Source organism: Schistocerca americana, chromosome 1, assembly GCF_021461395.2.
Source record: "Schistocerca americana isolate TAMUIC-IGC-003095 chromosome 1, iqSchAmer2.1, whole genome shotgun sequence".
Taxonomy (NCBI): domain Eukaryota; kingdom Metazoa; phylum Arthropoda; class Insecta; order Orthoptera; family Acrididae; genus Schistocerca; species Schistocerca americana.
The window spans coordinates 1,004,302,944-1,004,447,122 of NC_060119.1; positions in this window are offsets into that span (position 1 = coordinate 1,004,302,944).

Sequence of the window (144,179 nt, forward strand, 5' to 3'; positions counted from 1 at the left end):
CCGGGAAAAGAATAGGCCTCTGGTATGTTCTGCCAGTCGTAAAAGGCGACGAAAAGACCAAACCACTAATAGGGTTAACCCCCCTTTTAGTGTGATTAGTTGGTTCAGGACAGAACTAATGAAGCCTCGGACAAGCGCTATCATGGTCGGGGACGACGCTTGAACCCTATGCCCGTCTACAATGGTAACGACACTGCTAGCCACACGGAAAATGATATAAATCCAAATAGAGGTGTTTTGCAGGATATGCTTCCTGCAACCACTCTAGAAGGAAAACAAAGACAGAGGATGAGATGGTCAGATGAAGTTAACTGACACCTCATGTTCTGTTATTACCAAGCAACAAACTTAGGAACCAACACAACTGGATACAGATCACAAGTATACACAAAATTTATTACCAGATACCCAGAATTAAAAATTTTAACAGAAAAACGACTAGCTGATCAGATCCGAGTAATAATCAAAAATAACAGGATACCCCAGTCAGGATTAGAAAACATCAAACAACAAGTACAACAAATACTGGAACAAAATAATGTGCAATCAGAAGAAGAAGAAGAAGAAAATACAGTAATGGACTCAAACATCCCACAGCAAACAAACAAAGAACACCACGCATCAATTAAATAATCAGAGGAAAACGAAATCTTAAGACGGCCACCAGAACAAACACAAATAGAGCATGAAGTGACACACATGTTAGATACAGAAGAAAAATTTCAGCTAACATATATAGAATACAAAGACACAAATACAGACATTAGACCATTCTTGCATAGACCACCAAATAACCCACAAGTCGAAACAACAATAACAATAACAACTATCAACACAATCATACACAACAAAATAAAAGAAAATACAACTATGGAAGAGTTACAACTACTGGTTTATATAGGAGCACTCACTACACTAAATATACACACTAGGCAGAGATCAGAACAAACCAACACAGAAGAAACCCACAAAACCAGCATGGCAACACAGGCTACAGATCAGAATAGAAAAACTGAGAAAAGACATTGGACAGCTAACACAATTTATAAGAAATGAAATATCAGACAAAAAACGAAAAAGGTTAGTAAAATCTCACAACAAGAAGCGATAGAGCAATTAGATGAAAAGAAGCAGAAATTACAAGCATTGGCCAAACGACTTAGAAGATACAAAAAAAGTGAAAATAGAAGGAAACAAAACCAAACATTTGACACAAACCAAAAGAAATTTTATCAGACAATAGATAACACACACATTAAAATAGACAACCCACCAAACATAACAGACATGGACACTTCTGGAGCAACATATGGTTAAACCTGGTACAACATAATAGGCATGCACGGTGGATACAAGCAGAAACAGACACATACAAGATGGTACCACAAATGCTCGAAATGATAATTTTGCAACATGAAGTCACACGAGCAATTAATTCTACGCACAATTGGAAAGCCCCTGGAAGAGATAAAATAGCAAATTTCTGGCTAAAGAAGTTTACTTCAACACATTCACATCTAACTAAATTATTTAACAGTTACATTGCAGACCCATACACATTGCCTGATACACTTACACAAGGAATAACTTATCTGAAACCTAAAAATCAAGCAGACACAGCAAACCCAGCAAAATATCGCCCCATAACATGGCTACCAACAATGTACAAAATATTAACTTCAGTCATTACGCAGAAATTAATGACACATACAACATAGAACAAAATCATAAATGAAGAACAAAAAGGCTGTTGCAAAGGAGCACGAGGATGTAAAGAGCAACTGATAATAGATGCAGAGGTGACATATCAAGCTAAAACTAAACAAAGATGCTACACTATGCATACATTACCAAAAAGCTTTTGATAGTGTACCCCACTAATGGTTGCTACAGATATTGGAAATATACAAAGTAGGTCCTAAATTCATACAGTTCCTAAACATAGTAATGAAAAATTGGAAAACCACACTTAATATCCAAACAATTTCAAATAATATCACATCACAGCCAATATAGATTAAGTGTGGAATATACCAAGGAGACTCATTGAGTCCTTTATGGCTCTGCCTTGCTCTGAACCCACTATCCAACATGCTAAATAATACAAATTATGGGTATAATATTACTGGAACTACTATACATGGATGATCTAAAACTACTCTGGCCGGAGTGGCAGAGCGGTTCTAGGCGCTACCGTCAGGAACTGCGCGACCGCTATGGTCGCAGGTTCGAATCCTGCCTTGGGCATGGATGTGTGTGATGTCCTTAGGTTAGTTAGGTTTAAGTAGTTCTAAGTTCTAGGGGACTGATGACCACAGCAGTTAAGTCCCATAGTGCTCAAAGCCATTTGAATCATTTTTCTAAAACTACTGGCAGTAACAAATCAACAACTCAACCAATTACTAAAGATAACAGAAGTATTCAGCAATGATATAAATATGGCTTTTGGAACAGACAAATGTAAGAAAAATAGCATAGTCAAGGGAAGATACACTAAACAAGAAGATTACATATTGGATAACCACAGCAACTGCATAGAAACAATGGAAAAAACAGATGCATATAAAAATCTAGGATACAGACCAAAATAGTAGTAGATAATACAAATATTAAAGTAGAACTAAAACAAAAATATAGACAAAGACTAACAAAAATACTGAAAACAGAACTGACAGCAAGAAACAAGACAATAGCTATGAATACTTATGCTATACCAATATTGACCTACTCATTTGGAGTAGTGAAATGGAGTAACACAGACCTAGAAACACTCAATACACTTACACGACCACAATGCCACAAATATAGAATACATCACATACATTCAGCAACAGAAAGATTCACATTAAGCAGAAAGGAAGGAGGAACGGGATTTATCGACATAAAAAACCTACATTATGGACAGGTAGACAATTTAAGAAAATTCTATATAGAACGAGCAGAAACTAGCAAAATACACAAAGCTATCACTCATATAAATACATCGGCTACACCGTTGCAATTTCATAACCACTTCTACAACGCTTTAGATCACATAACATCAACAGATACGAAGAAAGTAAATTGGAAAAAGAAAACACTACATGGCAAGCACCCGTATCATCTAACACAGCCACACATCGATCAAGACGCATCCAACACATGGCTAAAAAAAGGCAATATATATAGTGAGACGGAAGGATTCATGATTGCAATACAGGATCAAACAATAAACACCAGATATTACAGCAAGCATATTATTAAAGATCCCAATACCACAAAAGATAAATGCAGACTTTGCAAACAACAAATAGAAACAGTAGATCACATCACAAGCGGATGTACAATACTAGCAAATACAGAATACCCCAGAAGACATGACAATGTAGCAAAAATAATACATCAACAACTTGCCATACATCATAAATTAATAAAACAACACGTTCCCACATACAAGTATGCACCACACAATGTACTGGAGAATGATGAATACAAATTATACTGGAACAGAACCATTATAACAGATATAACAACACCACATAACAAACCTGACATCATGTTCATCAATAAAAAGAAGAAATTAACACAAGTAATGGAAATATCCATACCCAATACAACAAAATATACAGAAGAAAACAGGGGAAAAAATTTGAAAAATACATCCAACTGGCTGAGGAAGTCAAAGACATGTGGCATCAGGATAAAGTTGACATCATACCAATTATACTATCAACTACAGGAGCCATACCGCACAATATCCACCAGTACATCAATGCAATACAGCTGCATCCAAACGTATATATACAACTACAAAAATCCGTAATTATTGATACATATTCAATTACCCGAAAGTTCCTAAATGCTATGTAACATATACCGTACAGTTAAAAGAAAGTCACGTTTGATCAAGGTCCGCGTCACTTTACATTTTTAACCAGACATAACGTCTGAGAAAGGAAAGAAATAATAATGTTAATAGTAATAGTAACTACATCATTAACAATGAAGTAGAAACGTCAAAAAATATAGCAATATATATTTGGAAATTAAGAAAGGTACGTCTTCCTGTCATTAAGCAATTTCTTCAGTGCATTCTTGTCGTACTGGTGTAGTGACATCTAAGAGAAACGTATGAGAACAAAAAAAATGGTTGAAATGGCTCTGAGCACTATGGGACTTAACATCTATGGTCATCAGTCCCCTAGAACTTAGAACTACTTAAACCTAACTAACCTAAGGACATCACACAACACCCAGTCATCACGAGGCAGAGAAAATCCCTGACCCCGCCGGGAATCGAACCCGGGAACCCGGGCGCGGGAAGCGAGAACGCTACCGCACGACCACGAGCTGCGGACGGTATGAGAACAATACGGATGGAATCAATGAGGGAAAGACGTTGGCTACTTAGATGAAGAGTCAGAAATGATAGGGAAAGATCAACAGATGAGAATAAAATAAGAAAAAAAAGGAATAAAATTGGATGAGAAAGTGTAGATAGTTTGCTGTATGCCAGCGACAGAGAAGCTAGGCCGAAGATAAGAGATAAGCTTCAATATCTTCTTCGGTGCAAAGTAATCTAGAGTAAGAAGCAGGTTACAGGGTAATTTGCCTAAAATCGGAAGGCTGAAAAGGAGGAGGAGGTCGGAAAAGTTTATAGCGCTATGCAACGGTACAATCAAGATCCTTAACGTATCCGATCTGGTATCTCAGTGACGGAGCTGTGACTAGTACTTGACATTCGAGGAGAGCTACTGAGACACCAGACAGTAAGTAACCAATCTGACAGGGGGACCATACGGACTTGCCCTCACTGATTTGATTCATATTGACAGAGTGTGTAGATCGTGTCTATGAATTAAACATATGTAAAAAGGAAAGTGCAACTATAAACCGTTTTTTAGAAAATTAAATTTGAAAGTCTTAGACACGCATATATACTAACGTGTTGTCGCTAGCAGCCAAGCAGTCTGTAGCTGTAAGTGCTTGTTTTCATCCACTACTGGCCATTAAATCTGCTACACCACGACGATGACGTGCTACAGACACGAAATTTAACCGACAGGAAGAAAAAACTGTGATATGCAAATGATTAGCTTTTCAGAGCATTCACACAAGGTTGGCGCCGGTGGCGACACCTACAACCTGCTGACAAACAGCAGTTGACCGGCGTTGCCTGGCGAAACGTTGTGATGCCTCTTGTAATGAGGAGAAATGCGTACCAGCACGTTTCCGACTTTGCTAAAGGTCGGATTGTAACCTATCGCTATTGCGGTTTATCGTATCGCGACATTGCTGCTCGCGATGGTCGAGATCCAATGACTCTTAGCAGAATATAGAATCGGTGGGTTCAGGAGGGTAATACGGAACACCGTGCTGAATCCCAACGGCCTCGTAACACTAGCAGTCGAGATGACAGGCATCTTATGCGCATGCCTGTAGCGGATCGTGCAGCCACGTCTCGATCCCTGAGTCAACAATGGGGACGTTTGCAAGACAACAACCATCTGCACGAACAGTTCGACGATATTTGCAGCAGCATGGACTATCAGCTCGGAGACCATGGCTGCGGTTACCCTTGACGCTGCATCACAGACAGGAGCGCCTGTGATGGTGTACTCAACGACGAACGTGGGTGCATGAATGGCCAAACGTCAGTTTTTCGGATGAATCCATGTTCTGTTTACAGCATCATGTTGGTCGCATCCGTGTTTGGCGACATCGCGGTAAACGCACATTGGACGCGTGTATTCGTCATCGCCATACTGGCGTATCACCCGGCGTGATGGTATGGGGTGCCATTGGTTACACGTCTCGGTCACCTCTTGTTCGCACTGACGGCACTTTGAACAGTGGACGTTACATTTCAGATGTGTTACGACCCGTGGCTCTACCCTTCAATCGATCTCTGCGAAAACCTACATTTCAGCAGGATAATGCACGACCGCATGTTGCAGGTCCTGTACGGGCCTTTCTGGATACAGAAAATGTTCGACTGCTGCCATGGCAAGCACATTCTTCAGATCTCTCACCAATTGAAAACGTCTGATCAATGGTTGCCGAACAACTGGATCGTCACAATACGCCAGTCATCACTCTTGATGAACTGTGGTATCGTGTTGAAGCTGCATAGGCAGCTGTACCTGTACACGCCATCCAAGCTATGTCTGTCTCAATGCCCAGGCGTATCAAGGCCGTTATCACGGCCAGAGGTGGTTGTTTTGGGTACTGATTTCTCAGGTTCTACTCACCCAAACTGCGTGATAATGCAATCACATGTCAGTTCTGGTATAATATATTTATCCAATGAATATCCGTTTATCATCTGCATTTTTTCTTGGTGTAGCAAGTTAAATGGCCAGTAGTGTATAACACTTTATTACGATGTTACTTTTATGTCATTCTGGTTTATTTTTGTAGTGTGCAGCAATCTCATTCTGCACACTGCAACGAAAGGCCAATTTTATTATGTTCTTTTGCTCCTGTTTAAATGTTGATGTAATTTTCTGAAGTAGGAAAATGAAATTTCCTGCAAATGACTAAAACTCTTTAAAAGTAAAAAAGAAGAAAACGAAGAATAAGAAAACAAAAAAGTGGTCAGAGCATAGTAATAACAATGATAAAAACAATAATAATAATAATAATAATAATAAAGACTCTAGATCGAACCTCGCTCCCACTACTGCTTCTTTTTCTGCCCTACCACGTGAGTCTAATAACTCGTCTATGATGGTTTGGTAAATTATCAGACTGAGTCATGTTTTTGAGAAGACTGCTTAAAAATTGAATCAATCTTACACCGTCAGTTGTCTGGACCAATATTCGGTGATACGATCAGAAATGCGTGGTACGCCAGGAAACTGTGTAATGACCGAGAACCGTTTATGAACGTAAATCAAGTTTTTGCAGCAAAAACATTAAAAAAACGATGTTCATACAAATACTCGGTATTCATTTCGCTTGCTGTATGCCACAATGATTATTTTCACCTACTATACTATCATTGTGATTCGTGCAGTGCTCCATACGTGTCACAAATATAGGTATAATAATGTCAATAAAAAGACTATACTGATTTGATTAATAATGGTCGTTTTTTATTTTTAATGTCCTTACAAAAATATTTTGGTTTCCTATGTTTCAGTATAAATATTATGCAAATGATAAATCAGTCATTAAATACTGATAGTCTGGGCTGTCATAACACATCTATTGTTAGAGTTATGTGGGAATAAAGAAAAAGCAAGCACCACAGTAAGCTTCGATCCAGAGACCTTGTGCCTATAAAAGTAAGCATTTAATCGTTTTTAACAATTTTTCTCGTAGTTTGATCTGAGAGGACCTCATACGACAAGCCTTCTAGTTCATTTTTGAATACTGCAGTCAGTTTTGTTTTAGTACAGAGGGCAGCCAGCCCTCTGACGGAACACACTGAGCTACCATGCCGGCATACTTCGCTGCGGACACCGTGCCTGTTAGCGACCACACAGTAGTACACACTGATCAGTCAGAATATTATGATCACCTACCTAATAGCTTAATAGCCGACGTATTGTGGCATGGAAGCAAAAAGGCCTTGGTAGATCACTGGAGGAAGTTGGCACCACACCTGCACACACAAGTCACCTAATCCCTGTAAATTCCTGGGAGGGGGACGATGAGCTCTAACATCATGTTCAATCACATCTCGGATGTGTTCGATCGGGTTCAGATCTGGCGGGCCAGCACATGAATGGGAACTCGCCACTGTGTTTCTTGAACGACCCAAACGCACTCAGGCCTTGTGACACAGCGCTTTATGTTGTTGGAAAATGCCACTGCTGTCGAGCAACATCATCATCATGAACTGGTACACGTGGTCTGCAACCAGTGTACGATACTCCTTGGTCGTCATGGAATCTTGCACGAGCTCTACTGGACCCATGGATGTCCATGTGAATGTTCCACAGAGCAAGAAGGAGCCGCCTGTCTCCGTCCCTGCTATACAGGTGTCAAGCAGCTGTTCTCCTGGAAGGCAACGGATTCGGGTCTTCTCATAGGCTTGATGAAACAGTCATCGGGATTCATCACACTACGCAACGCTCTGCTACTGCGCCAACGCCCAGTGCAGATGGTCACGTGTCCATTTCTGTCGTAGTTGCCGATGTCATGGTGTTAAGATCGGCACATACATGGGTCGTAGGCTATGGAGCCCATCTTAGGAGAGTTCGGTGCACAGTGTGTTCAGTTAAACTTATACTTATGAAGCTGATATCTGTACAGATATCATTGGTGATCGTGCAGCTCTCCAAGAATGAAGTTATAATGAAATCTAGACCTTTGACTGCTTACAGGAGTTCATAAATATCATCGGGCACAGTTGAAAAATGTGTGCACCCGGGACCTCCTGCTTACATGGCAGTCACTCTATCCGATTGAGCCACCGAAACACACACGATACATGATTGCAGGGACTTACCTCTGGCACGCTCGCGGTGAGACCCACACTTTCCCACTTACTGTCCAAACACTACATTCGTAGTGCCCCTGCCCATCATACTCAATACTTGCGGCAGTCAGTCTACTGATTCCCGCAAGATTTCGGGCAATTTGAGTGCATCCACACTCAAGACGATCATTGGCCGGCAAGCCTTATCTGTGTGGAGCTGCTGTCTGTACAGATATCATTGGTGATCTTGCAGCTCTCGAATAATGAAATTATAATGAAATCTAGACTTTTCGCTGCCTGTAGGCGCCTTCGATGGCTCAGTCGGATCTAGCGTGTGCCATGTAAGCAGGAGGTCCCGGGTTCGAGTCCCGGTTGGGACACACATTTTTCAACTGCCTCCGTTGATATTTATCAACGCCTGTAAGCAGCGAAAGGTCTAGATTTCATTATAAATTCAAACTTATGCTTTGTCAGCAGGAGATGCTCAAAGAGAACTCGGAATTGATCCGCCCTGTTGTCGAACCATGCGCCTGCAGAGAAGCCTTGTTCCTCGTCGCTCCCGACGCCGTTCGCTGGTTTTGACGATTCTACGAAAAGACGTGAGAATTACCTGCGCCGATTCTTGCTGCATTGGCAGGTAAGACGTATCATCGACCGAGCTGATTAGGACGCCATTGTCCAGCAGAGCGGGAGCATACGAGGGCGTGGTGAATTTAATGCCCTCTGCCGCGCCTGATGACGAGTAGCTTCGTCAGTTGCTCAGTTAGTAATATGGCTGTCAAACGCATGTGGTGGCAGCACGGTCACATTTTAAGCGGTATCGCTAAGGCCCCAGTCGAAAGCATGTTGCGTGGATCGCTGATTTGCAACGTCTCTCGCGCAAGCTTTGCTTTTAGTGGGCCAAATATGCTACTGCACGCGCGGTCTCGCCCATTAGGGACTTTATTTTCCGGGCCACATCGGATCCCAAGATCCAAATTAGGGCCCGGGCTTTTTTTACCTTTCTTTAGCCGAATGTGGTGAACGACACGAACTTACGGCAGCAGCAAAGGGTGTACTATCCGACAATTGGAATGTGGCGAAGTTAGGTAAGTAGTAAAACGCCCCCAAAGTGGTGCGACAACCATCTAACAGATTATCAATTTTCTTTTCCATTCTTGTGTGTTTTATTCTTGGCAGCAACTTGGAGGCATGATCCTGTTTCTATAAGACAAATCTTCCCCCTCATAGAGGCCCTTAGTGTACTGTTTCCACCAATCGGCTCTCTCATTTACATATAATGATGGAATTTCTGTTGCACTCTTAATATTACCACCATTGCTTTTATTTTCACCAAAGGTTATGTTGACTTTCCTGTATGCCGAGCCAGTCCTTCCAACAATCATTTCTTTTTCGATTTCTTCACATTTTTCTTGCTGCCATTTCGCTTATTTATTTCATTCTGTATTCCTGAATTTCCCTGGAAGTCTTTGTGCTTCCTTTTTTATCGATCAACCGAAGTATTTTTTCTTTTACCTGTCGTTTCTTCGCAGCTATCTTCTTTGTACCCATGTTTTACTTTCTAACCTCTGTGATTGCCCTTTTAGACATGTTCATTCCTCTTCAACTGTACTGCCTACTGAGCTTTTCCTTATTTCTGTGTGTATAGCCTGCACGTCAGGTGGAATTACAACAGATAAAAGTGAAGGTCATCACGCTCTCACGTCGCCATTTGAAGTCCATGTACCTTATAATCCGCTAAATCGGAAATGCTAGACTGCTATGGTACATGCCCTCCACATTCCTGGTGGTCTACGCTTGACAGCCCATAAGAATATTGCGGATGCCTTTGTGAAACGCTACCGGCGGTTTTATGAAGCGGAGGCTCCTGAGGCCCCAGCGACGTACGAACCTTTCCATTCGCTGACTGGGGTTGTCGATGGGGAGGCTGCGGCGAATCTAACAGACTCGATCACGACGGCTGACATCGATGACGCTCTTCTCAATGGTGTTGCCAACAAATCACCAGACCCAAATGGTTTTCCACTTGACTTGTATCGCGCATTCAAAGACATTACGGTTCATGGCTGGGTAAAGAGGCGCCAGGAACTGATGACGCCGGCGTACTACCATTTGAATGCGTCGAAGGTCATCTTTCCCCGGTTCCCAGGCAGTCAGGCTGCAGCGGTGTTGAAAATTGTTTTCTCACTATGGTTAACAGTGATTTCAAAATTTTCGCCCGGATTCTGTTTGCTCGCATTCGGCGTGTTCTGCCCCAAATTGTCCCTTTGGACCAAGCGTGTCTTGGTAACGGCAATGATATGGCGCTCGCAATTATAGGGACGTTATCACCATGGCAGAGGCTTGTTGCGTGAGTGGAGCTTACGACCACTCCTTCGATACGGTGAATCACGACCATTTTGAGGCGTAGTTTCGGTGGTAGATCTTTCCCCAAGCCTTTTTATACGTTGTCATGCGTCTACTCTGAGGTGCTATGTCGCGAGTGATGATCAACGGACAATCTCCCAATCGGTACGACATGGATGCCCGTTATCGGTGATTGTGTACGCTATCGCCTGTTAGCACAGAATGCATTGCCGCCTGACGAAAGTATGTTGAGAGGCAACACCTTCATTTGCCGTGCGTATGCGGACGATCTGGTGTTTTTGGCGCGATCAGGAATCGAAGTGCGAAGGATGCCGGAATGAAATGCACATACGGAGATGCTGCGGGCAGCCGTATGAATTTAACGAAGTAATAGGCTGGTGTTTCTCGGAAGGTAGCCTGGACCTGGTGATGATTAATTATATCCGCTTTCTTCAAAGGATGCATCCGTCCGTCTCCGGGAACCTTCTCCGGACATTAAACATGATTTAAAGGTTTATTTATGTCAACGTTGACCAGGCGCCCAGAATACCACGCCTGACCATCCTTTGAGTGATGGCGAAGACTTTGGCGCCTTTGGCCAATTCGTGAGCACGGTGATGAACCTAAAAGTACTATACGATACACTAGCCCTATCCACCAGTGACGGCGGCCTAGGTCTCATCAACGTTAAGCCCGAGCGGCAGCCTTCTATGTCAAGATGATGATAAAGTCGTGGATCCGATGGTGGCACAGCTTAATGGGCACGCTGATCGAAGCGCTAGCTCGCCCTCCCAACTACCGCCTATTGCAGTGGTGTATATTTTCTCATCGCTTTCCCAAGTAAATACTTTTTCATTGGCTACTGTTAAATCCACGCCGATCTCCCATGTTCACCAACGGAGGATGAGAAGAAATAACCGGAACGTTGTGGAATGCCAATATCTTACGGTAGCCTGGCCTGTGGTCTGGCGTTCAGCACATCAGGCCTTTCTCGATAGACGCTGATATCTGGTGGTCATCCAAAACCACATGACGCAGCAACATCTCTATGCCGTTAATATGGCCGATCTCCACTCTGCCGAAAGTGTCGTCTATTAATAAGCATGTACCTTCCCTTGAGTGCGGATCTTCTGCGTAGGTGTGGCTGTTGATAAGAAAAATGCCCTTCTTCTTTGCACGGCAACACACACAGTGGTCCCACTCACTTTCTTCAAGGATGATACCTTTCCGTTAAACTAAGTCTAACACCATGACACGGAGCAAATGAATGTCGATATGTTATCTGCTCTACGACGGTGACGATATCATAGATTTTGGGGCTGTTTTAGACCAGTGTTTCTTGGACCCTGCCCACAGGTGAATGGCCTGCATGAGAAACTGACTTCATAGTGTGTGTCTGATTTTCAGCACATCACAAGTGACAGGGACATACGGGATTATTCTTCGAGCCGACGAATCCGGACCTCGCCTACAGGGCAAGGGGAGGATCAACTTATAACTAATCGCGTACAACTACGGGTGTATGGCGTATTTGTTTGATCTGCCGGAAGGCGATCTCTTCCCAGTCTTCATTATTGTACATTGTGTGGTTGCTGGGAAGAAGCACAGAAACAAATGCAATGTATTATATTCCCTTAAATAAAGTCATGTTTCATGAATTAATTTTAAAAATATGTGGTTAAGGCGACCGATCATGACAAGCCGGATATCCGGTTTCGAGTCAAGTTCGGGCACAAATTTTCGTTTGTCACAAGTAACCGACACTAAAGCATATCCACAAAGTGTGAATCTGATTCATGATGTCCACAGCTGCAAATCGTCAAAGACAGTGTCTGTTTCTTCTGATATGCATTCATGTCTAAAGGACATTATCTAGTAATAACTGCAATTGCTGCATAAACACAGACACCGTCAGTATTAATGACGAAATTGTATTGTATTTATTATTTATGGTAAGTTATTCAGTGAGATACATAGGTCTTTGACAAGATAACAGTGCTAAAGTTGTATATGTTTTCATGCTGTTTTTATAGGCAGTTCTAAAAATGTGCTCATTTTACGTAGATGTTACTCTGAATGCAGTAACTCAAATCCTTTCCACTGCTGTTCCACAGTAGCTGTCAGGGGACCGTAATGTCTTTTCAGTTCTTTTCATTAGGCAGAGTGAGATCTGGTGCTTCTCCAAGCACCACCACCACCACCACCACCACCACCACCACCATGTCCGTCACTACCACAACCACCATCACCATCATTATAATCGTCGTCACAATCATTTTACACTTCTCGTAATCCCGATATCCTCTTCGAAAAATGTTGAATTTCTTTGGAAGTTGTCATTGTTGCACTATTCCTCTTAGTTTCATCTTCCTTTACCTGGCACTGGTGACAGGAAGGGCATTCATCTACAACTTAAAATAAATAAATCTGAAAAAACCCTAAAACGTTGTGCCGGCGGGGTGGCCGAGCGGTTCTACGCGCTACAGTCTGGAACAGCGCGACCGTACGGTCGCAGGTTCGAATCCTGCCTCGAGCAGATGTAGATGTAGATGATGTGTGTGATGTCCTTAGGTTAGCTTGGTATAAGTAGTTCTAAGTTCTAGGGGACTGATGACCTCAGAAGTTAAGTCCCATAGTGCTCAGAGCCATTTTGAACCTAAAACATTGTACAACACTACCGCCTGCTATTGTTATACCATAACCTCAAAGCTGGAGGCAGTTCGTATAAATGAAATTATTTTTATTAAAGCAATTGCGGTATAAAGATGCAGAGCAGTGTTACCCTCTGAAAGGAATTTAGTTGTGTTGACCGTGATGTACCCAACGGAGGTGGTTTATCGGAAGTGAAAGTCAGAATTACGTAAATATTTAAACAGTAACTAACAATAATTTACCTATCCACAGTGTCCAAATGATAATAAACACGGTCGCCAGCCTAAGTAGGCATAAGAATAACATTCTTGTTCAAGAAACTGACAATAAGTAACTTGGTTCAAATGGCTCTGAGCACTATGGGACTTCACTTCTGAGTTCATCAGTCCCGTAGAACTTAGAACTACTTAACCCTAACTAAGCTAAGGACATCACACACGTCCATGCCCGAGGCAGGATTCGAACCTGCGCCGTAGCGGTCGTGCGGTTCCAGACTTAAGCGCTTGGAACCGCTCGGCCACCTCGGCCGGCAATAAGTAACTTCAATGGGCAAACACAGCCTACACTTTGTCACACGAGAGTGTAATGAACTCTGGCCTCTGCATATGTTCACGTTAAAAAAAAATGCTAACAGTTATAGAAGAACAAGGCTATTTGCGTAAGTACAACAGATCATGACACACTATTGCCTTCAGGGCTTAGGCAAACTGAATGGTTTCAATAATATTTCTATTAATATTTACTATAAAATTATAAATTGGACATAGATTTATTATCACTTTTCAAACACTTTCCTATCTGACATTAAATGTGAATAAAGTTCACAGCAATTTTATAAATTGGGCACAGGTTTAGTCTCTCTTTTACCAAACACTTTTCTGTCTGACATGGGAATAATTTAAAAAAATTCTCTATCAAACTACTTCTCACTGTCCTATGAATAAAAGAAGTTAGTGTTTTCATAGATTGTGGTTTTTCTGTTGTTATCTGTCATGAGCACAATGGACAAACAGTGGATCCTGTTACATTATTCGTGTGCACTTTCAATACAGAAGAGAAACAAGCACTTAGCAAGCATGAGTATATAACTTTCCACAATTGCAGTTCTCCACTTTTACTGCAGTAAGACAACAAAATTAACATATTTTTAAGATACTGACTCACATTTTGCAATTTACAACAGGCAGCACTAAGATTATTAAGTAATCAAAACTTTATAAACCTCACTTTTAAGAACTTTTACTTTTTGAAAGTATCAGCAAATTGTTCGCTAAGAAGAACATTTCAAGCCAAACTTTAGTAATGTTTATTTTTTGAACTAACCTCAAGATGGTTTATTGCCTGTCTTTATTACCACAGTCTTCTACTTTCAAGTCAATGATTAAATAGGTAACTTTGAAAGTCAACAAAACTTTAAATTTGACTGTTTCAATCACTGAGAGGCTTTCACAAAGCTACATTTATTACCTGCCACAATTTTACCAAATCCACAGTAAATCTGAATACTCCCTTATTACCAATATCGAACAACATTACTTAATTAACTGTTTGGCTTTGAGACTTTCATTTTTCCTCAACAAGGACACTCGGTAATCGTAGTTCAAACGGAGAGGAACCTGAGAGGTGTGGTGATAAGGGTAAAATCAAGGTAGGTACTTAAATTCAGTTATAAGTTACCTTATATTTGGGCACACTAAAACATCCAATGAGCTGATCCTTCACTTTACATTTATACGATTCCTCTAATTCGTTATAGTGATTGCGCAATGTGGTGGCGAGTACGTTCTGGTAGGTGGATCAGCAGTTGATAGTGATAAAGCTCTGTCATTTCTTGATGGCGATGATAGATACCATTTCCAAAACAGAGCTAGATTACAAAAACACCCATCCGAGACATTGGCACATTGGGAAACGGCACAAAAAGCCTGTCGCGGCACCAGCACAATCCACTGTTGTTACATGAGCTGTTGGCGGTTCAGTAGCTCATCCCCGACTGACTCTTTGTTCCACCTTTCTATCCATGCTAACCACATTTTGCGCGCGCTACACTTTTCCGTTCCCGAGGGGAACCACATCACCTATTACATACAAAATAACTAAGAACCCTAAGCGAGGATCAGCAATTACATAACAGCAACCAAACATATTAAATAAAATAGATCAGTTACACATATTGGTGTTTCTACAAAAAAATATTTAAACAAAATTATTCAACCTAAAAGATATCCGAAGAGATTATGTGAGAAAGACAAAACATATCATTTGCTCATATTGTGCATATTGCAGATATTACACTTCATTACAGTATCGAATTAATCACACACTAATTACAGAAGTTCAACGATTGGATGTTGAACAAAACAGAAAGCTAAATGAATCAACAAACGGTATGTAGTGTGTAAGCTATGGTGTTACAATTGGACCCATTTAAACGGCATGATGACTAGAGAATCGCATTGGTGGTCAGGTGGTTGAGGGTTAGCTACCCCCTGTAATAAAAAACTGAGTGAACGGACCAACAAAGAGCCTGAAAGTCGTCATCGGACTTCCGCCAAGAACAAATTCAACGAACGATATAGAACAAAATGAGAACTAAAAGAAAAAAGTTGTTGCGTCTTTGCTTAGCAACAGAAACGCCATCGGACCCTGGTTCGAGCCCCGCCACCGATAAACTTTTGAATGAAAATCATCATCATCAATAGCGGCCAAAGACCTCCAGAAAAAGAAGTCACCCTCATTCTACCAACGGAATTGTCAAAGAGGGTGGAGGAGCAGACAGAGATTCAGGACACTCTCTTGCCTTTACGGTGGGAAACTGCCCTTAAAAGTGGAAGATCAGCAATGATCAACGGCATGAGAATGGACAAGGCAACGGAAACCACTGCATTACACTGATGTTTACCCATAGGATATGTGGCCTGTTATTGAAAATGTGTCATGATATCTTCGTTGCAAAATATTCGGGAATAGTAACCCATTCGGAGCGGAGAGCCAAATAGGAGATGACTGTGAGATAAAGAAAGAATAACCAACAAAAGGACAATGTTATACGAGTTGGGGCATGGAATGTCATAAGTTTGAGTGTATTAGGATAGTTAGAAAGCCTGAAAAGGGAAATGATAAAGCTCAGTCAAGATATATTGGGGATCATTTAAGTTCAAAATGGTTCAAATGGCTCTGAGCACTATGGGAGGTCATCAGGCCCCTAGAATTTAGAACTACTTAAGGACATCACACACACCCATGCCCGAGGCAGGATTCGACCCTGCGACCGTAGAAGTCGCACGGTGCTGGACTGAAGCGTTTAGAACCACTCGGCCACCGCGGCAGGCACCATTTAAGTGTAATGGAAAGAAGACCAGCATTTCTTGTCAGATGAATATATGATAATATCAACAGCAGTAAAAAATGGCATAACCGGATTGGGATTTATTATGAATACGAAGGTAGAGCAGAGAGTGTATTACTGTGAACAGTTCAGTAATAGAGTTCTTCTCATCAGATTCGACCGCAAACTAGCATCGACAACGATAGTTCAAGGGATACATGTCGACATCGCAAGCTGAAGATGAAGGGATGGAGAAAGTATTCGAGGATATTGAGCCGGTGATACAGTACGTAAATGGAGATGAAAATCTAACAGCCGTGGTTGAGGCGGGGACTGGAATGTAGTCGTAGGGGAACGAACAGATGAAAGGATTACGGGAGTATACGGGCTAGGCAGAACGAATGACAGAGGATAAACACTAATTAAGTTCTGCCATATATTTCAGCTAGTAATAGCGAATATTCTGTTCAAGGATCATAAGAGATGGAGTATACTTGCAAAGAAGATTTCAGTTAGATTACGTAATGATCGGGGCAGTGTTTTCGAAATCAGATAGTCTAGAGCAGATATAGACGCAGACCACAAATTAGTAGTGATGATGAGCAGGCTGAAGGTTATGAGAATAATCACGAAGAATCAAAGGGCAAATAAGTGGGATATGGAAGTACTAACAAATGAAGAGGTACGCTTGCAATTCTCTGAGGCTACAGATACTGCGATAAGGAATAGCTCAGTAGGCAGTTCAGTCGAAGAGCAATGGATATCACTAAAAAGGGTAATCACGGAAGTTGGTGGGAAACAGAGGAAATACTTCGGGTGATCGGGGAAAGAAGGGAGTACAAAAATGTTGCGAGAAATTCAGGAATACTGAAATACAAGTCACTCCGAAAGAAATAAAGAGGAAGTGCAAGGAAGGTAAGGCGAAATAGCTACTTGAAAAATGTGAAGATTTCGACAGAGAAATGATTGAAGGACTGACTCACATGTAGAAAAGTTGGTGAAATTAAAGGGCGGTAACGTTAAGAGTGCAATTGTATTTCCACTGTTCCATGAAGAGGAGAGAGTGGATAGTTGGGAAGTGTACTTTGTGCGCCTGTATGATGGCGAAAACTTGTCTGATGAGGTGATAGAAGAAGGAAAAAAAAACAGTCGTTATAGAAGAGAGAGGGAATAGAGTATTAGAATGAGAAATTAAAATTCCTTTGTAAGGCATAACATCGAATAAGGCAGTAGAGATAGACAACATTCTATCAGAATTTCTAAGATCAATAGGGGAATGGGCAACAAAACAACTATTCACGATGGTGTGTAGAATGTATGAGACTGGTAATAAACCGTCTGACTTTCGGAAAAATATCATCCGCACCAATCCCCAAGATTGCAAGAGCTGACAGGTGGGAGAATCATCACACAATTAGCTTAACTGCTCATCTATTAAAGTTTCTGAGAAGTATAATGTACAGAAGAGTAGAACAGAAAATTAAGGTTGTGTTGGATGACGATGATAATGGAAGCAAGACTGAAGAAAAGACGTTCGAATTGTAAAATGGAGCAGCATATTCGAAATTCTTAGAAAAATTGGGTAAGGTATAGGCAACGACGGGTAATATACAACATGCACAACAACCAAGAAGGAACAATAAGATCGGAAAACCAAGAGAGAAGTGCTGGGATTAAAAAAGGGTGTAGGACGGAATATAGGAGCAATGGCGATAGTAAAATAAAGGTTCGAAGAGATTTTAAAATTCTAGGTGAAAGTATATCAATGATAAGATTCGCTGACGACGTTACTATCCTCAGTGAAGGTGACGAAGAATTACAGGATCTGCTGAAGGTAATGAACAATCTAATTAACACAAAATACGAATTAAGAGTACATCGAAGAAAAACTAAAGTAATGAGAAGTAGCAAAAATGATGACATCGAGAAACTTAACATCAGGATTGGTCATCACGAAGTAGATGAATGTAAGGAACTCTGCTACCTAGGGAGCAAAATAACTTATTATGGACAGAGCAGGGAGGACATAAAAGGCTGGCAAGAAGGGTATTGCTGGCGAAGAAAAGTCTGGAAGTATAAAATATAGGCGTTAGTCTGAGGAAGATATTTATGAGAGTGTACGTTTGGGGCACAGCACTATATGGTAGCGAAATATGGACTGTGGGAGAAGCGGAACAGAAGAGAATCAGTGCATTCGATAGACTGATAATGTAGAATTGTTGAGAAAATGAAAATACGGAAAACACTGACAAGAAGAAGGGACAGGTTGGTACGACATTTGTTACGACATTACACCAACTTGATGGTATTAGAGGGAGCTGTAGAGGGTAAAAACTTTAGGGGAAAGCAGAGATTGGAAGATTTCTAGCAAATAAACGAACGAGGACGTAGGTTTCAAATGTTACTGTGAGATGAAGAGTTTGGGACAGGAGAGGAATTGATGGCACGCCGCCTCAAACCAGTCAGAAAACTGATTACACAAAAAGAAAACAAGGACTAGAAAAAAGAGAGTCTTTGTGAGGCCTACGTTTCCATTTTTCCAAGGAATTAGATTTCTCAAATACTCTCTAGCCTCTCGTACTATGAAATTTGATTCGCAAATAGCGAATCAAAATTGACTTCGGCTGTACTGTTTATCAGTGACACATGAAAAGTGTGCTGGTCCGAGACACGAACCCGGATTTCCCACTTAACGCGAGCGGTCACCTTAACCACTTCCGATATCTGAACATGTCTCCAGAACCGAATCACACTTGTTCACAACTCCAAATGCTCGCCAGCGATGATGGACACCTGATGTGATCGTCGTTTTAATCCGCCGAGGAGTGTAATATTTATTGTATTATTGTACTGTGTCTATGTTGAAAATTCACGTTATGGAATGTTGTATCACGAATTTGTCGACACCGACATTGTACATTACCATAATAAGAATCTCCATCACATTCTGTAGAAGCAACATGCTCTATTTGTTCCTTGTTGTAGACCGTGGAAAATTTTTTAAAATTAAGATCTCATATAATGAACCTTAATACCTTCGTGTATTTCGTTTTATAAAGATTCATAACTGGATGGGTTTCATACTGAGGTTCAGCTTGTTCGCTTTTTTTCCTTTAACAGATAAATCAATATCTGAATCTGTGGGCCCCCTCGTTGTTATGTTCGGAAATGCAGTAAAATATGTTACGGAGCGAATTCACTGTATTTTGATTTCATAAACATACCTGCCTTCGTAATAAAAACTGTGACATGCTTGTGGTCAGAAAACGTTTGTCCTTATTTCTACATTAAGTGTTTCTTTTTCTGCAGACTCTGACTTTCTTAGGTACGAAAGAAAAATCTAACAAGGAAAGACCATGGTTGCTATAACCAACTTATCATTACTAGAACTTAATGATGTTTACGAATTGTTTTTTCGAGTGGTTTAGTACGTAGCGTCGTTTCCTGAAAAAGTGTGTTACGTAATTGTATACACTCTTTTACTCTTTACAGACGTACATTTACCGGCGAAAATGAACAAAGGGATGTACACGCTAATACGGCCGTCCTTTGCCGTCTGCACCGTGCTATTTAACTTTGCGTTTGCTGGGATTCGATTAACAGCAAATTAAGAGCCTTTCCACGTGGCCAGAAAACGCAGTTTTTAAGTTTCTGCCACTACTGCTGCTTTGCGCTAAAAACATTCCTGAGTCCTGCGAAGCATGAAAGAAGCTGTGTGCGCGAGCGCTTTATGCCGACGGAAGCTGCCGCTCCGTGGAAAAGTTCGTTGGACGATTTAATATCAAAAACCTTTACGTCAGAGTTTCGTGTTATGGCAACGACGAAGCTGAAGGCATGCCGCTAGGGAGGAGAATAATTCTTTACATGACGCTTCCCGAAGTTGAACGACTAGAATGAAAATCGAGTTACTGAAGCGTGTGCTTCAAACGCGAACTTCACGGGCTATACATGTGCCCTACGTAAATTCAAGAGGTCGCTCCTGTATTTGGAAAGCTGAATTTACAGAAGCTATAGTTTTAAGTGAATAGCAAAGAAAAAGTGATAATACCGAAGAATTACTTCTACGGTTTTCTGCTTGAAAATGGCATTGTGAGATTGCAACTGCATCATCATACTAACACTGTTACCTTATATGGGTAGTAATTTTCACAATGCGTAATGTTACTTACCAGCTCTCACATCAAATAGCTACTGTAGTTAACTACTAACTGTAAAATACTTTTACTCATTTGTCATGCACAGGGGAAGTTAACAAGAAGCACGACATCAATTTACATTTCTCTTTAGTTACGGACGGTGGAGTAAAGTGACCAGGCTGGTAAAAGTGGCCATTGCATTATTTTCCCTGAATAGTGCTGTTGTCTACCAAGAAGTGGTCAGACTAGTTCTAATACGATGCATCACTGTTGTCAGTGAGTTTGACACAGGAAGTCTGTTCCGTTACACTTTAGTGAACACTTTTCTGATTATCGGTCTTCTGATGTAATTTAAGTAAGTTACACTAATCATGTTACCCAAGTGATATTTAGAGTAACGTTTAAGCACAGTATTTTGGACTACAAATGCAGATCCCTGTTGTTTGTTCCTGTTTGATATTTTCATCTGTGAACCATGGTGTCCGATCGGTGAAAGTGGCCACGTTACTTGTCGGGAAAAGTGGCCAAGTTACCCTGTTAAGGGTTAGATTTACTTCTAGTTCCTGTCACCTATAATTCTGCTCCTGAATTTCTATTATTTTAAACCATCTCCGTTCTATTATATGCGGCCGAATACTGAAAATGATCTGGCCAAGGTGCTTGGTTTTGTTCCAGATCCTATGACATCAGGTGCCTAGAAAGTATGTCCGAAAATCAGAACAACAATCACGAGATCCTATTGATATGTAACTGACCGCACTACCCCACCCCCCTCTTACTGTCCCCTCCCCCTCCGCTAGGTAGGGAAAAGTGATCACTTCGTAAGCCTTCAGAAAAATGCATGGAGGTCTTATATTATTTTCGCTTTTACTTACAAATATTTGGTGTGATACCTAGTAATATAAATGACCAAAAAGTATAGGTGGTAAGCTTCTATCGACGACCATAATTTGGTGAAAGTTCACTTTCCCTTAGAGTGGCCACTTTACCCCGCCTTCTCCTATTTTGTTGTTTCACTACCTGAACGGTAACTGAAGTTAAATAAAACTGATCAATTTATCAGTTGTCCTGCAGTTTCGCGCGGTATGGATATTATTAGCTACGTCTGACGTTATAGCAGATTTAGTACGCGATATTTTTGTCACAATATGAACCTTGATAGTATTAAATTAAGTTAAAAGAATTCTACTTGAATATATTTTGACAGATATTTTCATGCAAGGCACTACGTTTTTTAAGCCGTAATACATCTTGATTAAGGGCACACTAAGATTATACGATTTGACAGAGTGCAAATAGCCTAGGGACTGGTTATGATGATACACACAATTACATGTTAGAAATTCACCCATAACACAAACATACCAACAATGTTAGTTAACAGACTTAGGGATAATGAGAAAATCGTACAATTACGTAAGGAATCCGTTCCGCTTCTTTATTCATCAAACAAACTCCTATCATTTGCTTATAAATTTAGTAAACTTGACTTCTCTCTCTCTCTCTCTCTCCCAGAGCTGTAGCAGCGTGCTTCAGTATCCACTTCAGTCGCACTAAAATCTTTAAGTGACCGGAAGTCACTTTGTGGCAGTGTAGTCTCTGGAACGATTTTATGGAGTATGTGTGTCTCAATTGAGCCGGTGGAATATTTACCTGGATTTTGAGCATCTATCATTTGAATGAGACGTAATGATGTTCTGAGTTGACACGTTTCCAGTAAAACATTAATGTGCACTGATGTGCTTGCCACGAATTCCTGTGCTGTTCCTACCTTTTCATCTCAGAGTAGCACTTGCAACGTACGTCCTCAATTATTTGGTGGGTGTAGTCCAATCTCTGTCTGCTTCTACAGCTTTTACTCTCTATAGCTCCCTCTAGTACCATGGAAGTTGCAACATGATGTCTTAACAGATGTCTTATCATCCTGTCCGCAGTTCGCGGTAAAGTGGCTAGCGTTGCTGCCTCTGGATCACGGGGTTTTGAAAATTCAACCCTTAAAGTAGTAAAATGAGGGATTAATGTTTTATGGATATATTTGGATATATTCCGTTACAAAACCATTTTTGAAACTAAATATCCGAAAATTAGCATTATGGTTATGGTTCAAATGGCTCTGAGCACTAAGGGACTTAACTTCTAAGGTCATCAGTCCCCTAGAACTTAGAACTACTTAAACCTAACTAACCTAAGGACATCACATACATCCATGCCCGAGGCAGGATTCGAACCTGCGACCGTAGCGGTCGCGCGGTTCCAGACTGTAGCGCCTAGAACCGCTGGGCCACCCCGGACGGTCATTACGGTTAGAAGTAAAAGATAATTGTTTCAGTATTATTTTTTTCGAAATTCAGCCCATAACGTTGTGAAATAAGGTGTGAAAATTTTTTTGAAAATATTTCGTCATATTAAAACATTATTTAAACTAAATGTAAGAAAATTTGTTTTGGCTTCTACGAAAATATATCTTAGGGGATGAAAGTTTCTGTGGAAATATCACCACAAGAACTTAAAAAGCGGGATTAAAGATCTCCGATTCCAGCTACCAGAAACGCTTTTTGGTCAGAAGTCCACTCGGAAAAGACTATGGTTCTATAGACTTAATTAGCGTGCAAGGCTTATGTTGCAGTTTGTGAACAACATAAAAATTCGATTATGATAAAACAAAAAATTATCTCCAGAGACCACACAGTTTAGGAAAGTGAAGCAGTAGGATCTAACTTGTCTGTACGTAAGGGGAAAGACAATCATGTAGAAAAATAAATAAACCTAAATCTAAGCAGAAACGTAAATAAAAATGTACTCCTTGGAGTCACGTCATGATATACATCACATATTAGGGGGAAAAAACTAGCATTCATAGCCAGTCCCATAAAATAAATCATCTGCAAGGTAGGTGTGTGTCCTAAAAGTAATAAGACCTGATGGAGAATGACCTGAAGGTTAGAAAGCAGTCCAAATAACTTGTACATGGCATGAAAATTTGACGACGGAAAAAGAAAATTATACCATGTAGTGCAGGAACGACAATAAGGAAACCATACCCAAAAACCGGATGGTATGCCGCAATTATGGAAAGGATTATAAAGACTGATTACTACGTAAAACCTACCAAAAACAGAGGTAGGCATCAACGTCGGAAATGCACAAAAGAATGTCCAAACACTTCTGAAAAACACGAGAAACTGGCCAGCAAGCAGCATGTGTAAGGGTGATCAAATATGCGCTAGGACATGGAAGCGGCAACGATGTGAATCGTGTGTGTCTAACTACTGGGGGATAGATGAGAAGACTGGATACACCCCTTCGATTTAATATACAATATAAAACGTTAATATACGGCTAAGTGAATCTAAAATGATTTACGTGAACAAATAAAACCACCGAAACATGGAAAAGCACATACGTTGTACAGTTTATAGGTAAAATTACAAATGATAAATTAAAAGCTGAAATAGCTGGCTAAATCTGATATTTATTGATCTAATAATTATGTGCAGGAAGCCAGTTCAGCCACAAATAGCAATTGCAGCGATTGTATTTTAAAGAACCGCATGCAGGCCGATCTGAAGTGATGTGGGGAAGGAAAAGTGTGTGTGTGTGTGTGTGTGTGTGTGTGTGTGTGTGTGTGTGTGAGTGTTTGGGTGTGTCGGAGAGGGGGGTGGAGGGAGGGGGGTAGGGGCTAGGAAGGAATCTACACTTTTAACTCCAAAGGTACCAGCTGGAGAAAATATCAGTAACCGGATAACACCAATAAATTTTTGGGTAACGACGAACTAGAGCAGTAATCGTGAACATCGTAGAGTCCTTTAATCAGTTACTGCTGAGACGATTAATTTGACCATTAATTGATTGCAGGCATACAGAGCATGTGCAGAGGCAGTGTTAACAGCCATGAAGGGGTAATAGCGATTGCGTAGATTTCCGACAATTTATATAGGATGGTGGTAAGAGTGACCTGAGTGGTACGAAGTACCTGTTAAACTTAAGAGGACACCCCAGAGCCGTCGATAGGAGCTCTCATTAAAGATAAATGCCGTAAAAACGAATCCAGATGCGGGATGTGCCCTAGTGGGCGTGGTAGGTGGTAGGCAATACAAAGTATTATTAGACATGGGGCACATGCGTTATTGGTCTCAAGAGAATTAGCAGGTAGGAGGTGTTGCAACCCACCACGTTGCAAGTTGTGTGGACTACAGGTAAGTGATATACGACCATTAGGGCATGTTAATGTTCAGTTTTTCATTTTGGGACAACCAAGTTTAGGTAATATGTGTGGTGGTGTCTCATTTAAGCGAGAGCTACATCGTGATGCTTCAGCATCATGCCTCGATTGACTTTCGATGAGATATAGTGAAGCTATGTGGGAAGACAATCCACCTAGGTGAAACTCTTGTCAATGTTGATCTGTCACAAGGAGCGTCTAGTATATAGGACAATCCATTTAAACCGTGAGTAATTAATGATATTCAGGCACCAGGAAACAGCTATGGGTTAATATTGAGCCTCAGTTACCAAGTGATATGATGTGTATAGTAGAACCGCTGCAGGATAATGAGGCATTTGATTCAGCATTTTATTTGGTCGAATGTATTATTATACACAAACATTACAAGACAGGAACGGAGGCCAGGCGGTGCCCAACAATGTGGATAAAAGGAGCTGAGGAGGTTACATCATTGAAGGGAACATTGTTGGCCACACTTGTAACTCCGGATAAGGCGTATTACCACACAGAAGGATGCTGATAGGACTGGATTTCATGAGAAGCAGAATGGTGTGTCAATGAATGAACGGTCGACATTCTCTTACAACGTGACATTAATTAAAATTGTAACGATGATTTTTCTAATTCAAGAAGATCAATAGGTGATAAAACTAGCCTTAATTCCGCCAGTACCTCGTCTCCTACCTTCCAAACTTCACAGACGTTCTTCTGCGAACCTAGCAGAACTAGCACTCCTGGAAGAAAGGATATTGCGGAGACATGGCTTAGCCACAACCCGGGGGTTTTTGGTAGAATGAAATTTTCACTCTACAGCGGAGCGTGCGCTGATATGAAACTTCGTGGCAGATTAAAACTGTGTAACTGACCGAGACTCGAAATCGGGACCTTTTCCTTTGGCGGGCAAGTGCTCTACCAACTGAGCTACCCAAGCACGACTCACGCCCCGTCCTCACAGCTTTAAATCCGCCAGTACCTCGTCTGCAAGGTTCGCAGGAGAGCTTCTGTGAAGTTTGGAAGGTAGGAGACGAGGTACTGGCGGAATTAAAGCTGTGAGGACGGGGCGTGGTCGTGCTTGGGTAGCTCAGTTGGTAGACCATTTGCCCGCGAAAGGCAAAGGTCTCGAGTTCGAATCTCGGTCCAGCATACAGTTTTAAACTGCCGGCAAGTTTTATTTAATTCCTGTTAGGTATATAAACTTGTTCAAACTATCCCCTGGCGATCTACGATGTCAATTTACCGGATTGGAGATGTGAACCCATGGATATTATGTGCTTTGTATAAATCTTTTTCAACTTTTCGTCCAAACTTGCCACCTTTTTCTTTCAAATTTATGATCACCGGCAGCATTAAATATCTGCTTCCAGCTCGTGTAACTGTTCCTTAAGGCATCCAGGGATATTTCTGAATTTTAGGTTTTCTTATTCCTCTGATGGATAACTTTCGTCCTGCATGCAGTCCCAAATTGAAATCTGTCTGGTCAGAGTTACACACATTGGTTTCTCAACTCAATACAATTTTCGGTTTCACAGTATCCAAAACTTCGTAAGCTACTCCTCTCAGTTCTTCGTTATTTGCTATTTGTGCTTGAATGATGAATTTATTGATTTTCTTTGGAACAAGCCGGTGTCTTTCTTTGAATTTATGGATTTATTTTGAGTAAGCCTTGAAAAAAATGTCATCCGTTATTTTCATCCCCCGCTTGTAATGCCCACCTCTTTATACCCGGATCGTGTATTGGTACCGATTTGTCCATGGCAGCCGGCCGGTGTGGCTGAGCGGTTCTAGGCGCTTCAGTCTGGAACCGCGAGGCCGCTATGGTCGCGGGTTCGAATCCTGCCTCGGGCATGGATGTGTGTGACGTCCTTAGGTTAGTTAGGTTTAAGTAGTTCTAAGTTCTAGGGGACTGATGACCTCAGATGTTAAGTCCCATAGTGCTCAGAGCCATTTGAACTATTTGTCCATGGCACTTGAAATGTGTCTAATACACGCTTGGAAGTCCTTACTAACTTTTATAACTTTTCATTTCTCCTCCCATCTGCAGCGGAGAGTGAGTCCCCCTTACACCGATCTTCTCTCTTGGTGACCCTTCAGTATCATTGATTAACAATTTCAAATTTGTTTTTACCACAGCTCCAAAACGTAACAGCTTTCTGTTTATATTCAAGTCTGTAACGTTTAGCTTTTTTATCATCTTTCACCGTTTCCTCACAACCTTCTTCATAATTTTCTTTAATCAGAACATAAGCTGAACATAATCTGATTCGTCTTAGTACCTGAGAGAAGTGTGACTCTCGATAGATATGTCATTATCAATTGCATCTTTAATCACATTTTGTAACTGTGACGCAAAAGTAGTTTCTTCGTTAATGATCATAGTTTCCATATCATACTGAACAGAGTGAGTACTTGTAGAGTGGATCATAACAAGCATATTTCACGTAGCAACCCATGTCCGTACCCCTTAGTGTACAGCGCTGTGCGTCGTTGAGAGTCGTAACGCGCCGCCGAGAGGGTAGGCGCACATGCCATTTGAGCCGTCGTTGTGGCAGGTCTGCAGGGCAACGTTTTCAACGCATTTGTGTCATCAAGGTAAATGACAAGTCGGATTGAATTTTTATAAGCTTCAAGCTTTATTTGAAAACAGTTACAAAAAGTGCTCCAAATTACGCTCTCTTGCTTGAATCCACGCCGTGCAACGACGTTGGAGACACTGTCGCTCTCTTCCAAATGCTCCTGTAAAATGGAAATTGGATCTGAGTCTCTTATATTGCGCGCTATTAGCTCTTCGTCAGTCTCAACTGGTGTTTCATAGACAACAGACTTTAGACGCCCTCAGAAAAAAAAAAAAAAATCACTGCGCATTGCGTCGGGGGAACGTGCAAGTAATACCACCAGTCCACCGCGCCCTATCCAGTTCCTACCAAAGGCTTCATTCAAGTGCATTCGCACTGCATGAGCGAAGTGCGCAGGTGCACCGTCGTCTTGGAACGACATTCGTTGCACACGTTGAGTGGAACATGTTCCAACAAGATCAAGTACGTTTGTGTTCAGTCACCAGAGGAACATATATCGCCTACCAAGCGGGCCCATATGTGAGAGCGAAGCCATTTTGGTGACCACGAACAAAGGTGGCGTGCGGTTATTCCCTTGTCCACAGGTCATGATTGTGTCCCTTGTGTAAAAGATGCCTAATCAGTAAAAAGTACACGGTTCGGAATGTCCGGTTGAATGGCACGCCTTCCCAAAAACCAATGGCGGAATTCAGTTCGATGTAGAAAATCGCCTGGGTTAAGAGCGTGAACCTCACGAAGCGGTAGGGGTACAAATCATCTTCATGCCACAAACGCCAAATTTTGGAATGGCTTACACACATTTCTCGTGCAACATTTCGCGAACTCTTGAGGGTGTGCTTTCCAGCAGTGTTAACGACCTCTGCAGTCCCGGATGTAAGCACTCTGCGTTGATGACTGCGCTGTCCGGCCTACCACCTCTAGTACAGAATGACTAAATCAGTTTTCGAAGTACAATGCACATGTGCGATTAGGAAAACGTGCCAGTGGAAAATGTACCTCATGTGAACCTGTCTCTAGTAGGGACCTGCCGATGGCAATGAGTGTGAGTAGATTTGGCACTCGATGATTCAGAAACCGCTGAACGTACAAACATTGGTTAGTGTGAGCACATCCATCCGCTGCCTCGTAAACACAGTGCATGTCTGCCCTTACTTTCCAAGTATAGAGCTCCACACAGTAACAAACAAATATTAAACTAAATTTTTTTCAAGGGGATGTTGCATCCCCTTAGCGGTCGTCTTCGGACTGGTTTGATGCGGCCCGACACGAATTTCTCTCCAGTGCAACCTCTTCATCTCAGAGAAGCACTTACAACCTATGTACTCAATTATTTGTTGGATGTATACCAATCTCTGTCTTTCTCTAAATTTTTTGCCCTCTACAGCTCCCTCTAGTACCATCGAAGACAGGCCTGATTTCTTAACGGACGTCCTATAATCCTGACCCTTCCTTTCCTCTTCGCTTCTGCGCAGGACCTCTTCATTCCTTACTTATCATTCAATCTAATTTCAACATTCGTCGGTAGCACCGCAGCTCAAATGCTTCGATTCTCTTCGGTTGCGATTTTCCCACAGTCCATGTTCCACTGCCATGCAATGCTATCGTTCAATTGTACATTCTCAGAAATTTCTTCATCAAATTAAGGCCTATGTTTGCTATCAGTAGACTTCTCACCTCTCTTGGCCAGGAATGCCCCTTTTGCCAGCACTACTCTGCTTTTCATGCCCTCGTTGCTCCAATCGTCATGTTTATTTTGCTGCCTAGGTAGAGGAATTGCTTATCTTCATCTATTTCGTGACCATCAACCCTGATGTTAAGTTTCTCACTGTTCTCACTTTTGCTATTTCTCATTACTTTCGTCTTTCTTCGATTTCCTCTAATCTATATTGTGTACTCATTATACTGCTCATTCCATTCAGTAAATCATGTATTCTTCTTCACTTTCACTGAGAATAGCAATGTCATCAGCGAATCGTATCATTGATACGTTTTCGCCTTGAATTTTATTCCACTCCTGAATATTTCTTTTAGTTCCATCATTGCTTCTTCGATGTAGAGATTGAACACTAGGGGCGAAAGGCTACATGCCTGTCTTACAACCTTTTTAAGCCGAGTACTTCGTTCTTTGTCGTCCACTCTCATTATTCCCTATTGGCTCTTGTACATACGGTATATCATCCGTCTCTTCTTACAGCTTTCCCCTATTTTTCTCAGAATTTCGAACATCTTACATCATTTCATCCGTGAACGCATCTTGATTTTTCATTACTCTTGCTTCCATTATTAACCGCAACGTCATAATTGCCTTTCTCGTGCCTTCACCTTTCTTAAAGCCTAACTAATCGTCATCTAACACATCCTCAAGTTTCTTTTCCATTCTTTCATATATTATTATTGTCAACAACTTCTATGCATGAGACGTTAAGCTCGCATTCGTCAACTCTTGCAGTCATCGGAATTGTGTGTATGATATTTTCCCGAAATTCAGATGATATGTCGCCAGACTCGTACATTCTGCAAACCAACATCAATAGTTGGTTTGTTGTCACTTCCCCCAATGATGTTAGAAATTATGATGGAATGTTATTTATCCCTTCTGCCTTATTTGATATTAGTTCCTCCAACCTTCTCTTAAATTCTGATTCTAATATTCGATCCCCCATCTCTTCTAAATTAACTCCTATTTCTTCTTCTATAACATCAGATAATCTTCTCTCGCATAGAAGCCTTCAATGTACTCCTTCCACCTATCCACTCTCTCCTCTGCACTTTACAGCGAAATTCCCATTGCACTCTTTATGTTACCACCCTTGCTTTTAATGTCACCGAAGGAGTCAGTCCTTCCGACAATCATTTCTTTGATTTATTCACATTTTACATGCAGCCATTTCGTCTTAGCTTCTCTGCACTTCCTATACATTTGATTCCTCTGCGACTTGTATTCTGTGTTCCTGAATTTCCCTGAACATTTTTGTACTACCTTCTTTTATAGCTCAGCTGATGTATTTCTTTTGTTACCCGTGGTTTCTTCGCAGTTACATTCTTCGTACCTATGTTTTTCTTTCGAACTTCTGTGATTGCCCTTTTTAGAGATGTCCATTCCTCTTCAACTGTACTGCCTACTGGTATCGCGTCATTCCTTAATACATCCGTAACCCACTTCTTCGCGTATGCCGGCCGTGGTGGCCGAGCGGTTCTGGCGCTTCAGTATGGAACTGCGCGACCGCTACGGTCGCAGTTTCGAATCCTCCTCGGGTATGGATGTGTGTGATGTCTTTAGGTTAGGTAGGTTTAAGTATTTCTAAGTTCTAGGGGACTGATGACCTGAGAAGTTAAGTCCCACAGTGCTCAGAGCCATTTGAACCATTCTTCGCGTATTGATTCTTCCTTACTAAACTCTTGAACTTCAGCCTACTCTTCATAAGTACTACATTGTGATCTGAGCCTTTATCTGCTACTCGGTAAGCCTTATAATGCAGTACCTGATTTCGGAATCTCTGTCTGACCATGATGTGTAATCTATCTGAATTTTTCCCGTACCACCCGGACTTTTTCAAGTATACGTTTTATAATTCTTGAACAGATTATTCGCGATTACTAATTGAAATTTATTATAGAACTCAATTAGTCTTAGTCCTCTCTCATTCACTGTCTCCTGTAACCTTTTCTTCTACTCCGTCCCCTACAACTGCATTCCAGTCCCCCAGTACTGTTACATTTTCATTTCACTTTAAGTATTGTATTACCCTTTCAGTATCGTTACATACTTTAACTTCTTATCATCAGCTTGCGACGTCGGCGTTTATATCTGAACAACCGTTGTCGGTATTAGCTAGCTGTCGATTATGATAAGAACTGCTCACAATGACACACTCTCTACCCTACCCTCCTATCGATAGCGAATTCTGTTCCCGTTACACCATTTTCCGCCGCTGTTGATATCACTCTATACTCGTATGACCAGAAATCCTTGTTGTCTTTCCATTTCACTTAACTGACTCCTACTACACACATCCTATAAAATTTTGCATCACCTCAGTTCCGAGAGTTCAGGAACTTGTACAGAAAATTGGTATAGAGATCAACATAAACATCGTTTCCGCCCTTTTTATTGCTCACAAAAATATCACACATTGCATTTTGTACCACCATACAGCGAGACCCTCAGTGGTGGTGGTCCAGATTGTTGTACACACCGGTAGCTCTAATACACAGTAGCACGTCATATTGCATTGATGCATACCTATATTCGTCATAGCATACTAACCACAAGTTCACCAAGGCACTGTTAGTCCAGATTTTCCCACTCCTCAACGGCTAAAAATGGTTCAATTGGCTTTAAGCACTATGGTACTTAACATCTGAGGTCACCAATCCCCTAGACTTAGAACTACTTAAACCTAAATAACCTAAGGACATGATACACATCCATGCCCGAGGCAGGATTCGAATTTGCGACCGTAGCAGCAGCGCAGTTCCAGACTGAAGCGCCTAGAACCGCTCGGCCACAGCGGCCGGCTCCTCAACGGCGATTCGACGTATATCCCTGAGAATGGTGTGGGTTACGTCGTCCATAAACAGACCTTTTCAATCTACCCCAGGCGGGTTCGGTAGGGTTCATGTCTGGAGAACGTGCGATGTCGTTATTCCGAAGAAAGTCATTCACAAGATGTGCGCAATGGGGGTGCGAACTGTCGTCTATGATAACGAATGCCTCGCCAATCTGCTGCCTATATGGTTGCACTGTCGGTCGGAGGATGGCATTCACGTATCGTACAGCCGTTACAGGGCCTTCCATGACCACCAGCGGCGTACGTCGGCCCCACATAACGCCACCCCAAAACAACAGGGAACCTCCACCTTGTTGCACTCGCTGGACAGTTTGTTGAAGGCGTTCAGCCTGACCGGGTTGCCTCCAAACACGTCTCTGACGATTGTCTGGTTGGAGGCATATGTGACACTCATCGGTGAAGAGAACGTGTGGCCAATCCTGAGCTGTCCATTAGGCATGTTGTTGGGCCCATCTGTACCACGCTGGATGGTGTCGTGGTTGCAAAGATGGACGTCGCCCTGGACGTCGGGATTTAATCAAGGTGGCGTTGCTATCAGGGTTCCTCTGAGCCATAATCCGTAAGTAGCGGTCATCCACTGCAATAGTAGCCCTTGGGCGGCCTGAGCGAGGCATGTCATCGACAGTTCGTCTCCCTGTATCTCCTTCATGACCGAACAATATCGCTTTGGTTCACTGCGAGACACCTGGACATTTTTCTTGTCGAGAGCCATTCTTGGCACAAAGTAACAATGCGGATGCGATCAAACCGCGGTATTGACCGTCTAGGCATGGTTGAACTACAGACACTACGAGCAGAGTACCTCCTTCCTGGTGGAATGGACTGGACCCCTTCCGTTTAATAGGCGATGCTCATGCGTGGTTGTTTACATCTTTGGCCGGATTTAGTGACATCTCTGAACAGTGAAAGGTACTGTGATACAATATAAATAGTTAACTTCTATCTTCAGAAGCTCTGGGAATCGGGGTGATGAAAAACTTTTTGTGATGTGTGTATATCTAGCTTGAACTTTTGCATTTCCCCTTTTCAGATATTCTAGCTTCAGTGCCAAGTTGAAGCTTTTGACATTCCACCCCCCGACTCGTAGAACGTTATTCTTTCGCTGCTTAGTAAATCTTTTTCTCACCTTCATCTCCCCTCCACCCCCCCGCCCTCCCCCATGGCAGTCACCGCCCGGAGGACTATTCCGGAATCTTTTGCCAATGGAGAGATCATCATGATACTTCTTCAGTTACATGCCACTTGTCCTGTGCATACATGTTATGTTTCTTTAATGCAGTGGTTTCCATTGATTTTTGCACCATTATGCCGTTGACAGTTGCTGATTCTTTCACATTTCGGGGCAGTTTCCCACCAAAAGGACAAGAGAATGCCCTGAGTCTCTGTCCACTCCTCCAGCCTGTTTGATAAGTCCTTTGGCAGAATGAGGGTGACTTCTTATGCCGGAAGTCTTCGCCCGCTAATATTAGTTATTAATGAAAATTTAAGCGGTGACGTGTTTCGCACCTGGGATCAATGACGTTTTGTTTAAAATCAAAGAAGCTACCCCTAGACCACACATCTACTACCCTTTTTCCGCTACAAAAATACATTCTTGTTTTGCTCCATACTACAACATGCTCAAAAGCCAGTCAGAATCGAAGTGTATCTCTTACGTAGATTTTCTTGTCAATGCCACAGATCCAGCCGCCATCTGACATTTTTCAGAGAGCAGCGGGTCGAATCCTCGGCTTGGAAGTAATACAGCTGAATAATGAACTTGAGCAAGAAGTTCAAACGTCATACTAATAACCTTTAGTCTTAAAGTATAAGAAATGTAGCATTATAGGTCCGATTTGTGCAAAGAAAAGACTGTCGTCTATTACCTATTCACCTAATATCCTCTAAACGTAGAGCTTCTATGGTGAATGCGATGATCTGAAAACGCGTCGACTCAGCCACAGAATACCTCGTAGAACTGCATCAGCGTCGATATACCTGAGGTCAAGGTAAAAGTTGTAAGATATTGAACCGACGAAGTTAAAATATGTGAGAAACACAATGCCATACCCAAGCAGATTTGATGTGCAGCTTAACTATTATGGCGACGAATAAATATCGAGTCAGAATATGTAATATCATTGCGAATGTAACATCACAGAATTACAAAAAATAACATTACAAACAGTTTGGAGACGTAGTCGTACGATTGAAAAGCTTTTTGTAAGTCACTTGAATTTAAAGATGTCTTGTACAAAGGCGGATTCCGTTTATAACTTGTTCTGAAACAGCTTAAAATGAGAACAGACACCCAGCATTCTGCACATGAAGTCACAAGCAAACGTTAAGGTAAGATAGGAACAATTTTATCTAGGTCGAGTGATACTATGCTTCTCGATCATATGAGAGCAACAGAAATCATCACCGCTTGCTGCATTGTCACCGTTACACTGAAGGTCGTTGTTCGAATACACCCATATGAAACATAACACACATTTTTGAATATTGCCTGTTACCACATGTTGGCCATGACGCAGAAAGAAACGAGAGGATCTTCGTATCTCAAAACCAAGATGGAATTAAATGAACGTTGCGCGTGTAGCACTGCCATTGGTTCAAATGGCACTGAGCACTATCGGACTTAACTTCTGTGGTCATCAGTCCCCTAGAACGTAGAACTACTTAAACCTAACTAACCTAAGGACACCACACACATCCATGCCAGAGGCAAGATTCGAACCTGCGAGCGTAGCGGTCACGCGGTTCCAGACTGAAGCGCGTAGAACCATACGGCCACACCGGCCGGCCACTGCCATTGACCGTCTCCTGTCAGAGCCTTGGTCTTGCAGGAAGAAGTAAATGTATTTCCTCGTTTCGGCAAAGTTGTGTCGCTCTTTGGGACAGAGGTGACTCGTGAATTATTGTGAAACAACACAGCGCGGTTCCGCGAATTATGAAAGACAGCCGCTACGAAACGACCGGCTTCAGCCTTCGGTAATTTAAGGCGAGCGCGGGAAAGTTAAATACGGCCGGAAAGACAAGAATTTCACCCCAGATCTTCCTGTAAGGATCTCCAATGGTTTATCCAACAGCGGTAGCCTCACTCAATGCCGCACTGCTGTCACCACGACACACACATATATATACTACTGGCCATCAAAATTGCTACACCAAGAAAAAATGCAGATGATAAACGGGTATTCATTAGACAAATATATTCTACTAGAACTGACATGTGATTACAGTTTCACGCAATTTGGGTGTACAGACCCTGAGAAATCAGTACCCAGAACAACCACCACTGGCCGTAATAAAGGCCTTGATGCGCCTGGGCATTGAGTCAGAGTTTGGATAGACGGTACAGGGACAGCTGCCCATGCAGCTTCAACACGATACCACAGTTCATCAAGAGTAGTGACTGCCGTATTGTGACGAGCCAATTGCTCTGCCACCATTCACCAGACGTTTTCAGTTGGTGAGAGATCTGGAGAATGTGCTGGCCAGGGCAGCGTACAACATGCGGTCGTACGTTATCATGCTGAAATGTAGGGTTTCGCAGGGATCGAATGAAGGCTAGAGCCACGGGTCGTAACACATCTGAAATGTAAAGTCCACTGTTCAAAATACCGTGAATGCGAACAAGAGGTGACCGAGACGTGAAACCAATGGCACCCCATACCATCACGCTGGGTGATACGCCAGTATGGTGATGATGAATACACGCTTCCAATGTGCGTTCACCTCGATGTCGCCAAACACGAATGCGACCATCATGCTGCTGTAAACAGAATCTGGATTCATCCGAAAAAATGTATTCCCATTCGTGCACCCAGGTTCGTCGTTGAGTATAACATCGCAGGCGCTCCTGTCTGTGATGTAGCATCAAGGGTAACCGCAGCCATGGTCTCCGGACTGATAGCCCATGCTGCTGCAAACGTCGTCGAACTGTTCGTTCAGATGGTTTTTGTCTCGCAAACGTCCCCATGGGTTGACCCAGGGATCGAGACGTGGCTGGACGATCCGCTACAGCCATGCGGATAAGATGCCTGTCATTTCGACTGCTAGTGATACGAGGCCTTTGGGATCCAGCACGGCGTTCCATATTACCCTCCTGAACCCACCGATTCCATATTCTGCTAACAGTCATTGGATCTCGACCAACGCGGGCAGCAATGTCGCGATATTATAAACGGCAATCGCAATAGGCTACAATCCGACCTTTATCAAAGTTGGAAACCTGATGGTACGCAGCTCTCCTCCTTACACGAGGCATCACAACAACGTTTCACCAGGCAACGCCGGTCAACTGCTGTTGTGCATGAGAAATCGTTTGGAAACTTTCCTCATGTCAGCACGCTGTAGGTGTCGCCACCGGCGCCAACCTTGTGTGAATGCTCTGATAAGCTAATCATTTGCATATCACAGCATCTCTTTCCTGTCGGTTAAATTTCGCGTCTGTAACAAGTCATCTTCGTGGTGTAGCAATTTTAATGGCCAGTAGTAATGCTGCACATGCTGCGGACATAACAGATGTAATAAATACAAAACAACAGATCGTCATGCCTACAATACATGGGTCATCAAAACAATTGAAGATTTGTGATCTAAGTGAACTTCTGGCAAATATTGGAACATCGGGATGCAACAGACCATAGAGAAATGACGCAGTTCTTGGCAAGCTGAATGGTGAGAATAATTTCCCTTCTTTTCATTTGGCGTTGCTCCAGCGTTTGCTGGTTCCGCACGTGACGAGAATTACTCGTTCTGAATACGACATTTTTATTTCTGTGGCTGCACTTCTTCCCTGTCGCGATGCCGTGGTTTTCGCTGAGGCGATACGATATGCGATTAGACTCGTTATACGACGCAGAAGAAACCCACATGTGTGCGGCTCGCAGAAATGTAGTAAACGCAACGTAACTAGTTCACACTGAAGTGACAACGATACAGCTCCGGTATGATTCTTGTCTCGGTGCAACTCGGAGTGCAGGTTGCTTCACGCAACACACAGGGAACGAAATTTCACGTCTTCTCGGCCTTTCCTTAAGAAAAAAGAAAAAAAAACTTGTTTTATGTGTTTGAAGCAGTGCTACATCCGTCTGTGCAGTTTTTCTCTCAGAAAAACTTACTTTTCATATAAAGAAATTGAAAACTACTGTTTTGGGATTCGAATGTTCTCCACTACGCAGCCTTTCTTATTCGATTTTTGACGAAAACACTCGATAAAAAAAGTAAACTTTTTGTGTCTGTAGCCGCGCGGGAATAGCCGAGCGGTCAAGGGCGCTGCAGTCATGGACTGCGCGGCTGGTCCCGGCGGAGGTTCCAGTCCTCCCTCGGGCATGGGTGTGTGTGTTTGTCCTTAGGATAATTTAGGTCAAGTAGTGTGTAAGCTTAGGGACTGATGACCTTAACAGTTAAGTCCCATAAGATTTCACACACATTTGAACATTTTTTTTTGTGTCTGTAGTCTGATATCACGGCTGGTTTTCTTTTCGCTATTGCCCGTAGTTATTGTGATACTTCGAAATTAAGTGAAACACCGCTCAAATTTTTAAAAGTTTGCAGAAGAAATGTAGCCACTGGCCAGTTTACATTTGGTGCATTTTAGGCGTATACTTCTTCTTCTTCCTGATTCTATAGCCCTTTATGGACCTTGACCTGCTCTAGGACATCATTCCATTCGTCCATCAGCGTATGACACCAGTAATTTTGGAATCTTCTTGTACGAGTATGTTAGCTAAGTATCCAACTCCTGGCCTTCCCTTGTTTCTTCGTCCCATTGGGTTTTGTAGCAGCGCTATTTTAGTTGGGTTCTCATGTTCCACGATGAAAACAGGGCCGACCCACTTCAGGTATTTTATTTTAATTAACATAATAATTTCAAAATCTTTATATACTCTGTTAAGTTCAAAATTATGTCGCCTGCGGCGTACTCCATCTTCATTAGTCGCCCCATAAATTTTACATAACACCTTTCGTTCAAAACATTCATTTATCTCTTCAGACTGTTGTGTCAGTGTCCGGGTTTCTTAGCCAAATGTTAATACTGGACGTATTAAAGTCTATTCTTCTGAACAGAAATCTGGTCTTAATTTGTGAGGCCAGCCCATAGCATTTATTAGCTAGGTGGATGCGCCGTTTTCTTTCCATAATAATATTGTTAGCAGTGTTCCCAAATAGAAACAGATTCTATTTGCGCCTGGTCAATTTGTAACATGGTATTTAGTTCTGGTCGTATTCCTCGAATTTATTAGGTTTTATTGACTTTCACTTCCCGTCCGATTCCTATTGCTCCTGCCACCAGTGTCCTATACGTTTTTTTACCAGCTAGTTCTGTTCTTGCCATAATATCCATATCATCTGAATAAACCAGAACTGGCACCATACTATTGTACATTGTGCAGGTGTATTGATTTGAAGTGTACTTATTACCTCCTCTAGTGTTATGTTAAAAAGCATGCATGAAAGTGCATCGCCTTCCCTCAGTCCACAATTTCCATACTTGGGGCGTAATTTACTTGTATCTATACGTTACGTACTACTTTCCCCATAGTCAAATTTATGAGGAATATTAACTGTTGTGGTATGCTGAGTTCATTCATGAATGTAATAAGTTTCAGTGTAGCCGCTATCAAGTTTACGTTTGGGCATACGTACCGCGTACCAAGTGTAGCTTAGACATCGAAATTGTTTCTAACGCTGGAAGGAGACCCACACCTCTTTCCAGTATTGAGTAAATAGGTGACATATCTGGAAGTTGGCCACGACGAGGCTGGCAGCGGCGTGCCACATGTGAGGTTATTTCCGCCTACCTCATCTTGTTGCTGGTCCTATCCTTCCTATGGGAACCGAAGTGTCGCACGGATAACCGTACTGTTGACCTTTAACGCATCATGTGATATCACATATCGTATCACCTCAGGGAGAAACGCGCCGTAGTATACCACTTTACTGATGTACGCGTGCCCATTCGTGCACTTGATGAGAAACTTAAATCACTGAATGAGCTTTTGCCAGTAATTATCGACCTAAAAGATTTACAGCTATGTTTCATACATGGATTTTCACGGACAATACTCAACCACTGACGTCTATGGTCACACATCATGGAAGTTTCGGCCTGTCCCCTGGGTTACGTCATTATTCTTTTCGTATATTTATTAATATCATTGACTATCTGATGCGTAGAAGTAGCGTACCTGTGCAGTGCTGCTCTAGTGGTGGTAAGAAACCTTCCAAACCCACACGTAAATAATCTTCTGTCCAAGCCATCGTTCGTCTCGTTTCCTGCTTTGCGAGAAATAACTTAGATATTATGCTATATGAAACATTTCGCGTCGTGATATGACAGAATAACAAAAAGCATCTCTTTTCCGCAAACTGGTCTCCTTATGTCAGTAAAGCGATCCCATTTGCAGTTGATTTTAACGGCTTAGTAATCTGTAGCATGAGTGCGCAAAATCTCACAATACACAACAAAGTACGTCTCACCACTAAATTTTATTCAGAGTTAATGTGGAAACAATACTACAAAAGTCTATTATTTAGGCCATGAGTTATTTTAACTGTTTTACAACTCCCACTTTTGTGCGCAGAACAAATTGTGACGCCTCTGGTCCTGTCGAACAAAAGGCTTAAATCGGAGACAGAATTTTTATCTGTGTTGCGATTTTCTGGGAATGAGCCTTAAAGGTTAAAAATTATACCCACCACCCTCTTAATGACTCTGGGGTGCACTGAAAATCTGCTAACTAATCTTCTTAGACTAGGTGATCACAATGGATGGACTTAATATAGTAGTTTCGATTCCATGCGTCATCATCAGAATTATCTTCTAACAAGAGAAATATGTATAACAGTCATGTAGCGCCCATTTTATTCACATAGTTACGAAACAACATTAAATGTACATTTCTGTAGTGTGTTATCAGTATCAGATAAAACTTCTAGCTGATTATTTCAGTGCGTATGTGGGAAGAAAGGTGCTATAAAATGATCGTAGAAGGCGTAAAGGCGTATTGTGGCTGGCAACTGAACACTTTATCTCACGTTCATATAATTATGTATTCAAAAGTCACATTTGTAAGACTGGTTTTCCTGACTGGTGTATTATATTGACAAACGTATTCAGCTAACGAAATTAGAAAGCCACTAGTCCTCTGACTTGACAACATTTTTCCCTGGCCGTTTCTGTTTAGGGATACCATATCTTACAAGAGAAATGAACAGTAGAGTGACCAGAGGAGAGCGCTCGCAGAGGGTTAGCAGTTTCTCGAATGCACTTAATTTGGAACGACGATTACGAGAGATAGATTGAAATGGGAGTGGGAGGCAATACTGAGGTCATGTAATGGCCTGCTCTTCAAGACGTTCACATTTTGTTCTCACGTTGGTGCAATTAATGGAGGATGGCGATAAGTAGTATTTTCGCAATAATTCGTCTCACTTTTATTGTAGCTGTGGATGCAAGATATTTACAGGCAAAATTATGGCGCAGCAAATATTGCAGCTTTTTGCTTCATGATTGATTCCGAAAGGTTGTCAATATGGCATATTTCGTCAATCTTAACGTGAATATGCTGTGGAAGGAATTTTGCATCATATTCTCAACCACACTGCTTCTGACATGGCAAATTACTGACAATTCGTTTCATAATTATTAACGTAACAGGAAAAGCAATGAATTTGTGGTCATTGGATTAATACAGTAGCAGTTGATTCTCAAAAGTGCTATCTTCGTATATACTGTACATTTACATTACATAAATCTTGTCTCAAAATTGGTATTTGTTAAGTGTAGCTACATTTAAATAATTGCATATATGATTCATTTGTGTAAGGAAGTGGAGACATGCAAGACTAAGTCGTCGCTTTTTGACAGTACTTGATTAAATAATATTGCTTCGTTTCTCGTCAAACACCATGCAATATGAGATGCACTGAGGTGTATAAAGTCGTTAAAACCTCATGCCAAGTGACCAAGCAGTTCGATTTGTTACAGTTGTAACAAGATATTGTTCCTGATAATGACTCATGTGAGCCGAAACAGTTAAAATGTTGCAAGTCCATGATAATAGGGAGGTACTATATTCTGCTCTGATATCACTTTCATATTCCCCAGAATATTTCTAATTTTTTCTGAGTTAAATGGATTGTTTTAACCTTCTGATGTTATTTATCAAGTCCTTGCAGTATTATTCGCAATGAAATTATGTTTCTGGTCTATGACCGTTATCCATATTGTGATAGAGCTTCCATTCGCCCCTACATGACATTGCAATGTCATTAGTCATTCAGTTCAGTTGCTTCTTAGCACATCATTTTTCCCACATGTTTCTATTGGGAAATATCTATCAAACAAACTAACAAATAAATGAAGAAATATATTATACTTGTGGTTTAGGTGACAGAGTTGCCTTCGAGATCAGCTTTAAATAACTGCGCGCCAAATGTTTTCATATCTTTAATTCTTTTATTCACTATTTTCTGATGTGAATCTGTCTTGATTCATTTCGATGTTACTACCCATGTATCACCATCGGAGAGCCCATCACTAATTTTTCTCACTCTGTGCCTCTCTACTAGAGTAGAATTTATAGAAGTGATGTTTCTGTCAACTCTATATCTGTACAAGGTTGTAAGATTCAAGTAAATCCATCAATAAAAGGGAAAGACTTTCATGTTTCTGACTCTTGTACCTGCCTAGGTAAAACAGTAAATTCGCAGTACGAGATTCCCCGATAGTAACTGATTTATTGAGCCAACAGCACTAACATTTGCTAGCCAACATTTTTATAACGATGTTTTTGCAAGTTTAGCTCTCTCTCTCTCTCTCTCTCTCTCTCTCTCTCTCTCTCTCTCTCTCACACACACACACACACACACACACACACACACACACACACACACACACACAAACACAAACACACACAAACTGCACATGCGGTAAAGAAAGAGGATTTCTTCCAAATTTCAGGCCCTGAAGGGAATTTATACATTTCAATTTGAAGATATTATATATATACTCGTTTAGATAAGACACTGCCGATAAAAATAGAAGGAATAAAAACACTATAAGGTATAAGCTTGGTGTTGCTAACAACAATCTCTACATCTACACAGATTTATCTGGTTTTGTAACTGTCATTATTTCGTGGGATGCGTGGGACGATGTAAATGCTTTAAGTGTCTTTCCTTGGGAAGAGTGCCTTGGATTTCAACAGTAAAATTTACCACACAGCAAAACATTTCTTTATCGTGATGTTTGGCTCAGGAGTTGCATTAGCATCCCTGTGACTAGAATAATCTCACGAAATGTGTGCTGTAGATTAGTTTTGAATCTCGTGCCTCCTCGATTCATACTATATGATAGTGGTCCTAGACTGACGAGCTTGTGCGGTACAGTAAGAAGTAATTGGCCACATAGGCTAAACAAGTCGTTGATATTTAAATAAGTCATTGGCACCCATTTACTGGAAGCAGTCACAACTGTAGTGGTTGGAAAAGCACGTTCATTGGAAGTGTTATCAGAGGAGGTAATTCATGGTCGAAGGAGTCAACATACGAATGTTAGTTCAAAGTATTCCTAAGTATTGCTCGTATTATGTATTTAATTATCGTTCATTTAACAGGGTCAGATTAGTTCCTTTTGTCCCTCTCTAGCACTGGGCCATGAACAACACATACCTTAAAACGTTACAAAGTAATCTCAATTTAATGTGCTTCAGGTGCAAATATGTACATGTGAGAAATTATTCTGAGGACATTTATAATTATCAACACAAATAACAAAAAAGAATAATATTAATAACAATAATAAGCATCAATAAAGAGAAGATAATATAAATAATGGCAACAAAAGACATTAAGATTACTAATTAGCCCATTTAAGGATGTATTTAGTATAAAAGATAATGACATAAATGATTGAAATGACAGTGGCAGAGTCTGTTAAAAAAGAATAGAGTTCAGTAGAGGACTCTATAGACAAAATGGGGAGAGGGGGTTGACAAGAGTGAGGTGCCGAAAATGTACGGAAGAAATATTTATTGTGATAGGCGATGCAGTAGCTGAGTTCCGAAATTTGAAAGGAATATAATTTCTGCGATATTTTGAAGCAGATCTATCTAAACTCTGCTTCTCGATACACAAGATCTTTAGAAAATTGCTGTTTTATGTTGTTGTCCAGAGACGATCTCACTTTGTTGAGAAAGAGTATTTCTGCGGTGCTGTTCTGGTAGTAATGTAAGAGTTGGAAACAACAAATAGGGAATGAAATGACTGAAAGGTCAGTAGAACAGACATATGATATGATAGTTTCTATTGGTATCGGAAAATAGCCATGATCATTATTAGTTGGCGGTAGTGATAGGTCTGAATAGCGAATGTTACAAATGTATCGCACACAAGCATTCATCACCAGTTCCAGCCATCATGTGGTCCCATACAAAGAATAGGATCACCATAATCAGATATGGAGAGTATTAGTGGTTCTATATTGTTCCTTTTAAGCTGGAGATGAAATAGTCTTTTACACTTTCGTGGTGAATGAAGTGGCGCTGATACCTCTTTACAGACTCCAGGTCATGTGTTCAGCACAGTTTAAGTGATGATCTAGAGCTGCCCCAAATTTTTTGGAAAAAAAGAAAAAGTTATGTGTGTCCCTTTTAGGATGGAGAATGGTAGAGATTTTATGCACTGGAGGTAATGAGTCTTTTGTGAGCGACTGCGGTTTTCTACGTTTTTATGGGTTACGTTTGAAATCTCTTATGTGCCCTCATAGATAAGGCAAGAAAGTCGGTGTTTACACGCTGAAAGGGTGTGGTCAAGGTTCAAAATGGTTCAAATGGCTCTGAGCACTATCGGACTCAACTGCTGTGGTCATAAGTCCCCTAGAACTTAGAACTACTCAAACCTAACCAACCTAAGGACAGCACACAACACTGAGCCATCACGAGGCAGAGAAAATCCCTGACCCCGCCGGGAATCGAACCCGGGAACCCGGGCATGGGAAGCGAGAACGCTACCGCACGACCACGAGATGCGGGCAAAGTTGTGGTCAAGGTTGTTGGTCTAGATGTAACTGAAGATCGTCAGTTTATAATGATAACGGCAACACGAAAGAATATTGAACACTTTGCTAACAAATTATGAGAAAAGCAATGGACCGACTTTGATCCTTGTGAGAACCCTGATCCTGCTCTCCTGCACTGTGACCTTTTTGTCCGATCATACACACTATTGGCGGAACACAGAGTTTGAGTGGATCAATTATTCCGCACCTGAAGAAAAACTTTGACTTATACTTTTAGGAAGTAGATTGTTAAAGCTTTTCTGAATTCTAAGCACATTATAGTAACGTCTTGTTTTATGATTGCTGGCTTCAGTTAGTCACTTTTATAAGGGCAGTAGCTGTACTATGATGTTTGTGGAAACCAGACTGGTATTCATCTAAAAGGTAATTTGAGGTTAAGTAATTGGTGATCTCATCGGTTCCTATGTACTCTAATGCCTTAGATAATGCTCTTAGAATGTAGATGAAGCTGGCATTTGAGAGTTCTTAGGTAAATGACTTCCTGGGTAATGGTTTTATGAATCCTCGCCCCCAGGCTCTTGGCAAAGTTTTGAACTCAGAGAATGATTAAAATGTTCCTTGCTTTCGGCAGTAGCGGGTTCACGAGGGAACTGATCATTAACGCTGAAATATCGTCGTGTCCGGCAGCCGCTGAACGATTTTGTGCGATTGGTTTCCTGACTTTGTTAAAATTAATAATAATAATAATAACAATAGGTAGTTTATATCAGCCACTGATTCTTTCTGTAATCAATGGTTCGTGCTCATGAGCGTGGTTCAGGTAAACATGTTGGTGTCTCAAATACTTATTTAGATCCTAAATATGAGCTAGAAGGTCAGGTGTAGTTTAAGGTTTGCCTACCTAAGACCTCTCAAGGAAAATTTCGTTCTGTCAAAAGAAATTAGGAGAATGTTGCGCAGATACTTTCAGTCCTAATTTCCTTTACACCTTGAACAACATCGTTCAGATAATACTTCTGAGGTTCCGGCCGAAGCTGCATTATGTAGGTGATGGTTATATGGGTTCACCTGTAGTGCCCAAACGAACGAGACTTTTATTATTTTAATTTTTGTCACATAGTTTACACAGACCCATGAGCCATTAAGTTACGGGATACGGTTTTGTGTATATGCAGAGCTGAGTGCTTTGCAGAGGAGGGACTGTTAGGTGAGGAAGAGCAGGTAGCGACGGCAGGACATCGGCAGGCTGTCGGGGCATGTGCGCCTAACAAGCAGCTGCCCGCGGTACACGCCAGCCTGCGCTACAAGGAACCTCGTTAAGCTCCGGCCCCGTGTTCACGGTTTGTGCACCCTCTGTTTCTGCCCGCCAGACCACGATGTACTGCGGCTGGCAAGATAGAAGCGAAAACACTGTAGTGAATGATGACCCAAGAAAATTGGATTGGGTCTTGTTCATATATGGAAGCATTTCATAAATCTAATGGGGGAATAAAGGGAGGTCTGTAAAACGCATCTAGTCACATTAGGAAATGTACATGCATTAAAAACGAACACAAGACCTCCGAAGATCTGTAAGAGTCAACTACTAATTTGAAAGTAATAAAGTCATATTAAATTGTTACGCGAACCATTATCACAGCGAGCAAGTGTGCTTGCTGCACTAGGAAAATGCCTACTGGCAATCAAATAAACCGGCGATTTATATCTGGCATCAGGATACGCTTTTAGTTTCGAAACGTAAGTTAAAATCCACTCCACGTTTCTGACTGCCTATATATAGAAGAGACAGTATTATGAAACCATATCAAGATCTTAGAAACAGAAAAATGGCTCTGAGCACTATGGAACTTAACTTCTGTGGTCATCAGTATCCTAGAACTTAGAACTACTTAAACCTAACTAACCTAAGGACATCACACACATCCATGCCCGAGGCAAGATTCGAGCCTGCGACCGTAGTGCCTAGAACCGCTCGGCCGCTCTGTTAGAAACAGAAGTGATAGTGTTATGAAAACGGGCGAATCTCTTTGAAACAAGCCGTATATCACATTTGTATTACTAGAATGTATTGTAAGTTGAATTTCTTAGATATAAAATTTTATTTATGTCTTAGCTGTCAGTTCGTTCCCAGTCACCGACAAAAAGAAACAACACTGCTCTTACTACTAAGGAAATGTCTTTCGTGAAATATTAATGCTGTGAGTATGCAGCTCCTCGCCTCTACACTTCCATATTTTGATAAAAAGCTCATTACTTTTCGTAATCATAAATAAAAACTGCGTAAAATCTTACAGTTTTCAAGAGAAGAAGACCTATATTTGATAAATATGGAATGGCCACAGAAAATTCTCAGACTAAGGCATAGCAAAGATAATATTGGCCGTCGCAATTAGGGAAATCCAGAAAGATTCGCAGGACGGTCTGATCGATTAGAGATTCCGGAGTGACTCAAAGAAGGAGGATTACCTGCGAAATGTCCATAACGCAAAAAGATCACAGTTTGTAGACGAGGAAGAAGTGTTAAATATTCAAATGTTGGTGGAGACAGTTTGAAATCAGGTCTTGAGATGTACGATGCAACGACGGAATGTGGAATATGGTTGTGAGCTGCTTTATCTTCCTCCTCTTATCATAAATCCATTGTAGTACGGGATCTGCTGTGTTCAAAATGTGGCAAAGTTATTTAATTTGATACAGTGACTGGATGGCCTTCCTGTCGCTGCAGCCGTCAGTTACTTAGGAGAGCTAGGTCGTGTGCGCCCGCCTTTTGTGACTTGTGTAAACTGTGTCCTGTGTGTAAGTCGCATTTTACCTCTGGCAGAAACTGGGGATCAACTCAGGATTCCCCTGAACGAGCGTGGAAAACAGTCTAAAAATCACGCTCAGGAAATTGTCATTAAACCGCAAGTGGAACCAGAATGTGGCAAATGCAGAAGATGAGGAGGAGTTTGGTGTTTTGGCAGGGTAGTGTTTACAAGAGGAGAGGTATAGGGATGCATAGAGAAGGAAAAGGAGAAAGGAGCCCTGTTATGGAGTGAGATAGGTGGGAAGCGTTTGTAGAAGGAGAAAATGTGAGGGCGGCTATCACTGTCGCAGAGAGGGAGCAGCCTGAAATTTTGTTCGGCTATGATGGAGTATAGGTGTAGGTGTAAGGACAGTGGAATGTGTAAAGGTGCACAGCATTCCAGGGTTGGTGATCAGAGTGGACACAATGGGGTTATCAGAATCTAGTTTGTTAATAGTACAGGAGTTGCAGAGGTTTTAACGTCACTGCCTTTTAATGGCGATCTAATTATTTTACTTACAATTATCATGGAAGGCAATTTCGAGTTGTGAACTTTTTTTGTATTTAAATGAGAAGCAAAGGTGGCAACTCTAATGGTACTGTGGCCTTTATCATTAAATTACAGATTTAATTCTGAATTTTACGAACATTAATGCAGTTTTTCTGAAAGTAGTAACGGCCCACAGTTTTTGCTTGGAGGGCAAATATTTGCTAAAATTTGATACTGACTGTGAGTATAAGTATGTTTCCTTGAGGAAATTATTATTAACCTGATTATCGGACTTCGTAATATTAAAATGACTGCAGGTTCTGTCGCATTTCAAAAACAAACGGCACACGCAAACTATGACCAAAAGAAATGCTTCCATATTTAAGAAAACACACAAAATTATCAGTTAGTAAGGGAATGACAGGTTTTTAAATGAAATATGATTAAACTTTGGCAGTATATTTTAGAGAAATAAAAGTCAACTTACACTAGCCCACACAGCACACATTTTATGCCTGATACACTACTGGCCATTAAAATTGCTACACCACGAAGATGATGTGCTACAGATGCGAAATTTAACCGACAGGAAGACGATGCTGTGATATGCAAATGATTAGCTTTTCGGAGCATTCACACAAGGTTGGCGCCGGCGACGACACCTACGACGTGCTGACATGAGGAAAGTTTCCAACCGATTTCTCATACACAAACAGCAGTTGACTGGCGTTGCCCGGTGAAACGTTGTTGTGATGCCTCGTGTAAGGAGGAGAAATGCGTGCCATCAGCTTTCCGACTTTGATAAAGGTCGGATTGTAGCCTATCGCGATTGTGGTTTATCGTATTGCGACATTGCTGCTCGCGTTGGTCGAGATCCAATGACTGTTAGCAGAATATGGAATCGGTGGGTTCAGGAGGGTAATACGGATCACCGTGCTGGATCCCAACGGCCTCGTATCACTAGCAGTCGAGATGACAGGCATCTTATCCGCGTGGCTGTAACGGATCGTGCAGCCACGGCCCGATCCCTGAGTCAACAGACGGGGACGTTTGCAAGACAACAACCATCTGCACGAACAGTTGGACGACGTTTGCAGCAGCATGGACTATCAGCTCGGAAACCATGGCTGCGGTTACTCTTGACGCTGCATCACAGACAGGAGCGCTAGCGATGGTGTACTCAACGACGAACCTGGGTGCATTCATGGCAAAACGTCACTTTTTCGGATGAGTCCAGGTTCTGTTTAGAGCATCATGATGGTCGCATCCATGTTTGGCGACATCGCGGTGACCGCACATTGGAAGCATGTATTCGTCATCTCCATACTGGCGTATCGCCCGGCGTAATGGTATGGGGTGCCATTGGTTACACGTCTCGGTCACCTCTTGTTCGCACTGACGGCAATTTGAACACTGGACGTTACATTTCAGATGTGTTACGACCCGTGGCTCTACCCTTCATTCGATCCCTGCGAAACCCTACATTTCAGCAGGATAATGCCCGACCGCATGTTGCAGGTCCTGTACGGGCCTTTCTGGATACAGAAAATGTTCGACTGCTACCCTGGCCAGCACATTCTCCAGACCTCTCACCAACTGAAAACGTCTGGTCAATGGTGACCGAGCAGCTGGCTCGTCACAATACGCCAGTCACTACTCTTGATGAACTGTGGATTCGTGTTGAAGCTGCATGGGCAGATGTAACTGTACACGCCATCCAAGCTCTGTTTGACTCAATGCCCAGGCGTATCAAGACCGTTATTACGGCCAGAGGTGGTTTTTCTGGGTACTGATTTCTCAGGATCTATGCACCCAAATTGCGTGAATATGTAATCACATGTCAGTTCTAGTATATTATATTTGTCCAATGAATACCCGTTTATCATCTGCATTTCTTCTTGGTGTAGCATTTTTAATCGCCAGTAGTGTATTTAAAACAAACGATCATGTACACGAATCGCGCAGCATTAAAATGCAAGCATTTGATATTCTGATTTCTAATAACAGTTCCAGTTGCAAATATTTAGGTAACAGTCCAAGAAAAGTTTCCTATGACCATTTCATCGAACCCGCAGAATTAATTGCGTATGATGAAACAAGCTAATCGTGAGAGACAAGCATAATTTCGGAAGGAAAAGAGTAGAGCAAGAAAGAGAGCGGTGCTCTTGTTTAACTACTGTTTATACTAATCACACATAATGGTCTCTGTATGATTGTCGACATATTATCCAGAGGTGCCTGGCATAGTCGTATTACTTTGGGCAAATTTCGTATAAATGTTTGGGAGGTTATAAAATGCTCCTTAAATGTTGAGATCACATTTTTGACAGCTGAAGATCAACATTTATCTAAAGTCACTTCATTTGATGTTTACATAGTTCATGGGTATAACTTCATAGTTTTACATGTTACATGGATACCTCTTCTTTCATTTCAGAAATAGGGCGATTATCTGAGTATATTTACCTTTACACTTTACAGTTGCCCTTGTAATTTGACTGAGGCTTGTGTTCTAACTTGAACCCCGACTGTAGTTACTCATCCACATAAAATATGAACGTTAATCTGACAGGCAAAGTTGTCAAAGTAAGAGAGTGTCGCACCACCGCTCACTACCTCCACGTCACCTCAGCCAATGTTTCTAGAGGGGGAGTGCCACACTTCAATGAAGAGCCTTAGCGTGACACGGAGCAGAAGAACCCCGACAGTAGTTACTCTTCCACATATTTAGGCGCAGTCCCAAGGAAACTTAGGTAAAAAATCAAGGAATGGACATACAGGCCTCAGTCTATTTCTTCACTGAAAATTATGTGAATGTTTTGATAGCATAATACGGTTACATTTTACATGTTACAAGACAGTACAAATATTGCAGAAATTAATAGTAATTCTCTCATATCATTTTGAAATTACATTACATTCTGAAGTCCATAAAATGTTCATGATAGCACTTGTCAAACGGCATTACCACATAAAATATCAGTTTTTAAACGATTCTTTCGTGTAAGAGTCTGTTACGTTTCATTTAAAGGCCCCATTATGTGAGTTTGCTATAAATGTTCTTTCTCACAAATCAAAATCGTAAATCTTTACAGAATTCAGTTCGATTAAGAATTTTTCACAGTTTCACAACGTCGAATACAATGATTTGTAGATGCCATGATAGATGTTGCGACGGATTGCCGGAACGACCGTTCTTGCTGGTAGATGGTAGTTGATGCCAGGACTCTTAGACACCGACGGGAACATGGGAAGACGTGCCAGGATTTGCAGTTGCATACAAGTGGCTACGTCTTCCTATTCCGTAGTTCAGGCATCTCTGGTAGGTCGTACATGGAATACAATCGATTATGCATTAACTTACAAGCATACAATTACGCGGTTTGGGCGAAGCAGGGTGCATATTGTCCTATGGATGCTTGTAATAATTGTATTTTCTGTTCGTGGTGATAGTTTACAGTTAGTTCTGTCCATTTATTTCTTTTCTTTGCGTTTCGTTTGCCTCAGTGAAGTTTTGCTATCTGTGCTGTTACCCACGTTGTCTTTTCATGATTGTTATCTGTTTACAATGAGCATTGCAGTTTATTTATTGGTATGTAACGCTACCATTGGTTGCACTAAAAGAGTGTTCATAGCTTAGTGGTGACAAGTCCCCATGTTTTGAAATGCTGCGCTTACTTGGCTATCACGTGGCTCACACTCCACCGCGACAATCCAGAGGTTCGTGGAGAACGTAACCCAGAAGCGTTGCACACTGTGTAAACTCAGTTCGTAGCAGTGCGAGTTCCCTAGAACGGCTACTTGTGCTTTACCTAAGAGTTTCTACACAGGATGCTGTACCCCCAAACGTGATTGAACACTGCACTGAAGGTAAGCGTCAACATTATTATGCTCTTTGCTACACTGGTATGGTCACTGTGCTCACAGACTAGTTCCGTTGCACAGTTTGGTTTATCTGCACGCAAAGTTCACGTACTGGGGCTTTCTCTGAAAGTCTTTAATAGCAATGACTTTGGCATTCGTTTTGTTACTCATTTGCAATTACATTTAGTATTTTGAGTCAAATTACGCTGATACTGAAGATATGCGTTTCATCTAACGTCCAAATTAGCTTATTTATTCGCTGTGTGGGGATCATTGGGTACGACATAACTTTACGATACTTGTTTGATATTTATATTGGAATGTGGCTGTAGATGAACATGAATTATATCAGTTTTGGCAATATCTTTCAAAATTCGCGATGCGAACTGTGTTTGGCCATTATTTTATCTGCTGTGCGGCCGTGCTTTACATGTATGTGTTTCGTTCGTACATGGCACTCAGTTCATTTCTTTATCCCAAGGAAAACCCAGTTCAAGAGCAGTTCCCAATCTTGTGCCATACCGATAAGATAGCACAAAAAAAAAAAACAAAAAAAAAAAAGCAGAACTCAGAACTAATGTCCGAGGACATCAGTAAGTGCCAAAATAAGCATATAGTTTAATTGCAAAGTAGAGCTCCTTGTCTACCGGTTAATGAATTGACACAGTTCATCTTAAAGAAAATATATTCTTTAGTATTTATGTACATGTGTACACGTAATATTATTCAGAACTTTCATCTTGAGGTTGTGAGACATGTGCTTCTAACATGAATAGTGCACAGTTATTTAAAACTAATCACATATTTTGGAGCGAAAATTATAAATGAATAATCTTAAAACTGATACACTATCTACAAATTCTGTTTAGAGAACTATACTAATATTTACAATTTATTACGTGAGACATCATTATAAGAAAGATTTTAGCTTTGTAAGTAAAATGGAGTTTTGGCAAAGTCATTTTTAGTGTCCTTTAAATGCGTTTCAGCTTCTCTTTACAATATCCACATAATTGCCTTGAGACTTTTCTTCCCACAACTAACTATACTATGTGCATGAAAATGCAAATGAAATATTTACACAGATGTACACATTAAAAATGTTTTATTTATGAAATAAATTTCTTGGGATGTTTATGTGGGTATAAACCCCTAATTTTATTTGATAGATCGTTTGCTAGTAAATAGCTTCGTTCATGAGGAATGTCCACAGTTTTCACCTGCCAGTATACTTCAGCTGCCACTTCTATTTCAACAAGCAGGGTTGAATGATAGCTTTTCGGAACACTCCGCCCCAATTCGGTACCTCTGTACCTTACCCAAGGTTTTCACATATTTATGTTTTCTAAGTTGTGCTTGGTGAGCTAACGAAGCTTCAGCACGTTTTAATTTTTCATCCTACTCAATTTCTACTGTGGGTTTTCTGTCCTTGTTCTGACAGGTATTACATATCCTTAACCTTGGCCTTCATTTTGAGGGTAGGGTAGATGGTTGATGTAGATGGACTGGTTCAAATGGCTCTAAGCACTATGTGACTTAACATCTGAGGTCATCAGTCCCCTAGACTTAGAACTACTTAAACGTAACTAACCTAAGGACATCAAAAATATCCATGCCCGAGGCGGGATTCGAATCTGCGACATTAGCAGCTGCGTGGTTCCGGACGGAAGGGCCTAGAACGGCTCGGCCAGAACGGCCGGCGTGGATCGACTGTGTGTGCCTGCCAAATCAGCAATACTCATACCACGTTTGCGTTTTTCAATGATACCACGTTTCATTTCTATGGTAATTTTCGTTCTCTTATGGTCGTCTTCTTGCGCCTTTATCTTCGGGGACCTTTCTACGAAGGTTATTAAAATTTGCACATAAAAAAGCACTGTGGGAAAACAAGTTTAAAAAATTTGTGATCACAAGCCGCACTAACATGGTAGCAGAGAGAGCGGTAAGCTCAGACTGCAGTACGTACTAAAAAAAATTTTCATATGCCACTGCCGACAGTGAAAGGTGTACATATCGTTGTACGTTTTCCCCTCACTCACGAACGACTGGTGACGTCACACTAAATCGCCGTCACTCGTTATGAGCAAAATGGCTCGTTACGAGAGTAACTTTTTTTACAGTTTGTTTTGCTGGTAATGCGAATTTCGGGTTATGAGAGGTGCTCGTTAACCGTGGTTCCACTGCACCACAGTAGTGTAGACAAAGTCGAAACGAATAATTTGATATTGGACACATGGTCTGTAAAGTCAGGAAACCACCTCATATTGGCTTACCAAACCTAACTAATACACCTTAGTGCATGCATGTTGCGCAAAATTTTCAATGTTCTCTCACTCTCTTCACGGAACCCATAAGTCCTTGAGAAAAGATGAGTAGGATCTTTCTATAGTAAATATAATGTAGTTTAATTTAGTACTGCGACATGTTTTCGCTAGAGGCTGCGGATTCCGTATTATTCAAGAAAAAACGTATAAAAGAAACCATTTGAAATAGGACATATGTCTACATTTAGTTTTTTGCTTCAAATGTCCGTTTCTATCATATCCCCGAATATTGACAATTTCTCCTGAGACAACCTGTATACATAGACTATAATTCACGCTAAAAACGTTAAAATAATTATGTATTATACATACTGATATTTTTATAAAGAACTGTACGCGGATGGAGAGGTGCTCACTAAAGAAAGCGAGCTACAAGCTGTAACATTGTGCCTAGAGCGCAGAGAACACGGTGATGTCTCAAGTCGCCATGTGATCTGTTCCATACAATTTCGTCCACGAGAGTGGTGATGAACAGTGAGCTACCTTGCAATCCAATCCATTAGTGATGGCGAGCAGGGAGCTAATGAGTTACCTTGCAGTCCGATCGCTGAGAGTGGTGGGGAGCAGTGTAGCGGGACGGCTTATGGTCTGATCGGCGATAGCGGTGGGAAGCACTGAGCTGTTGGGAGGGGAGTGATACCTGGATGCAATACACTCTGATCGCGCGGTGGCTGAAGACCGCAGGTTGTGTGGTGATGATAAGACATTCCAGCGGTATGCTAAGTTAAACAGTAAGAAGTAACAACTTACTCAAAAGTATGTAAACGTTAACTGAGCATCTGAAATTTGAGATATTCTTTTAAAATCAGGAGCGGAAACTTGATACTGGAATCCTAATTTTTGTTAACGTGGCGTTCTGAAGAAATCAGATCTCTTTTGCCTCGGCAGTTGTGCGGTGAGTGTGGGGGAGTGCTAAGCAAAAGGACCCAGTTTCGATTCCTGGCCAGGTCAAAGATTTTTTTTCATCGGAGACTGTGTGATGTATTCTGCTAACGTTCATGTCGTCATAATTATGACTATTATTGAGGTGGTTGAATGAGTATGGTCCAACAATCAATAAATTGAAAAGGCAATGGAGCTTTCTTCATTTCCTGTTGTTTTCCTGGATGGGAAAAAAAATGGCTCTGAGCACTATGGGACTCAACTGCTGTGGTCATAAGTCCCCTAGAACTTAGAACTACTTAAACCTAACTAACCTAAGGACAGCACACAACACCCAGCCATCACGAGGCAGAGAAAATCCCTGACCCCGCCGGGAATCGAACCCGGGAACCCGGGCGTGGGAAGCGAGAACGCTACCGCACGACCACGAGATGCGGGCTGGATGGGAAAAGCTTCATGTACGAATAAAGTTCGCAAATCCACATGTGCACATGGTCTATAACACGCTTTTTGTAGCTTGGGAAACGTTTTCTTAAGGATGCGGTGTGGGGCGCCATTACGACAGCTTACGGCAGAACTTTCATTCCGCTCATAGCAGCCACCAGAGACGCATTTTGAAATGAAGTGAGCTACCATTCGCTTTTTCCGAATCACGCATTATCTACTCTTTAGGAGGATCTGGCTTTTTGAATCGGTTTTGTAGCGGACTGTGCCTATCTATGTGAGACTGCCCGCAGCCAGTTGTTAGCGCAGGCGCTGTGCCGGCGAGCTGGACAGCGCAGTTGTGGCCCTTGGGCATAGCTGCCTCCGCTGCGTTGTAGCAACGCCCGGCCGTCGTAACCACGTGAAAAAACTGAAATACTGTACCGCGCGCATCTCGCTATGTCACTTTCCATTAGACTCATCGACGGTGGGTACGTGGTGCGCTGTTCGGGACTTTATAAACACATGCAGCCCCTCATTCCAGCAGTTTCGACTTGGGCTTTGCTACTACTGATACCATGACGTCACACCACTCAGATCACCATATGAGGATTTGAACGCCGCTTTGGAACTGGGTTACCCAAGGGATTCTGGTTCTCTCAACTCCGACCTCTGTGTAATCCACAAGCTCTTCTGATAGCCGTCTCAGTGGCTGCTCTAGATCATTCATTGCTGCATAGCATTACTCTCTTTCGGCTTTTCCCTTGTTGTGGAATAAACTTGTTGTCTACTCAGTCCTGCTGTTATCTGTTGTTCCCCACTGAATGACACAACACTTAATCTTGGCTTCAGTTCTTGTGCTGCAACGGACGTTCCACGAGGGAGCAGTGACAAAGGCGAAAGAAATGAGCGTTTTACCTCCAGACAAAAAACTGAAAACACCACAAGATCAAAAACTATGACAAGCTGTAGATTGCGTAGTAGATCAAACGCTGTTAGCATAGACATCCAATATCTTCAGGCGAGAAGAAAAATAAACAAATAAATCCACTGAAGATTGTGCGAAAACTGGTGAAACATACCGGGTCAAAACAAAATTAGAAAGGTGTCTTGCATAAGGCGGAATTTCTCTCCTTGTCGTGTTAGGGTAACATGTCCACGTTTCATTTACACTTTGGTTTGAGAAGTGCTTGGTTGAGAAATCATCCCTACAACAGTACGAAGCACTACTGTAACTGCGAAATAGAGCAGCACCTATCGGGATTACATTATAAGAAAGACCACTTATCAATTGCTGTAGAAAATTGGTGCATGGCAGAAGCTTTATGATCGGTAACTAAAACAATTTTTGGCACTACACTACTCGGAATTTTTTACTACTACCGATCGGAACCAAATTCCGCCGAACGCGTCCGAAATATTCAGCATATATGAAGAGATGTCGGATTATTGAACATGCCGCACTACCGACTGCCGGATTAACGGGCTTTTATATAATGTTTTCCAGCTTATGTGTTTGTGTTATTATGTAAATGATTTAAAATTGAGCGATGTTGTTTGTTTTAATACATTTTCCGTGTCCATTATCAGCTTTTTGAACTCGTATATTATTTCTTTAAGAGAGATTTTTGAATAAGAAGTGCATGACAAGTTACATGGAAATTGGTTATATGGAGTTCCTTTTCTTTATGACTGTTCATGCACGTCGTTGTGCATGAATTTGACCTTAAAAAGTGACGGCTGTACTTGTATTCTCGTATTGTAAATCTGTACACGTACCATAAATGTTCAGTTGTTAGTGGTATTCGCCGCGCGGGATTAGCCGAGCGGTCTAAGGTGCTGCAGTCATGGACTCTGTGGCTGGTCCCGGCGGAGGTGGATATAGACTCAGTTCACAATTTAGTAGTGATGAAGAGTAGACTGAAATTTAAGAGACTAGTCGGGAAGAAACAGTGTGCAAAAAAGTGGGATACGGAAATACCAAAGAATGTAGAGATAAGCTAGAAGTTCTCTGAGGCTGCAGATAGTGCTATAATGAATAGCTCAGTAGGTAGTTCAGTTGATGAGCATTGGACACCTCTAAAAATTCCAGTCACTGAATTTGGAATGAAAAATACGAATACAAGGAACGTATCTGCGAGGGAACCATAGGTGTCAGAAGAAATATTTCAAATGATCAACGAAGGAAGGAAGTGCAGATATGTTAACGAAATTCAATAATTCATAGATATAGGTCACTTAGGAATGAAATAAGTAGGAAGCGCAGGGCAGCTAAGACGAAATGACTGCATGAAAAATGTGAAGAAATCGAAATAGAATTGACTGTCGGAAGGACTGAATCAGCATGTAGGAAAGTCAAAACAACCTTGAGTAAAATTAAAAGCAAGCACGCCAACGTTAAGAGTGCAACAGAAATTAAACAGTTAAATGCAGAGGAGAGAGCGGATAGGTGGAAAAGGAAACTGAACGCATCTATAAGAGCAGGACTTGTCGGATGACTTGATAGAATAAGAAACAAGAGTCGACAGAGAAGAGGGGACTAGTGTTAGAGTCGGAATTTTAAAGAGCCCTGGAGGACTCAAGATCAGCTAATACAGGAGGAATGGCTAATATTCCATCGGAATTTCTGAAAACATTAAGGGAAACGGCAACAAGATGACTTTTCACATTGTTGTGTAGAATGTATGAAACAGGCGCTATACCTTCAGACTTTCGGAAAAAACTCATCCAACCAGTTCCCAAGATTGCGAAAGCCGAAAAGTGCGAAAATTATCTCACAGTCACCTTAACAGTCCATGCATCCAAGTTGCCGACAATAATAATGCTCAGGAAGATGGAACAAAAATTGAGGATCTGTTAGATGATGATCAGTTTGGCTTTAGAAAAGATAAAGACATCAGAGAGGCGGTTTTGATATTGCGGTTGATAATGGAAGCAAGACTGAAGAAAAATCAAAATACGTTCACAGGATTTGTAGACTTGGAAAATGCGTTGGACAATGTAAAACCATGCAAGACATTTGAAGTTCTGTGAAAAGTAGGGAATGACAGATGATATACAACGTACGAGAAGCAAGAGTGAAGATAACAGAGGGACACCAAGAATGAAGTGTTCGGATTAAAAAGGGTGTAAAGCAGGGGTGTAGTCTTTCGCCCCCTGCTGTTCGATCTATACGTCGAAGTAGCAATGACGAAAATGAAACAAAGATTTACGAGCGGGATTAAAAGTAAGGGTGGAAGGATACCAGTGCTAAGATTCGCTGATGACATTGCTATCCTCAGTGATAGTGAAGAAAAATTAAAGGATCTGTTGCATGAAATGAACCGTCTGCTGGGTACAGAATATTTATTGAGAGTAAATCAAAAAAGTGAGAAGTAATGAGTAGTAGCAGAAATGAGAAAGCGATGAACTTAACATCAGAATTGGCGATCACGAAGCAGACGATGTCAAGGAATTCTGCTAAGGATGGAAACAAAATAACCCATGATGGACGAAGCACGGAGGACATAAACAACAGACCAGCACTGGCAAAAAGTGTATTCCTGGCCAAGGAAAGGTTACTAGTGTCAAATGGCGCAAAGGGCATTGCTGCACAATAAGAGTCTACTGGTTTCAAACACAGGTCGTAATTTGAGGGAGAAATTTCTGAGAATGTACGTTTTGAGGTCAACATTGGATGGTAGTGTAACATGAACTATGCGAAAACTGCAACAGAAGGGAATCGAAGCAGTTGGACTGATAAGGTAAGGAATGAGATGGTTCTCCACAGAATCGACGAGGAAATAAATACATAGAAATCACTGAGAAAAAAGTGGAAGAGGATGATGAGACTTGTGTTAAGAGAGAAGGGGCTACAGAGAGAGGGAGCTACAGAGGGTGAAAACTGTAGGGGAAAACAGGGACTGAAATACATCCAGCAAGTAACTGAGGACGTAGGTTGGAATTGCTACTCTGAGATGAAAAGATAGGCGCAGGTAAGGAATTCGTATTAACCACCGAGATTAAACTTACGCTTCGTCAGTGGCATGCACAGAGTGTTTTTTCATTAAGACACCACGTTTTATCGTCCATAACAACGCTGTCGCGTGTCCTTTTCATCCCTGGTCTTCAACAAAGCCATCCAGAGGAATCACGCTGTTTAAACATTCAAGAATGAAATTTGTTACTAAGCTGTTCCCATGTATCAGAAGAAATGAAGGAATTCTTATAAATGCACTATGTTATCAAAAGTATATTGATAGCTGGCTGAAAATGACTTACAAGTTCGTGGCGCCCTCCATCGGTAATGATGGAATTCAGTATGGTGTTGTCCCACCCTTAGCCCTGGTGGAAGCACACGTTCAGTCAGGTACTGGAAGATTTCATAGGGAATGGCAGCCCATTTTTCACGGAGTGTTGCACTGAGAAGAAGTATCGATATCGGTCGGGAAGGTCTGGCACTACGTCGGCGTTCCAAAACATCTCAGAGATGTTCTATACGGTTCAGGTCAGGACTCTGTGCAGGCCAGTCCATTACAGGGACGTTTTTTCCTCTAACGACGCCGCCACAGGCCGTGCATTATGAACAGGTGCTCGATCGTGTTGAAAGACGCAATAGCCATCCTCGAATTGCTCTTTGACAGCGGGAAGCAAGAAGGTGCTTAAAACATCAATGTAGGTCTGTGCTGTGACAGTGCCACGCAAAACAAGAAGGGAAGCAAGGCCCCTCCATGAAAAACGCGACCACACAATAACACCTCCGCTACCGAATTTTACTGTTGGCACTACACACGCGTTTAAATGACGTTCGCCGGCCATTGTGGCCGAGCGGTTCTAGGCGCTTCAGTCTAGAAACGCGCGACCGCTACAGTCACAGCTTCGAATCCTGCCTTGGGTATGGATGTGTGTGATGTCCTTAGGTCAGTTAAGTTCAAGTAGTTCTAAGCTCTAAGGACTGATGACCTCAGATGTTAAGTCCCATAGTGCTCACAGCCATTTGAACCATTTGAAAAACACGTTCACGGGGCATTCGCCATACCCACATCCTTCCATCGGATCGCCACATTGTGTACCGTGATTCGTCACTTCACACAACGTTCTTCCACTGTTCAATCGTCCAATGTTTACGCTCCTTACGCCAAGCGAGGCGTCGTTTGGCATTTACCGGCGTGGTGTGTGGCTTACGAGCAGCCGCTCGACCATGAAATCCAACTTCTCTCACCTCCCGGCTAACTTTCATAGTACTTTTGGTGGATTCTGCTGCAGTTTGGAATTTATGTATGATGGTCTAGATAGATGTCTGCCTATTACACTTTACGACCCTCTTCAACTGTCGGCGGTCTCTGTCAGTCAACAGACGATGTCGGCCTCGTACACGTTTGTGCTGTACGTGACCCTTCGTGTTTCCACTTCATTGTCACATCGGAAACAATGGACCTAGGGATGTTTAGGAGCGTGGAAATCTCGCGTACAGACGTATGACACAAGTGACACCCAATCACCTGACCACGTTCTATGTCCGTGAGTTCCGCGGAGCGCCCCATTCTTCTCTCGCACGATGTCTAATGACTACTGAGGACCCTGATAAGGAGTACCTGGCAGTAGATGGCAGCAAAATGTATCTAATATGAAAAACGTATGTTTTGGGGTGTCCGGATACTTCTGATCACATAGTGTATATGAACAAAGAGAGACAGTTGTACGACAGTTTCCAGAGACCATTCCTCTCCAAAAGAGGTCTGCAAATCTACGCTCTAAGGTGATATTCTGCATCTGGTGTACAACATTATATGATTTAAGTACTCTGGGAAATACCGGAAAGAAAATAAATTTATACACGTAACGTGTATCCACAGGACATGTGGCCTGTAATTGAAGAAGTGTCATGATGATCTCTCCATTGTCAAAACAGCAGCAGAAAATGGTATAACAGGTGTAGGATTCGTTATGAATAGGAAGGTAGGGCAGAGGGTGTGTTACTGTGGACAGTTCAGTGACCGGGTTGTTCTGATCAGAATCGACAGCAGACCAACACCGACAACGATAGTTCAGGTATACATGCCGACGTCGCAAGCTGAAGATGAGCAGATAGAGAAAGTGTATGAGGATATTGAAAGGGTAATACAGTATGTAAAGGGGGACGAAAATCTAATAGTCATGGGCGATTGGAATGCAGTTGAAGGGGAAGGAGTAGAAGAAAAGGTTACAGGAGAATGTGGACTTGGGACAAGGAATGAAAGAGGAGAAAGACTAATTGAGTTCTGTAACAAGTTTCAGCTAGTAATAGCGAATACCGTGTTCAACAATCACAAGAGGAGGAGGTATACTTGGAAAAGGCCGGGAGATAAGGAAAGAATTCAATTAGATTACATCATGGTCAGACAGAGATTCCGAAATCAGATACTGGATTGTAAGGCGTACCCAGGAGCAGATATAGACTCAGATCACAATATAGTAGTGACGAAGAGTAGGCTGAAGTTCAAGACATTAGTCAGGAAGAATCAATATGCAAAGAAGTGGGATACGGAAGTACGTTTGAAGTTCTCTAACGCTATAGATACATCAATGAGGAATAGCGCAGTAGGCAGTACAGTTGAAGAGGAATGGACATCTCTAAAAAGGGCCATCACACAAGTTGGGAAGGAAAACATAGGTACAAAGAAGGTAGCTGCGAAGAAACCATGGGTAACAGAAGAAATACTTCAGTTGATTGATGAAAGGAGGAAGTACAAACATGTTCCAGGAAAATCAGGAATACAGAAATACAAGTCACTGAGGAATGAAATAAATAGGAAGTGCAGGGAAGCTAGAAATGGCTGCAGGAAAAATGTGAAGACATCGAAAAAGATATGATTGTCGGAAGGACAGACTCAGCTTACAGGAAAGTCAAAACAACCTTTGGTTACATTAAAAGCAACGGTGGAAACATTAAGAGTGCAACGGGAATTCCACTGTTAAATGCAGAGGAGATAGGTGGAAATAATACATTGAAAGCCTCTATGAGGGTGAAGATTTGTCTGATGTGATAGAAGAAGAAACAGGAGTCGATTTAGAAGAGATAGGGGATCCAGTATTAGAATCGGAATTTAAAAGAGCTTTGGAGGACTTACGGTCAAATACGGCAGAAGGGATACATAACACTCCATCAGAATTTCTAAAATCATTGGGGGAAGTGGCAACAAAACGACTATTCACATTGGTGTGTAGAATATATGAGTCTGGCGATATACCATCTGACTTTCGGAAAAGCATCATCCACACAATTCCGAAGACGGCAAGAGCTGACAAGTGCGAGAATTATCGCACAATCAGCTTAACAGCTCATGCAATGAAGCTGCTTACAAGAATAATATACAGAAGAATGGAAAAGAAAATTGAGAATGCGCTAGGTGACGATCAGTTTGGCTTCAGGAAAAGTAAAGGGACGAGAGAGGCAATTCTGACATTACGGCTAATAATGGAAGCAAGGCAAAAGAAAAATCAAGACACTTTCATAGGATTTGTCGACCTGGAAAAAGCGTTCGACAATATAAAATGGTGCAAGCTCTTCGAGATTCTGAAAAAAGTAGGGGTAAGCTATAGGGAGAGACGGGTCATATACAATATGTACAACAACCAAGAGGGAATAATAAGAGTGGACGATCAAGAACGAAGTGCTCGTATTAAGAAGGGTGTAAGACAAGGCTGTAGCCTTTCGCCCCTACTCTTCAATCTGTACATCGAGGAAGCAATGATGGAAATAAACGAAAGGTTCAGGAGTGGAATTAAAATACAAGGTGAAAGGATATCAATGATACAATTCGCTGATGACATTGCTATCCTGAGTGAAAGTGAAGAAGAATTAAATGATCTGCTGAACGGAATGAACAGTCTAATGAGTACACAGTATGGTTTGAGAGTAAATCGGAGAAAGACGAAGGTAATGAGAAGTAGTAGAAATGAGAACAGCAAGAAACTTAACATGAGGATTGATGGTCTCGAAGTCAATGAAGTTAAGGAATTCTGCTACCTGGGCAGTAAAATAACCAATGACGGACGGAGCAAGGAGGACATCAAAAGCAGACTCGCTATGGCAAAAAAGGCATTTCAGGCCAAGAGAAGTCTACTAATATCAAATACCGGCCTTAATTTGAGGAAGAAATTTCTGAGGATGTACGTCTGGAGTACAGCATTGTATGGTAGTGAAACATGGACTGTGGGAAAACCGGAACAGAAGAGAATCGAAGCATTTGAGATGTAGTGCTATAGACGAATGCTGAAAATTAGGTGGACTGATAAGGTAAGGAATGAAGAGGTTCTACGCAGAATCGGAGAGGAAAGGAATATGTGGAAAACACTTACAAGGAGAAGGGACAGGCTGATAGGACATCTGCTAAGACATGAGGGAATGACTTCCATGGTACTAGAGGGAGCTGTAGAGGGCAAAAACTGTAGAGGAAGACATAGATTGGAATGCGTCAAGCGAATAATTGAGGACGTAGGTTGCAAGTGCTACTCTGAGATGAAGAGGTTAGCACAGGAAAGCAATTCGTGGCGGGCCGCATCAAACCAGTCAGCAGACTGATGAAAAAAAAAAGACAAAAAAGTCCGATGTTAGAGAATAGCAAAACAATTATGTAGTCTGATAAATTACAAAGAAATTCCTGAGGCTCTACGTATGGGCACTGTGAGCTGTGTCGACTCGCGTTCTATGTTCTTAGATGTTTGCTTGCTCGTGCGATCCGTCTCTGTCTAGTCCGTTGTAGTTTCTTGGACCGGGCTGTTGACGACATTGGCAGTCAGTTGGTCGAAGTCAGTAAGAGGCGGGCCAGAGGCACATGTGACATACGGTGAACTTTGCTCACAGAGCTTACTGGCCCACAATTGTCTTAGAGGCCTGTGGTCGACAGAGTTGAGTTGGTCAGAAATACTTACGACTTATCTTAGAAGAAAGATTAAGGAAAGGCAAACCTACGTTTCTAGCATTTGTAGACTTAGAGAAAGCTTTTGACAATGTTGACTGGAATACTCTCTTTGAAATTCTAAAGGTGGGAAGGGTAAAATACAGGGAGCGAAAGGCTATTTGCAATTTGTACAGAAACCAGGTGGCAGTTGTAAGAGTCGAGGGACATGAAAGGGAAGCAGTGGTTGGGAAGGGAGTACGACAGGGTTGTAGCCTCTCCCCGATGTTGTTTAATCTGTATATTGAGCAAGCAGTAAAGGAAACAAAAGAAAAATTCGGAGTAGATATTAAAATCCATGGAGGCGAAATAAAAACTTTGAGGTTCGCCGATGACATTGTAATTCTGTCAGAGACAGCAAAGGACTTGGAAGAGCAGTTGAATGGAATGGACAGTGTCTTGAAAGGAGGATATAAGATGAACATCAACAAAAACAAAACGAGGATAATGGAATGTAGTCGAATTAAGTCGGGTGATGCTGAGGGAATTAGATTAGGAAATGAGACACTTAAAGTAGTAAAGGAGTTTTGCTATTTGGGGAGCAAAATAACTGATGATGGTCGAAGTAGAGAGGATATAAAATGTAGACTGGCAATGGCAAGGAAAGCGTTTCTGAAGAAGAGAAATTTGTTAACATCGAGTATAGATTTAAGTGTGAGGAAGTCATTTCTGAAAGTATTTGTATGGAGTGTAGCCATGTATGGAAGTGAAACATGGACGATAAATAGTTTGGACAAGAAGAGAAGCCCGCATCTCGTGGTCGTGCGGTAGCGTTCTCGCTTCCCACGCCCGGGTTCCCGGGTTCGATTCCCGGCGGGGTCAGGGATTTTCTCTGCCTCGTGATGGCTGGGTGTTGTGTGCTGCCCTTAGGTTAGTTAGGTTTAAGTAGTTCTAAGTTCTAGGGGACTGATGACCATTGATCTTAAGTCCCATAGTGTTCAGAGCCATTTGACCCATTTGAGCCAAGAAGAGAATAGAAGCTTTCGAAATTTGGTGCTACAGAAGAATGCTGAAGATTAGATGGGTAGATCACATAACTAATGAGGAAGTATTGAATAGGATTGGGGAGAAGAGAAGTTTGGTAGGACATGTTCTGAGGCATCAAGGGATCACCAATTTAGTATTGGAGGGCAGCGTGGAGGGTAAAACTCGTAGAGGGAGACCAAGAGGTGAATACACTAAGCAGATTCAGGAGGATGTAGGGTGCAGTAGGTACTGGGAGACGAAGAAGCTTGCACAGGATAGAGTAGCATGGAGAGCTGCATCAAACCAGTCTCAGGACTGACGACCACAACAACAACAACAATGATGACGCAGCCGGTTTATCCTGCATTAAGGGGTCGTAGTTGCTGAGTTGGGTGTTGGAGTGCTCTTCTTATTCTGGTGTCGTCTGTTCGGCCATTTGGTGGTAAGGTATTTGATTGACACATGTGCTCCCGTGTTTAAGTTGCTCCCTCTACGCTGGATTGCCTGTGGTTCTCCTCCGCTCTCTTTCCACTATTAAATTTAGTTTCTTGTGCCTCTGTTTGAAATTATCTGAGTGCCGTATTTGATGAATTTTACAACTGATTTTAGTTGCAGCTTGTTCAGTGTCTGCTAGGGAGCTACGTGCATTAGTGATCACTCAGGTCGAAATTGAGCCTTATTTGTATTGGAAGATTTTGCTCATGTAATGACCATAAAATTGACTACGGCCATGGTAAGTAGACGCTAGCGGCCCAGTGAATCTTGCTCATTTGGGTATTTAAATTCGATAACTCTGGTGAGATTAGCCCCTTTCATAAAAATTAATATTTGTTGTTCGAATACAGTTACTATTTTAGTTGTCTGAGTGTTAGCCCTCAAGTTTCCTGGTTACCTTTTAAGTCGCTTAAGTTATGTGTTTGAGTTTCTATCTCGTAGCAATCGGGCGTTAATGTAACCTGAATTGCCCGTTATTTTAAACCACCTTACTGAGATCTTGCCGGCCGTACCTGCCCCTTCCATGTTTTCCTGTTTGAAGTTTTCTTTTAACGTAATAGTTTTAGTATTGGTGTAACGGCCAATTTTTAATGGTCTTTTACTATTTTTCCACGTCAATATCTCGATTATGCCTAAGAGGCTTCTCTGATTGATGAAATACTGGATATTTGCTGTGCGATTGTTCTGCGCTCGTCGCATAAAATAGTAATAGTTAACGGGCCTCAGATCGTGTTATCATATTTGTGAAATTTCATGTTACTACACTTCTTGTAAGTTATGCTCATTATGTCAAGCACCCTGTTTGACCAGCCAAATCTAGGAATTGTAACCTTGAACATCACTGCTAACATTGTTTGGCCAGCGCTAAGCTCATGTTTGAGTTGTATTAGATTGTACCAATTTAGGAAGGACTAACAAGCAAAAAAAATTTTTTTCTTCTTAGACCTTCCTAAATTTCTGCTTCTTCTTCGTTTAAATTAACTAATTGATCATCATTTGTCTTAACTGAAGAAAGTTTGGAGTAATTTCATGAATACCTTTCCTTAGTTATTTTATCCAAATTTCGGTTGATATCTGAGCTGCTGTTAACATATTAAATCTGTTGCTGGCGCTAATTATTGTCACTCAATAGTTGCGCAGCCTCGCGGGGTAGCCGTGCGGTCTAAGGGCGTCTTGTCACGGTCCGCACGGCTCCCCCCATTGGAGGTTCGAGTCCTCCCTTGGACATGGGTGTGTGCGTTAGTTTAAGTTAGATTAGGTAGTGCATAAGCTTAGGGACCGATGAACATAGCAGTTTGGTTCCATAAGACGTTACCGCAAATTCCCAATAGCTGCGCCTTCATAATTACGTTCATTGCTAGTAGCCATTATCATTTGTATTTTATTAACGTTTGTTATCTGTGCAATAAAAGATTGTTGGAATCTTGTAAAGTAACAAATGACTGTTGATAAATAGCCTGCACATTTCCCATGCTCATTTCTCTTTATCCTGCAACGTCCACTGATATATCACACAGTATTTAACTGATGTGAATCTTGGACCGGAAACTTGTGTAATGCGTTGTTTTGAAGAATGCTGCAAAATTCAATACACTGGTCACAAATCTAGTCTTCACAGTATAAGCCAGGGAAGGAGTGTGTGAAAATCACGAAATAGAGGAAGCCAGAGGATGATAGAACATGTACTAAGACATAATGCACTTTTATGGTACTAGAGGTAGATTATAATATACACATTACTGAGGACGTTGGGAACAAAAAAAATGGCTCTGAGCACTATGGGACTTAACTTAGAACTACTTAAACCTAACTAACCTGAGGACATCACACACATCCATGCCCGAGGCAGGATTCGAACCTGCGACCGTAGCGCGTTGGGAACAGATGACTGATGTGAAGAGATGGGCAAAACTGCACATTTCGTGGTGGGTTGCCTGAATCTTCCAACGAAAAAAGCCTCGTTAATGTCGACGGGTTCTCCTATCGGACTAACAACCATCGTCTTCATTATGTTACAAACAAATCTCGTGCAACTATTGGGATGGAGTTATGTAACACTCCCGCAGCCCATCGATCAGTAATAGTTACTGTTTATCATATCCAGCTTAAATTTTTTCTGCGTGCTTTGATGCTTGTCTCAGTAATTACAAATTACTGAAGTGGTCTTAAAAACCGAGATATAACACTGGTGTGCAAAACCTGAGGACGAAAGTAAATTTCACATGATGTGTCACTGCCAAGTAACATAAATTGATGAAACTTGGGACATACATAGAAAGAACGGATACATTGTAGTAACAAAGTAAGAAATACATACTGTGACGAACAGGAATGACACTTTTATTAAAAACAACAACTTCACTTAAGTCACCGCGACTTATGATGGTTTCCTGGACATTACTAAAGACGGGATATAGTTCTTAATAGGACGCGTAATCACCACGCACGGGAATGAACGCCCTGCGACGTGCTACCATGCTGGGCACAAGGCTGATAGAGAGCTCTTGTGGTACAGCTTTCCATTCCGCCACAAGCGCGTTTGACAACTGTACCTGGATTTGCTGAAGTACATTTCTCCAATGTGTCCCATACGTTACCGATGGGATATAATCGGTGGAAGGGCAGGGCAGTCCATTCGACGAATATCCTCTCTTTCCTCGTGTAATCCAGGTGTTGTCTCCGGGCCTTGTAGTAATCAACACCTCCACAGCACACCGTAATTGCTCGCTGACTGACACTCAGTTTTTTCCCCGTACCTTCACGTGCATCGTGTTGCGTGGCAAGCCCCATATGGCGCTATAGTCACACTGACATCAAGCCAAGTGACGTCCAATTTCCTTAACGGAACTCTGTGATCTCAGGCAACTTGCTCCCTCACTTTCATCATTTTTCACCGAGGTACTATGTTCTGTTATTTTATCTATCCTGTCCTCAATTTGCACAGAGCATTTTATTATACTAGTAGAAAATGTTCAAATGTGTGTGAATTCCTAAGGGACCAAACTGTTGAGGTCATCGATCCATAGACTTACACACTACTTAAACTGACTTATGCTAAGAACAAGACACACACACACACACACACACACACACACACACACACACACACACACACACACACATACACACATGTCCGACGGAGGACTCGAACATCCGGCCGAAGGGGCCGCGCAATCCGTGACATGGCGCTTCAAACCGCGCGGCATACTAGTAGAATACAGACGGCAAACACGAAAAAATCCCTAGAAATATAGTAACTTGATCGATAAATGCCGACGGTAATAGAAACTGACAGAGCAGAAAATATTAAATGTAAATGAAAGGCATATTTACGGTGGTTTCCACCAATTATTTTAAGGTTTTTTTTAAGCATACGAAATAGGTATAGACATCAGAATGAGTTAATATAATAATATAGACGTTTTCAACTATTTTTCAACATAGTTACCCCAGCCACTGAAGCAGCTCTCTCTTATCCATGTACATGCTTCCCATATCCGTGTAACAGTGAACTGTGTCATCTGGATAAAATCTTCTCATAATAGGTGAAAATGGTAATGTATACATAGCTTTCAAGTGTATCAGAAGTGTTGATCATTTTCTGTAATTTGCTCATGGGAAAGAGCGAAAAATAATGAATACCAGACGATGAACATGCAACTTGTCGATGGATTTATTTAAATAACTACCATTACGTAACTTCTTTAATGCAGAAAAAGTGAACTATGTTTGCTGACAGAATATAAATAGATATTTATTTTACATGGATATGAAACAAAACAAAGTATTTCGTTCATTCCATTAGACAGTGAGGATGAGTAATAGGCATTTACTAATTATCGAAGATGCTGATGATATATATCTCTTTAACGCGTAAAATAGCTAGGTTTTAAAGTTTTTAGTTTTGCTGACAGAAAAGATAAGTGAAATATGAAGTAGGTGGACAAACGCAAGTAAATGCACTAATTGATACACATGGGAACACCTTATGAACTCCGTTACTTCATGCATTACGATGGCAGATAATATGAGTTGAAAGTAAAATGAAGTGGTGAAGTTGATCCATATTCATTGTATGGGCAGTTAACGATTTCGAGGGAGCTTTGTCCTAGGTAAATATCAATATGCTTTGATTGCTGCTATTGAAACCATAACAGTTGTTATTCAAGAACATTTACTATGGCTGTAGAGTGAAAAAAACTTCCAGATTGAACCTATTAGTGTAGGCAGCCGGGTGAGTGGAAAGCGTTGTGGGCGCAACCCGTGTGTTTGCTTTCCTCGAAAGCTGAATGCGCCGACTTTCAGCGACATTTGGTGCTAGCGAGGCGCGGTCAGGACCCGTGGCAGCGATGGCTGCTGGCACTGGCAGATTCGCATTTCTGGTTCCAATTACGGCGATTATTCCTGCTGCGGTTACTCACCTACGGGGCTCCAGTAACAGAGTTAGACTGTCGCTCTCTGGTAACGCATGGCGTTGTTGGTCTGACTATTACACTGTGCGTTAGTCTACAAGGATTTAAATGTACCTTTCCTGTAACAATTAGGGTGTTGTATAATTAGAAATAAGGGAATGATCATGGAGCACTTGAAAAATTCGAACTCATTATTTTTCATTCACGTTTCTCGATTTCACAGCTTACTTTACTTCGAATTCTGCTTTAATTCGTTTCTGTCCCGTTTCCTTTTATCTTCTCGGGTTCCTCTTTTCTATAGCAGAAACCACAATTTAGAATGTGCTCTGAGATGTGATGTCACATTTCAATAAATCAGTCATTCTCCGTTTGTAGTATGTTAGCAATTTTGTTTTGTTATATCTGCATGAAATAAAGTTTACACAAGCTTCTTAGTATTTTCTTCCCACGTATTGAAACAGTTTAAATAGTACACTGTCTATGTTAGAGACTACCACCAGGTGTAAAGGATAATGAGGGGATTAGATGCGGCGCGTAATATGACGTATCACTACATCTTGTCATTTTATTAACCAGTAAACTTCTGAACGATTCTACACTCTAGTTGCTGTTGATGCAACTTACTCAGCAGGATGAAGTCATCATTGCCACAGAGCTAGTACAGCGAAATAAATGTTTTATCACCGTAGTAATTTTTCTATTGTGAATTTTAACAATTAAGGACATCTACTCAATTTATTATTAAATCCACGCAAATTATAAAAATGTTTCTGTGTTCCACATCGCCTTGTAAACCATTGAACCGATTTCAACCAAACATGGTACACTACCATTTACTTTCTGGAAAGAATCACTGTGGAACTAAGAACCACCCAATTATTAAAGGGGGGGAGGGGGGATGGAAAAGCAATGTTGCTCGCTACGCGAGAATACCCATACTTTAGTTACCTAGTATTTGAGAATGAGAGCGGTTAGAGACTTGTAACAAACTTTGCACATAACCTCAAACATGTACAGAACTTTCTCTCGCTGATGACCCTTACAAAACGATGAAAAGGTTACCACACTTTCACTGTTCATGGAGCAAAACTGCCACATGAAGCATGACGTTTTAATGCATTTACTACTAACTGTATTCGTAACAAATTTTTCAGACAGTATTCACATACACCACTGGGTGTACCACAAAAATTACATCATTGTATAACAGCTAGTTCAAGAGATACATCATAAACCCTGCATGCGTGAAAAACTAGCGCTTTCTGCAATACTTATTACTTCATTGTTGTTTGTTATCAGGGCTTTTCGCTGACAGTATTCGTATTCGCCGCTGAATGTACCTACAAAAATATCATTGTACGACAGATTTCAGAACATATGGCGTCAAATACGGAGATGCGTGATAAACTACCGCGTCAAGCAGGATGTTTCAATTTTGTACTTCTTTACTAGTAACTCTATTCACAATAGATTTTATAGACAGAAGGTATACATACCAGTGGATGCACGTGCAAAATTATATTACTGTATATCTCCATGTGCGGCCTATATTACAGGAAATACGATGTCATAAACTTTAAGCTGAGTGAAAATGAAGCTGCAGGTGAATTTAGCTAGAGATACAGGTGAATATGTAGCTATACAAGTATGCTTGAAATTTGTTAAATATGTGTGAAATATATTTGAAATGCACATATGAGAATAAAGCCAAAGGGAACAAGCTCATCCTAGACCCATGGAACACTTTCATTCAAATTTGGTGCACGTATTGGTTACAATATGGAAAAAATACTAAATAAATAAGAACCACCAGCCTCTTATTGCGGAGAGTATAATAACTCGGAGATAGAAGGGAGGATGAGGAAGGCGGAAGTAGGAGATAGGAACAAATAGGAGGAGGAGTTAGAGATAGGGGGAAATGGACAGAGAGAGGGGAGGAGATGGAGATGGACAGACAAAGGTAAGAGCAGGGAATGGCCAGAAAGGAGGAGGAAGAGGCACAGCGATGTGGGAGGAGATGAACAGACACACGTGGAGGAGGAAATGGAAAGAGGTGGAAATAGATGGAAAGAGGGGGAGGACAAGATGGACAGGGGAGGGGGGACGAGGAGACTGACAAAGAGAGGGGAAGGAGAAGAGGGAATTAGGACGAAGAGATGTAATTAGAGGGGACAACAAAATGGCTCTGAGCACTATGGGACTTAACTTCTGAGGTCATCAGTCCCCTAGAACTTAGAACTATATAATTCTAACTAACCTAAGGACGTCACACACATCCATGCCCGAGGCAGGATTCGAACCATCGACCGTAGCAGTCTCGCGGTTCCAGACTGAAGCGCCTAGAGCCGCTCTGCCACACCGTCCAGCGAGGGGCAAACAGGAGATGGACAGCGAAAGAGGTGAAGAGGAGGTGGACAGAGAAAGGAGGGAGGAGGAGGCTAATAGACTACTAGAATAAATAAAGACAGAGGCAAACCTGGGGATGCTCCGCTGGGAATGCATTAAATCTAGAGAAAATTTAATAGACTAAATTGGATACATATCTTTTGTAACGTATTTAATCAACCAACGCATTCAAGTATATGATTCACAATGACTAAGTGCGTTGGATGAATCTAGAGTGTTATAGGTTTATTTTTGCGATAATTATACGGTTGCGAATAGTAACAGATGTAGCAAAACAGAGAAAAACAACGTTCCACAATAGTGACGGCTACTTCTTATGAGGTGTTGCAGAAAATCAGAGAAGAGAAAAGGAAGGTGAAATAAATTGTAAAGATCGGAAAATAAAAAAATAAAAAAAAACATTAAAAAGAGGAAATCAGGACGTGTTAAGAAAAACGTACAAATTATGAAGGGAAACTTCAGACTTCATCACTTGAATCTGAATCAGAGGTAGACTTGAGTGACGACAATGTACAAGACGATGCTGATGCTCATTCTAAACATAAGGTTTAGAGTGATGAATTCGAAAAAAAAGACATGTATTCTTCTCTTATTGGTCCCATTAAGAGTGCAGTAGGTGTGAATGTGACGAATGGTTATGGAAACAGCGAATTTTTCAGGTGTAGATTGAACTTATTCAACACTGGACTTCGTGCTTCATTTATATAGCTTATATATAGTAAGCTTCTATAGCTTTAGATTAAGCAGACTTCGACTGAGCACATTAAAATAAAATTATATTCTAAGACGAACTAAGTAAATCAGAAAATCATACACCTTACAATGCGTTAAACAATCCCACTTGATACTTCATTTTTTCCACCATGTTCAGTTAAAATGGTGCAGTGTAAAAATTATTACAGATATGGTGTCAAATAGCAATTTGCTATCGAAAAATCTTATTACCTTAGCACGGAGTCACGGGCAACAAATTCTATGATTTATTAATGTATTGCTATGAACACTAATGACATTACTATGGATGTGCAAAAGTCCGACAAGCTCCGAAGTTCCTCTGTATCTCTAACAATAATTTCACTTGGCTCACGTAATGTGTGAGACAAATGTGAGCACGTAAAATAAACTCAAGTGTGTTGACACGGCATGTGGAATAACTTGGTGTGTCGAATGCCTGGGATGTCGACATACTTAGTACCGAATGGCAATGTGATAGAAGACAGCATAATTAGCGAGATGTACTATAGCAAGGGGATTGCAGGTGCCCCAATGAACAAAATATTCAGAGGACGTGAAGGCACTGAACTTTCCATGTGCCACGCTGTGTACAGTGCACAGTACCTCTATGTGAGTAAAACAGCCGTTACCTCAATCAGCTCCCCTAGGCAATAGTGTCGATGACTGGACTGCCGGAGACAATCGCGCATTGCAACAGTGGATGTACTGACAAAGTGCAGAGCATCACTTGCCAGTTCAGTACTGGACCACAATAACCGGTCATCAATGAGTGCATCGCAAATCACTACCTCGTTGTGGGCTCCTGAAGCTGCATCACTGCAGACGTAACTCTTCACACTGCATGGATCCCAGACATTGCCAGGACTGTGGAATGGAAGCTGATTCGTCTAGAAAAAAAGGAGGAGGTCTATCATAAGCCCCTCCCTCCCTTCCCCCCCCCCCCACCCCTACCCCCATCCCCACCCCCACCATAGACCGACATAGGAACCTACTGCCAGATACTATGCATCAGTTTGTGATCCTACAGCTTCTCATTGGCAATCTTTAGAATTAGTAAGTGAATGAACTATGGAATTGCTCCAGAATTGTCAGAAAGTGCGATAAACTACAGATTTATGTGTTTGTGTGGCCCGTAGGTCATACAGTCTCTACATTTACACCTGTACTCCACAAGACATCTTATTGTTTTTGACAGAGGGTACTTGTTGTATCACTGTCTTTTGCTCCCTTTCCTGTTCTGCGGGAAGGATGGTCGTTGGTATGCCTGTGTGTGAAATCCAATCTCTCTCATTATACCTTCATGGTCTTTACGCGAGGTACATGCAGCAGAAAGAAATTTATTGGTTTATTCTTCTGGACATGTGCACTCACGGAGTTTTAACAGTGAAGCACACTATGAAAAGGAACGCTTCTTTGACACTTTTGTGCTTAGTAAGTAAACCTGTGATGGAACACTATGTTCAATGCATCTTCCCTACTTTATTATCAATTATAGATCCTGCGGATAACAATATTGATCGAACAAGAGTACAGTAAGCTATGAGACGACGTACAGTAAAGAGACAGTAGGTGATTTTCGGTTGACTGCAGTAGTTGTTGCGAACATCGTAGTTGTAGCAGATCGCCAGCAAGTCATTCAAACACTTGACAGCCCCATCCCAAATCCAACCACCCGCCCCCGCCACTGACGCGAGAGCCGGCCGGATCACGCGTTCATCTCAGATTCGCACAGGTCTAGGAGTGACGTCACGTCTAACACTGCAGCTCTGACACTGGACTGGTTAGCTTTTTACTACTTTCTGCACGTCCAGCACGCACCATAAAACTTACAGCAGAATAAGCTACACTAACTTGGAGGGCGGAGGAAGACGATCCAGCTTATATTGTAGATCAAATAAGCAAATAATGTACTTAATTAATTATTAACCAAAGCGGTATCTGTAACGAACTTTCACAATATCTGTAGCAACAATCGCAAAAAATTATCTACAAGAACGATCGACCTATTATACAGTAGTGCACATGAAGAGACATGCAGTGAGCAACCTAAATGTGTGTGTGAAATCTTATGGGACTTAAATGCTAAGGTCATCAGTCCCTAAGTTTACACACTACTTAACCTAAATTATCCTAAGGACAAACACACACACCCATGCCCGAGGGAGGACTCGAACCTCAGCCGGGATCAGCTGCACATGAGCAACCTAGATGTTCATTTATGTACTCAGTTAGCCAATGGGAGAAGACTGATCAAGATGCTTAATTAAAGCCAGCGCAATTAATTACCAAAGACAGCTACATAACAGCATTCCAACATGTAGGGGACAACGCAGACAGACTTCAATTGCAACAGTTACAAGAATTCTAGGTTTAATTAATAAATGACCTGTAACTTAAATTCCATTGAATATATATATATAAATTTGGTTGACAAGAATTGCAAGAGGGGATCATTTCACAAAAAAATTGCTGTGCCATCTAAATGTGTGTCATAAACGTTCGAGGCTCAGCCAACAAAAACTGAACACCGATGCCTTCATCTACAATTTGTAATCATTATAAGTAACAATGTGGGGAACTGATTAACCTTTTTTATTGTAATATATCATTTTTTAATAAAAAGGAACTCAAAAGTGAGAATGGCATTATAGCGAACCAAGGAGTTATACAACGTTGCTGTCTTTGTTCAAATATATTCACTTTATATGCAAAAAGATGGTTAAAAAAGGAAAGGAGGAAACAAAAAATTACAAAGGAATAATCCATTATAAGGAAACATTAATGTATGCTGACAACCAGACTATAATAAGCACTCCAGTGGAAAAATTAATAATGGCATTCAGGAAAACAAGAGGTCTATTCTAAAAATAGTGAGACAAATCAAATCATGGACTAAGTAGGTCATTTTAACTACGTGGCCTGCACACGTATCTTGATTAAAGAAACGCAACCGTAATTATCTATAACATTTGCTGTTTCAGTGCTACGTTAAGACTCTGAGGTTTGGATAGCAAACAAGTAAGACATAAATAGAATGAGTAATGACGTCAAGAATGAAATTCCTCGATCTATTTAAAGGATGTAAACCAGAATACAGAATGAGAAACGAAAATATTGAAATTGGCTTAAAATATCGGCTATGACGGAAAAAAATTGACATTTACAAAGGGAACTGGAAGCAAAAAGGAGACAAAATGCAACAGTGTAGATATCTAAGTATCCTAAAAGTTTTGCAGCATATGTAAGAGTAGGTTGGCCCAAGAAGCGATGGAGCTAATACTCTGAAGCCAGAACAAGTTCGTTGAAACTAATCATTCGATGTAGAGTGTGATGATGAATTTAATCAGCCTTTCAGTAGACTTCTAAGGGAAACGCTAGCTTTAAGAACGCATTTCTGTATCAAACGTGATTCTTCTAACGCGGTGAGTGACGAAAATTCTCGGAAATTCCAGAGCTAGGGGAACTGATGTTATAAAAGGGGGCCAGGGGCCCGCCATCTATGCTTTTCAGCAGTCGTCCATATGCAGGTCCTCCGGCAGAATCTACGCTATTCTGGGCGATTTCACGAACGTAGTTTTTTTGGGACAGCAGCCATCTACACTTACAACACTTTCGACCGCGGTTAGGACAAATTGTGATTTTCACATGTATAGCTGGTGCGAACTTAGAGTAAATCCACAGTAATTTGAATTTCGACAAAGATAACTGAGTTTTGCTTCAGTTGGCACTTACAATAATTTCATCGAGTGTCACACAGACGTGGGTTATCGCGAATTGTGCCAGTTGGCGTTTAGAACTACCATATAGTAAACTGGGAGCGCAGCCTTTTCAATGGCGACTGAATATTTTACATCAGTCGACGCTTACGAAAATTTGCTGAAAGGGCTTTTGACTATCGAGATTAGCGTTGATCTGGACAGATACGTTTTGCGACACTGACATCATGCACTTAAAATAATTTTGCGGTTTTACCAGATTTATTTAATGTTTATAGTGCGTTTATAACCACTATATTTTAGGTCTGATTCTATGCAGATGGTAGATTGTGCGCTAATCAGTTATTTAATAAGTGCAATAAATGAAATAAACTACGTTTGATATTCAACTCTAAATTCATTGTTTGAGAAATTAGTTGCATGCAACACCTATAGATCAACTAACAGTTTTATATTATGATTTTGTGTATAGGCACAACCAATTTTAATTTTATTAAGAAAGCTACAGGTACAAACTCTTAAACCCAACGGCAATATTTATTACCATACAGTTGCAAAACTGCCTCCTTTAGGGGTGGGGTAGCTTCATTTGCCTTACCTGCGATTAGCTTTATGTGGTCGATCCACTTTACGCTGTGGTGAAAAGAGCCATCGGATACCTACCAATATCGTGCCGGACATCAAAAATGGTTCAAATGGCTCTGAGCACTATGGGACTTAATATTGGAGGTCATCAGTCCCCTAGAACCTAGAACTACTTAAACCTAACTGACCTAAGGACATCACACACATCCATGCCCGAGGCAGGATTCGAACTTGCGACCGTAGTAGTCGCGCGGTTCCGGACTGAAGCGACTAGAATCGCTCGGCCTCCGAGGCCGGCTGCCGGAAATCATTTTGACCGGTGTAGTGCAGTAACTCGGCTTGGCATAGACTCGAAAAGCTGTTGGAAGTCTCTTGCAGAAATATTGAGCCTTGCTGCCTGTATAGCCAGCCATAATTACAAAGTGTTGTTAGTGGAGGATTTTGTTCACTAGATAATCTCCAAATGACGTCTCATAAATGTTCTATGGGATTCATGGGGGTCATTGATTCGCTCGAACTGTCCAGAATGTTCTTAAGGAATACGAGAACAATTGTGGCACGATGACAGAGTGCGAATCCCATCCATAAAAATTCCGTAGTCGTTTGGAACAGGAAGTTCATGAATGACTGCAAATGATCTTCAAGTAGCCGAACAGAACTATTTATAGTCAATGATCAGTTCAGTTGAACCAGGGAACACTATCCGTTCCATGTAACCACAGCCCACACCGTTATGGCACCACCATCAACGTGCACAGTGCCTCGTTGACAATTTGGGTCAATGGCATCGTGGGGTCTGCGTCACATTCGAATACTACCATCAGCTTTTACCAACCGAAATCGGAACCCACCTGATTAGGTCACGGTTTCCCAGTCGCCTGTTTCCAATCGCTACGGTCACGCTCTCAGAAGAGGCGCTGCAGGCGGTATTGTGCTGTTAGCAAAGGCACTCCAGTCGGTCATCTGTTGCCATAGCACAATAACGCCAAATTTCACAGAACTGACTTACGGATACATCGATTTCTGCGGTAATTTCACACAGTGTTAACTGTCTCTTAGCATCGACAACTTTAAGAAACTACGCTGCTCTTGGTCGTTAAGTGAAGGCTGTCGGACGCTGCGTTGTCCGTGGTGAGAGGTAATGGCTGAAATTTGGTAATCTCGGCGCAATCTTTTCACTGTGGGGCTCTGAACGTTGAATTCCCTATTTCCGAAGTAGAATGTCCCGTGCGTCTGGTTCCAACTACCATTCCGCATTCAAAGTCTGTTATTTTTCGTCATGCGGCCATAATCACGTCGGAAAGCATTTCAGATGAATCACATGAGTACAAATTTCAGATCCGCCAATGCACTTCCCTTTTATACCTTGTGTGCCCGATATTAGCTTCATCTCCATACGTGTATATCGCTATCCCATGACTTGTCGCTCCGTACCCATGTGACTATTTACAGTGGTCGTTCTGAACTCTTATGATTTTATGACAACAGATCTCACTCCTGTTTAATACGTTATGTGTTTATGTTGAGGATATACCGCCAACACCCGACCCGTGCAGGTCTTCGTGCATTTCGCTACAGATTTCCACGCTTGCGACTTCTCTGAAAACAGCCGCACTGTCCAAGAAAGACTTCATGGAATTTACGGGGTATCCGGTAGGCCGTAAGCGGTATCGACGGTGTCTTGGTCGACCGCGGAGAGCATCCTTCATTGGGTCAAATAGGAAGGTGCGAGATCCGGGCTGTAGGGCGGTTGGGGAAGAACAATCCAATGAAGTATGTTGAACTGCCGGGCTCCTCTCTGAAACTTGATTGAGGTCTTGAGTTATCATGGAGAAGGAGAGGTTCGTTTGCAATTTTTGTTCTGAAGAACACGCCGAAGTCGTTTTTTCAATTTCCGGCCGGCGAGCTGGAGGTCTCCGTAGACATTTTGGGTGCGCTTATGAATAACTCCTATGCCCTCGTTTTCCGCCAGTAGATACTCGATGGCAGCACTTTGCTTGGAACGCACCTCCGTTTCAGACGCCATTTTGAAGCCTACGTGTAACACCGCCACCTGTCGAAATTTCATGAAAAGCTCGAATCTTCCACTATGTGGCACAAAAAGTTCCGCATAATTTCAACCTAATTGGTCGAGAAAAAATATGTTGCTCGACTTACTGTACTCCTCTTGTATAATACTTGGTGTTTATGCCCTCATCTAATGGAAGATATAAGGAAAGATATTAATTTTGTGGCAGCAGTGTCCGGATATAGTGGACGCTGGTAGAAGGAACCTCCTGCGGATTTGGAATGCCTCTGGTCCCAAAAGCGCATGGAGCGTTACTGTCTCCGTAGAGGGCAGGTCGGAGGAGAAGGTAGTTAAGGGGTGCGGCGACCTGGAGAAGAGGAGAGAGTGACACGGACGGCGAGGAGCGCAAGTGAGGCGGCGCGTTGTTGTGGCCAAGTGTCTGACGGGATCCGTTCGCAAGAGTGGTGCCTTTTCTCATTGTGGGTTTGGCGAGGCCGAGTCGTGGTCGCAGCCGTGACATGGCTCGTTGAAAGCGACTTCGGCAGGGCGAACAGTTTTCGGCGTGTCCTCTGCTATTGAATTTGCAAGCTGTTTGTGTCCATTGTGGTGCCGGGTTGGAGTCCGGTCTGATCTTTGCAAGTAGTGTACGCGGTGGCGTCTGCTGAATGATCCACGTTGGTTTCCGACAAAAAGTAATCTTCGTTGCATCCTACTCTCGGCGCTCTCTAAGCAAGCGTTTGTCAGTGGGCGCTGGATTTTACGAGAAATCACGCTGAGTATCCGATGAGTGTGCACGTCACTTGGTGTCGCGTGATGGCTATTGTGACTCCGTAAACTGGTTGCCCGTTGTTATATATATAAATGTGTTATTTATGAACGTTTTTCCTGGTACGACTTGAGTTCAGTTCTGTCAATACGACTTGTGGCTGCCAATTTTCCAAACTGATTTTAGAATGTATAGGTACAGATGTAATTCTTCTGATTTACGAATTGTGCTTCGTACTCATTGAAAATCGTTTAGTCTAGCCACCTTATTTCTGAGGCATGTTTGCAGTTACCTGCTGGCTAGTATAACGAGCTTGAGCTGTTTACTAAACTGTTTGCATCTATTAAAAGAAAAACTAAAGAAAAATTTTATGTCTCAGTGGTAAAGTCGAAGTTTCCTGAATAACGTTCTTACTTTACTGCATTTGTAGTATGTTTAATTTTAACTAGATAATTAACGAGTTGTCTCTGTGTTTCAGGTTAGGTGATTGTATCTCTTGTTAACTGTGGTCTATTTAAAGATGCCTGTGTACCATGACTGAAATTTTTAATGAAGGTTTCTAGTCCTATCGTATAGGCAACCGCCGTCCTGTGTTAGTAGAGGAGGAGGAATTATTGCTATTGGCGTTGCCTCTGCCACCGCCTCTAACATCATAAATTTGAACCACATTTGTCAGTCGTTTTGGCTACTTCGAAAGGAATGGCGATTTGACAATTACTGGAAATAGACGATGATTGATATTTGTGACATATTCATTTTATCATATGTTTTGCTAATTGTAATGTAAAGGTATTTTTACTTCATTTAATATTCTTTACTAAAAGGATTTCCTAGTGTTGGCGTTTTGAGGTGTTTGCTATCAGTTGTGTTATCGAAATTTAGTCTTTTCAGTTCTGGAAGCAAACTGTTAATGTTATTCTTGGATTTTTGTTTTTTAAAAATAAATTTAATTAGTGTTATTAGAAGCTTTAATAAATTCATTATGATTCAGTACCTTTCCACTCAATAGCGAATCCCTGCAGTCGCACTAGGAGCGTGAGTGCAAACCAATACAGACTCGATCTTGCCGTTTAAACGCTCGAAACTGTGTAATAACAACAAATAAAGTTTCAAAGGCGTCCGTAGAAGAGTTGATAAGGTTTTGAGTATGAGTTAAGAATCTGACAACACTTTGATAGTGCTATCAATGCTCGTAGCGGCTAGCATCCTATTAGGCACGGACAAAAAATCGTCGGGGTTTGCACGGCGTGGTAGTCTCCATTCAAAAATGTAGATATTACAGGAAAAGTAGTAATTGTATTAAGTAAGTTAAAACATGATTTGCAGTTATGTGCTATGGTCGCAGGCTCAAATCCTACCTCGGGCATGGATGTGTGTGATGTCCTTAGATTAGTTAGGTTTAAGTAGTTCTAAGTCTAGGGGATTGATGACCTCAGATGTTAAGACCTATAGTGCTTAGAGCCATTTGAACAATTTTGAAAAATGATTTGCGTTGTGTTGGCAAGTAGTTAAGTGAAGTTACAAGTAGTGAAATAGCTATACTGTTGTAATGTATAGTAAAGCATAAAACGGGATTACTTACAACACGTTAAATATTGTAATAAAAAATAAAATGAAAGATATCCATGTGGATACTTGTCTTAAGACACACAAGTCAGTTTCCTGACTAGAAGTAGATGATGTGGCTGTACGAACCTGCACGGTTGAGAGAGCAGTATGTACGTCTTGCTTGGTTGCGTTGAGACGCAGGGCGTTTATGGCCCGACTGAAGCGATCGATTCCACATTCGCGTGACAGTCATCGAATCCCAACCACCCGAGCAGCAACAACGTGGAACAATAACCGCAGTCTGGACTGGGAAAGAGGCTGCTGTTGTTACATACTGCAAATGTTTGCTGAAGTTTCTCCTTCTAGCATGAGATCTAACACGACCTTCTCAAAGACAACCAAAATTCGTGTCCGACTGAGAAAACTTGCGTAATATTTTGTTACAGTGGTCGGTCACATTAATGTGATCACTTGTCAGATGCCTGAATAATCACATTTTGCAGCGCGGTCCGCTGCGAGACGTGCAGAAAGAGTCAGCGAGGCTCTGGACGTACCGACAGGGATGTAGAACCGTGGCCAGCTGCGCTATGTTTCTACGTTGAGGATCCATACCGTTAGAGGTGGTCCTACAGATTCTCGATTGGATTTAAATTTGAGGACCTTGGTCCCAGGGGAGTACGGTAAACTAATCATGGTGCTCTTCGAACCACGCACGTACACTTCAAGCTTCGTGACACGTTGCGTTGTCCTGCTGGTAACTGACATATCGCCGAGAAAAAAACACTCTACATCCGGGGGTGGACATGGACCCCAAGGACAGATGCATATTTTGTTGATTCATTGTGACTTGCAGAATAACCCAGAGAATGCGACGAAAGCATTCCCCAGCCCATAACGCTCCCTCTTCCGCTTTGGACCCTTTCTACGACTGTTACAGGGTGTTTAGTTTCAAACGTTTCATACCACACACGCCAACGGCCATCTGTCCGGTGGAGCATAAAACGCGATTTATCTCAAAAGGTCACCTGTCGCCACTCAGTGGACGAAAAGTTGCCTCCGATGCCAATGCACAGGAGTCATCATAGGCGCATGAATTATGTGCCTGCTGCGGAGTGCCAGACTTACCAACGCTCGCTGAACGATCATTGAAGAGACACTGTTGGTAATCCCTTCGTCCACCTGTTCGCCCGCTCACATCTCCCTGTCATCTATGGAGCGTGGTGCACCATAGTTCCTTCGGCGCCAGTTTCGGATAACGCCATTTGGCGTTCACAATATACTATAGCCACGGCGGCACACTAACAGTTTACACTTTTAGCCGTTACGGAAACGATTCCACCTTTGGCTGGAAAATCAACGATCATGTCCTTTTGGACACGTATCGCTCTGTTTCCACATTACTACTAAGACGACGACTGCACTATTATTAGTGTCCCCCCCCCCCCCCCTCCCCACCAACTCATTTCATATATCCTCCAATGCTAGTGTTGACACCTGCTGTCTGTGAGTGATTATTGCACGTTACCGTCGAACGGTGGTCATATTAATGTGACGGGGCCGTGTATACAGAGATTGTAGACTGAGTTGCTCTTACCTATATCGTGTGATTGTACTGACATTGCGTAGCGAATTTTACGTTTGTTGCTTGTCATTCTCACTGTACTGCAATTTTGATGTCTAGCAGTGTATATGTGGAATCCTTTCTCCCAAAAATGTATCACCCTTTCGCGTCCTGGCACGTTATGTATTAATCAATTATACAAGTGCATATATTTGTGATGCTGCTCAGCTGAGTAATCATTCCGGTACTGTAATGTACTGTAAATACTTAAGATTTTGTACACAGTGTACAAGCTGTTGAAAATTGTGATGTGTTTGCCCACTATCTATTTGTTACACGACGCTACAGTGCAGGGTTGTGAGGGAAATTTCTAAGTTGCAATATTAAATGGAAAGTCTGTGTGTCCCCTAAATTACGTACTGTGTAATGAACGGGCATGCTGACAGTTAGTGGTATATTACCGACCTCTATATGTAGAAATCAAGTGAGAATGAGCAAGCGGGCACTCCAGCTGGGCCCGGCAGAAGCCGGCTTACCGAAACTCTGCACAAGAGAGGCGGGATTATCTGGCTGTTCCACAAAACCTGTAATTTGCTTTCGATAGTAATATAAAATCGATCCATTGGCTGTTCCACTTTTTCATAATTCCTCATTTCAGAAGTACATCCGCGATTATTTGCTTGCAATCCGATTGCCACTGTGTTAATCTGCGCTCTTGAGGACTTGAACTCGAGAGCGCTGTATGTTAGTATCTGTTGCAGATGGGCCGTCAGAATTGCAAATGTGGCGCTGTTCATTTCGTGCTATTAAAAATGAGAGAAAAGTAAAGTAACTGAAACATAGCCATTCGTGGGAGAATGTTAACACTCCAGCAACAACTAGCCCTTGGTGTACAGTAGCCTTCCTAGTGCATATTTGTTCATGTTGCGAAATGATTGTCACTCTGAATTAAATGCTTTGGTGTCCATAGAATTTTAACCAAAAGGAGAAAGAGCATACAAAGAAATGGGGTAAGTCACATTTTGTACATTTCTCGAGAGAGGAAATTTAAACTTTCAACACTAAAAAAAGGTGCAGAAAGCTCTCCAGTCGACTGTAACCAATGTAATTATGGTGCCGAAATCATTTATTGTCTAGGAACTACAGTAGAATAAAAGCAAATGGAATTATATGATAAAGACATAATATACGCAAAGACAGTAAAAGGTCTCTGTTGGATTCCATTCATGTTAATTTCTTAAATCTGTTGTCATTTACAGCATAAATTCCTCTTCTAAATTTACTGTGGTGTTTCTAACTATCTGGGAGGAGACTGAGCAGTGAAATGTGTTACTTTTACACATAAACAAGAACGATCTGTCACACTACTACTCTTCAAAACACAGTTTATATGTAATTCATGTCACACAGTCTCATACGGAACCTACATCAGCTTTCTTTTATATACTGTATATGATAAGATACTGTCATCCCCCTTCCCTTCTGTGTGAGAGGATGAATGAGCAAATGTATTTCTAGTTGCATGCTTGATAATAGCAGACAAGCCTGTCTGCTAGAGAACAGTAGGACCAACGTCGGAACAGGTAGCTACGTTTTCTAAAAGCAGAGAGGTTTCTATTCTTAGTATGGTCCTGTCCGTCCCTTGTCATGTTGGTATAGGAAGCTGCCTCTCTGGTCACTTCCGTTTGTATCGGTTAAGCACGCTCGGTAGGGGCCCAGGTCAGTCTGAAGTGGTAAGATCTCCGGCTAAGCGCGTGTCTGCTAAAACCGTAGGACAATGGATTTCTTAAGTTCAGCCAAACTGAAAATTTAATCACCTTTATTTCAGGTTTAGCTCTAAAATATCTAATGTTATCTTAAATTGCAACGCAGTGTAATTCGAGTGTGAAGTTCACAATATCTTCCGGTAGTTGCTTTGTCACTACTTTGTGAGTAAAGTGGAACCACGTGTTGATCAGTAACTCTAAGATCATCAATCTTAAATGCGAATGTGCGTGAGTTTATAGCGTCTCGTCTTGACAATGTTTTTCAACATAGCAACTTTTCTTTATGTTCAACCCGCGTGGGGTGTACTTTGTGAGACCAGTACCACGTGCTTATACAATTGTTTGACTCATAACGTTAATAGTAAGACGATAGTAACCAGTTCGAGGTTTTTCTTTTGTAAATTGGGTTTCGATGTAATTTATTTTAATTATCAAAATTATTGTGGAGTTACACTCTTTGTGTAAACCAAGTTGACCACGTGAAGCATGTGGTGTAAACATCAAAGTAGCCCTCAGCTATTCTTTTTGGGAAGGTTTCACAGAGAGTTAGTATGAATTTAGTATACCAGTGTGTGGTAATTTAATGACAGACAGGATTGCGCTACGAACATAACTTCTTTGGGTGAAAATTGAATCGGTTGGTTGTGGTTAATTTGCTCTTGCATATGTTTCAACGTTCTTCGTGTGTTATTTTATGAATGCAGTGTTGTATGTAGTCTCCCAATCTTGGCTCCCTATTTGATGTGTTCCGTAAGATTGCTGTCCTAAATAAGGCACCAGATTAGTTATGAATCAAGTTTGATATGCTGAAATTTTAACGGAACAATGATCAATTTTAAAATAAATGTCCAAATATAAACTGATTTCTTTCTTTTTATTTAAATTATATATATCACCGGTTATTGTAAGATGAGTACTAAAAGATTATAATTAATGTTAGTCTGGTTGGGAATTTGCTAAACTATACTGGATACCTGGTGAAACAGTTGCGCAGTAATGCAAGGTTAACTTCCTCAGATAGCTCACAGCTTTTAACCCACTTTTATGGTCTTGAATATCAGCAGCGCTTTCAGAGCAAATTAATGCAACAGCATTACAACAGTACATCTTTACCAGGAAAAGAATGTGTTAAGTCTATCACATTTGATGGGCTTTCATCCCTTCTTTGTGTTGGTTAGCATTTGGAGGTTTCTTTTTGTTGGTCTTTTATTTTGGTTTGTTATGTGGTAAACTGGAATAGAAATTCCTTGCGTCTGTAAGTTTTTGAATGTCGACATATTTTCATAAGGTATTAGCACGTGCTCTGAAAATGTACCTCCAGAATTAGTTATTTTCGAAACGATAGTTTTGCATTGCAAAACACTTACAATTACGAACTCGATGAGGCCATAAGAATTTGACAGGTCCCTGCGGTTTATAATCAGGCTCCATACCTACTTGTAGAACATTGAAATGTTCCAAATCTACTGGTGTCCAGGCTCCATTGAAAGTAATCCTGTACTTGAACAGTTTATCAGTCTTCACAACCAGAGCTTCTCTTGCCTTGAAAGAACATTTCAGTTTGTAACATGCTTTAAAAAAGGGCATCCAATCTTATATAATTTCTTGATAAACGGGTATGACTTTGTAATTCTTGGATTCACTCATTGGATTACAAATGCATTGGTAACTCTGAAATAACTTTCTTTGTATCAAACTACAGTTTTCATCACATTTCATGTAAGAGTGTTAAGAGTGTCCTCATACTGAAAATACTGTTTTGACACTATATAATCTCTTAATGATAAGAATGAAACAGTGAAGGTACACGAAAACTGCATGGGTGTTATTCTGCCCCGAGCACAAATCACACAACATTACAGGAATGCAAACTTTTGGATCAAAAATTCCACTTACATAATTTTCCAAACAACTAATTATTTCATTCACATCTTCAGTGTAAGTATAAAATATTGCATCACTGATGGACATTTCATGATTGTTGAAGCTGTAAAACGATAATTCCATGAAAAGCAATGTAGATCTTTTGGCAAACAGCAATTTCACTCATGGTATAATTCAGTTTGATTCTTATAACGCACCACAAAGAGCAGTGTCTGATACTGGAATCGTCATGGCTAGGCCTTCTCCAAGCAACTAATTTCACAGAAATTGAATGATTAAACAGGAAGGTTGATCATTCCAACCACCCAACAAATCAAAATTCTTGATGAGCTGCTGTATTTCGTAGGTTTTAATTTGTGTGAAATACTCCAACAATGAGTTGTCACTGTCCCACTGGTGAGACATGCCCTAATGTCCATACAAACGTTACTCATTCGATCATAAGTTTTACTGTTTTTAGCTGATTAACACATGGCTTCTCACCTTCGTCTTCTGATGATTCGCACATTTTCAAGATTTTCAGAAGAGTACATTAGTATTACACATCAAACTAAACACTATAAGAAAGTAACACAGTAAGAAAAGTGTTTGAATTTGCAACCAAACTGACCTAACGAGTGTAATGTAAAGAGATGAAGCAACCTTGAACTTGACCCATTCTTTCCATGAGAACACCGACGTAGGTGTTCTTTCCATTATCATTTAAAGTGAAATCTTTTGTGTCCTGGTGACTTGCCAGTTTATTTAAGAGTCATTTAAACTACCTTTTAGTAGTATCTACTAGTACTTGCTATCAGAATGTGCCATCTAATCATTTACTATTTAAACGGTCTTACCACGTTTTTTCCGAGGGATTTCAAATTTGTTTTGCCTCAAAAGCTAATTATGGTTCGAGATACACAAAGTCTAATGCTATCCCTAAAGATTAGTAGTGATCCACTCAGTATATTTTGGAAGGCAGATTACTTTGATGCACAAAAAGCAAGCATAATGCATTAGTATATGTAAAACAAGTCTTCGATATTAATATTGGAAACTGGAAATCAATTATTTGAGTTAATAATCTGTAATTAAATTCTCATGTAGCAAAATGCACTGCTTACGATGAGTTAAGTAATAAATCTAGAAAATGCAAGACTAGATTTATTAAATACCTATAATGGTTGGTTGCACTAAAAATTGAAAATCCGGGAAAAGAGGAGGAAGAAGAAATTCGAATGACTGATAAATTCATTATTCGTATTAAAGAAAAGTATCCAGCAAAAGATTCCGTTCTTTAATATTTTTCAAAGTCGATCAGATAAGATATTGATTAACTTACTTTCATATCTATAATAATTTTTTTGTTTCAAAGTCCACTCATCTGATCATGTTACACTACTGGCCATTAAAATTGCTACACCAAGAAGAAATGCAGATGATAAACGGGTATTCATTGGACAAATATATTATACTACAACTGACATGTGATTACATTTTCACGCAATTTGGGTGCATAGATCCTGAGAAATTAGTACCCAGAACAACCACCTCTGGCCGTAATAACGGCCTTCATACGCCTGGGCATTGAATCAGACAGAGCTTGGATGGCGTGTGCGGGTACAACTGCCCATGCAGTTTCAACACGATACCACAGTTCATCAACAGTAGTGACGGGCATATTGTGACGAGCCAGTTGCTCGGTCACCATTGACCAGACGTTTTCAATTGGTGAGAGATCTGGAGAATGTGTTGGCCATGGCAGCAGTCGAACATTTTCTGTATCCAGAAAGGCCCGTTCAGGACCTGCAACATGCGGTCGTGCATTATCCTGCTGAAATGTAGGGTTTCGCAGCTATAAAATGAAGGGTAGAGCCACGGATCATAACACATCTGAAATGTAACGTCCACTGTTCAAAGTGCCGTCAATGCGAACAAGAGGTGACCGAGACGTGTAACCAATGGCACCCCATACCATCACGCTGGGTGATACGCCAATATGGCGATGACGAATACACGCTTCCAATGTGCGTTCACCGCGATGTCGCCAAACACGGATGCAACCATCATGATGCTGTAAACAGAACCTGGATTCATCCGAAAAAATGACGTTTTGCCATTCGTGCACCCAGGTTCGTCGTTGAGTACACCATCGCAGGCGCTCCTGTCTCTGATGCAGCGTGAAGGGTAACCGCAGCCATGGTTTCCGAAATGATAGTCCATGCTGCTGCAAACGTCGTCGAACTGTTCGTGCAGATGGTTGTCGTCTTGCAAACGTCCCCATCCGATCCGTTACAGTCATGCTGATAGGATGCCTGTCATCTCGACCGCTAGTGATACGAGGCCCTTGGGATCCAGCACGGCGTTCCGTATTACCATCCTGAACCCAACGATTCCATATTCTGCTAACAGTAATTGGATCTCGACCAACGCGAGCAGCAATATCGCGACACGATAAGAAGCAAACGCAATCGGCTACAATCCGACGTTTATCAAAGTCGGAAACGTGATGATACGCATTTCTCCACCTTACACGAGGCATCACAACAACGTTTCACCAGGCAACGCCGGTCAATTGATGTTTGTGTATGAGAAATCGGTTGGAAACTTTCCTCATGTCAGCACGTTGTAGGTGTCGCCACCGGCGCCAACCTTGTGTGAATGCTCTGAAAAGCTAATAATTTGCATATCGCAGCATCTTCTTCCTGTCGGTTAAATTTCGCGCCTGTTCGTGGTGTAGCAATTTTAATGGCCGGTAGTGTAATAAATGTGTTGCATTATGAAACTTGTGGATTCAGAAAAATCCTTTAATAATGAAGATTGCAAGTAAAAATTTGTATTAATAGCTGCTTTCAGCCAAGTTAGTCATCGTCAGATCACAAAACATTTTCTTGTTCGTGAACATCACCAACTGGTGAGACACACATACCTGTGATCTTCACTAATAAATTGTTTTGAATCCACGACTTTCAATAAACACAGATCACCTATTTCCAATTTGACTACGCCGAATAACAGCTTACTGTACTGTTTTCATATCTTTAATTTTTTAATGTTGTTTTAATTTATTTAAATTGTCCAAAAATATTTTGAAAGCTACGTGTTGTAGGTTGTTTACTAGAGGCATAAACCAATGTTAGAATTAGACTAGGTTCATGTAGGAAATGCTTCAAACCCCCTCGCGCCTGTGGGAATTCACTCTTAACAGCTTAGGGCTGAACCAAGGTAGGGCTCGTATTTCTAAGCTGAAAATTTAGGGTGCTGTCGTGCTAACTGGAATGAGGAATTTGAAACTCTATGTCTGCTTGTTCTGGAAAATGCAACATTTCGATGTTGAAAGTTTTTATTATGCTATAACTTAGAAAACAAGGTTTTCTCTCTCCAAATTATGCAGTTGGGACCATAGGCTAAGTATAAATGAAGAATAGGTGAACCTGTGACATACAAGTTTATAGAGAAAGTCTCCTTGTATAAAATTTTTCGTGTTCAAAGCTATTGTGTTAATTGCTCTAACATAAGCTTTCGAAGTAAATCACTATCTTATCCATCAGGAGATGATTCTCTGCCCCGAGTCTGACTTTGGTTTCATATACACTGTTCTGAATCTTATCATTCGGAAGATCACTTTAGTTGCATGATGAAACTGATTGCTGTGGAGTATTCAGTGATTAACACTTTCATAATAAGTTAATATGTTTTGTACTTAATCGGAACTGTAATAGGGATTAATTGTTACTACCTCAGTACTTCAATTTCTGTTCATGGGACGTTAGAGTATAACATGTTACGAAAACACAGCTACATTACATAAGTTTATTACTTATATGTTGAGGGAAAGATGTAAGGAATTGCTAACCTATTTCAGTTTCAAACTATTTAAGCACTTAATATCTAACATTTATTCACTGCTCAAGGTACTTTGTAATTTTAGTTAGATAGTCTTGGCTAAAGAAATCTCAAATAATAAACAGTACGTTACGGCGGAAGTATCTATTCCATAGTATTTGTCCTCACTCTGCGGCTTATTCATTTGTTAATTAATTACTCTAACTACGATTTTCTCTTTTTTCTTCGTTTTATGTTACCATGTACTATAATGAAACGTTCATTGGTGCCTCGGTCTAATTGAAATTGCGTCTAAAAGTACGTCTGTATTAACGTATGAAAATTTATTGTTCTGAATGAAATAATAATTATTTAAGTTACTTAAGTTTCTTTACGTAATTTTCTATCCTTTTACTATACTGAAGAAATGAAGTTAAATCTGGCCACTGTGGTTGTAGTAGTGGAAGCTAGTGTGGATTTACGTGGTACAGTTAACTTATTTTCATTTTAGATAGCAATTTCTTGTGTCTATCGTTTATCAGAACCGGCACATTATTTTATTACTCTGAAATTCGATGCTTTTATTAGGTAGAGCGATGTAAAGTAATTTCCAGTAAAAAAAATTTTCAAACGCAACCACAAAACCGAAGCTACTCATGAACTTTCGCTTGAGCACGAAATCAGTTTGTTTTAAGAAAAAAAGAATTAAAATAAGAGTTAAAAAGAATTATTGATGATCATTTTGTAGGAGAGGAAACCTCTGCAGAAACACAAATTCAGAAAATTTGCACAATTTTGAGTGGAACCGAAACTGAGCCGGGACTTTCTGTAATAATTACAGTATGTAGACTGTAATAGACCCTTTTGAAGCTTTATTACTTAAACTCGATGAACAAGATAAGAAGTTGTTATAACAGCAGAATAAATGTACAAAGGAGGCTTTAAAATTTTTTTCTGTACGTCAGAATGAAACCTGGTTGTACTCATAAAAGCATTTCCAGGTGTCTTATCGAAAACATAGTCTGAGCAGCAAAAGAATTCATCCCCTATAGCACACATGCATTAAGACCCAGCTCTCTGGGTTACAGAAACAGCAGAAAAATGTGATTTACACACTTTGAAAAGGCATTTCTAGCCAATTATGGTCCACTTGCGTACAAGAAAAGTCATGGAAGTAAGCTTATCCCCTAACAGGGTACAATGTGAAAGTGTTTCGAACGATATTTGAACAAGACAAAATACTGGGACTGAAATATTTTGCATCACCATGTGTTAAGGCTTTTAAAGGCCAAATTACCTTTCAACACACAAGAGAAGTTAGTTAAGTACCAGATATATTTAGAAAATTTCCTGACTGTGTTAGATTCCCTACGTTGTTACACGAGTAAACGAAACAAAATAATAATAAAGGTAATGGATGTGATTCTCCGTCGACGAGTTTCGATAACGGCGGCAACGCAAAGAGAAATCGTAATTTTCAGAACAATCGATCACACATGCAAGGAGGACAGAACAATAACTTCTGACCTCAGTTTAATAATAATACACCAGATATTAGTAGGAAAAGCAGATTTTATAACATATTCCACTGTTACAATCCGAATCAGAATGACAACAATAACAGAAATCAGTGTAGCAGCAGATGGCAACATAACTACGCAAGACAGTGGCAACAAAACAGTGGTCCACTACCTGCTCAAAACGTACCAACACCAAACCATACCAACAGCCAAACATAACGTTAGGCTAAATCACGAATAGAGTAAAGTGCAAAATTGGCAACCTCAAACACATTGTTCAGAGAGTTGAAGCGGTGGAGGACAATCGTCCGAACCTGTCTGAAGAGACAAATTAAAGACGACCTCATTTCGCCCACTGACCTTGGTCGTGGAACGGTATGAGGGCCACACCAATCACACAATCTCAATAATAGGGATAACCATAATTCTGATCACATTAATATGCTTAGGTCTAATGATGGAAAGGAGATGAAAGAATAGTTGTGTACCGAGACAAGGAAATACAAAAGGCAGTATAATGAGGTAGTACACTATCCACCAACTAAACCCGATAATTATCCTATGCTGTTAGGAATTTCGTTATAATGGTTTTATACTGTCAGTTATTAGAAAAACAGTCAGTAATAACATGTGGAAATGATTTGAGTATACAATTCCACAGCAGTTGAGAAGCATAATCTATCGACGCCTCACTTAAGGTTGCTTGTATGTTATGTAACTAAGTACATGATGTCACATGGAACCATTACCATTTGTGATTGAAATTACGAATTTTTTATTTAATGTTTTAGTATGATTTCTAACAATTTTCACAGTAATTGCGTGTTTAATGTGATGTAATTTATTAAATAGCAATAGAGCAGATTGGGTCTTTGGCTCATTAAATCGGTTGCCAATTGTTCTGTTTGTGGTTGATCTTGTATTTTATGCACGTCAGTAGTCAATCTATAGCACATCAAATATTTTTGGATTGGCTCCTTTTATACTCTCCCCCCAGCTCGTGATTCACTTTCATAAAATCCTGTGTTCCAGACGTGCAGTCTCAGAAATGTTTCCTCCAAATTAACACAATTTTTGATACTAGTGGCTTTCTTTTGATCAGTAATGCCTCCTTTGACTGTACTACGCTTTGTATGTCACGCGTGCTTCGACCATCATAGGTTCATTTTGCTTCAAAAATAGCAAAATTCCTGTTATTCGTCTACTTCGTGGTTCCCAACGATAGTAAGTTTCTCATTAATATAATTTCTACTACTACTCACTAATTTTCGTCTTTCTTCGGATTCCTCTCAAACCATAGTACGTAGTCATTAGCCACTTCGTTCCTTTCAGTATGTCCTGTAGCTGATTCTCGATTTCATTGAGGACAGCAACATTATTAACAAGCGTTACTCTTCCACCTTGTATTTTAATCCCACTCGTGTAGCTACCTTTTATTTCCGAAGTAGCTTACTTAATGTAAACACTGCACACTCTAGCAGAATAACTGCACCCCTGTCGAGCAATCCTTTTAATTCGAGCACTTTGTTCTTGTTCTCCCATACTCAATGATATTGTTTTTTTTTGTTTGTTTTAGCCATAAATACACTGACTGGTTTGATCCAGCCCGCCACAACGAGTTCCCCTCTTGTGCTAATCTTTTCGTCTCAGAGGTAGCACTTGTAACCTAAGTTCTCAATTATTTGCTGGGTATATTCCAATCTCTGTCTTCCTCTACAGTTTTTCCCCACTACAGCTTCCTATATTACCTCGGATGTTCCTTCTTCTTGCTAGTTTTTTCCATAATTTCCTTTCTTCGCAGAGTCTGCGGAAAACCTCTTCATTCCTTACCTCCTGATTCCACCTAATTTTCAACATTAATCTGTAGCACCTCATCTCAAATGCTTCGATTCTCTTCTTTTCCAGTTTTCCCACAGTCCATATTTCACTACCATACAATGCTGTGCTCCGTTAATAGAAATTTTTTCCTCACATTAAGGTCTGTGTTTGATACTTGTAGATTCTCTTGTCCATTAACGCCCCTTTTGCTAGCGCCAGTCTGCTTTTGATGTCCTCCTTGCTCCGACCGTCATGGGTTATCTTGAGAAAATTAGCTAAACCACCCCAAACTGACACTTATAAGATTAAAGTCAGTTAGGGTTAATAATAGTTTCTCTTTCGGGTATCATTTGGAATCATTACTGAAGTTCACAAAATGTTAGGTCAATTTTTTTTCAATTTTCAATATTAAAAACGTTAACTACTTTTCATTTTCGTAATATAAAATGCAGAAAAGCTTATTATTTAATTAATATCTATTGGTTTTGTTGTTGTGGAATGAATGGGAATGAGTGAGAGCGTGTATGTTGGACATACGTAAAATTTCAATATTATCTCATGTTAAACATTATTTAACTGTGTCATGGAAAAGTGTTAAGCAAGCAAGTTGCAATGAAAAATGAAATTTCCCCAACGTGCTGATGACGTATGTCCAAGGGTACTTGCTTTTGTGAGAAGGCAGCCAGGAAAGCCATTTGCAGAGTAATAAGTTTCTAAATTTATTTCAAGATTAGTTTTCTTTTCGTTTGGTTTTGTTAAACATTATATTAATATTTACTTATTGAAAAGACTTAGGACAGTTTTGGCGAGAGAATAATCTCGAAAGACAGTTCTGATTGACTGGTCATTTTGACCAACCAATCAGAGTTAAGCAGTTCCCATGCACTGCTAGGTAGTTATACTGGGAGAGAAGCAGACTGAAGAGGAGTTGCTAGTCAGATATCGGTCTCGCAGGTCATGTTGAACGCTTCCGTCTTTATTATGTGTAAAATGAAGAAATAATGGGCTTATCGCGTCCAGATTGTGTGGCCATAATAGCAGTTGCATTTACGGACAGTTTTGTGAAGTTTGGAAGTTTTTGGATTGTTTTGTTGGAAAGAGAACCACATGTGAACTTTCGACTTTGTAAAATTCCGCTTGGTGTATTTCATATTCGTCTATGGAATATTTGGTGAGCAATTTCTTTATTAGAAATCCACTGAAAAAGGATCGAATGTGGAACTCGTATATTGTAGCAGAGTAATGACTGTAAATCGCGTAATAATTCGGGTCAGACTTAAGTGCATTCTTGGCTGCCTTGTGTGTGTACGGGTTTCTATGAACTGTGAGCTGAGGACAGTGATATTCGTTAATTGAATACGGGCTGATGGCAAGTGTTTAAATTTTAACCTAAGAAATAAAAGAAATCCTGGTAGAATTTTGCCATTTTTCTAAAGAGATGAAGCAATTGTCTTCCACCTGAAATTTGTTATAAGATATTACAGGATAGCTTGCTATCAGAGTTTACGAGAACTTTCAAAACGTAAGTATTGATGGTGTTTTTCTTCAACGCTGTTTTATAATATCGTCTGGACAGTATCTACGTATGCAGAGAAACAGACTGGTGATCAGACGCCGTACTGAGGTAGGTGGAACTTTTGTACTGCACACTACGATGAGAGACAGTGAGCAAAAATTTACGTTACATTTCTAAATCCACCGCGCCGCTCACACTTAAAGTTACCACACTTCCCTTTAATTTCACCGAAGGTTGGTTTGACTTTCTTGTATGCTGAGTCAATCCTTCCTACAATCATTTAAGTCCCATAAGATTTCACACACACCTACAATCGTTTCTTTTCCGATTTCATAACATTTACCGTGCCTGCACTTCCTAGTTATTCCAAAGTGACTTGTATTTCTGGGTTCCTGAATTTCCCTGAACATTTTTGTACTTCATTCTTTCATAGATTAACTTAAGTATTTCTTCTTTTATCCATGGTTTCTTCGCAGTTACCTTCTTTGTACCTATGTTTCTCTTTCCAGCTTCTGTGATTGCCCATTTTAGAGATGTCTATTCCTCTTCAACTGAACTGCCTACCGAGCTATTCCTTACCGCAGTATCTACAGCATCAGAGAACATCAAGCGTACAACTCCACTCCTTAGTGCTTCCGTATCCGACTTATTTGCGCATTGATTCTTCCTGAGTAGTTTCTTAAACTTTAGCATACTCTACGTCACCGCTAAGTATCTGCTCTTGGGTAAGCCTTACAATCCAGTAACTAATTTCGGAATCTCTGCTTGCCCATGATGAAGTCTTTTTGTATCACCCGGCCTTTTTCAGGTATAGCTCCACTTGTGATTTTTGAACAGAGCATTCCCTATTAGTAGCTGAAATTTGTCGCAGAACTCAATTAGTCTTCCTCCTGTCTCATTCTTCTCTTTTACGTACTGTATATTGCATCTCTTCGCTATAGGTAGCACCTACTTTTCTGACATTTTAAACATCTTGCAACGTTTCACACTGTGGAGCGGTTGGCTTAGGTTGACAGGTCCTATAAATATGACTCGATTTTGCTTGTGTTGTTTCGATTATCGACCACAATGTCTGCATTGTGTCTCTGTTGACTTTACCTTTCCTAAAGCCAAGTTCATCGTCATCTAATAGATTCTGTTTTCTTTCCCATTCCTCTGTATATTATCTTTTTCATCAACTTTGATGGACATGCTGTTAAGCTAAATGGTTTTCGCACTTTTCTACCATTTCTATCTTAGGAATTACGTGGATAATACTTTTCAGAATGTCTAACGATATGTCTCCAGTATCATAGATTCCACACGAATTCAAAATGTCGTTTGATTGTCACTTCCCAGTAATTTTGGAAATTCCAGAGGAATATTACGTATCCGTTCTGGCTTACTGGATTGAGACTCTCCAAGAGCTCTGTCAGAGTCAGCGTGTAACATGATCCCCTCTGTCTTCGACATCGACTTTCATTTCCTCCTCTATCATGTCAGCTGGCAGTTCCTCCCTCTCGTTAAGGCCCCGTTATATTCTTTCCACTCATGCCTTCCCATTGCTCAACTGCAGTTACCCGCCGGCCGTGGTGGCCGAGTGGTTCTAGGTGCTACAGTCTGGAACCGCGCTACGATCGCAGGTTCGAATCCTGCCTCGGGTATGGATGTGTGTGTTGTCCTTAGGTTAGTTAGGTTTAAGTAGTTCTAAGTTCTAGGGGACGGTTGCACAGAGCTTTTTTTTTTTTTTTTTTTTTTTGCAGTTATCCTTCTGCACTCAATACCGACAGCTGTGCTGTTCATTTCACCGAAAATATGGGCACCTGCACCACTGAGTGCACAGGTAAAAGAGCCTAGCTGCCTTAAGAATGCTCTTGTCTACCTCCATGCTTCGCGAAGAAATATTTGCTTTAAAACGAGGTTATGTAACTCACTGATTTCCTTTTTGTTGTGACAACAGTCACAAAGGCCTTTGACACTGCAGTAACAAAATAAAATTTTCTCAATTTACAGGCCAGGTCAGTTCGAGTAAAATTCTCGAGCTTCTGATGGCTAGCTCCGCCATCGTCATCGGAAGTAAAACTACTGACTGCCGAGGCTTCGCTTCGCTAGTTCGCGGAGCTTCATGCTCCGGTGAGTTGTAGGATGGGCGGATCACGCCTTTCCTACTTCTTCTTGGGGGTGCTGAGTGTTGTCTTCTCGTTTGAATCGTCCTCACGGTTGCGTTGCTGCCAGTGGGTCTTCTTGCTCATGTTGCGGCGTTCCTTTACACCAGCAACAGGTCAGGCCACCTTGTGGTCGGCGCCAGTGCACTTGGTTGCCCAACTTGCGGACGATGTCGTTCTCAGATATCCGCGCGGCCGCATAAAAAGGATGCGCCGCTTGCCGGAATCGGTGTGTGAGCACCGGTACTCTCGCTATTCTGTCTATTTCTCCGGTGCTGAAGTCTCGTGGCTCCCGAGGCTACGCTACACTACGCAAATGCACGGAACTTCGTACTCCGGTGTGTTTTAGGGTGAGCGGATCACGCCTTTCCTACTTCTGCCTGGGAGAGTTTGTAGTAGTCCTCTGTTCGGGATCTTCCTCACGGTTGCGTTTCTTCTTTTTCTTTTTTACTGCATCTGGCTTGTGTTGCGGCGTGCCTTCACTCCAGCAACAGGTCTGGCCACCGTGTGGTCGGGCGCCAGTGCACTTGGTGTCCAAAGTTGCGAATAAGCTCGTTCTCTGACGTCCGGGCGGCCGCTTAAAAACGATGGGCCGCCTGCCGGAATCGGTGCTTGAGCAACGGGGTTCTCCAGTGCTGAAGTCACGTGGCAGGTGAAGCGTTAACCTAAGCGCCTTGTTCTGGACCGTCTGCAGCCTGGTGATGGACGAGTTGGCAGCGTTGCCCCACACCACAGAAGCGTACTCTAACACAGGCCTGATGCGTGTTAGGTAGAGGGTTATGCCACAGTGTGGGGGCAGGGTCGTCGCTGGGTTGAGTAAGGGGTACAAGCGCTTTACCCCTTACTTCACTGATGTGCGCCTTCCACGTCAGGCGTCGGTCCAGAGTGACGCCTAGGTAGCGTCCGGTGTTCGACCGTGGGATGGGGCCTCTCATGATGCTGAGTGGCTACAGGTCGGCAGGAATCTTCTTTCTGGTGAAGATCACCGCCTGACTTTTGGCTGCGTTGAACATGAGCCACTATTTGGTGGCCCAAGCCCCAAGGACGTCGCAAGCCGATTGCAGGCGGTGACGCATCAGCCTGGCGTTGATGCTTCTGCCGTAGAGCGCCGTATCGTCCGTGTAGAGCGCAACGTGCACGCCCTGCCTCCTCGGGACGACGGCGGTGTACAGTGAGTAGAGCAAGGGGCCTTGGCTCAAATGGTTCAAATGGCTCTGAGCACTATGGGACTTAACAACTGAGGTCATCAGTCCCCCAGAACTTAGAACTACTTAAACCTAACTAACCTAAGGACATCACACACATCCAAGCCCGAGGCAGGATTCGAACCTGCGACCGTAGCGGTCGCTCGGCTCCGGACTGTAGCGCCTAGAACCGCACGGCCACTCCGGCCGGCGGTAGGCCTTGTGTAAGTAGTCTATACACAAGGCCGTCGTGCCACACGCTGTCGAAGGCTCTGGAAACGTCCAGGACTCCCGAAGCTGGCGCTATTTCCCGCTTGTATAGCTACGATTACGGCCGCTGGCGCTAATCAGAGAGGGCCGAAACGACGCTTGCGCTGAATGTGAGTCTGACAGGCGACAGCAGCTCCTGTCCGCGCTGCGGACCGAGAGAGGTCAGGTGGCGCGAGAGGCTGGAACCACGTTTGAAACTGCCGCTCTCGCGTCCCTGGAAGCGTTAAGCATCCGTCTTCGCTTTCTTTCGACATCCAAAGCGCACCCTCACGCCCTAGTCAGTTTGTACCGCTGGTCTGTAGAAATTGTTGCTATTCATTCTAATTTCAGCCGCCTCTTTTATAACGGAGTCCCAGTATTTTGATGCATAAGTCAAAACTCTCATGTTCTCTGTATTTTGTGTCAATTTTCGAGGCAATGTTCAGTAGTTGCCGACTTCTCGAGCTCCCTTTGCTTCATATGTCTATTTTGCTCGGTACAACGCTCTGCAACTATGCGAATTGTCTGACCTATATAGATGCTGCCTCACTCGCAAGGGACACCATGCACACCGGGCACACGAAGAGATATGTCGTCTTTATGTTCGTATCTTGGGGGCGGGCGGGAACACTGGCCTCAATCCATGTGCCTGCAGTACACGTCCTAACTTGCTGCTCGTTGGGCCACAGTATGGCAGGCAAGCCGCCGGCCTCGCTTCTTCTGCTGATTCACAAGCCGTCCTTCTTCGGTGACACCTGAAAGCGTTTTTAATGTCTCTTTTCCTGTAGCCCTTCTCTCTGAACACGTGCCTCAAGTGCTGCAATTCAGGCTTAGGTGCTCGTAGTCAGAAATAACTTTGGGTTTGTGTATTAACGTGTTCAGAACCGCTTTCTTGTTTACACGTTGGTGAAAACTACCGGCGTTCAGATATTGATCAGTGTACGTCGGTTTCCTGTACGCCGAATGACCAAGCCGGCCTGCCCTCAGCTCAACTAAAACACCTAAGAACTGTAGCATGCCACCCTCCTCCACCTCGATGTAAATTTCATATTGGGATAGGCACTGTGCATGTGATCCACGAACTGCTGCAGTGTATTTTCTCCGTAAGGTCATATCAGGAAGGTGTCATCGACGTACCTAAGGAAGCAAGACAGACGCAACACTACAGAGTTCAGAGCCTGCTCATCAAAGGTCTCCATGAAGAAATTCGCGACTGTGGGAGACAATAGTGAGCTCGTCAATGTGCCAACTGTCATTCCATAATATTCGTCGAGGTACAAGAAGTACGTTGTCGTTCGGAACATGAAGGAACAACTTGATGATTCCAGATGGATATTGTTGGGTCAAAAGATCCAGCGTGTCTTGTACTGCCACCCTCGTAAAAAGTCACACCACGTCCAGACTAACCATTACGTCGTTTCGGTCTGTTTTCATTTTCTTTAGCGTTTCAACAAATGTCTGCTACTTTACAACATGGTGTAAACAAAGACCCAGTTTGGGCGGTAATAATCCTGCAAGATGCAGGTGGGCGAGCTGGTCGCACTAACTGTTAGCCTTCAGAGTAACATATTAATTAATGCCTCTTGCCGCCGGATCTCCCAAGCTTTATGGACTGGCAAAGATACGTAAGGAACGTGTCATTCACGCAGGAGGATCGTTGAAACACACCGTAGCGTCGTTTGACCGCCGTAAAAAATGGTTCAAATGGCTCTGAGCACTATGAGACTTAACTTCTGAGGTCATCAGTCGCCTAGAACTTAGAACTAATTAAACCTAACTAACCTAAGGACATCACACACATCCATGCCCGAGGCAGGACTCGAACCTGCGATCGTAGCGGTCGTTCGGCTGCAGACTGTAGCGCCTAGAACCGCACGGCCACTCCGGCCGGCACCGCCGTAAAAACTCCCGTATGTAGGACATAGTTATAGGCATCCCGGACGTAAAGAAAGAGCTGAGAGAATTGGAAAACAAATAAGTCTTCAAGTCCGGATGGAACCCCAATTCTATTTCACAAAGAGTACTCTACGGCATAGACCCCTCACTCAGCTTATATTTATCGCGAATCTCTCTTCCAGAGCAAAGTCGGAAACGACTGGAAAAAAGGGCAAGTGATACCTGCTTACCAATGTCCTTAACGTCAGTTTTAAGGAAAATTCTTGAACATATTCTCAGTTCGAATATTGTCTTTCATTGAGACGCAACAGCTGCTGCCCATAAATCAGAACAGATTTAGAAAGCATCCCTTGTGCCCAACTCAGCTTGTCCTTTTTTCGCAAGATACTCTGCGAACTATGGATGAAGGACAATAGGCAGAGGAAAGCATTTGACACGGTGCCCACTGTACACTTAACGGAAGTACGAGTTTATGGAGAGGGTTCCCAGATATGTGAGTGGTTCGAAGACTTGCTAAGTAACAGAACCCAGTACGTTGCCTTAGACTGCGTCTATGCATCAGAGAAATGGGTGTAGTCAGGAGTGCCCCAGGGAAGTGTAATAGGATCGCTCTAATTGTCTGCATAAATAAATGATATGAAGAACAGGATGAGCAGCAATCTGCGGCTGTTTACTGGTGATGCTGTGATGTACGATAAGCTTTCTTCGTTGAGTGAGCGAAAGAAGATAAAAAATGAATTAGACAAAGTTCCTATATGGTGAAAAATGTAAATTAGTACAGGTGAATAGAAAAGACAATCCCGTAATGTCTCAGTACAACATTCGTAGTGTACGTCTTGATATAGCCGCGTCTATAACATACTCGAGCGTAATGTTGCAAAGCGATATGAAATGGATTGAGCACATAAGGACGGTAGTGGGGAAGGCGAATGGTCGACTTCGGTTTATTGGGAGAATTGAAGGGAAGCGTAGTTCATCTGTAAAGTAGATCACGTAAAGAAAACTAGTGTGACCTATTCTTGTGTACTTCTCAAATGTTTGGGATCCCTACCAGGTCAGATTAAAGTAAGACATCCAAGCAGTTTGGAGGCGGGTAACAAATTACCGGTACGTTCGATCAACTCCCGAATGTTACGGAGATGCTTCGCGAACTCCAGTGGGAATCCATGGGAGGAAGAGGACATTCTTTTCGGGCAATATTTGCGGGAAAATTGAGAGAATCGGCATTAGAAGCTGACTGTAGAACGATTCTACTGCCATCGATGAACATTTCGTATAATGTGCACGAAGATAAGAGAAATTAGGGCTCGTACGGAGGGGTATAGGCAGTCGTTTCCCATCACTCTGTTTGCGAGTGGAAGAGGAAAGAAAGTAGAGGTGCTCTGTACCCTCCACCATGCATCACGGTGGCTTTCAGAATGTGTGTGAGTGTGTGTATGTGTGTGTGTGTGTGTGTGTGTGTCTGTGTGTGTGTGTGTAGACGTAGACGGTAGTTATTTGTATCTTCATATGGCCCTGAACCTGCAGTGATATTATGGGGTAAAATTGGGTGGACACCGCGATCACCTGTGGTTAATATCAACGGTAATTTGGACAGCAGTCGTCATATTTCTCACGTATTCAGGCTGGTGGGTGTGCGCAATCGTCGAGAAGTCTGTGACGTCATCTTTCCACAAGACCACATGTTGCCCTTGCTGCCCTGCCTACCTCACTGCAGACGGTATTCGAGTGTTGCTCTGGGCTGCACGCTGTGCACGTTTTTCACCATCTGAAAACGTCCGATAAGGGGTTTATGAGAGAATATCACACCATCACCCGCCAGCCACTGTGATTGGTGAACTCTGGGACAAAGCTGAAGCATCACGGAATGACATATCCGTATCCGTCATCGAACTTCACTTCCATTTGATACCCGGTGGGGCTGGAGCTGATGCTGCGAGAGGTTGCAGCTTCTAGTGTGTATTGTATGCAGAAAACTTTACATCCTATACACCCTCAAATTACATTTAATAACGCGTTGTTCCTACTAAATTGAGTTCGCACAGTAAGAAAAATTAGGTCAGCAATTTTTCCTTTATTGAAATAAATGTTTCGAATTCTGTAAGTTACTTTCCAAGGTGGATGATTTGAAAATGAACATAATGTCTGCAGATAGTCACTACAAATAAATAAAGGATACTTCTTAATGCTACTTTCGATGGAATTCAAAACATTTATTTTAAGTAATAATTAAGTTTTTGGTACTGGCGTTAGGAAAGACATCTCGTGGAAATGCTGGGAGCTATGTGCTGGCCAGCAACAGAGAAGGTGCTGTCTGGTGGACAAAATAGTAGAACTAACAATCCGCCGCAATTCCAGAGAGCAGCGAAGCTTGATCTGAATCTATAAATACCTACGTATATTATAAATTAGTCCCATGTCTCGTTTTCTGTCGGCAGGTGACGGTTAATCACAGGAACTAGCGTATGGATCCTAATAAGGTGTTCACTAGTAGGTCGATTAATTCACGAGTAAGGTTTGTATACATCCATACAAATTAAAAAAACAGATTTATGTATGTATGTATGTATGCATGTTCCACACTGTTCCTAAAAACCCACATGTGAGAGCGTTGGGGGTGGGGTTGAAACAACAGTGTAGCCCGCTATTCGAAAATACCCACACTTATCTACTATTTGAGAAAGAGAAAAGTTGGAAACTTGGAGCAAACTTTGCACATAATCTCAAACCTTTACGAAACTTTTTCTCGCTGACACCTCCACAAAACGATACAAAGAAAAATGCGTGCTACAATTTCCCTGTTTCATGCAGTAAAACTGCCACATGAAGCATGAGATTTAAATTTATTACTTCATTACTACTGCCGGCCGATGTGGCCGAGCGGTTCTCGGCGCTTCAGTCTGGAACCGCGCGACCACTACGGTCGCAGGTTCGAATCCTGCCTCGGGCATGGATGTGTGTGATGTCCTTAGGTTAGTTAGGTTTAATTAGTTCTAAGTTCTAGGCGACTGATGACCTCAGAAGTTAAGTCGCATAGTGCTCAGAGCCATTTTTTCATTACTACTAACTGTTTTGGTGACAAATTTTGCAGACAGTATTACCATATACCACTGAATATACCAGAAAAATTAAATCATTGTTCGTCATAAACGCAGACATGTGTGAAAAACTACCACATCACACAAGTCGTTTAAATTCATTACTTCGTTGCTACTAACTCTATTCGCAACACGTTCAGCAGACGGTTATCAAAAATATCGCTGAATGTGTCTAGAAAAACATATCATTGCTCCATAGATATTTCAGGAGATACGACGTAATGTAATGACGATGGAAGGTTACGATATGTTGTCACCCAAATTATATGCATACATAGGCGGAGTTACTACAGTAACAGAATATACGTTCCCCCACGGGGCTCGCTACCCTTTGGCGGGTTTGTGCTTGGCTATCACGAGACCTCAGCCTTTGCAGCATCTTTCCCCTTCCGTGCTGCATGTCTGTCCTCTTGCTGTTCTTTTTCCCCTCCCTTGGGGAACATCTCGGGGGTATTACTGGAATGTTCTGCATTGTCTGTCGCTGACGCAAGAACAGTCTCATCACTGTCTTTAGATCCCTTTTTCCTTTCTTTGTTTCCCTTCTCCTCTCGTTCCTCCACGTCAGCGTTTGAGATTCTTCTTTTTGTTCTTCTTCCCTGTGCGCTCCTGACGGTCGGCCCACGCGTCTGACGCGTAACAGGTGACAGGGTAACGCTTAATTGTTCAAATGTGTGTGAAATCTTATGGTACTTAACTGCTAAGGTCATCAGTCCCTAAGCTTACACACTACTTAACCAAACATATACACCCATGCTCCAGGGAGGACTCGAACCACCTTCGGGACCAGCCGCACAGTCCCTGACTGCAGCGCCTACGTCCGATCGGTTGATCCCACGCGGCTAACACTTAATTCCAAACCCCAGGTCGACAGGTAGGGTTTGCAGGTACCTCCTTGTAAGGCCAGGCTCAGGGAGGGCTAATTGCCTGAGCTCCTACCTTCCCAAGTTGACGATCGTTCCCTCTGTCAGGTGTTCGGGAGGTCTGGCCTGAGGTGTGAATAATCACCTAATGCGCACCTTTGTGAAGGTGGCCCCCAGTTGGAAGAAGCGTGCCATCGGAGACGCTGTCAGTCATGGGGCATTTTCCCGCAATGAGCCAATCATCTTCACAATCAACGTCTACGAAACGTAAACGTAATTAGGCTTATGATTCAAAGACTCTTCCAGCTGCACCACGGTTTCTCGTGGTTTCACGTACTGAAGATGGTCAGTTTTTCGCAGCAATAAATCCGTTTATTGTTCAGAAAGATACTTCTGCGATTGCCGGCCCTGCGAAATCCTGCTCTCTTTTACGGAATAGCACTTTGCTTTTGGACACTACCTCTGTTTCTCAAGCGCAACAAGTGCTTGCCGCCTCGCTTCTTTAATGCTGTCCTGTTCATGTCGAGGCCCATAGAACTCTGAATTCTTCCTGTGGTGTTATTTACACTAGGCTTCTCGACGGTCTAACTGAGGCCGCAATCCAATCTTACCTCTCTGACTAGCGTGTCATTGCCATCCATCGGGTGATCAAAAAGTAAGATTCTCCTTAGTGCCCACCCGACCTCTTTTTCTTGCCTTTTATAGAGTGGTGCTTCCATCCAAGATCAAAGCAGGCTATGAAATTATCACAATCCGACCGCAAGTTCCGAACCCGATGCGCTGCTACCAGTTTCAACCACAGCAGAACGTCTTGTCGACACACAACCAAATGTGTAACCTGCGCATCGGGGATGCGCATGAGGGCGATTGTCCGCCTCCTTCTCCCCGCTGTATGAACAGCAATGGCGGCCATGCCGCTTCCTCTCGGGATGTCCCATGTATCTTGATGAGTGGACTGTCCAGGAGACCTGGGTAAGGAAAAAGGTGCCTTACCCAGTCGCCCGCAAGTTAACATCTAAATACAAACCCTGCGTTCTTCCGTCTAGCACTTATGGCTCTGTTCTTGCTACCTCTCGCTCCATGAAGGACATGGCCACGCAGACATGTGACCTCAAATTCAGCTCTGAGGTTGTGAAATCACCCAGTGTCAAGATAGCATCGACATCCCCCTGTCATGCTGTGCAACAAGCCATCAAACTTTCGCCTCAAGGGGCGAAGTCACCAGCTACTTAACCAGTAGGCTGGAAAGGACAGAAGGAGTACGTCCGCGAAGACTTCCTACTTCCCTCCTGCCAAACAACACCTGAGTCCTCCTCTGCTGACCGGAAAGGCTCACAGAAGACCAACAAAGGCAAACAGTTTCCTCCTTCGCCGACTCGAAGATCCTCTTCGACGGTGTTGCGGTGTGATACCTCAGCCCGCCGGTGCGCACAACCAACCTTTTTTTCTGCGTTGGACTCCACAGACTGACAGCACAAGCAAGCTGAGGCTTCTGTGGACCTCATGGAGAAGGATCGTCCTGCGTCTGTGCTCTGTAGAAACGAGTCTTTGCAGACTGTCACGCGGTAGCCGCCGACATGACACCCCTTCATTTCTCCCTCCTCGTCACTTTCCTCCAAGTTCGCGGCCTTCAGTCGCATAAAGAGAATTTACGGCTGCTTTTAGCAGCGCATCGCCCCCTTGTAGCCCGCCTTCAGGAAACAAAATTTCGTCCTCGTCACCACTTTGAGCTTTCATATTTGATCCTGGTTCGTTTTGAGCCTCTCTCTGAGGTCGGCATTTAATCTCATAGGGGCGCCATGCTGCTCTTGCGAGATGACGCTCAAAGCCAGCCCACCTCCCTGCCTACCCATCTTCTAGCTGTTGCAGTTCGCCTTTTCCTTCCTCACCTGACGGGTTTACTTTGTACTACTTACATCGCTCCATCGTTCGATGTCACCAGGGCAGACTTCCTTCAGCTTTTTCGGCAGCTACTTCACCCATTTCTGCTACTTGGTGACTTTAGTGTGCATCATCCCCCTTGGGGTTCTCCCAGAACCTGTCAAAGAGGTACCCTCTTGGATGAGCTTTCTAATCAACTCAACCACTTCTGCCTTAACGCTGTAGCACCGACATTCCTTTCTGATTTCTCGCAGCCGGCCAATGTGACCGAGCGGTTCTAGGCGCTTCAGTCCGGAACCGCGCTGTTGCTACGGTCGCAGATTCGAATCCTGCCTCGGGCATGGATGTGTGTGATGTCCTTAGGTTAGTTACGTTTAAGTAGTTCTAAGTCTACGGGACTGATGAGCTCAGGTGTTAAGTTGAAACGTCCCCTTGGTAAAATTTATGAATGATTGTGCTGATAAACCCCTTACGTTATTTGATTTTCAAGCAGCTGAGCAAAACTGAACGTGCACAGACATTTCTCTCTTTACTTATTCAGATCATCAATAAACTGACACACAATATTTTTAGCACAACGCAATCTGACTTTCGATAATTCCTACGAAAGAATGGCCCTGACTAATAATGACCTACGCCTTTCATGAATCACTTACCTCACAAAGTCTTCGTTACTCGAACTACTGCAATACAGCGAGCGCCAATACTACCAGCTAAATAAAAGATTCTAACTACTGAAGTCACTAACTACTGATAGGCATAGTTAGCAAATGAAAGATTTTGATAGAGAACAAACAATGTATTTACCTTAATAATGTTCAAAAGTCATAATATATATATCAGTTCATGATATCCAGTCTTACAAATTTCCTGTCTCTAATGGACACACGTCCAGATCATCCGCTCTCAAAACTCCCCCATCTCTCTCCTCACATCCACCACTGCTGGCGGCTCACCTCCAACTGCGCAACGTTACGCGCTGTTCGCGTCCAACTGCCCAACACTACAATAGCGAATATTACAACAATGCCAACCAGCCGCAGACTGCACACAGCACAGCCAGTGATATTCATACAGAGCGCTACGTGGCGTTAGCAATATAAAAACCTAAACAGCCTACTTACGTAGCCCCCATGCTCCCCACAAAAAATTTTACACATTGTTTTGGGCACTGGCCAATACATATTTGTCAAAAAAAATTTATTTTAACTCTAACAAATATATCAAATGCACACACTTATCGATACAATGTTGGTCAAAAGCTAAAATTTTCTCACAGTCCATAAAGACAGTCCTGATCTTTCATCACAGTATTAATTACAATTTTATGCACAAAGTCTGAGCAGTAAAAGCAAATGCACGCGGAAGTAGTTGATTTCCATGCAGTCTTGAAGAAGTAGTGTTGTCCTTTCCAACAAAAAGATAATGCTGACTCTTGACATGCAGACAGCTAATGGTCCACAACATAGCAAACCCACAGCAGAGTCAGTCGAAGTAAAAGAATATTGGTAGGTCGGTCATCACAGAGCAGACCCACTGTAGTCCTGGTAGAGAGTATGGTATTGGTGGGCCATCAAAGGTTCAGATCCACTGTAGTCCTTGTAGAGACGGCCAGCAGTCATCTGTTGTGACTGTGGAGGTGCACAATCACAATCACCATTGCGGACAATATAGCAAGTCCATAAACCACCAATAGTGCACTCACAAAGTAACCAGTCCCTTGCTGAATTATTAACACATGTGCAAACACTAACAGTCCCAACTTCTCACATATTGTGCATATACTACGACCAACAGAAACGTGTGCAGTGAAATGAAACTTTATTTGAAGAACTGGTGTCTACACAATTATAAATTTGCAACATAAGAATACAATTACAAAGGTACAAAATACATCATGAAAGAACATAATAGTACAGATAAAATTTGTAGTAATATGGGCTTTACAAAAGAATAGAAATAAACTTGTACATCAGTGTTACAGGAATTATGACATAAATAAATAAATAAAATAATGAGAATAGTTTTCGAAACATTAATGTAACACTTGAGCATTAAAACAGAAAAGAATAAATAATGTCTAAATATCTTTACAAAGTAAATAACATGGTATTAGAAAAATTCTACAACATAATTCTTATCAGATAAACACATAAAGACATGAAGAACGCAAATACACAAGGGTACACAGACACATAGTGGAATAACACAAAAGGATAGGACAGGGTTTGCTTTATTGCAGTATTTTGCAAACAAAACTTTCTTTACTTTTTGGAGATCTCCCTTCATTCATCATTATTCCCAAAAAGTCCTATCTATACCTGTTGTCCCTAAACCCTACTATTTTGTTCATATTATCTTTCAAAATTAATGATTTTCATCGTACACCAGTCATTTTGGCCCAAATCTTTTTCATATAACTTCTTAATGCATTTCTTCCAATTCATCACAACTGATTCTCTTATATAGCCTACCCCCTCTTAAGCTAACTTAAATCTACTGAGCTCAGACGTATAAACTAAGGGACAAGGCAATGCAGCAACACAAAACAACAGAAACAGCAATGACAAAAAAATGCAAATTGGCAAAGCTAGCAGCAGTAAATCTAAATTAGCAGAGCAAATGCAACATTACAACTAATATGAGCCAAAGTGCAGCAACAAGAAAAATAAATCAGTAGTAAAACTGGCTTCACAGACTCATACAAAGTGAAATTCAGTAGCACTATGCCTGGCAAACAGCAGCAGCAAATGCAATAACTTACGCCTAAATATGACATAGCTCAAGCAGAAAAAATAGTACACTAAATACAACAATGCAGATACGGGAAACGTCTATTCACATCTTAGTGTCTGTGTCATTAAAGTGGCGCACCACAACAACTTATTCTACCAAAAAAATTACCAAGTAGTTGAAAATAAAATTATGTATGCAGTTACTGTTATTAGTCCCTTCTTATTGTTCTTTCCTTTCCAAGTGCTCCTTTCTCGAAGAATGTGTATCATAAAATTATTATTTAATAGATCTGTTGACAGAAAGTGTTCACATTATCAAATGCATTTAATTTTATTTTATAAAACCAGTGCTGCAACACAGCTGGAAACCAGATATCAAATGAAATAAGCAACTATGTAAAGCAAAGCACAAAAAAATCATTCAGTAGCTATGTGGCATTTCATAACTCAGTAGAAATTCTCTCAACTCTCGTAGAAAGACACTTGTCATAATCAGGTGTGCAGATGTTAGAATATTTCCCATCAATTCATAAGCATATCAACACGTAGCATAAAGTACGTGCTACACAACAATGTATTTACCTTAATAGTGTTCAAAAGTCATAATATATATATCAGTTCATGACATTCAGTCTTACAAATTTACTGTCTCCGATGTCACCAGGGCAGACTTCCTTCAGCTTATTGGGCAACTACTTCACCCATTTCTGCTACTTGGTGACTTTAGTGTGCATCATTCCCCTTGGGGTTCTCCAAGAACCTGTCAAAGAGGTGCCCTCTTGGATGAGCTTTCTAATCGACTCAACCACTTCTGCCTTAACGCTGGAGCACTGACATTCCTTTCTGACTCCTCGCAGCCGGCCGATGTGACCGAGCGGTTCTAGGCGCTTCAGTCCGGAACCGCGCTGTTGCTATGGTCGCAGATTCGAATCCTGCCTCGGGCATGGATGTGTGTGATGTCCTTAGGTTAGTTACGTTTAAGTAGTTCTAAGTCTACGGGACTGATGAGCTCAGATGTTAAGTTGAAGCGTCCCCTTGGAAAAATTTATGAATGATTGTGCTGACAAACCCCTGACGTTATTTGATTTTCAAACAGCTAAGCAAAACCGAACGTGCACAGACATTTTTCTCTTTACTTATTCGGATCATCAATAAACTGATACACAATATTTTTAGCACAATGAAATCTGACTTTCAATAATTCCTACGAAAGAATGGCCCTGACTAATAATAACCTATACCTTTCATGAATCACTTACCTCACAAAAATCTTCGTTACTCGAACTACTGCAATACAGCGAGCGCCAATACTGCCAGCTAAATAAAAGATTCTAACTACTGAAGTAACTAACTACTGATAGGCATAGTTGGCAAATGAAAGATTTTGATAGAGAACAAAAAATGTATTTACCTTAATAGTGTTCAAAAGTCATAATATATGTATCAGTTCATGACATCCAGTCTTACAAATTTACTGTCTCTGATGGACACACGTCCAGATCATCCGCTCTCAAAACTCCGCCATCTCTCTCCCCACATCCACCACTGCTGGCGGCTCACCTCCAACTGCGCAACGTTACGCGCTGTTCACGTCCAACTGCCCAACACTACAATACCGAATGTTACAACAATGCCAACCAGCCGCAGACTGCACACAGCACAGCCAGTGATTTTCATACAGAGCGCTACGTGGCGTTTACCAACATAAAAATCTAAACAGCCTACTTACAAAGTCCCATAGTGCTTAGAGCCATTTGAACAATTTTCTTTTTTACTACTCGCACACCTATTCCCATTTGGACCTATCCTTCTGCACTGCCCAGCTTTTCCAACGTCTTGAGTCAACCTTTTTTTCTGACACCTACTCGAGCGAGGATTTCCAATGTGCTGTCCATTTGCTATCTCTTACCCTACCTGCATGCATACCCCAATAGCGGCTTACTAAGGCTGACTGGCGGCTTTACTCCTCCCTGGCGACCTTCAAAGAACAAGATTTCCCCACTTGTGATGACCAGGTGGACTATCTCACAAACTTTATCCTTACCGCTACAGAACTTTCCATTGCTCACACTTCCCCTCTACCACGCCGTGTCGCAGTCCCTTGGTTGACTGAGGTATGTAGCGACGCACATCGCGCGCGGAGACGTGCTCTCCGTGTTTTTAAGCGTCATGCTACGATGGCAAACTGCCGTCATTATAAACAGATGTGCGCAAAGCGTCGTCGCGTTCTGCGGCATAGCAAAAGCTAGATGGATATTATTCACTAGTTCTTTTAACAGTTCCACCCCTTCGTCTGTCACCGAGCGAGGTGGCGCAGTGGTTAGACACTGGACTCGCATTCGGAAGGACGACGGTTCAATCCCGCGTCCGGCCATCATGATTTAGGTTTTCCGTGATTTCCCTAAATCGCTCCAGGCAAATGCCGGGATGGTTCCTTTCAACGGGCACGGCCGACTTCCTTCCCCGTTTCCCGAGACCGATGACCTTGCTGTCTGGTCTCCTTCCCCAACACAACCAACCAACCTTCGTCTGTCGTGTGGGCCAACCTCCGACAGCGCTCTGGGACCAAGATCCATTAGCCAGTTTCCGGCCTGACAGTAGAGGATGATGTCATCGTAGACGCTATTGCTTTCTCCAACACCTTGGGCTGCAATTCCGCGGAAATTTCGAGCGCTTCCCACTCTCACCCTGCCTTCCTTATCGGAAACGAGTGGAGGAGGCTCGGACGATACCCATCTCTTCTCAGAATCGTGAGTGCTACAATGCCGCCTTTACTATGAGGGAGCCAGACCATGCTCTCAGTTCATCCTCCGCCCCAGGGCCAGACGCTGTACACGTTCAGATGTTGCAACACCTTGCTCTTGCAAGCAAACACTTTCTGCATCTGGGCAGAGGGCACATTTCCTGGACGTTGGCCTGAAGGTACTGTCATATCCAAATGACAGCTTACTAAGGCTTTACCACGGCGTGTCGGTCACCTTCATCCAGAAAACCAGCGTGCCTCAGAGTTCCGTCCTGAGCGTCGTCCTCTTTGCTATCGCCATTAACCCTACAATGGCCTCTTTCCCGCTGGGCATCTCCGGCTTCCTTTTTGTTGGCGAGGTTACTTTAACTAGGTTGCGTACTGGACACTGCTATTCTAGCCATCGTCATTTGATAAGTGGCGCTCCCTCACCACCTTTTACACTTTGCGCCCAAGTTGTAACTGTCCGCCACTTCCTGACGGAATGCTCATTTTGAACCGTTTACGTTCCCGCTCGGGTTTGCCGTCTGAGTTATCGATCATTTTAGCAAATGACGCGTGGGTTGTCGACCGCGTTTTACTTTTTATCCGTCAAATATGGCGAAGACCATTTAATTTTTGGTTTTGGACCTCCGTTTCTGTACAGTGTCTTTTGTAGCCCTTTCCCCACGTCCCTGTTTTTAGTTGTCTTGTTTTATGTCAATTGAGACTGATGTATAGTCCTTTTTTAACTCCGCTGTGTCCTCCTGTTCTATAGTTTTGACTAGGGCGTGCATGACCTGTGATGTACCTTTTGCATTTCTTGCTTTTATGTTTTCGTTTTCTTCAAAGGCTAAGAGAAAAGATGATGCGGCAGCCCAGCGTAGAGCCTGCGTGTACCGTCATGTATTTTTGATTTTCAAGTGGTAAAAAACGAAAGACGTTTTTCCTGTGCCTCGGTAAGAGGAAGGACTCGCTTTGTGTTAGTGAACGTAGGTGAACGCACGTTATTTTAGAGCGTAATCGATGGTAGCCATTTTGGTTGAGAGAATCAGTAAAAAGTTTGTATTTTCTATAGAACATAGCATTATTTTATCAGTGAACTTGTGTGAGTCACTATCCCAAATATTACTGTAATATAAAATCCAAGAAGCCCACCTGTCTACTTCGGAGTTACACGACGATCCGATTACAATATCATGGACACGGTCAAGATTTTGTAGGTGGATGCGGCGATCGGACGTAGTATTATTAATTGGTAAGCATAAATGTACAACAAGAGAAAGACTAGTTCGTCTGTGTAGAACTAATACGTAAAGATTCTTTACCCATTTACAGGCATAGCACAACTTATTGTGCTTGCCCGACACGCCGAAAAATTAATCTCATCATTTTCATATGGTTCAAATGGCTCTGAGCACTATGGGACTTAACTTCTGAGGTCATCAGTCCCCTAGAACTTAGAACTACTTAAACCCAGCTAACCTAAGGACATCACACACATCCATGCCCGAGGCAGGATTCGAACCTGCGACCGTAGCGGTCGCGCGGTTCCAGACTGTAGCGCCTAGAACCTCTCGGCCACCCAGACCGGCTGCCATTTCCATGTATCTAAACATTTATTATACTTATTTTTATTATATTATTGACCGCAGCTGTTTTGGCGCCCTTATAAAAAACAAAACAAAAACGAAACAAACTGAATATACGTACACCATAAAAATTGTAGCTGTTGTGGACTGTTACAACAGCACATATCTATCGTGAAAGTTGCGATGAGAGTGTTGTAAGTATGAATGATTTATTACACAAATGGATTATATTAGACAAATAGTTAATAATATGACACTTTAGTTTATTAACTGCACTGTTGGAGGCAAAAAATATGCGTGTCAGCAGTAACAGCATGGTCAGTTCTAGCAGTCCACACATTTAATGAAAGCAGTTTGGCCACAATTCTCAAAAAAAAAAAAAAAAACACTCTTCCGTTTACCCTTCTTCGAAGCTGTACTCCAAGTATGTTTTAAGTACACCAGGGAAGTCCTTGGTGTAACCACACAGAAAAAATACAAAATTGATTAAGTTGGACAATATTACATCAGAAAACTGCAAATATGCCAACGATCGAACGTGTCTGAAGTGGTCTCTATACCATATGTTAAATGTCATTGTCAGAAGATAGCATAATTGTACCTATGATACTTTTCACCAAATTTTTGTATGGACGGAAGAAGAAAAGTTTATCGGGTTGCACAATGCCTGTTGACTTTTCTGGAATCAGCGTCTTGACCAATTCAACGCCTTGACCAACTATAGAGTTGCGCAGTTCGTCATTTCTATTGGCTGTTCAGGAGTCAACCAAAGCAAGGGCTTTAGTTTTCCTTCTGCATCTGGCCACAGTACTTGTTCTAGGAAGATTATTGAATCCCTCTTTGTCATATTAGCAGATTTGCTAAGAAACGCCTTTATGTTCAGTAAATTTATGTTCATATTTGCAGGAAAATGGCCGATGGACTCCCATACATGCATATACGAATGGGGTAGCAGCGTATCGTACATCACAATTCCAAGCATTATTGTAGTGTGTGGTTGTTGCTATGGATCCAATCAGGCCAAAGACATGCTTTCCCCTTTCACTTCAAAACTTCGTCCAGATCGTTACTCTTTATGAATTCTTGATCGATTGGCATCAATTACTTGACCGGATGACAGATGTTTTTCTTCAATTAGGGACCTGATTTCTCTCACGAACTGATAAGCTTTTTGTTGAATGAATATCGGAAATTCAGCATCCCCTTCAACAAACGTCTTGCTAACTTCCTGGGTTATTTTACGACAGACAGCCTTGTTCAGTTAAATTTCTTTACTCACAATTGTAAGCTTTGAAATTCAGCGAACTGTTACGGTCAGTCCCCTGCTTCATTTTCAGAGCCCAAAATTTAACTTGCCGTCGAGTATTATTGCGTTTTCCTGTCTCTTTGCTATAAAATGATCGCGTAGTTCATCTCGCAGAATTTTTTTGGTTTCACGAATGACGTTGTTTCAGCCCTTTTCCGAACTTCTGTTACACAGTCTTTCCTTCTCTATGCGAAAATTGTTTTAAATTTCAGATGCCGTGTCATAAGTGTCATAAGTGCTAATCCAGGACGACACTGACGGGGAGGATCAACATTCCCATCTTTTTCCCTTGGAAGTGTTGTCCACATCTTGTACGCATCAGCCAGATAACCTTCTGGAAACTTCAGTAGTTTTGTTAGAGTAATGGTTGATAAGATGAACCACTGCTTCGCTGGAAATCCAGCACTAGTGATATTGCCTCGTCCCTCAGTGACGTGGCATCATCATTTTGTTCATATGACGCCTTTTCCTCGGAGGTCTATTGATCTATTTTATGAATAAACAACACGTTCTTCTCCTGTTCTGCGGTATCGGTGTACTCTAACAACAGTTCAAGATTGCTGCCTGCCTCAGTGTCCAGGGTGAAACACGTTTCCTCACCACAGAGGCAGTCTGATCTACTCTAACGGCAAACACAAACCCATCTGCATTGCTTGCTGACCGATACGTGAATGGAGGGCTTTAATAGAGGGGGAGGGGGGGGGGGAATCTAATACCGCCAACCCATTCATCCCTCTCCTGTCAATATCATTGCAGCATAGCAACTAAAACTTTAAAAAGAATTCTCTTTCTACTCAGTAACAAAGCAAAAATAAATTTTCTCTGTTCTCCGCGACTACTACCCACCTTCCGCTGTGAGATGCGTGAAAAACTGCAGCATCAAGCATAACGTTTTAATGCATTACTTCTTTGTTACTAACTCAATTTGCAACACATTTAGCAGGCGATATTCACGTATACCGCTGGATGCAGCTAGAAAAATTATCATTGTACGCTACATAATTCAGGAGATATAAAGTCATAAACATTAAGTTCCATAAAAATGAAACTGCAGTGCGAAATTCATTAAACATACAGCTGAAATATGTGTACAAATACGCTTGAAATATGTTATATACGTGTGAAATATATCTCACAAGTGCGTATGCGAATGAAGCAACTGTTAACGATTTCAGTCAAACTTGGTACACATATTACTTACAATCTGGATAGAAATACTGCAAGGTCAAGAAGCGCTAGCCCTCTAATGAGGTGAGTGTGATAACATGAGAGTGAAGGGAGGATGGAGAGATGGACAGACAGGGAGGGTTCAGAAGATTCAAATGGCTCTGAGCACTATGGGACTTAACATCTGAGGTCATCACTCCCAAGACTTAGAACTACTTAAACCTAACTAACCTAAGGACATCACACATATCCATGCCAGAGGCAGGATTCGAACCTGCGACCGTCGCATGTAGCAGCAGCGCAGTTCTGTACTGAAGCGCATATAACAGCTCGGCCACAACGGTCGGCGACAGGGAGGGGGAAGGAGGAAGGAGGAGATAGGAACTGATTGGAGGAGGAGAAGGAGGAGGAGGAGGAGGAGGGGGAGGAGGAAATAGAAAGGACAGGAGGAGATGGACAGCAAAGGAAAGAGGGCAATATCTTCAGACAGGGGAAGGAAAAGAAAAGCAGGAAGATGGGGGAGGAGGAGGAGGAGATGGACAGACAGATGGCAAGTGGACAGAGGAAGGGACGAAAAGATAGACACAGGGAGGAGATAAGAGATCGACAGGAAAAGCCAGGTGATGAACAGGGAGAGAGGGGACGGGTAGATGGACAGAGAGAGCGGGAGGAGGAGAGCGTTACTAAGAGGGAGGAGGAGACTGATAGAGGGGGAGGGGAAGGGGATTGAGAAATCGGGACGGGAAGGAGCAAATGGACTGCAGGAGGAGGAGCAGACTCACAGAGGGGGAGCAGCCGATTGACAGAGAGAGGGGGTGGAGGAGATGGAGAGAGACGAGAGCAGGAGGAGGTGGAGAGACATTGAAGGTGGTGGAGATGGACAGTGAGAGGAGGTGGCGGTGGACAGAGAGCGGGTGAAGGAGAAGATGGACTAGTGGAAGACTGGAGTAAATACATACGCAGGAACGTCGGCTACGCAGCTAGTATTTTATTAATCTTTGGTGCAAATTGACTTAACCACGAAGCTTAAAATTGAAGATGAACGGTCACAATAGGTTTTGGTCTATTTGAGACCATCTTCAGACCTCACACCATGATGGCTGTGAACGGAGCAGGCACAACAACTCCACGAACGCTAACTGCTCAGTTAGCGTTCGTGAGAAGTTAGCGTTCGTGGAGTTGTATAGCCTGCTCTGTTCACAGCCGCCGTCTGCCATTACGGTGTGGGGTATGAAGATAGTCTAAACAGAACGAAACCGGTAAACTCGTACAAAAAGAAGTTCCTTGCGGCTGTGACAGTTCATGTTCACTTTTAAGCAATAGAGAAAACCGTTGTACTCCAAGAGAAATGTTCTCAAAAATTGCTAAACCGTCATGAATTAACCTGCCCTGCCGGCTTGTATGTACGTAAATCTCGGGAAGTGCCGTATGTATTTTGAAGCGGTTTTCAGTAATAGACTGATTCAGGGGGAAGGTTTCTGTATATAATTTTGAATTATAATAACAATAAGTATATCGTATACGCGTTGTTATCTGTTGCATATTTAATGGGCGTCTTGAGTGGTATCATGTGGCAAAGATGGGAGCTGGGAGTTGGACAGTTACAAAGGAAGCAGAGTGACAGGAAAATCAGAAACATTTGCAGTAAATTCAGACAGCAGCGAAAGTTTACCCGAATCTATTCATATCTGTAAAAATTATAAATTAAAGTCCTCCACTTCTTTTTTTTTTGTTTTTTTTTTTTGTTTTTTTTTTTTTTTTTTTTTTTTGTTTGTGAAAGCTAATTACAGGAAATATTGAAGGAATGTTATCGCTGAAAGGTAGCCTTGTTTCTTTTACTGCTACGCCAGACAAGTCTTTCCGACGTAGGCAGTGCCACCCGCGTGAAGCCAGGACAGGCCCGCTAATATTTATCTATACACAAGTGACCAAGCTGCGTGTTGAGAATACACTGACGGAAAATATCTTAACACCAAGAATTAGTTGTGCGACGTAAGCAAAAGTTGGTAGGCGTGTTTCTGTTCCTGTTCCAAGATGGCCGCCGAGTAAGTGACGCCAGAAAAAATTTCCAGAAAGTTAAGTGATTTAGACAGGAATATAATTTAGTTTAACTCCGACAACAAATTAAATACGTGCATTAGTGTATCGTTTAGTCTTGCCGTTAAAGGTTTGACTTTTCTTTGCGTATTTTTTCAGAAAACACGAAAAGATCGTAACTTCGCGAAGTCGCGCTTAGGCTTAAATTTTGTAAACGTGTTTGTTTCTTGTTTCACGGTAATTTAACTAGTTTCTCGGTAACAAATAAGTAAACTACCGTAAATAGCGTATAACTTCATTGTTTTAATACAGATTTCAGAAAAACAGCGTAACTTTATATCAGAAACTTGCCTATATACATTTGTTTATAGGCCTAATTCTCGTAACGTTTTTGGAGAATCAAAGTTAAAGTATCTCGTTTAATTGTCCTTTTTTTCATTCCATCGAGTGAAATATATAATAAATAGCGTATACCTTCGTTGTTTTAATACAGATCTCAGAAAAACAGCGGAATTTTAAATCAGAAACTTGCTTATATACATTTGTGAATAGGCTTAATTCTTGTAACGTCTTTTTTGATTTTCGGTAATTTAATTGATTTATTCTAGCTAAAGTATTATTTTTGCCATGAGTGAGAAGTGCCTGACTTGCCGTAGAATTGTTAGTTCCGGGGTTTGGTGTGATGGATGCAGTAGTTTTTTTCACTGGGGGGACTGCAGTGGCGTGGGTGTTGGGAAAGTGGATCAGGCTCATCAGTGGTTATGTAGGATTTGCAGCAGAGATAGGAAGATAGTGGAACAGGAGGGGAAAATTGCTGCCCTTCAGGCTGAGCTAGATCAGGCTAGGGAAGATCTGGACAGGTTAAGGAGGGAGAAGGGCAAAGAGAGGTGGGAAGTGGCAACAGGTAGCAGAAGGAATAGGCCTAGAACTAAGTCTGACAGTTTTGTGGTGAATGTCAAAAATAGGTTTGACCTGTTGCTTCAGTTAGAAACTGATGAGCCTCAAGCAGAGGTAGGTGTAGAAAGGACACAACAAACTTTCAATAGGAAATTGAAAAAGAATGTAGGAAAGTCATCGAGAAGGAAGAAAGTTTTGTTGTTAGGCAGTTCTCATGCCAGAGGTGTAGGCCAACTTCTGCAGGAGGAATTAGGACCAGAATACCAGGTCACAAATTTTTTCAAACCAAGTGCTAGTCTGGATCAGGTGACAGAGGATTTAGGTTCACTCTGTAAAGGATTTACCAGGGAAGACACCGTGGTTATTGTGGGAGGGCCAGGGAACAGCATCGACAGAGATCCTGGGTACAGTGTAGCGTGTGACCTGGTAAAGATTGCGTCAGCATCGAGACACACCAATGTTGAATTTGTATCTGTCCTGAGACGCCATGACCGGCCTCATTTGAACTCTTCTGTTGGGAGAGTTAATTTGGAGTTGGAACGGCTGCTTGGATCGGGTGTGGGGGCTCATATTGGTGTGGTTCCTGTTGATTATCTCAGTAGGTGGGACTATACCAGGAAAGGAAAGGGGAAACTGGCTGGGGTAATAGCAGGAAATTTAAGGGGGGGAGGCACTGCCATGAATGGTAAAATACCAGTGGTTACAGGTGTTGGAGCAGCACCTTTTTTAGGATAGGTAAGACAGAAAGATGTCAAGTTCTACGAGAGGTCAGGATTGAAACAAATCTTCAGTTTAGGAAAGAAATTAAACAGCACAATTCTAGCACATTGGATCACCAATCACAGCTATCAATTATAAATTTTCACCAATCACCAGAAATTTTATCTCCACCAAGTTGTATCTCAGTCCTAGGTAATTCCATTGATGAATTAAAGTCACCCAACCCAGTTGACATAATCTGCCTCTCTGAACACCATGTGACCACTGGTATAGGAACTAGGCCTAAGCACAATGAGAAACTCAGACAGGAGAGTACTGCAAATGTTAGAATAAGGAAAGGTTCTCATAAAAGTATAATTAAAAATAATGTAAGTATATTTCATCAAAATATTGGGAGTTTAAAGAATAAAGTAGATGAGCTTCTGGTTTGTTTAGAAGATTTAGAAGCTGAGAATGAAATAGATATACTATGCCTGTCTGAGCATCACATTGTTACTGATATGGATAAGGTAAATGTAAGTGGTTATAAGCTCTCTGCACATGTAATGAGAGAAAATATGGAGAAACGAGGAGTTGCCATATATATCAAAAGTTATCATTGTGCAAATAGTATAGAAACAAAAAAGTTTTGTGTAGAGAAACATATAGAAGCATGTGCCTGTGAGCTTAAATTAAATAAAGGCACATTTATAATTGTAACTGTATATAGGTCCCCATCAGGAAATTTTCATCTATTTCTGAAAAATTTGGACTCCTTGTTGTGCTATCTGTCAGACAGGGGGAAGCAAATTATTATTTGTGGGGACTTCAATGTAGATTCTCTGAAAGAGGGTAATAGGAAAAATGACCTTGAAGTATTACTCGGTTCTTTCAATTTGACACCCGTTATTGATTTTCCTACTCGGGTGGTAAAGGATAGCAGCTCACTGATAGATAACTTCTTTATAGACCAAGATAAGTTTAACCAGATAAATGCTCAGCCTGTTGAGAATGGTCTTTCTTATCATGGTGCACAGCTAGTTACAATATATGACATAGCTCCATTCAGCAATACTAAACAGTCCTCCAAAGTAGTATGTTCAGTCAACGATTTAACAATTGCAAATTTCAGGGAAAGCCTACAGCAGTTAGACTGGGATGAGGTGTACCGTGAACCTGATGCCAATTTAAAATATAATTTATTTCATGACATTTTTGTAAATGCATTTGAAAACTGCTTCCCCAAGAAAATAGTTACATATACTCGTAAGAAACCTTGTAACAAACCATGGCTTACTAAGGGTATAAAAATATCTTGTAACCAGAAAAGGGAAATGTATCTGACAGCAAGAAAGAGTAGTGATCCAGAAACTATCAAAAATTATAAAAACTACTGTGTTATATTAAGAAAAGTTATTAAAAAATCCAGGAGTATGTGTATCATGTCTGAAATCAGCAACTCTGATAATAAAATTAAAACAATTTGGAATATTATTAAAAGAGAAACAGGTCAACCAAGAGCAGAGGAAGACAGTATTACCATCAAATTGAATGAAAACTTTACGAACAAAAAGTCAGAAGTTGAAAATATTTTTAATAATCATTTTCTAAATGTTGTGGATATAGTAGGATCCAGGTGTTCATTAGAAGATGCTAGGCTGTTAATGGAAGAGGCCATACCTATGCAATTTGATACAATTGAAATCTCACCCACTTCTCCCTCTGAAATTAGGAAAATAATAAACTTGCTTAAAAGCAAAAACTCACATGGAATTGATGGCATTTCCAGCAAAGTACTAAAAGCTTGTTCTCAACAGATAAGTAAGATTCTCAGCCACCTGTGTAATAGCTCTCTGGAACAGGGCATTTTCCCTGATAGACTGAAATATGCTATTGTTATACCTTTGCATAAAAAGGGGGATAGATCTGATGTCAACAATTACCGTCCAATCTCCCTTCTAACAGCTTTATCCAAAATTTTTGAGAGAGTAATGTATTCAAGAGTAGCTTCACATATCTGTAAAAATGAAGTACTAACAAAATGTCAGTTTGGTTTCCAGAAAGGTTTTTCAACAGAAAATGCCATATATGCTTTCACCAGTCAAATTTTGAATGATCTGAATAACCGAACACCTCCCATTGGGATTTTTTGTGATCTCTCAAAGGCTTTTGATTGTGTAAATCATGAAATTCTGCTAGACAAGCTCAAGTATTGTGGCATGAGTGGGACAGTGCACAAATGGTTTAATTCGTACCTAACTGGACGAGTGCAGAAAGTTGAAATAAGTAGTTCTCGTAACATGCAAAGATCAGCACATTCCTCAAACTGGGGAAATATCAAGAATGGGGTTCCACAAGGGTCAGTCTTGGGTCCTTTGCTGTTCTTATTATATATTAATGACTTGCCATTCTATATTCATGAAGAGGCAAAGTTAGTTCTCTTTGCTGATGATACAAGTATAGTAATCACACCTGAGAAACAAGAATTAACTGATGAAATTGTCAATACTGTCTTTCAGAAAATTACTAAGTGGTTCCTTGTAAACGGACTCTCACTGAATTTTGATAAGACACAGTACATACAGTTCTGTACAGTGAATGGTATGACACCATTAATAAATATAGACCTTAATCAGAAGCATATAGCTAAGGTAGAATATTCCAAATTTTTAGGTATGTCCATTGATGAGAGACTAAATTGGAAGAAACACATTGATGATCTGCTGAAATGTTTGAGTTCAGCTACTTATGCAATAAGGGTCATTGCAAATTTTGGTGATAAACATCTTAGTAAATTAGCTTACTACGCCTATTTTCACTCATTGCTTTCATATGGCATCATATTTTGGGGTAATTCATCACTGAGGAATAAAGTATTTATTGCACAGAAGCATGTAATCAGAATAATAGCTGGAGTCCACCCCAGATCATCCTGCAGACATTTATTTAAGGATCTAGGGATATTCACATTAGCTTCTCAGTATATATACTCTCTTATGAAATTTGTTATTAACAACCAAACCCAATTCAAAAGTAATAGCAGTGTGCATAACTACAATACTAGGAGAAAGGACGATCTTCACTATTCAAGATTAAATCTAACTTTGGCACAGAAAGGGGTGAATTATACTGGCACTAAAGTCTTTGGTCACTTACCAAATAGTATCAAAAGTCTGACAGATAACCAACAAGTATTTAAGAAGAAATTAAAAGAATTTCTGAATCACAACTCCTTCTACTCCATAGAGGAATTTTTAGATATAAATTAAGAAAAAAAAATATTAAAAAAAATAAAAAAATAAAAATAAAAAGAAACACAAAAAAATAAAGTTGTTATATTAACTTAAGTATGTTGTTAAATTAACCTAATTATGTCATGTATTGCCGGTCGGAGTGGCCGAGCGGTTCAAGGCGCTACAGTCTGGAACCGCACGACCGCTACGGTCGCAGGTTCGAGTCCTGCTTCGGGCATGGATGTGTGTGATATCCTTAGGTTAGTTAGGTTTAAGTAGTTCTAAGTTCTAGGGGACTTATGACCACAGCAGTTGAGTCCCATAGTGCTCAGAGCCATTTGAACCATTTTTATGTCATGTATTGGAAAATTCGACTCGTTCCACATCATTACGAAATATCGTATTCATGATCCATGGAACTAGTATTAATCTAATCTAATCTAATCTAATCTTTCCATACGTGGGTTATGATGTCTGTTCAACTTTGGCGTCAGTCCCATAAGAGTGGCGCTAGTAGCGCTACTGCAAAGATGTAAATCAGGTTTGCGCTAAATATTCTCTGTAACGGTCATGAGCGTTAGTTACCTCTGAGATTGGATGTAATGAGTTGATCTTAGTCGAGATATGCCTTTAAGGCTTCAAAGACGCCATTGCAAACAGCTCACTAAGCTCGATAGAAGTCATATAGTAAGGCTACGAGAAGCTGTGCAATCATTCTGCGATATTGCAGAAAGACTTAGCAGGAATGTAGCCACTCAACATGATTGCTGGCAGCGATTCCCACGAGAGAGAACAGTCACAAGAAGATCGGGCTGTGGACGGCCACGTGCCACTAAAGAGAGAGAAGAGTTATCGGTTATCGGTCCATGGCTGTGGCGCATCGTACTGCATCTGCAGCAGCAATTTGAGCAGCAGTTGGCACAACAGCGACACAACGAAATGTTACAAATCTGTTACTTCGGGACAGCTCCCAGCCAGACACCCTACATTCTAGGGACCCGCCAATTGGTATTTCAGTAGTGTCAGGCGAAAGCTCATTAGAGGCCAGGGTCGAGGTCTGTTGTGTTTCTTGATGAAAGCTAGTTCTCTCTCTGTGCCAATAACGGCCGTGTATTGGTTAGGATGAGCCAAGTTGAGGACCTGCAACCAATCTAGAAAATGGCTCTGAGCACTATGGGACTTAACTTCTGAGGTCATCAGTCCCCTAGACTTAGAACTACTTAAACCTAAGGACATCACACACATCTATGCCCGAGGCAGGATTCGAACCTGCGATCGTAGCAGCCGCGCTGTTCCGTACTGAGCCTCTATAACCGCTCGGCCACCGCGGCCGGCCTGTGATTTTTCAATGTTAATCCCTTAAATAGTAAGTAGTGGGCAGTGAATGGTACAGCTGGTGCTGCCTGCTGCTGCTTGTTTCCTCGTCTGGTGGACGGCACACACTTGGGGGAATGTAGGGCATTTTGTTTTCTTTTTCTTTTTTTTCTTTTTTTTTTTGTCGGATATTTCTTTTTTCTTCAGTACCTCTCAGACTTCAATATTGGGTGGTTTTATTTTCACAAGTAAAGAGACGGGCATCATTGTATTTCTAGTAAGCGCCACCCAGCCGTGTAGACGACAGCAGCCGACAGCGAGCCCGACCGCTCCCTCCTACCGGCCAGCGGGCCGCAAGCAGAGCTCGGCTCGCGCCGATACAGGACGCAGTAAATAACTGACGGCTGGCCGGTTGTTTTATGCAGGCGCTAGCAGCTGCCCGGACGCAGATGGCTCCGGCGCTGACAGCGCGGACGGCCGCGTCATGTTGCGGTGGGGCCGGTGTCTCGGCGGGGGCAGAGTGCCGTGCCCGGAGGCCCGCCGCCCCCGCGTCCTGAGATGTTGCCGCTGTCACGTTCCACCAGCTCATATGGGCGCCGAGATAAGAGAGGAACCAAATGGTAATCATCATCAGTAGCACACTAAAAGCCTGAGAAAAAGGGGAAAGATATAGGGAAAAAACGGGTAATAACTATGTTCATGTGCTAAGAGGTAACAATAACAGTGGATGAGCCAGACCGAAGTCCTCGGATTAAAGATAGTGCAACAAAGGTGAGCTGGTGCGTTTCTTGCGCCAGTTTCCATCGATCGTCATTTTGATCTTTGAGTCGACTGCGATGCTTATTTGTCTTCTCCTAATCTTTGGCGACGCGGATTTAACGGCAGCGCGTGCGCTCTGCTGGGTAGGTGTGTCGGGATCGGCGGGGAGCGAGAGTCACGTGGGATTGTGTACGTAGGCCCATTGGAATGTGTAATGTTAGTGACATACCAAAATCGCAGTAGTAATCCGTTGTAGTTGTTAAATATTTTATTACAATCAAAAGCATTATAAAATCGCAATCACAATAATACAGGAGACTGCCTTACAAGCCAAGATCACTTGCACAAACAACAAATAAATTTCTTTAACCGGAACAAGACTCATAAAACTTGAAATTTGAATATGACTAGGTAAATATACTCAAGTAAAGCTTCACTTAAATACTACATATGTCCATACAATTCCCATCAGAACTCTCATTACTTACAATCAGCTGAGGAATAAATTTAGGGTAAGAATACAGATCTTTTTAGGTTTGGCTAACCAACTTTCCTAAACAAAACTACATTGCTGGCCATTAAAATTGCTACACCACGAAGAGGACGTGCTACAGACGCGAAATTTAACAGACAGGAAGAAGATGTTTTGATATGCATATTATTAGCTCTTCAGAGCATTGACACAAGGTTGGCGCCGGTTGCGACACCTACAACGTGCTGACATGAGTAAAGTTTCCAACCGATTTCTCATATTCAACCAGCAGTTGACCGGCGTTGCTTGGTGAAACGTTGTTCTGATGCCTCCTGTAAGGAGGAGAAGTGCGTACCATCACGTTTCCGAGCCGGCCGGAAGGACCGAGTGGTTCTAGGCGCTACCGTCTGGAACCGCGCGACTGCTACGCCCGCAGGTTCGAATCCTGCCTCGGGCATGGATGTGTGTGATGTCCTTAGGTTTAAGTAGTTATAAGTTATAGGGGACTGATGACCTCAGAAGTTAAATCCCGTAGTACTCAGAGCCATTTGAACGTTTCCAACTTCGATAAAGGTCGGATTGTAGCCTATCGCGATTGCGGTTTATCGTATCGTGACATTGCAGCTCACGTTGGTAGAGATCCAGTGACTGTCAGCAGAATATGGAATCGGTGGGTTCAGGAGGGAATGCCGTCCTGGATCCCAACGGCCTCGTATCACTATCACTCGAGATGACAGGCATCTTATCCACATGGCTCTAACGGATCGTGCAGCCACGTCTCGATCCCTGAGTCAACTGATGGGGACGTTTGCAAGACAACAACCATCTGTACGAACAGTTCGACGACGTTTGCACCAGCATGGACTATCAGCTCGGAAACCATGGCTACGGTTACCCTTGACGCTGCATCACAGACAGGAGCGCCTGCGATGGTGTACTCAACGACGAACCTGAGTGCACGAATGGCAAAACGTAATTTTTTTCGGATGAATCCAGGTTCTGTGTACAGCATCATGATGCTCGCATCCGTGTTTGGCGACATTGCGGTGAACGCACATTGGAAGCGTGTATTCGTCAACGCCATACTTGCGTTATTGCCCGGGGTGCCATTGGTTACACGTCTCGGTCACCTCTTGTTCGCAGTGACGGCACTTTGAACAGTGGACGTTACATTTCAGACGTGTTACGACCCGTGGCTCTACCCTTCATACGATCCCTGCGAAACCCTGCATTTCAGCAGGATAATGCACGCCCGCATGTTGCAGCTCCTGTACGGATCTTTCTGGATACAGGAAATGTTCAACTGCTGCCCTGGCCAGCACATTCTCCAGATCTCTCACCAACTGAAAACGTCTGGTAAATGGTGGCCGAGCAACTGGCTCGTCACAATACGCCAGTCACTACTCTTGATGAACTGTGGTATCGTGTTGAAGCTGCATGGGCAGCTGTACCTGTACACGCCATCCAAGCTCTGTTTGACTCAATGCCCAGGCGTATCAAGGCCGTTATTACGGCCAGAGGTGGTTGTTCTGGGAACTGATATCTCAGGATCTATGCACCCAAATTGCGTGAAAATGTAATCACATGTCAGTTCTAGTATAATATGTTTGTCCAATGAACACCCATTTATCATCTGCATTTCTTCTTGGTGTAGCAATTTTAATGGCCAGTAGTTTATATACAGATGACTAAAATATTTAAGGAGGTGCTTTAATTGTGTCCAAAGCAATCTTAAAATTTACTTCCTCAGTTGATTAATCAACAATATTATTACAATGATTACGAGTAGAACTTGACCATATGACAATACCCCTAAAATTAGGTTGCTTCAATATTGCGTGTGAATTAGCGATAGACGAAAGCAGACGAAGGATTCAAATCATTACGAGAGATCCACGAGACAGGAAATGACTTATAAATGTACTCAACTTTCCACTGCAATTTAATTTCAGATGCTATAATTCTCCATCAGAACGATGGAACCACGCAACAGTGACAACATCATCCAAGACGTAAAGGAGAGGACAGGGCCTTAAATATCTCTCTGCCCTCTTGGTGCTCTGCTCCCAGTATGCTCGCGTCGACCGCTGCCAATTATCTGTAACACAACACACATCAACGGCAGACAATATTCTGAGACAAAAACTACCCAATCTTATCTAGAGAACAGGCGATCAATACAATGAATAGAAACAAATTAGCCTCCGTGAGTTGCTTGGCCAGTACCAGCCCTTAAACTTTGATTAAAGTGGGCATTACATTGTTATGACAAGAAGAGAATAGAAGCTTTTAATAGTGGTGTTACAGAAAAAGCTGTACGTTAGCTCGGTAAATAGAATAGTTAATGGGAATGTACTGAACGTAATTGAAGAAAAAATTTCTTTTGCCACAACAGGTTGAATAAAAGAGGGAATCCGTTCAAAAAACAGTTCCTGAGGCGTCCAGGGTAGTCATTTTGGTAATGGACAGAAGTGTGATGGTGGAACGTGTTGTAGGACACCAAGCATTGAGTTCAGTCAACGGGTTCACATGAATGTAGATATTAGTGGCTATTCAGATATGAAGAGGGTTGCACAGTGCAGACCAATGTACGGAGTAGATTAAAAGAAGTCTATGATTCTCTAGGACATGAATTAAATTTCGTGGGCCTAAGTCCAGATGAAATCAAAGGAGCAATCATATCTGTCTGGAGTGGATTTGTGCCATGCTAGCTGCATTACCCAGCGTTGCGCGGGACGTTTAATATCGGCCGCGCACAGTGATTGGCACTGGACTTTGTTGATACTCATAGCGAATGAAAGCCGCATTAAGTCGAAGATGACATTTGAATTACAGGATGTCAAAGGAATACATCTTCACTTGCGGCAGTCACAAAAGTCATGTTCTAGGCTTCCGCTTCTGACTTTTGTAAATACACACCAATTTGGTACAGAAGTTTAGCAATGAAAATAATATCATAGATTACGGTTTGATTCCTTTTTAAATAAAAATTAAAGTTTCTGTTATATTTCGATAACAACGAAATGATTTTCTGTTAGCAATTTTGATTAATTTTTTTTCAAGTAAATTTTCGAAAAACTTTATTTTTTCCTTGGATGAGAAGATGATTAGTTGCACCATCTGTTGTTACATTTTGGATTAAGCATTGCTTTGTGTTTTTAGAGAATTCGTCCGCTGCTGTTTCAGCTCAGTTTTGACTGTTTCAAGTAGTCCTGTGTTCGGGCACGTGTCGAGCTGATCGAACAATTTATGTCACAGTTCGGGAAATCTCCGGTTCTGTTCGATCTTTTGATCACCCCCTGATCTAGTGACTTTTGTTGGTACTACATCCACGACCTGCCTTCGTATTTGTATGGCACTCTGGATTTTAATAATAAAAATGACTGTGAAACACGGATTAAAATAACTTATAGGATGTATGTCATATGGCAGAGTTTGCAATCATGTTTCTGTCAAATTCTTGAGATTTCGCTAGTGCCGCGATCTAGTGACCTTTGACGGTACTACCTCCAAGACGATAATACCGCTTTAACTTAATCGCGTAATAGGAATTACAGTCAGTTTGCTACCTTATATTTCGTCTGTTAGGTATTTGATTTTTCATTAATTCTTTTAATTGTTTCAGCGTATCATTAGGGTATTATGTAGTAATCTGAAGTAGTTCGACCCTGAAGTCTTAGAGATTTTTTGTAACAAACTTTCCCCTTTTATATGTTACGTACATATGTGTTTCAAGCCAGATTACGAAATCCTATGTAGCACTGATCTTCCTCTTACATTGAAGGTAAAGTGTACAACATTTCATCAAAATCGGAATGAAACTTTACATTTCAAAGAATTACAAACAAACAAACGGACAATCTTCTTTATATGTGTGTAGATGTCAGTGCTCCAGGTCAGCACTTCAAGCACTTCATATGACAGTCACAGTGGTTAACGACTCTGTTTTCTTGTAACTATTCGATCAAGCCACATTTCATGAAAGTATCTTTCCTAATAACTACTTGACCTAGTCCGGCAGATTGCTCTTCTCCCATTTCCTTATTATATAATCATGCCTTGGAGAAGGACTATGTGGAGAACCAACTTTACCGATTTTATTTCCTTCTATCTATTTCAGCATCCTACATTAACCTTAACTATATCCTAATCACGGTTAGGTCTGCGGTTTATGAGTAATTGGGAATACATGAGCGATTGTAGAATCAGTAGAACTTCCTTGGTTCTCGTTGCAGGAGCGTGGGGGCCGGCCCATGTGGCCGTGCGGTTGTAGGCGCTACAATCTGGAACCGCGCGACCGCTACGGTCGTAGGCTCGAATCCTGCCTCGGGTATGGATGTGTGTGATGTCCTTAGGTTAGTTAGGTTTAAGTAGTTCTAAGTTCTAGGGGACTGATGACCTCAGATGCTAAGTCCCATAGTGCTCAGCCATTTGAACCATTTTTATAGGAGCGTGGAAATGAACAATGAACTTTTTGCGTTCAAAGCTGGCTTGTGGCGTGGCCGAACGAAAATCAACAGTTCGACCTGCGTCGGATTGGTCATTCACACCAATGTGCGAATCGCGGAATTTTTCATCGAACTCTTGATCCAATTTTTGTTCAGTAAACTGATGGGAGGCTCAATAAGAGCGCTGGATTTTTTAGTATTCACCAAATTTGACGAAGTGTTTGGCGCAGAAGTGGTCGTTTTTCGTGACGTATCTGCTGGCGACCAACCCCACTCAGGAAGCGATTACTAGAGCACAGGGTTTGGGATGTTTTAGAAAGAGTTTGGCAACAGTGAGACGCGGTGTGTCGGTGCAACGAGTCCACTCTCTTAGCATAAAACGTTTCGTTTGGGAATCTCCTTAGTGGTTTCGTTTCGTAATGTAGGTAAAACGTGCAGTAATTAAATTGAGTTATCACGGACGTTATGCAGCTAAATTTTGCATGTGTCAGTGAACCATAAATTTACTTTCGAAATCTTTTCTTAAAGAATTTACTTTATTTACTAGCGATTCGTCAAGAACATTAACACATTTAATCACACTAGGTGAGCTTGGAAGTAGTTGCCAGGAAGTAACTGATGAAAAATGAAATTACTTTTAACAAATGTGAATTTTATTCGTAAAAGCTTTTTCAAAACAAATTTAAAGCTATAAGCAGAAAAGCACCCTCGGAATATCAAGTTACAATTTTATTTAGAGTCAGAAAGAACAATATCAATAGTATGAGCCTTCAGGCTGAGAAGCTTGCCTGCTCCCTTTCAACATGGCCGTAGTCATGACCGCTCACAACAACCTCTGAAAGAGTACACTGGTGCGAATCTGCAACACACCAGATTGCTTTAAACTAAAAAAAATTAATAATTCACACAAACACGTAAACTATGCACCCCGTAAGAGGGAGGGAAATGGTACAACACTCAAATTATTTGCCACCGAAAGTGCAATTTTTTTTAAGGACTCTTGCGGTGGAAGTATGGCAACCTTATAACCTAAAATGACTATTTAATAAAACCCATAAAATGCAGACTTACATAAAATGTAAAACATGCTCTACATTATACATATACCACCTCGCAAGATGATAGGCAAGATAAAAACATATTTCAAGAATTCGTCCTTTAAGCAATAAATTCGTTAACACCGAATCCGACAAACATGACAGCGGCAGCTATTAACGTATGGCAGATTGACTGGGTGGGGGAGGGGGGGTTACTAAACAACCCGAATCGCAGACTCTCATTTCCTGGCTTTAAAGTTCGATCCAAACGGGAGACATACTAGCACTCCGACGACAGACAAACACTAACTGCCGCACAAATGCAAACGAGAGAGAGTCCAGCAACTGGTGACGCGAAACTGACCGAGCCTCACTCCGACTGACCCCTGCCGAACTGATACCGCCCCTTAAATGTTCGTGAACAGGCAACCCTTCCGCTTTCCCACCAGAGGGAGACACCAAAGCTGCGATTACCACAGCGGCGCCAGCGCCAGAAACGGAGCGCCACTGCTTCACACAACGCGCTGCGGCGCGCTCTTCAAAACAGCAATTTTTTACCACGGCTCAGTCAGTTTTACCGCTTTTCGACTTAGATTTTGGAAGAACGACGTGTTTTTCATTAGTTACCCTTGTAATGATATCTTCACTGTGCTGTACAGATTTCTTGACCAGACTAAATCGTCAATGAAATCAGGATTTACTAGGATCAGGGAAATACCATGGAGGCCTAGGCTCCTTTAACTAACATCATTTATCCTTTTTACAACAACCATTCATTTTTTAAAGTAACAACACGCCCCATTTAAGAAAAACAGGTACGAAAATTCGAAGTTAATTTGTCATCTTTAACTTATATGTTGTGGGTTGGCAGGAGAGTCAACACCGGTATACTAGAGGAAGCCGAAAGGCACGCGTTCTAGCTCACGCAGGCTGGCGTGAGGTCTGGAACAGGACAAGGAAATTAGACTTTAGAAAAACGGACGTAGCTGGTGGAATACTTAACTTTAGTCCATTAATGATGAGCGTCGCTCTTGACGGTACATGATTACAGTGTCAATAGTAACTGGTACTGGCGCCTTGCTAGGTCGTAGCAAATGACGTAGCTGAAGGCCTTGCAAACTATCGTCTCGGCAAATGAGAGCGTATTTTGTCAGTGAACCATCGCTAGCAAGGTCGGTTGTACAACTGGGCCGAGTGCTAGGAAGTCTCTCTAGACCTGCCGTGTGGCGGCGCTCGGTCTGCAATCACTGATAGTGGCGACACGCGGGTCCGACGTATGCTAACGGACCGCGGCCGATTTAAAGGCTACCACCTAGCAAGTGTGGTGTCTGGCGGTGACACCACATTATAGACTTGAAGGTTTTCAAAATGGTGAAAGATAGAGTCACTAAATTACAGTAATAATGGCCTCAAACAGGGCGTAAGAAAACAAAACAATTAAATAATTAATTTCTTCAAGGGAGCGCAAATTCAAGACATTAGGCAGACCCTCAGAATATAAATACTAAGTAGTTAACAATCCACAACACTTCGTCTTTACAGTTGCCCAAAAGGCTTATACCAAATAACTACAATAAAATTTAGAACAAGGTCAGGAATGTACTGAACAGAACAATAACATGAACAACAGCAGCATGCTTCCATTTACAATGCAAGTCAGATAATGTAAGGTACACAACTTGGGCACAGACAGACTAGACGCGCGACTGCAAACAAAAAGCAAGGGGCCCCGGGTTATGCTAGACAGCCGCCCATAAAGCCGCAAGCAAGCCAGACCAAGCGGTAAGAAGCAGCCGACAGGAAAGGCTCTCTCGGGAACTTAGTATGTGCTGTTAAAAAACACGGAACATAAATGTCTCACTGAATTACGCTACAAGTGAAGGTTGTTGTTTAACCACGATTGCACTTACAGAACGTTTCCAATCGGGTCACACGCTCTAGGAAACAAGTTAAGCTAAAAACGTAATGTGTTAAACAGAATCGCTCAATGGGAGCACTAAATTCTTCCAGGAAGCGACATAAATAAGAACCCGTTGTCTGTGGGTAGCGTTTCTTATTAGTAATCTAAACGTCCTTGGTCCCGGGTTTGGAACCCACCCCCCTCCCCCCACCCTGCCCACTGGCATAAATTTTCATTAATAATCAACGTTGGTGGCCAAAGACTTCCGGCATAAGAAGTCACCCTCATTCTACCAAGGCCTTGTCAAAGAGGGCGGAGGAGCGGAGAGAGGTTCAGGCCACTGTTGTCCATGGGCTAGGAAACTGTCCCTAAAGGCGGAAGAATCAGCAATGATAAACGGCATGAGGGTGCAGAAGGCAGTGGAAACCACTGCATCAAAGACACATAACGTGTATCCACAGGACATGTGGCCTGTAACTGAAAACGTGTCATGATGATCTCTCCATCGACAAAATTTTCCGGAATAGTTCCGCATTCGGATCTCCGGGAGGGAGCTACCAAGTGCGAGGTAATCAGGAGAAAAAGATTCGATAACCAACGAAAGGATAACGTCCGACGAGTCGGGGCGTGCAATGTCAGAAGCTTGAACGTGGTAGGGAAGCTATAAAACGTGAAAAGGCAAATGCAAAGGCTCAATCTAGATGCGGTAGGGATCAGTGAAATGGAAAGAAAAGGATTTCTTGTCCGATGAGTATAGGGTAATATTAACAGCAGCAGAATATGGTATAACGGGATTATGATTCGTTATGAATAGGAAGGTAGGGCAGAGTGTGTGTTACTGTGAACCTTTCAGTGACAGAAAACCAACTGGGACAACTATATTTCAGGCATACATGCCAACGTTGCAAGCTGAAGATGAAGAGATAGAGAAAATATATGAGGATTTTGAAGGGATAATACGGTACGGGAGATGAAAATCTAGTGTTCATGAGGGAATGGAATGCAGTTGTAGAGGATGGAGTGGAAGAAAAGATTACAGGAAAATGTGGGCTCGAGACAATGAAAGAGGAGGAAGACTAATTGAGTTCTGTAATAAATTTCAGCTACTAATAACGAATACTCTGTTCAAGAATCACAAGAACAGGAGGTGAACTTGGAAAAGGCTGGGTGATACGGGAAGATTTCAGTTAGATTACATCATGGCCAGACTGACATTCCGAATTCTGATGTTGGACTGTAGTTCTCTTAGGCTATAGATACTGCAATGAGAAATAGCTTAGTAGGCAGTACAGTTGAAAAGGAGTGGAAATCTCTAAAAAGGGCAATCAGAATTTGGAAAGAAAAACAGAGATACAAAGCAGATCGCTGCGAAGAAACCATGCGTAAAAGAGCAAATACTTCAGTTGATCGATGAAAGAAGCAAGTGCAAAAATGTTCAGGGAAACTCAGGAACACGGAAATACAAGTCGCTAAGGAATAAAATAAATAGGAAATGCGGGGAAGATAAGACGCAAGAAAAATGTGAGGAAATCGAAAAAGCAATAATTGCTGGAAGGACTGATTGAGCATGTCGGAAAGTCAAAACAACCGTGGGTGGAATTAAAAGCAAGGGTGTTAATATTGAGACTGCAATGAGAATGCCAGTGTTAAATGCAAACAAGAGCGCGGATAGGTGGAAAGAGTACACTGAAGGCCTCTATGAGGGGAATGAGTGGTCTGATGTGACAGAAGAAGAAACAGGAGTTGACTCAGAAGAGATAGGGGATCCAGTATTAGAATCAGAATTTAAGCGAGCTTGGAGGATCAAAAAAGGCAGACGGGATAGATAACATTTCATTAGAGATTCTAAAATAGTTGGACGAAAATGTCAACAAAATGACTATTCATGTTGGTGTGTGGAATGTCTGGCAACATACCATCTGACTTTCGGAAAAATATCATCCATACAATTCCGAAGACTGCAACAATTGAGAAGTTCGAGAATTGTCGCTCAATCTGCTTAACAGCTCATTCATCCAAGTAGCTTTCAAGAATAATATACATATGAATTGAATAGAAAATTGATAATGTGCTAGATGACGATCAGTTTGGCTTTAGGAAAGGTAAAGGCACCAGAGAAGCAATTCTGACGTTGCGGTTGTCAAAAATCAAGACACGTTCATACCATTCGTCGAACTGTAAAAATAGTTCGACAGTGTAAAATGGTGGATGATGTTTGAAACTCTGAGAAAAATAGAGGTAGGCTTTAGGAAGAAGGGTAATATAAAATACTTGCAAGAACGAAGAGGGAATAATAATAGTGGACGACGGAGAACGGAATGCTCGGATTAAAAAGGGTATAAAACAAGGGTGTAGTCTTTCACCTTCCAGTTCAATCTGTACATCGAAGAAGCAATGAACTAAAAGAAAAGTTCAAGAATGGAATTAAAATTCAACGTGAGAAGATATCAGTGATATGATTCGCTGATGACATTACTATCCTGAGCGAAAAGGAAGAAGAATTACATGATCTGCTGAAAAAAATGAACAGTTAGGAAGTACAGAATATGGGCTGAGAGTCAACCGAAGAAAGACGAAAGTAATGAGAAGTAGCAGGAATGGGAAAAGTGAAAAACTTAACATCAAGAATCATGGATACGAAGTAGATGAAGTTACAGAATTCTACTATCTAGGCAGCAAAATAACCAATGACGGACAGAGCAAGATGGACATCAAAAGCAGACTAGCACTGACAAAAAGGACATTCATGGCCAAGAGAAGTCTACTACTATCAATAATAGGCCTTAATTTGAGGAAAAAATTTCTGAGAATGTGCTTCTGGAGCATAGCATTGTATAGTAGTGAAATACGGACTGTGGGAAAACCGGAACAGTAGAGCATCGAAGCATTTGAGGTGTGGTGCTACAGATGAATGTTGAAAATTGGGTAGACTGATAAAGTATGTAATGAGGAGGTTGTGCGCAAACTCAGAGAGGAAAGGAGTATGTGGAAAACACTGACAAGGAGAAGGGACAGGATGATAGAACAGCTTAAGAGATGAGGGAATGACTTCCATGGTGCTAGAGAGAGCTGTAGAGGGCAAAAACTGTAGAGAAAGACAGAGTTTGGAATACATCCAGCAAGTAATTGAGAACGAAGGTTACGGGTACTAGTACTCTGAGATGAAGAGGTTGGCAGAGAACACGAATTCGTGGCGGACCGCATCAAACCAGTTATAAGACATGACAGACAAAAGTTAAAGGGCCATTTTCTAAAACATAGTGAAAACATATATTAAAATAGAGAGACAGTTAGTGTGCTGGCGTAAGCTGTCGCCAGCTCACCGGGTGGCAAAGAGGTTGCAAGAAACTCATTAGTAGATAGTAGCAACGGACCTATCAGGAGAGAGGACAAATAGAGACTCGCAAGCAATGCTCTGCCAACGCCCTCTCGACTGCTAGTATTTAGATGGCCGCCGCCGACCGGAGGGTCAGTCAGTCATCCAGTGAGTCAACGAGTAAGGTCATCAGTCGCAGCCCAGTGGGTGTGCAGTCACAGTTAGCTCTGCTTCTAGCTCAGAGTCAGTCCGTACCTAGTGACCAGAGTAGCGTACACGTGCGACTTGTACTTCACCATCAGTGAGGCTAACGTGGACTATTACGGAAGAACTCGTACCACAACACCTGTACTATCTTAAGTGGCTTCCTGTTCTGGTCAATATAGAACCCCGTTAATGTATGCGTGCTGTTTATTTTATAGAAAGAGGATACCGGCCACCAAACAACATCCTCTCGTCGCTTCCCATGGTACAAGCTCACAGTGACAACGTGACGGCACCAAAGTTTATTCAGTCTCATAAGACAATTTAGAAACAAACACAACAAAAAAAAAACGAGACTAGATAATTCATAGGCCGCTGATACAATTATGAGTGGAAGCTGAGCCTATTGCGTAGCCATAACAACATTAACCATGGCAAATTTTTAGAGAGAACGCTGGCTAGCAAATTAACACAAGGGTAATAAATTGATCCAACAATCACATAGAGTCAAATAACAAACACGCGGCATAGGCGAACCAAACGCTTTTCCTTCTAACCAGTTTTGGCGAAGAAGAGTGAATGATGATCTGGAAAAGACGTCGAGCCGATCCGCACCACATTTAATTGGCTCCCATTTCCTCACTACTCGAAAAACTGCGTGCACTGCCTTTTCGAAGGCCCCCAGAAGCTGCTCTAGCGGCCGCCCTGGGTTTGACTCCCAACGGGGTCAGGGATTTTCACCCGCCTCGAGATGACTGGATGTTAGTGTTGTCCTCTCATTTCATCATCATTCATAAAAGTGGCGAGTTTTGACTGAGAAAAGATTGGGAATTTGTACGGGTGCTGATAACCGCGCAGTTGAGCGCCCCACAAACCAAACATCATCATCATCATCATCACCATCTAGCGGCCGCTTTTGAAGCCTAGCCAGGGCAGCTATACTCACACAAGGCAGTAATATGGGCCACCTTGTGAGATGCCGCTAGAAACTATAGATGGTGGGAAGGTGAAATGAGCCGTCACGGCTATCACAAGCCACATTTAAAGATAACCACTGGAAATTCGTAGGAATTATTGGTAAATTTATCTTCCTGTTTCTTTCTTTCACTGCCGTAGCAAGTGACCTGGATTTTTAACGTGTTCACAAGAGCAACTGCGTGCCAACTTTCCAATGGTATGATCCTTTATAGACAGAATAATATACATAGACTTTCTTAAGGAATTAAACTCTGGAAGGAACTATAGCTTTAAGGGTTTGTTTTTGGTTATTAAAAGGTTGCTAAAAAAGAGGACAGTATACATCGTGTTAATAAATGTTAGTTTTCATCGAGTGTGATCCGTTAGTCTCTTCGTCTACGTGCTTTCGACCATTCCTTTGCGCCTCCTATAATTAACAAGAGTAGATGCCTTGCTTAAGAAGTGGATTTTTAAACTGTCTATGGATTTCATTCCCCCATCAGTTTTAATGAAGCCGTTCAGTACATTACGTGTTTTAGATAACCATAGCATCAAATCTCATTATATCCTAGCAGTCTCTGTATGAGAGTTCTAGCCGAATGGGGAGCACTGTCCTCTGAGGTAAACAAACCAGCCATTTCCGATAGCCTGATGTAAAGGTCATTATGTAAACAAACAGTTCACTGGGGTGCATGTATTGTTTGTTTAGGCTTTATTAATGGTCAATAACTGTCACGATGACTACCACTTATGAACAAGATGGGGGCATGGTTGTAACACCAATATCAATAGTAAGTAATTTATACTGTGTAATTATACGTATGTGACAAAGAAGTGTTTGTTCTTTACGAATGAAGGTCATTGAATTGTCAGAGAGAAAGTTGAAGTTTGTAATTGTGTATTATGAAAACTAAAATAATGTTTAAGAATAGTGAAACTTTGTAAAATATGTATGTTCAGTAAGAGAAATTGTACTTTTAATGCTGGTTCATGTTTAGGGAACTTGTGTTGTATAGTATAAAAGGTGTAGGGAGCCACCTCCGCTATGGAAGTGGCTAAGCGCACGTTAAAAGGTAGATTTTGCGTCGATCTGGGCGACTATGATGTGAGCACGCTAGGCAGTCAGTGGTTAGCGGTTATACGGTTAACATCGAGGGTACCGAGTGAGGCATTTGAAAGCCAATTTATACTGAAATTGCCTCGGAGTCGGCTGTCGTATGGTGCTCTTGTTATTGTGAAATGGCTCTAAAACGAGGATAATGCGTCGCCAAGAAGAATTTATAAAGAGCATTCAACATCAAGAGTGTGAGACCAGGTAGCCCTCACGTGCTTGTCACCATTATTGCGCTACTGTTCCGCCAGCTTCAGCAACTCAGATATGTATCTTAGTATGAACCAGTATGATTGTGTAAGTGTTATTCGATGATAATTTCAGTGATATAAACATGTGTGTGAACCATAAAATAGTTCTGATTATGAAACCAGTGCTGGGTCCTATTCTAAACGTGCAGAAACCGAGTATCCTGTTTCTTACCAACTAAAGGTTTCCTTTTGTACTAAATCTGCTAAAGTTCGGTGCCAAAGTGTGTAGTGTTACCATAAAAATACCTGCTTCACAGGTAATATTTCTGAAATAGTCACAGAATTTTCCTGTAAAGACAGTTTCAATTTATGGGTCCCAACTATATTCTTTTCTATTGAAAGAAAGGTAAGCTAAATATTGGTTTTGCTAAAGTAACCGGAAACATTTGCATAAAAGGGTGAGTAGAAAAAGTGTCTGTGTAATGTTATCTAACCTCATTTGTGGTGTCTGTATGCTAAGTAAACCGGGACTCTTGCCATGCCCAATTTTAGTCTCGTGAGATTTTTAGTAACATCGTAGCGTTGAGTTAGCTATTGATTGCAACAGTTACTATTATTACTACGAGTGAAATAACTTATAAATTTGCTACGATTGCTGATTTGCGTAAATAGTAACTACTGCTGCCCACTTCTCAGTTCGTCCGGTAGTCGTGTGTATTCATTGCACTATTTAAAAGGAGTATTAATAAAAGTCAATTTAGTAACTCATATTCATTTTTCTTAAAACATAATGTTTCAAATTATGATGCCTAATTACGGTGGCGACCGTTTATTATTTCATTTTTATGAATTTCAATATTAGTATTACCTCCAAAGTAAAGTCTTTCAGTTTTCTATTAATTGCCACTTATACGAAATTAATGTTTCGATACCCTCCATTAGATGTACACACGGTCCAAATAAACAACTAAAATTCCTCCCAGAGGATAACGCTAGTTTGTCAGAGAGCGTTATACAGGGCGCCAACTTGCTGGCCAGTGTTATATGGTTACTCAGGTGTTCAATGCATTTAGCTTAAAGTAATGGCTGTCATTTTTAATTATGTTAATTTTTGTCCCATAAAAAATGATACCCACCACTCCCACTGCTCTGCTATTGGTCATTCCCCCACCAACACCATTGCCCTTCCTTAGTGTCCACTCAGTATCCTGAGACTCATTGCCCATCCGAACCTCATTGGAGCAGGAGCAGTAGAGACAGCAGCAGCAGCTGCAGTAATTCAGGTGATTTGCAAATATACAGCACAAAATAGCACACAGCACTTTTGGCATAGTTTTCTCGAATGTTCGGCATCCACACTGTTTTCTGCAACATCTAACACTATTTACTGTTTCGTGACTAATTTTACTGATATTTTTTAAAAGAAATTACATTGCCATTCTACTGATTTCCCCCACTTTTCAGGAAGATATGTTTAAATGCGGTCTTCGCTGCAGTGGTTTCCCAATTTTTAGGAACAGAGACGTATATACTGCTTTTGTGGCTAATTTGGCTGCTTCATCAATAAAAGGACCTTCTTTGTACCTATGTTTTCCTTCCCAACTTCTGTGATAGCCTTTTTTAGAGATGGCCATTCCTCTTCAACTATACTGACTTCTGATCTATTCCTTATTGCTGTATTTATAGCCTTAGAGAACTTCAAACGTATCTCGTCATTCCTTAGTACTTCCGTGACCCACTTCGTTGCGCATTGATTCTTCCTGACTAATGTCTTAAACTTCAGCCTACTCTTCATCACTACTACATTGTGATCTGAGTCTGTATCTGCTCCTGGGTACGCCTTACAATCCAGTATCTGATTTCGGAATCTCTGTCTATCATGATGTAATCTAACTAACATCTTCCCGTATCTTCAGGCCTATTCTAAGTATACCTCCTCCTCTTGTGATTCTTGAACAGGGTATTCGCTATTACTAGCTGAATCTTGTTACAGAACTCAGTTAGTCTTTCTCCTCTTTCATTCCTTGTCCCAAGCCCATATTCTCCTGTAACCTTTTCTTCTACTCCTTCCCCTGCAACTGCATTCCAGTCACCCATGACTATTGGATTTTCGTCCCCCTTTACATACTGCATTACCCTTTCAATATCCTCATACACTTTCTCTATCTGTTCATCTTCAGCTTGCGACGTCGGCATGTATACCTGAACTATCGTTGTCGGTGTTGGTCTGCTTTCGATTCTGATTAGAACAACCCGGTCATTGAACTGTTCACAGCAACACACCCTCTGTATCTTTATACATTTTATCTATCTCTTCATCTTCAGCTTGCGACTTCGTCATGTACAGTCGTGCTGAAAAGCATCCGAACGACCTGAACTGTATTTCGCCTGATTCGCATGCAACCGGCATAACGCGGCTGTCTAGCAGGTCCTCTAATCGCTCCTTGGTACAGTCGTTTGACTATTGAAAATGGTTCCAACAAGTCACCACTAGAAAACACTGCTCTGTATCGCAGTAACTCATGATGTAAAGTAATACCACGATGCTACAAATATCAGGGAATGCCTTATCACAGATAAGACTGTCCTTAAGGCTTGTAAGCTCATATTTATTACAATAAATGACATACATGAAATGTTACCACTCTCATTATTACGTCAGTTAAGTAATGCACATAGTAAGTTCGTAGTATTCATGATTTCCTCTTCAAAGTAACACACAGTACTTATTATTTAACACAAATGACATTAAAAATTTAAGTTATCCGCGAGCAGCTAGTTGAGAATATGTATGAACTGCAAATGACACGACGAACCGTTTCGTTCTGCATATGGATTCAACCCAGGTCATGCAGAAAAAGCAAAGATTTCGTGACTGACGCAAGCTAACAGTCATTCCTGATTAGACATACAGAGAGTGATATACCTCGATTTTAGACAGTGTCAGTTAGCAAATATCAACTTTAAATTACATAACGCAAACGTTTTTAACAGACGCGAATTCCTACCCAGCATCTATTGTCGCTGTTAACGAACTACGAGAGATGTTAAATATTGCTTCTTCACAAGCAACTTACTTGAAAGGGCGTGAGGCAAAGCTTTCTATTGAACAGGGATTCGAACCTAGAACTTAATCGGATTGATATCGAAGCACAACCAACTGTGACATATAGGATTTTCTCGGCAGTAGCTAGACGTTGTAACTGAAATGATGAGACGAAACATTAATTTTTTCCTTCCCAGGACTGCAACCCGGCACCTATCGCTGTTACATTATAGAGAAAACGAACGTTAAATATGGGTTTGTTGCACCAGCAGCGACATGTGAGCATGTTTGAACTAGAAATAATATGACGAAGAGTTCAGTGCTCACTGGGAATAGAGCCCGACACATATCGTTGACTACACGCAAAGAGACTTCAGCTAATAAATTTTTCTCCACCAGCAGCTCGGAATAACATCTTGATCTTACAGTGATCTCGCAAATAGTTCTATGTCCCACTGGGAGTCAAAAACGTCAGATATCGTTAATGTTGACAACGAATGAAAAAACATTAAAAATCAAAATTATTATCCAACAGCAGATAGGTGTTTTCATGCTAGAGCTTGATAATGCATAATGAAATCTTTAGCGCCGGGCCAGGATTCGAATCCATTCACGCGTAATATGTGGAGATTTTGAGGAATCTGCAGTTTTGAACAAACAACAAGTTGTAGCCGAGCTGTATTGTCACGAAGGGATCAAATTCAGCGTTAAGGGCGGTCTGAGTTGCATTCTCAGTTCAGAACCAATTTTATCGACATACAGAAGCTCAGATAAAAGATGGAATAAATGTCCTGTGACCCTACATAGCATTTGTTTCGTCACTAGAAATAAATAAATAGTATAAGAAAGGTTACAGGTGATAGAGTTTTTACATGTCGCCACTCCAGACTTTATTGTGGTTCAACCTGACGTCCACTTGGCAGAGAAAGAATATCATCTTTAATGTGAATTTCAGACCACACTGCCATTATATCTTCTTCACTTGGTGTAGCCAGAAGAGAATGGAATCTTTCTCTCCCTATCTAAAATCTTTGACAAAAGTAGGAATCGATCCCAGACCATAGGTATAAGAACCTATCATCAGTCCAACAGACCACCAAACCCTCATTTTATCTGTAACTTATTTTTCTATCGTAACGTCGTTGCGCCACACTGGATGAGAATTCTGACACACAGGCTTCCTGTAGTAAATTGCAGCATGTTCAGTAAATTCATCTGCTTGGTTGACCGAATCACCATGAACTAGCTGCCTCGGCTACCCAGTGCATACATTCGACTCTATTTTGTAATCACCGAAATAAAATCACGTAACTGCCACCTACACAGAACTGCCAACAGTGTAGGATGCAGAAATTTAAATATGAAGTGTTCCTTTCCACTTGAGCTATTCTACTGCGCTATCTGTTTGTAAAAAACGTCGTGCAGCGCAAAAGAAAAGCTGTAACTGTTTCAGTCTAGACCCGGTCATTTGCATTATCTCGCAGCGCTGTGGTATGCAGAAGTTCTGGAGGAATTGTTGTTCAGCTCTGGAGGTGTTGTAGCCATGTGTCAGCTAGTAGTGTAATGGTAAGTGTCGTGCACCATCGATAAGATGTCGCGAGTTCCAATACCTTTACCGCTAAATCTTTTTAAAACTCAATTCTGCTGTCTGCTGAAGTTACCAATCTAATGGAACTTTGAACATAATTCCCTTCACTTCTCAACCCAATATAGTTGCATGTGGAAAAAAGGGCTAACTTCTGCGACATTTTGTTCTTTTCAGGTTTAATAGACAGCCAGGCAGCAGATGCATCTCGAAGCTTTTGTAATATGTATGGGGAGAGCGCATCGTGCCCAAATACGCCAGAAAAGTATTTTCTACATTAGCTGTCATGTGGTAGTGGCATTTTATTCTTCTTCAAACATTGTTTGACAGCTTTAACTCAGAACAAGCTTTCTACATGTATGTAATCAATAAACTGCATGTGCATCGCCATACTGTTATAGATAACATCAGAGAATTCGCATATATCGTTGATGATTAATTTCGCTCTCATGTTTACTATTGGTTCAACAACACTAAACGAAACCTTGCGAAAATTGTGCACTATATTGTAAGACATAAAATAAAACTACCAATGATAACCTTACGACGGAAGTCTGTTTTAATAAAACTGAGTATCTGTACACATGCATGCCTCTATCGACACGAATTAGTAAAATACTACTCACTTAGATTTTGATTGGGTCTATGCTTAATTGGTATGCTGTGTCATACTCAAGAGGTATGCTAATGTGGCAT